This window comes from Mustela nivalis (assembly GCF_964662115.1).
Source record: "Mustela nivalis genome assembly, chromosome: 7".
NCBI lineage: Eukaryota > Metazoa > Chordata > Mammalia > Carnivora > Mustelidae > Mustela > Mustela nivalis.
Window position 1 is genome coordinate 86545529 of NC_139026.1, and position 132816 is coordinate 86678344.

At 39.0% G+C, this 132816-nt stretch overlaps 5 protein-coding genes and 1 pseudogene across 7 annotated transcripts; 5 read left to right on the top strand and 1 right to left on the bottom strand.

Moving 5' to 3' along the window:
- Positions 1 to 28366: 28366 nt before the first annotated feature.
- LOC309869666 (olfactory receptor 8S1-like) lies at positions 28367 to 29302 on the top strand (the record flags this gene model as incomplete). The annotated part of the gene is made up of 1 exon (XM_082741101.1): positions 28367 to 29302. One exon carries the CDS (start codon positions 28367 to 28369, stop codon positions 29300 to 29302), a length of 936 nt encoding a protein of 311 aa, XP_082597227.1.
- Positions 29303 to 44301: 14999 nt separating this feature from the next.
- Positions 44302 to 98707, top strand: LOC309869664 (olfactory receptor 8S1-like; the record flags this gene model as incomplete). 2 transcript variants are annotated; one of them, XM_082741099.1, is made up of 2 exons in its annotated part: positions 44302 to 44586; positions 97476 to 98163. In XM_082741099.1, the coding sequence occupies 2 exons, from the start codon at positions 44302 to 44304 to the stop codon at positions 98136 to 98138; spliced, it is 948 nt and encodes a 315-aa protein (XP_082597225.1). In that variant the 3' UTR covers positions 98139 to 98163. The 2 variants fall into 2 exon arrangements, with proteins under 2 accessions (XP_082597225.1, XP_082597224.1); XM_082741098.1 differs by lacking the exon at positions 44302 to 44586 and adding an exon at positions 93768 to 93867 and having other exon boundaries at positions 97177 to 98707.
- Positions 65278 to 66231, bottom strand: LOC309868836 (olfactory receptor 8S1-like; the record flags this gene model as incomplete). Its single annotated transcript, XM_082739013.1, has 1 exon — positions 65278 to 66231. One exon carries the CDS (start codon positions 66229 to 66231, stop codon positions 65278 to 65280), a length of 954 nt encoding a protein of 317 aa, XP_082595139.1.
- A 3424-nt stretch (positions 98708 to 102131) lies between the features above and the next one.
- Positions 102132 to 103246, top strand: LOC309869669 (olfactory receptor 8S1-like; annotated as a pseudogene). Its single transcript has 2 exons — positions 102132 to 102379; positions 102598 to 103246. The product of its transcript is annotated as an olfactory receptor 8S1-like (transcript).
- A 9307-nt stretch (positions 103247 to 112553) lies between these two features.
- LOC309869668 (olfactory receptor 8S1-like) lies at positions 112554 to 113477 on the top strand (the record flags this gene model as incomplete). Its single annotated transcript, XM_082741103.1, has 1 exon — positions 112554 to 113477. One exon carries the CDS (start codon positions 112554 to 112556, stop codon positions 113475 to 113477), a length of 924 nt encoding a protein of 307 aa, XP_082597229.1.
- Positions 113478 to 129343: 15866 nt separating this feature from the next.
- Positions 129344 to 130279, top strand: LOC309870568 (olfactory receptor 8S1-like; the record flags this gene model as incomplete). Its single annotated transcript, XM_082742928.1, has 1 exon — positions 129344 to 130279. The coding sequence occupies one exon, from the start codon at positions 129344 to 129346 to the stop codon at positions 130277 to 130279; it is 936 nt and encodes a 311-aa protein (XP_082599054.1).
- Positions 130280 to 132816: the final 2537 nt, after the last annotated feature.

Here is a 132816-nt window from a genome sequence, read left to right on the forward strand (position 1 = left end):
CACATAGTCTTCACTCAGAATTGTATTTTCTACAATTAGCTAATCTTACTCCTGTTCTTTTTCTTATGGAGTGCAGGCTATGAGCTCTAGACAAATAATCTGGTCTTGATCTCATCACAAGTGAATCCTAAACCATCCTTGTCTCCCATCTTTCAGCTGTGAAACAACTGGTCACTGCTTAGGAACCAGTGGTTTACTGGCTTTAAGGCACTGCGCATCACTCCCACATAATTCACTTTTACCTATAAAACATAAACTCATTCTCACATTGTTTCTGATTTATTTAATCCATATTTTACAATTATCTAATCCACTGTATTTAAGTAAAAAGGGGCAAAACCAAGTACAAACTATTCACTTAATTCATGTAATATTAGCTTGCACTTTTGGGGTACCTGGGTGACTCAGTCATTTGAGCGTCCAACTCTTGATTTATGGCTCAGGTCATGATCTCAGGGCTGTGAGAATCCCACATTGAGTTCCAAGCTTGGCATAGAGACTGCTTAAGATTCTATCTCTCCCCCTGCTTTCCTTTCCCTCTCCCCCCATCACGTGTGTGCTCTCTCTTTCTCTTTCTCTCTCCATTCTTTAAAAAAAAAAATAGCTTGCACTTTTCTCAAGCTTCTTTTGAAAACGCATTTTATTCCAGTTGTCAATTATAAAGGCTCTTCCTCCCCATCTGGCCATTTATAACTCACAGTAACAGCCTCTTCTCATTTGATACTCCAGAAAACGCTAAATGCATTATCTCCCTCTGCAAACAATAGGGTATTTAAGGCCTTCTTTGGATTCTGTTACCTAAGGTGAAGCACCAGCAGACCCTCCAATGTCAAGCTTCCTAGGGTGAAGGACAGTGAAAAGTCCTGCACCTGAAATGAAGGCTGGTTATAGTCAGTGCACAGATGTCACAGATGGAAAATGATTGAGAGAAAGATACCAACAGACTCAGTTAAATTCCCTTTATAATAAGTAAACTTGATGCCTACAGTGTTACTCTACTGCTTATTTTACTGCCTCAAGGCCTAAAGGATTTTCTTTAGACCTTAGAGAAACTCTTCTGACCATTCTCTCAAGGATTTTTGTGCTCTTCTGGCCTGCAGAAATTTGAGGATATTGGCATATCCTTTATATTGGCCTTCCCAAGAGACATAAATAACTGGTAGCAGTCCTAGTATATACCTGAGTGCTTTTTGCTGAAAGGTTGAATTCATAAGAAAATTCTCAATATTAATTTCCAATTTTCACCATTTCCTAAACAGGTCTGAAGTCTCTTCCTATAAGACAGGTAACAAAAAAACAAACAAATAAAAAAAGCCAGCAAATATGCCAGATACGGAAGCTTGCAATGTGACAGTTCATGCTAAGTTTTTCAGTTTTACCCTAGTTTCATCATGTTCTTTGCTTTTTTACTTAAAACCTTTGCAATCTATTCTATTATTTTTATCACTTTATCCTTATGGAAAATATGTCATTTCCATAAGTTGAGCAAACATATATATTCTAATTAAAGAATGATTATGAGGGACGCCTGGGTGGCTCAGTTGGTTAAGCAGCTGCCTTCGGCTCAGGTCATGATCCCAGCGTCCTGGGATCGAGTCCCACATCGGGCTCCTTGCTCAGCAGGGAGTCTGCTTCTCCCTCTGCCTCTGCCTACCATTCTGTCTGCCTGTGCTCGCTCTCTTCCCCCCCCCTCTGATAAATAAATAAAATCTTAAAAAAAAATAAATAAAAAAATAAAGAATGATTATGAAATGCATACATACATACTACTCAGCTTAAGAAATTATTCATTTTGCCATCTCTTCTTTACTCCCCAAAACTGCCTGCTACTCTGAACTTGTTAATCATTTTCTTTTGTTTTCTTTGTCTAACTTAGTTTTACCTATTCTGAACTTTAAAAACAGAATTATGATATATGTTTGTTGTGGTTTGCTTCTCTTCATCTATAAGAAGTTATCACCAATCAGAGCCCTGGTTTTGGCACTCAGCTGTTATTGGTCTAAAACTGCTAGCATTGACAGCTGCTTGTTTCAGTAAGGGATTCTATACACTTACGCCTAAGACAGAAGTTTTCAGATTTGGTTCCTAACCAAAACTTTTCTCAGGTTAGGGGTTTAGAGTCCAAATGTACCTTCTGACAAGGCCTACCCTGGAATGTAGAACAGAAATTATGATGTAGATAATCCAGAAGTAAATTTCAATGGTTTAGAAGAACTAACTCATTATTTTACTCTGATATTATAGCAGAATGAGTATATCCAGACACAAAAAGCAGATTGATAGTTGTAAAGGAAGGAAGAATGGAGAGTTGTTGCTTAATGTGTACGAGGGTGTATTTTGTTTTTTTGTTGGCTTTTTGGTTTTTTTTGAGCTGATGAAAATGTCTTGGCTCTAGAGAGAGGTAGTGGTTACACAGCATTGTGAATATACCAAGCAATATTGAATTGTGTACTTTTTTAAAAAGTTTTTATTAAAATTTCAGTTAGTTAACATACAGTGTAATATTAGTTTCAGTTGTACAATTTAGTTATTCGGCATGTCCATACAAAACCTGGTGCTCATCACAAGTGCCCTCCTTAATCCCCAGCACCTATTTAACCCATCCCCCACTCACCTTCACCTCCCCTCTAGTAACCATCAGTTTATTCTCTATAGTCTAGAGTCTGTATCTTGGCTTGCCTTTCTCTCATTTTTTCCCTATGCTCATTTATTTTGTTTCTTAAATTCCACATATGAATGAAATTATATGGTATTTGTCTTTCTTTGACTGACTTATTTCACTTAGCCTAATATACTCTAGCTTTATCCATGTCATTGCAGATGGCAAGATTTCATTCCTTTTTATGGCTGAGTAATATTCCATTGTGTATATATACCGCATCTTCTTTATCCATTCATCGGTCAGTAGACATTTGGTCTGTTTCCACAATTTGACTATTGTAGATAGCTATAAACATCCAGGGAGCATGTATCCCTTCAAATTAGTATTTTTGTATTCTTTGGATAAGTGCCTAGTTGTACAACTGCTGGATCATAAGGTAGTTCTATTTTCAAAGTTTTGAGGACCCTCTGTACTATTTTCCAGAATAGCTGCACCAGTTTGCATTCCTACCAACAGAATGGGAGGGTTCCCATTTCTCTGCAACCTTGCCAACACCTATTGTTTCTTGTGTTGTAAATTTTAGGCATTCTGACAGGTGTGAGGTAATATCTCACTATAGGTTTTTTTTTTATATTTTATTCATTTATTTGAGAGAGAGAGATCATAAGAGAGAAAGAACATGAGAAGGAGGTAGAAGGAGAAGTAGGCACACAGCTGAGCAGGTAGGCAGAGGGAGGGCTTGATCCCAGGACCCTGAGATCATCACCTGAGCTGAAGGCAGATGCTTAACCAACTGAGCTGCCTAGGTGCCCCATCTCACTGTAGTTTTGATTCATATTTCCCTGATGATGAATGATGTTAAACATCTTTTCATGTTTCTGTTGGGCATCAGTATATCTTCTTTAGAAAAATGTCTATTCATTTCTTCTGCCTGTTTTTAATTGGATTATTTGTTTTCAGGGTGTTAAGTTTGATAAGTTCTTCATATATTTTGGATACTAACCCTTTATCAGACATGTCATTTGCAATTATCTTATCCTACTCTGAAGGGTGCCTTTTAGTTTTGTTGATTTTAGTTTAGTTTTGTTGATTGTTTCTTTTGTTGTGCAGAAGAAGCTTTATATTCACAACTCAATCAAGGTGGTGCAAAACATTAATAAAAGAAAGGATAAGAACCATATGATACTTTCAACTGATGCAGAAAAAGCATCTGACAAAGTATAACATCCATTCATAATAAAAAAAAAAAAACCTCAACAAAGTAGGATTAGAGGGAATATACCTCAATATAAGAAAGGCTATATGTGGAAATTCCATAGCTAATATCATCCTCAGTGGGAAAAAACCAAGAGCTTTTACTCTATAGTCATGAACAAAACAGAGATGTCCAATCTCTCCACTGTTATTTAAAATAACACTGGAAGTCCTAGCCACAGTAATTAGACAATAAAAAGAAATAGAACATCCAAATTGGCAAAGAAGTCAAACTTTCCCTATTTACAGATGATGTGATACTCTATATAGAAAACCCTAAATATTCCACAAGAAAAAATTGCTAGAACTATTACATGAATCCAGTAAAGTCACAGATACAAAAACAACATACAGAAATGTGTTGCATTTCTGTACACTAATAATGAAGCAGCATAAAGAGAGGTTAAGGAATCTACCCCATTTATAATTGTACCAAAAACAATAAGATACTAGGAATAAACCTAATAAGTTAAAGATCTGTACTCTGAAAACTATAAAATACTGATGAAAGAAATTGAAGATGACACAAAGAAATGGAAAGGCTTCTATGCTCATGAATCAGAAGACCAAATATTGTTAAAATATCCATACTACTCAAAGCAATCTACATATTTAATGCAATCCCTATCAAAATGCCATCAACATTTTTCACAGAGCTAGAACAAATAATCCTAAAATTTGTATGGAACCACAAAAGACCCTGAATAGCAAAAGCAATCTTGAAATAGAAAAACAAAGCTGGAAGTATCACAACTCCAGATTCAAGTTATATTACAAACCAATATGAGACTTGCACAAAAATAGACACGTACATCAATGGACCAAAATAGAAAACCCAAAAATGGACCCACAACTATATAGTTAACAAATCTTCAACAAAGCAAGAAAGAATATCCAATGGAAAAAAGACAGTCTCAGCAATAAATGGGGTTAGGAAAACTGGACAGCAACATGCAAAATAATGAAACTGGACCACTTTCTTACAGCATACACAAAAATAAATTCAAAATTGTTGACAGACCTAAATGTGAGATAGGAAGCCATTAAAATTCTAGAGAACACCAACTATAACCTCTTTTACCTCAGCTGCAACAACTTCTTACTAAGTATGTCTCCTGAGGCAAGGGAAATGAAAGCAAAAATAAACTATTGGGACTTCATCAGAATGGGGCACCTGGGTGGCTCAATTCAGTTCAGGTCATGATTCCTGGACCCTGGGATTGAGCCCTGCATTGGGCTCCCTGCTTGGCTGGGAGCCTGCTTCTCTCTCTGTCTCTGTCCCTCCCCCTGTTCCTGTGCTGTCTCTCAAATAAATAAATAAAATCTTTAAAAAAATGGTTAATTTTATGGTGCATGGATCTTATCTCAAATAACAATATTAATACCTTTAATCTCACAGATGTTTTAGAGATCCTGAAACACATGTTTTTAATGAACAATCCTTAATTCTTGCTCAGAAAATTTATTCAGAACATGCACTTTATTTCAAATGCTCCTTTTTGGAAAGAATGCCACAATTTTAAAATAATTTTAGGTAATAATAGTTTTTATGAGCATTTTTCTAAACCACTGTTTTTATTTCTGACAATTTTAACTTCCATTTGCCAACAGTGTCCATAATCCCGTATTCCATTATTTTTACTTTCCAATGTAATATAAATATACTTTGATAGTCTTTATAATTTTAATAACCACCTAAATTTCCAGACAATTCTGTAAATTATTAAACACTATTCTGAAGTTATATGTAGTATTGTAACATATGTTATATCTGTAGAAGAATGTATATATGTACGTATCCATAAGTCTATATATATGGCAAAAATTGATAGATATGAAGTGAGAAGTTATAGTCAAAGACCAGTAATGAATATTACAAGTAGATAATCAATAAGGAAAAGAGTTGAAAAAAATAAGTAAATAAATTGTAGATAATATAAGCCAGGTTTCTCACTATCAGAGAAAGTACAAATAACCAAGGAGGGAAGACTATAAATAACTCTGTGGTGCTGAATTTGATTCAAAGAATATCAGTATGAGATCATAATTGTGCTAATATATACATAGATAGAACCAGAAAATGGATATATGTGCATACCTGAGTTAGAATGCATATAATCATTTCCTAGCTATATCCACTGAAGGGTCAAGAAGTGGTGACCCCTCAATAGCAATGAGAACACACAGCACACAGATCTTGGGGGCTATTTGTCTGTCCTAGTTTTTATTAAATTCCATTTAGTTAACATACATTGTAATATTAATTTCAGGAGCAAAATTTACAGTATCAGGTGTTGGATGTAAGTGTTGAATCAGATCCTGATTTTTATTTTTTTTTATTTTTTTTAAAGATTTTATTTATTTATTCGACAGAGAGAGATCACAAGTAGGCAGAGAGGAAGGCAGAGAGAGAGGAGGAAGCAGGCTCCCTGCTGAGCAGAGAGCCCGATGTGGGACTCAATCCCAGGACCCTGAGATCATCACCTGAGCCGAAGGCAGCAGCTTAACCCACTGAGCCACCCAGGCACCCAGATCCTGATTTTTAAATACCATTTTCTAACAAAAGGAAACAAGGCTCCTTGATTCTAGGGCTGCGACAGGAAAACACAAGATGAACCTAGGGCATTTTATAGTGCCAGAAGTAAGATCATGTTTAAAAAAAAGTGAACACAGCATGTCAAAATGACATGGGAGCCAATCTGAAAGAACTCCCAATGCCCACATATGAAACTATTTGAGCAACAAATAAATAGCAATAATATTGGATATACCCCAGAAAATAAGATACATATGCATGAATCTATTCCTTTATAAATAAAGGATTGAATAAATGAATAAATCAGAGATAAGGAACAAATATTACAGGATTCCAATTAATATATGTAAAGAGTCTTACTTCCAGGAGGCAATGCTTTAATTCTCCTCCTCTTTAGTATGGTCTGGACTCAGTGACTCACTTCCAAACAACAGAGTACAGAAAGGGAAAAATAATTACAGGGAACAGGCCTGGCAGATACCATTTTAATCAAGTGATCAAGCATAACATCATCAGTAATAAATCATGTTTTTATCATGTACTCCCTGTTATGATGTGATGTAAAGAGTATTTCACCTTTGTGACTTTCTTCCCAAAATCAGTCAAGAAAACAAAGAGGCAACCCATGGAATGGGAGAAGATATTTGCAAATGACAGTACAGACAAAAGGTTGATATCCAGGATCTATAAAGAACTCCTCAAACTCAACACACACAAAACAGACAATCATATCAAAAAATGGGCAGATGATATGGACAGACACTTCTCCAATGAAGACATACAAATGGCTATCAGACACATGAAAAAATGTTCATCATCACTAGCCATCAGGGAGATTCAAATTAAAACCACATTGAGATATCACCTTACACCAGTTAGAATGGCCAAAATTAGCAAGACAGGAAACAACATGTGTTGGAGGGGATGTGGAGAAAGGGGAACCCTCTTCCACTGTTGGTGGGAATGCAAGTTGGTGCAGCCACTTTCGAGAACAGTGTAGAGATTCCTCAAGAAATTAAAAATAGAACTTCCCTATGACCCTGCCATTGCACTCCTGGGTATTTACCCCAAAGATACAGATGTCGTGAAAAGAAGGGCCATCTGTACCCCAATGTTTATAGCAGCAATGGCCACGGTCACCAAACTGTGGAAAGAACCAAGATGCCCTTCAAGGGACGAGTGGATAAGGAAGATGTGGTCCATACACACTATGGAGTATTATGCCTCCATCAGAAAGGATGAATACCCAACTTTTGTAACAACATGGACGGGACTGGAAGAGTTTATGCTGAGTGAAATCAGTCAAGCAGAGAGAGTCAATTATCATATGGTTTCACTTATTTGTGGAGCATAACAAAAAGCATGCAGGACATGGGGAGTTAGAGAGAAGGGGGTTGGGGTAAATTGGAAGGGGAGGTGAATCATGAGAGACTATGGACTCGGAAAAACAATCTGAGGGGTTTGAAGTGGCGGCGGGGGGGGGGAGGTCGGGGTACCAGGTGGTAGGTATTATAGAGGGCACGGATTGCATGGAGCACTGGGTGTGGTGAAAAAAAAATAATGATACTGTTATGCTGAAAATAAATAAATGAAAAAAATAAAAAAATAATAATAATTTTAAAAAACAACAAAAAAAACAATGAATCTTGGAACACTGAAAAAATAAAATTTAAAAAAAAAACGTGGGGGAAAAAAAGTCCAGGAACACAAAGGCAATATGCAAAATATATTTGATGAAGGAATTCTGCAAAAATGGTGGAATAAGATCCTCCTAACATTATCTCCTCTCTAAAGACAAAGAGGACAGGCAAAAACAGTCAGAAGCACTTCTTCAAAACTCTGGAATTTACCAAAGGCTTGCAGCAATTCTTGAGACATTTAATGAAGAAAAGTGGTTGAATCTCCTTTTTAATTATTCTTATTGTTTTTTATTTCAAGATGAATGACATAGACAGTCAAATTGATTATATACATCATATCAAGAAAACTTCCAATAACATGCAATATGCTTTTTTTTTTTGAAGGGAGAGTGCAATATATTAAATTACTAACTTTAAGCATTGTAACTAAAATAGATTTTAATTTACAACATTGTAGACAATTAACATTCCTTATTGATCTATTTTGTCCAGTTATTTATTGTAGCAATGCTTCAACTATTCCTTATCAACACAAAGTTTATAATGATCTGTAAAAAAAAGTCTCACAGGAACAGAGCCAGTAAATTGTAATAAAACCTTTTATAATATCTTTTATAATTTTCTCATTGTACTCATCCCACACGCTGAATCTTTTTAAAAGCAGAGATCCAGGAAGAAATAGAAAGCCTGAACAGACCCATAACCAGTAAGGAGATTGAAACAGTCATTAAAAATCTTCAAACAAACAAAAGCCCAGGGCCAGATGGCTTCCCGGGGGAATTCTACCAAACATTTAAAGAAGAACTAATTCCTATTCTCCTGAAACTGTTCCAAAAAATAGAAATGGAAGGAAAACTTCCAAACTCATTTTATGAGGCCAGCATCACCTTGATCCCAAAACCGGACAAGGATCCCACCAAAAAAGAGAGCTATAGACCGATATCCTTGATGAACACAGATGCGAAAATACTCAACAAAATACTAGCCAATAGGATTCAACAGTACATTAAAAAGATTATTCACCACGACCAAGTGGGATTTATTCCAGGGCTGCAAGGTTGGTTCAACATCCGCAAATCAGTCAATGTGATACAACACATCAATAAAAGAAAGAACAAGAACCATATGATACTTTCAATAGATGCTGAAAAAGCATTTGACAAAGTACAGCATCCCTTCCTGATCAAAACTCTTCAAAGTGTAGGGATAGAGGGCACATACCTCAATATCATCAAAGCCATCTATGAAAAACCCACTGCAAATATCATTCTCAATGGAGAAAAACTGAAAGCTTTTCCACTAAGGTCAGGAACACGGCAGAGATGTCCATTATCACCACTGCTGTTCAACATAGTACTAGAGGTCCTAGCCTCAGCAATCAGACAACAAAAGGAAATTAAAGGCATCCAAATCGGAAAAGAAGAAGTCAAATTATCACTCTTCGCAGATGATATGATACTATATGTGGAAAACCCAAAAGACTCCACTCCAAAACTGCTAGAACTTATACAGGAATTCAGTAAAGTGTCAGGATATAAAATCAATGCACAGAAATCAGTTGCATTTCTCTACACCAACAGCAAGACAGAAGAAAGAGATATTAAGGAGTCAATCCCATTTACAATTGCATCCAAAACCATAAGATACCTAGGAATAAACCTAACCAAAGAGACACAGAATCTATAGAAAACTATAAAGTACTCATGAAAGAAATTGAAGAAGACACAAAGAAATGGAAAATGTTCCATGCTCCTGGATTGGAAGAATAAATATTGTGGAAATGTCTATGCTACCTGAAGCAATCTACACATTTAATGCAATTCCTATCAAAGTACCATCCATCTTTTTCAAAGAAATGGAACAAATAATGCTAAAATTTATATGGAACCAGAAAAGACTTCGAATAGCCAAAGGGATACTGAAAAAGAAAGCCAACGTTGGTGGCATCACAATTCCGGACTTCAAGCTCTATTACAAAGCTGTCATCATCAAGACAGCATGGTACTGGCACAAAAACAGACACATAGATCAATGGAACAGAATAGAGAGCCCAGAAATAGACCCTCAAATCTATGGTCAACTCATCTTCGACAAAGCAGGAAAGAATGTCCAATGGAAAAAAGACAGCCTCTTCAATAAATGGTGCTGGGAAAATTGGACAGCCACATGCAGAAAAATGAAATTGGACCATTTCCTTACACCACACACAAAAATAGACTCAAAATGGATGAAGGACCTCAATGTGAGAAAGGAATCCATCAAAATCCTTGAGGAGAACACAGGCAGCAACCTCTTCGACCTCTGCCGCAGCAACATCTTCCTAGGAACAACGCAAAAGGCAAGGGAAGCAACGGAAAAAAATGAACTTTGGGATTTCATCAAGATCAAAAGCTTTTGCACAGCAAAGGAAACAGTTAACAAAATCAAAAGACAACTGACAGAATGGGAGAAGATATTTGCAAATGACATATCAGATAAAGGACTAGTGTCCAGAATCTATAAAGAACTTAGCAAACTCAACACCCAAAGAACAAATAATCCAATCAAGAAATGGGCAGAGGACATGAACAGACATTTCTGCAAAGAAGACATCCAGATGGCCAACAGACACATGAAAAAGTGCTCCATATCACTCGGCATCAGGGAAATACAAATCAAAACCACAATGAGATATCACCTCACACCAGTCAGAATGGCTAAAATCAACAAGTCAGGAAATGACAGATGCTGGCGAGGATGTGGAGAAAGGGGAACTCTCCTACATTGTTGGTGGGAATGCAAGCTGGTGCAGCCACTCTGGAAAACAGCATGGAGGTTCCTCAAAATGTTGAAAATAGAACTGCCCTATGACCCAGCAATTGCACTATTGGGTATTTACCCTAAAGATACAAATGTAGTGATCCAAAGGGGCACATGCACCCGAATGTTTATAGCAGCAATGTCCACAATAGCCAAACTATGGAAAGAACCTAGATGTCCATCAACAGATGAATGGATCAAGAAGATGTGGTATATATACACAATGGAATACTATGCAGCCATCAAAAGAAATGAATACTTGCCATTTCCGACAACATGGATGGAACTAGAGCGAATCATGCTTAGCGAAATAAGTCAAGCAGAGAAAGACAACTATCATATGATCTCCCTGATATGAGGAAGTGGTGATGCAACATGGAGGCTTAAGTGGGTAGGAGAAGAATCAATGAAACAAGATGGGATTGGGAGGGAGACAAACCATAAGTGACTCTTAATCTCACAAAACAAACTGAGGGTTGCTGGGGGGAGGGGGTTTGGGAGAAGGGGGTGGGATTATGGACATTGGGGAGGGTATGTGCTTTGGTGAGTGCTGTGAAGTGTGTAAACCTGGTGATTCACAGACCTGTACCCCTGGGGATAAAAATATATGTTTATAAAAAATAAAAAGTTAAAAAAAAAAAAAAAAAAGCAGAGATCGTTGTGGTACGTTGTTTGCCCCGCCCTCTTCCCACCCTCCCCCACTCTTCCCTAGATGTGAAAACCAATGTCTCTCAATCATGGTAAAAATTAACTGACAAGTAACCTCTGGAGAGGGAGGAATGGGGTTGGAGTTCCTTCAAGGACCCCCACCCCCATTGCCAGAGAACAGTCATCATTTTACCAGTCTGGTGATTCCCTGGAAGATATCACTCACAAGACTGCAGAGTATGAATAGTATTTTCTCCAAGGAAGTTTGTTGATAAAAATCAGAGGCAATTAGTCAACATCACACCTGTCTAAGGAAATAGATAAGAGTTGGGAAAAACAATAGGTTAATCTAAAACCTTAAAATGAGAAGCTGGGGAATGAGATGTCCATAGGGGGCTTTGAAAAGCTCCAACCTATTCCTTGGAATACCAAGATTCACCTATGTCATGGTCTGTGTGTGTAACCAAGATTGTATTTATGCTTGGGAAATGAATATATCACTAAAGGAATTGACCATTAAGAAAAACATTTTCTTCTTTCAGAAAATCTCCTCGTCGGATTGTTCTTAGACAATTTGTCCAGCTTCTGAACATTCAAGGAGGTGGTAGAAGAGGAGCTCTGCAGAGAGATTTTTTTTTTAAGATTTTTTATTTATTTATTTGACAGAGAGAGATGACAAGCAGGCAGAGAAGCAGGCAGAGAGGCAGGCAGAGAGAGAGGAGGAAGCAGGCTCCCTGCTGAGCAGAGAGCCAGATGCGGGGCTCCATCCCAGGACCCTGTGATCATGACCTGAGCTGAAGGCGGCGGCTTAACCCACTGAGCCACCCAGGCGCCCCTGCAAAGAGATTTTTGAGGGCACTGGGTACATGGATGGGAGAAGGGACATCAAAAAAGGGAAGGAGAAGGCCACCCATTTATCTTCCTCCATGGACCCAAGGTTCTGTGCCCATCACTACTTGACCCTCTAAGTTTAAGACCAATGTCATCCAATAGAACTTTCTGTAATGATGGAAATGTTCTTTAAAAGCCTTGTCTAAAAAAAAAAAAAAAATCGTCTGGTACAGGCACCACCAGTTATATGCACCTATTGAGCACTTGAAATGTATCTAATGTGAATGAGGAATTAAATTTTTCATTTTATTTAATTTTAATTATTATTATTTTTTAAATTTTATTTTATTTTTTCAGTGTTCCAAGATTGTAGCCATTAGTCTCATGTGTTCATTTAATTTAAATGTAATTAAATTAAATTTGAATTAAATTCGAAATTTAAATTAAAGACAATTAAAATTAAAATTAGTTTTAATTATTTTTAATTTAAATGAACACATCAGGCTACTGGCTACCATATTAGGCAGTGCAACTCTAAGCCAGAGGTTGGCAAACTTTCTATGCAAAGGGCTAAACAGCACATATAATTTTTTTTAAGTTTTTTTATTTATTTATTTGACAGACAGGGAGAGAGAGATCACAAGAAGGCAGAGAGGCAGGCAGAGGGGGAGGGGGATGCAGGCTCTCTGCTGAGCAGAGAGCCCAATGCAGGGCTCGATCCCAGGACCCTGAGATCATAACTTGAACCGGGGGCAGAGGCTTAACCCACTGAGCCACCCAGGTGTCCCCAGCATATATTTTTTATTTTGAGAATCATAAAGCCCCTGTTGCTACTATTCAACTCTGCCATTTTTTCACAAAATGAATCACAGACAATAACCAAAAGAATGAGCGTGGCTGTTCTATGAAATTTCATAGGCAGTGAGCCTTATTTGGCCTATGGTCATAGTTTGCCAGCCTCTGCTCTAGACCATCCAGATCCACAGATGCCCCAGGTTATCAGATGCTTTAGAGCTTATTTATCCCCCTGGACTGACCATTTTACTTTCATGTGGCCTCAGATTATTTCTTTAACTTTCCTAATCAATCACTTAAGATCTCTTTTTTTTTTTTTAGTTTCATATTTGATTGACCAGAATTAGAATTATGTAGCAGTAGTATTTGGGGATTTCAAGTTCACCACTTTGCGAGATACAATCATTGTAATATTTGGTGGTATTAGCATCTATAAGTTCCTTCAAGTTTAAAACTTGGATATAATTCTGACTCCCCTCTTTCATTTACCTTAAATATCCAGAAATGGTTAGAACTGAACTTCTCAGGATTTTTCTATCCCTTTTACCATAGCCCTAATTCAGACATTCATTATTTCAGAATTAAAATATAGACTTCTTTCTAGTCCATCTCCTTTCTAGTGGCTCTGCTCACTTCAAATCCATCTTCTATGCATATGATACAGTGTTACATATAAAAATATACATATTTTATATATACATATAATATACATATACATATGTATACATATACATATAAAAATATGCCTGTATTCTTCAAAGATCAAAGCCTTATGTGTAGTTCTTGGAGAAGTAAAATTCCAAGTTACTTTACTTAACATGACATATAAAATCACAGATAATTTACCTCTGCCTACCTCTAGTTCTCATCTGTAAATGATTTCAGTTTCAAATCACTAAATTTATTATTTTTCCCATATAAATCATACCATTTTTTAGCTATTCAAACTGACCATTTGACCACTCATCTTCAAGTATGCTGGTTCAGAAGTGTCTTCTGTCTACATCAATTTGCCTTTTGCATACTGCCATTTCAATACATAACACTTTTCTCCACTACTTCCTTGTCAGAGATATTACCCTCATTAGATGGTCAAAATTTCTATAGGCAGGGACTCTTCCATATCATTGTCATTATTACTGCAGCTCATTCTGGTTATTTAAAACTCTCTTTGATAAGCAGATGCCCAAGACAGTATCTCAGTACCACAGGATATGGGAAAACAAATTTGCTTTCACAGAAAAATATATCTTTATGTTTCTTTATTTTTTAATTAAGTTCAATTAGCCAACATATAGTACATTATTGGTTTTTGACATAGTGTTCAATGATCCATAGTTGCTTATAACACCCAGTGCTCACATATAAAATATGTATATTTTATATGTGCCCTTCTTAATGCCTATCACTCAGTTACCCTATCCCCTCACACCCCTCCTTTCTGTAACCTACAGTTGGTTTGCAGTGGTCCAGAGTGTCTCATTATTTCCTCCCTCTCTGATTTCTTCCCATTCAGGTTTCCTTCCCTTTGCTGTGGTCCTCCACACTATTCCTTATGTTCCACATATGAGTGAAATCATATGATAATTCCCCTTGTGTTTGACTTATTTCACTTAACATAATCCCCTCCAGTTCCATCCATGTCAATGTAAATGGTAGGATTCATCCTTCCTGATGGCTGAGTAATATTCCATTGTATGTATGAACCATATCTTCTTTATCCATTCATCTGTTGAAGATCTCTTCCACAGTTTGGCTATTTTGGGCATTGCTGATATGAACATTGGGATGCAGGTGCCCCTTCTTTTCACTATATCTGTAACTTTGGGATAAATACCTAGTAGTGCAATTGCTGGGTCATAGGGTAACTCTACTTTTAACTTCTTGAGGAAACTCCATACTCTTTTCCAGAGTGGCTGCAACAGCTTGAATTCCCACCAACAGTATAAGAGGGCTCCCCTTCTCCACATCCTCCTCAACATTTTTTGTTCTCTGTCTTGTTAAAAGTTGGCCATTCTAACTGGTGTGAGGTGGTATCTCATTGTGGTTTTGACTCAGACTTCCTTGATGGAAAATGATGTGGAGCAATTTTTCATGTGTCTGTTAGCCATTAGTATGTCTTCCATGGAGAAGTATCTGCCCACGTTTTCTGCCCATTTCCTGACTGGACTATTTGGTTCTTGGGGTGCTGAGTTTGAGAAATTCTTTATAGATCTTGGATATCAGCCCTTAATCTGTTATGTCATTTGCAAATATCTTCTTCCATTTTGTAGGTTGCCTTTTAGTTTTGTTGACTGTTCTCTTTTCTGTGCAGAAGCTTTTTATCTTGATGAAGTCCCAATAGTACATTTTGTTTTTGTTTCCCTTGCCTTTAGAAATATGTTTGGGGAACAGTGTGGAGATTCCTCAAGAAATTAAAAATAGAACTTCCCTATGACCCTGCCATTGCACTCCTGGGTATTTACCCCAAAGATACAGATGTCGTGAAAAGAAGGGCCATCTGTACCCCAATGTTTATAGCAGCAATGGCCACAGTCGCCAAACTATGGAAAGAACCAAGATGCCCTTCAACGGATGAATGGATAAGGAAGATGTGGTCCATATACACTATGGAGTATTATGCCTCCATAAGAAAGGATGAATACCCAACTTTTGTAGCAACATGGACGGGACTGTAAGAGATTATGCTGAGTGAAATAAGTCAAGCAGAGAGAGTCAATTATCATATGGTTTCACTTATTTGTGGAACATAACAAATATCATGGAGGACAAGGGGTGTTAGAGAGGAGAAGGGAGTTGGGGTAAATTGGAAGGGGAGGTGAATCACGAAAGACTATGGACTCTGAAAAACAATCTGAGGGGTTTGAAGTGGCGGGGGGGGTGAGAGGTTGAGGTACCAGGTGGTGTGTATTATAGAGGGCATGGATTGCATGGAGCACTGGGTGTGGTGAAAAAATAATGAATGCTGTTTTTCTGAAAATAAATAAATTGAAAAAATTTTTAAAAAAAGAAATATGTCTTGGAAGAAGTTGCTGTGACCATAGTTGAACCTTTTTATGTTTCTAAATTAAAGTTAAATTTTCTAATTTTACAACAGTTGCAAAGCTATTAATAAAAGAATTTTTAATAACATGCTGCTAAAGCAAAATATTACACTATCTATAATCCAACTTCAATCCTGTAAATACAGTGGTTTAACATTTTACTGTAACATAAAATGGTAGTCCTAAATATTTAGTTATGATTCCTGACTAAACTCTCATTAGCATACTAATAAGCCATCTAGACTTTGTGCCCATTGTGAGTTAAGCCAAGTCAGGTATCAACAGTTTTGTAAAAACTTACTATTGCAGGGAGACTTCAGAGGTGCAGATTCGTGTTCTCTTGGTTCCAGTGGATAATTACATGCAAGAAAATGAAACTGGACCCCTATCTTACACCACTCACAGAAATTAACTCAAAATGGGTTACAGACTTAAACATAGGAATTGAAACTGTAAAACTTCCAGAAGAAAAATTCGGGTAAATAATCTTTGACATCAGCCTTGGCAACGGTTTTTTAGATATGATACCAAAAGTAAAGGCAAACAAAAGCAAAAATTGGTAAGTGGGACTACATCAAACGAAAGTACTTCTCCACAGCAAAAGAAACAGTCAACAAAAGGAAAAGAAAACCTATGGAGTGAGAGAAAATATTTGTAAACCATCTATGTGATAAGAGGTTAATATCCAAAATATATGAATAATGTATACAACTCAACAATAAAAGAACCTGGAACAATCCAATTAAAAATGGACAGGGAAACTGAGTAGACTTTTTCCAAAGAATATGTACAAACAGTCAACAGGTAGGATCAAAGTGTTCTCAGTTTTACTACTTTTCAGGGAAATGCAAATCTAATCCATGAGGACATATACCTCACACCTATTAATATGGCTGTTATCAAAATGACAAGAAATATCAAGTGTTGGTGAGGATGTGAAGAAAAGGGAACCCTTGTACACTGTTGGTGGGAATGTAAATGGGCTCAGCCATTATGAAAACATGGAGTTTCTTCAAAATATTAAAAATGAACTACCACACAATGCTGGAACCCCACTTCCGGTTACCTATCCAAAGTAAATGAAATCAGGATATTAAGGAGATATCTGTACTTCTATGCTCATTGTAGCATTATTCACCATAGTCTAGATATAGAAACAAAGTGTCTATCTGCTAATTAGTGGATAAGGAGGACATTATATATATGAAAAATGGGATATTATCCAACCATGAGAAAGAAGGAAATCCTTCCATTTCCAACAACACAGGTGGTCCTGGAGCGCATTGTACTAGATGAAAAGAGAGACAGAGAGGAAAAAAATCTTATATGATATCGTTTGTATGTGGAGTCTATCAACAATAGCAAAATCCTCTTTCATAGAACCAGGAAATAGAATAGTGGTTGCCAGAGGGAAAATGGAATAGGAGGAGGAAATGGGAGTTGCATATCAAAGGGTATAAATTTAGTTATAAGACAATTGAGTTCTGAGGGTCTAATGTACAGCATGGTGACTATGGTTAATAATATGGAATTGTATGAATAAAAATGCTTAGAGTGTATTTTAAGCATTCTGTACATAGACACACAAGATGATGAATATGTTAATTAACTTAATTTTGGTAAGCATTTCACAACATACACATATATCAAATCATCATGTTAAATAACATGGAGGACATGGGAAGATGGAGAGGAGAAGGGAGTTGAGGGAAATTGGAAGGGGAGGTGAACCATGAGAGACTATGGACTCTGAAAAACAACCTGAAGGTTTTGAAGGGGCAGGGGGTAGGAGGTTGGGGGAACCAAGTAGTGGGTATTGGGGAGGGCACCTATTGCATGGAGCACTGGGTGTGTTGCAAAAACAATGAATACTGTTACACTGAAAAGAAATTTTAAAAAAATTTAAAAATTTTTTTAAAAATCATCATGTTATATACTTTAAATATATCTAATTTTGTTTGTTCCTTATACTTCAATAAAATAGGGGGAAAACCAAAAACCTACAAATCTATTTGATTTACTATTAGAGTGATTTAATACTGCCTCATTTCAATTGAACAGTATCAAGAATCTTAATGGTGTTCATAACCTTTGGCCCAGGATTCAGGTTCTTGAAATAACCAAAATAGGGAAAACTTCATGCTAAAAGTGTTAAATACAGTATTGTACACTTCGTTGAGTCTATCCTAGATATAATTTGGAACAACTATTAGCATAAAGAAATTGGTACTATGGTAAAAGGCTAAAGACTGATAGTACCAATAGGATTACTACATTAAATTTGACTTGTGTACTTGATGAAACTGGATGATAATTGAAAATCGTTTTTTTTTTTTAATTAGAAGTCATGAGAAAATGTTCATGATATAATTTTAGGTATAATTATAGGATGTTAATAAATGCATCTATGAATGCCTTACAAAAAGATTTTCTGTAGACAAATTTAGAAGGAAATAAATATAACCATTTCTGTGTTGCTAGTTTTATTTATTTATTTTTTCATGTGATGACAACTTTTATTTATTTTTGGTGACAGTTTATGGGTTTTTTGCTGTTGATTTTTATTTCTTTTCAGTGTTCCAGAATTCATTGTTAATGCACCACACCCAGTGCTCCATGCAGTACGTGCCCTCCTTAATACCCACCATCAGGGCTTTCCAACCCCCCCAAAAAAACCCTCAGTTTGTTTCTCAGAGTCCACAGTCTCTTATGGTTCGTCTCCCACTCTGATTTCCCCCAACTCACTTCTCCTCTCCTTCATATAAGCGATCTAATTTGACATTCAGATATTCATAGTATTCTCTCATAACTTTCTAAATTCCTATAACATGATAGAAATGTCCCCACTTTCATATCTGATTTTATTACGTCTTTTTTTCTTGCTCATTATAACCCAAATTTTATCAATTTTGTTAAACTTTTCAAAAAGCCAGATTTTGAATCACCAGGTTTACATACTTCACAGCACTCACCAAAGCACAGACCTGTACCCCTGGGGATAAAAATATATGTTTATAAAAAATAAAAATTAAAAAAAAAAGCCAGATTTTGGTTTTTTATTCACTCTGTTGTTTTATTCTTTCCTATTTTGTTTAGCTCTACACTAATATTTATTATTTCCTTTCTTCTTGGATTTGATTTTTGCTTCTATATTTCATTCCTTAAGATGAAAAGTTATGTTATTTATTTGAGATGCTTCTTTTCCTTCCATGTAGGTATTTACAGCTATGCATTTCCCTCTAGCATTGTTTTTACTGCATCCCATAAGTTTGATATGTTGTGTTTCCATTTTCATTCTTTTCAAAGTATTTTCTTTTTTTTTTTTTTTTTTTTTTTTTTTTTTTTTTTAAGATTTTATTTATTTTGACAGAGAGAGAGAGAAATCACAAGTAGGGAGAGAGGCAGGCAGAGAGAGAGAGAGAGAGGAGGAGGAAGCAGGCTCTCCTCGGAGCAGAGAGCCTGACGTGGGGCTCGATCCCAGGATCCTGGGATCATGACCTGAGCCGAAGGCAGAGGCTTTAACCCACTGAGCCACCCAGGCGCCCCTCAAAGTATTTTCTAATTTCCCTTGCTTCTTCTTTGACACACTGATTAAGATTGTATAGTTTAATTTCCATATATTTGTTAATTTTTCAGTTTCTTCTATGCTGATTTATAGCTTCATTCCACTGGAATAAGAGAAGATATTTTGTGTGATTCAATCTGTTTAAATTTATTGAGAGTTCTTTTGTGGCCTAACATATGCTTGATCCACAAATGGCCAATAGGTGCTCAATATTAATAATCATCAGGGAAATGAAAATCAAAACCACAATGTGCTATAAACTCATGCTTGTCAGAGCGGCTACTATTTTTGTTTGTTTGTTTGTTTGTTTTGTTTTTCATTGCTTTATTTATTTTTAAGAATCTTTTTAATATTATTTATCTTTTTTAATTTATTTCTTATTTATTTTCAGCATAACAGTATTCATTATTTTTTCACCACTCCCAGTGCTCCATGCAATCCATGCCCTCTATAATACCCACCACCTGGTACCCCAACCTCCCACCCCACCCACCCGCCACTTCAAACCTGTCAGATTATATTTTAGAGTCCATAGTCTCTCATGGTTCACCTCCCCTTCCAATTTCCCCCAACTTCCTATTTTTTAAAAAAAGCATGATGGCAAGCACTGATGAGGGCATAAAGAAATTTTATGGTTGGAAGGCAAAATTTTGCAACTACTAAGGCTAACAGTATGGGAAATCCTCAAAAAATTAAAAGTAGAAGGATGCTGAGTGACTCGGTCAGTTAAGCATCTGCCTTCAGCTCAGGTCATGATCCAGGATCCTGGGATTGAGTCCAGTATTAGGCTCCCTGCTCAGGGGGGAGACTGCTCCTCCCTCAGCTTCCCTACCACTCCCCCTGCTTGTGCTCGCTTGCTCTCTGATAAATAAATAAATAAAATCTCTTTACAAATTAAAAATAGAACTATAATACTATCTAGCAATTGCACATTTAGGTATTTATCCAAAAGTATAAAAAAATAAAATAACACGGAGGACATGGGGAGATGGAGAGGAAAAGGGAGTTGAGGGAAATTGGAGGGGGAGATGAACCATGAGAGACTATGGACTCTGAAAAACAATCTGAGGGTTTTGAAAGGGAGTGGGGTGGGAGGTTGGGGGACCCTAGTGGTGGGTATTATGGAGGGCACATATTGCATGGAGCACTGGGTGTGCTGCATAAACAATGAATTTTGTTACACTGAATAGAAATTAAATAAAAAATGAAATAAAATATTTGTCTCCAAAGGCAAAGGAAACAAAAGCGAAGATGAACTTTTGGGACTTCATCAAAATCAAAAGCTTCTGCACAGCAAAGGAAACAGTCAAGAAAACAAAGAAGCAACCCACGGAATGGGAGAAGATATTTGCAAATGACAGTACAGACAAAAGGTTGATATCCAGGATCTATAAAGAACTCCTCAAACTTAACACACACAAAACAGACAATCATATCAAAAAATGGGCAGAAGTTATGAACAGACATTTCTCCAATGAAGACATACAAATGGCTATCAGACACATGAAAAAATGTTCATCATCACTAGCCATCAGGGAGATTCAAATTAAAACTACATTGAGATATCACCTTACACCAGTTAGAATGGCCAAAATTAGCAAGACAGGAAACAACATGTGTTGGAGAGGATGTGGAGAAAGGGGAACCCTCTTCCACTGTTGATGGGAATGCAAGTTAGTGCAGCCTCTTTGGAGAACAGTGTGGAGATTCCTTAAGAAATTAAAAATAGAACTTCCCTATGACCCTGCCATTGCACTCCTGGGTATTTACCCCAAAGATACAGATGTTGTGAAAAGAAGGGCCATCTGTACCCCAATGTTTATAGCAGCAATGGCCACGGTCACCAAACTGTGGAAAGAACCAAGATGCCCTTCAAGGGACGAATGGATAAGGAAGATGTGGTCCATATACACTATGGAGTATTATGCCTCCATCAGAAAGGATGAATACCCAACTTTTGTAGCAACATGGATGGGACTGGAAGAGATTACGCTGGTGAAATCAGTCAAGCAGAGAGAGTCAATTATCATATGGTTTCACTTATTTGTGGAGCATAACGAATAGCATGGAGGACATGGGGATATAGAGAGAAGGGAATTGGGGGAAATTGGAAGGGGAGGTGAAGCATGAGAGACTATGGACTCTGAAAAACAATCTGAGGGTTTTGAAGTGGCGGGGGTTGGGAGGTCGGGGTACCAGGTGGTGGGTATTATAGAGGGCATGGATTGCATGGAGCACTGGGTGTGGTGCAAAAATAATGAATACTGTTATGCTGAAAATAAATTTTAAAAATTTTACAAAAAAAAGAATACTGTTCTGCTGAAAATAAATAAAAAATAAATTTTTAAAAAATGAAATAAAATAAATGTTTTTTAAAAGTATTGATATTAGTATCTCAAAGAATATTAGCTCTCTTATGTTCATTGCAGTACTCTCTACAATAGCCAAGGTGTGAAAATAACCTAAATGTTTATCAGAGGATGAACAGATAATGAAAATGTTATATCTACACATAATGGAATACTGTTCAGCATTTAAAAAGAAGGAAATTCTTTAAGGAAAAAGAAGGAAATTCTTTAATGAAAAAAAAGGAAATTCTTCATTATGCAATAACTTGGATGAATCCTGAGGACATTATGCTACGTAAAATAAGCCAGTCTCAGAAAGACAAATACTGCATGTTCACTTATATGAGTTGGTCTAAAAGAATAAAATTCATAGACTCTAAAAGTGGAATAGTGGTTCCTAGGGAATGAGGAAATAAGTAGTTATTAATCAAGCATAAAGTTTCAGATCAGCAAGATGAATACGCACCAGACATCTGCTGCACAGCATTGTACCTACAGTCAACAATAATGTCTTAGATACTTGAAATTTGTTAAGAGGACAGATCTCATGTTAAGTGTTCTTACCATGATCAAATAAAATGTTAAAAACTAGAAAAGCATGTTCAACCTTTTGTACTCAGGGAAATACAGATGAAAATTATAGTTAAAAATCATATGTGTATTCACATGTTGATAAAAATTTAAAAGGCTGAAACTACAAAGTGTTACTGAGAGTATGAAATAATGAGAATCCTATGCCAGTGGTGGTAGGAATGTTAACTGGTATAACCTTGATTGGCCTGAGTCTGCCATGCCACAAGTGGGCTGAAGCATCATAGCTTTATCAGATGCAGGATGCAGAAAATTAGACATATAAAAACACATTGTCTATCAATTGAGTCCTCTGGTCACCACTGTTTGTAACCCTGGTGTTTATATTCTCCAGCTCATATGGATGGAGGAAAATAATTTGGAAGTAAGCTGTGGATCCCTGAATAACTTCCCTGGGATTTCCTAAATGAATCATCCAGCACCCCAGGAAAATAGGGGCTTCCACCTTTCAAAGTCCAATAGACATCAAGGATCGAGGCCTTTGCTTTGACCCAAAAGGTCTGAACACAGAGAGAATGCTCTGTGGTTCTTAGAAGTTTCAATCCTTCTAGTTAATTAAAATTTGGCATTTGATGGTGACTTCGGGGAATCCAGAAATTCATGTCTCCTGAGCCACCCACCTCAGTTGGCCAATTTTCTGATTGCATTTCTAATGTGTTATATTTTGAAATTGCTTGGTTCACTGATACTTTGGCTCAATATTTAGAATCACAAAGGCAGCTAAAGGAATAGATGCCCATGTGATTTCATCTGGATCACATGAAAGAAGTTTCTCAGATACTTCTTGTAGGAATCTGAGTGTTTTTCTACTGTGGTTAGTTAGTAAGAAAGACCTAAGCATGTAAGTTATTTGAAGTTCCTTCATCAGAGACAGTCTTTTTTCCTGCCATCATTGGGACTTCTAACTAAGACAAAAAACTGCACCCTACTACAATAATTGGACTCTAGAAGTACTGGTTCTTGCATGTGCAAAAACAGCAGCACCTGACTATGGATGACTCCTTACCCTATGGAAAAACCAGAGCAGACAGATGTCTTCTGTGCCAGGAAGTGTCAAGAGCTGGGTAATGTCCTCTGTGGTTTCTATAATGGTCTTCACCCTGCCCCCACCCCGACCCACCTTGGAGACTTCCACATTATACTTGTCTTTTCTCATTTGGTCTTCTACTCCTGGCTTTTTGAAGCCACCCTTCTAATCTGTGCCCTCTCATCACTATTTTCCTGTACTGGAGCTGAGCGTCAAACTCTAAGCACCAGTTAGTTACATCATGGCTTTAAGAATTTGTTGGGGCACCTGGGTGGCTCAGTGGGTTAAAACTCCTGTCTTCAGCTCAGGTCATGATCCCAGAACCCTGGGATCGAGCCCCACATCTGGAATCTCTACTCAGCGGGGAGCCTGCTTCCCCCCCATACTCCGCCTGCCTCTCTGCCTATCTGTGATCTCTGTCTGTCAAATAAATAAACAAAATGTTAAAAAAAAAAAAAAAACAGAATTTGTCCTCCACCAAGGGTTTTGTCATCAGCTACTGTTACTATCTTCTCAATAATGCTTGTTTATGCTTCCAGAGTATTGTTAAAAACGGGTTTTGTTGACTTCTTGCATACTTTCTGCAAATTTTGCACTAATCTGGAAATTTCAGGTTTAAGGGAAGCTGAAACAAGCAGGTGAGGGGTTCCTATTCTGGAGACTTGTGGGAAATATTTCAGAGTAGACAGGGAGTTCCTAGAATCTTCCTCTTATGAAAGTCTATATTACATATGCTAGGGAAGAGAGTTCATTTTTTTGGCCATATCAGTTCTAGTCTCCAGTAATGGACGTGATGAAAGGAAAAGGAAAAAAGAACAAAAGAATTTCAGGGGGAAATACTAAGATAGGTGAAATCTAATCTCTATGCACATCACTTCTCTCCATTCCAGGTGATTCCGTGGATATCAGGGCAAACAAGTTCTGCCTTTCAGCACTAGCCTGTTTTTCTTTCTATCCTCATTACTCTATCTTCTCAGACATTTCTTCCAATTATGAACATTTTCTGTGTGATTCCACTGGGCAAATGAAGTGTTAGATGTGGAGCTGTCCTCAGCTACCTCTATCTTTGGAAATAATAGGATAAAATTATTAGACCCAAAGAATTTAATAATTTGTAAATAAAATAATGTGCTATATATCCCAGAGCTGGTTGAATTTTAAATTTAGGCACAAATTATTATAAGAAATGTGAGTTTCCAATAGTGAAATTACAGCCATAAATGGCCCAATTTTTTTCTTAAAATGAATGAATATTTTTCTTAAAATGGCTCAATAAAATCAACCTCCTACCCCATTTCTCTTTTGGAGGGGAGAAGGTAGGGAGTTAGGTGAGCCTAGGGGTGGGTATTAAGGAGGGTATTAAGGAGGGCAGGTATTGCATGGAGCACTGGGTGTGGTGCATAAACAATGAATTTTAGAACATTGAAAAAATTAAATTAAATTTTTAAAAAAAGAATGTGAAAAAGTATAGACAAGATACCAATAAGTGGTTATCTGAAAAGTGCTCAAGCTATCCCTGGCAAATTTGTAAAACAAGTATTTTAGGTGGAAATCCCTGGGCTCCAGTTGGACCTATCACTCTTCTCTCTATAAGCAAAGAAACCAGTCTTTACTCCCTTTTTTTTTTTTTTTTTTGGAATTTCAAAAAAATGGTCATTCAGACTTCAGTGTGAATTGAATCCACTATGTTTCCTCTTCAAAGGTAAGTGAGGAGAATTTGGATTTGTGTTTATCTTTCTATTATACAGTTAAAATAAACCTTGTCCTCACTTTGTCACCAAAGGATCTTGGGCACAGGGATGAGAAAATCTGGAATCTCTCAGTATGTTGTTCTACCTACCTTGCTGATAGGTTCTGTCGTCTTGATCTATGCTGCATGTAAATGTGGTACAATGGAAGCAATTACCAGTTCAAAGTTAGGCAGCAAATAGAAAATGCTTAGAAATTTTTCAATTGAATTGAATAGATTTAATTCACTAATGTGGAAGTCAGGGAGAATGTTTATTCAGCAGGATTCTATAAGCACAGAAATAAGAAAGACACCTTATGGACTTTTCCATTTGATTTTTCTTCTTCACTGCAGAGTCTGAATTAATTTGGTCTACCACCCTAACCACACATTACCCACCACTGGACATAACTGAAAGGTAACCTGTATCTTTTCTCTTAGAAGGGCATGGAATATGGGCAGATACTTAAGTACTAAACTGCATGAGTAAGGAAAGCCAGGAAAAGCAAGAACTAATTCATGGGCTATCCCAGCAGAAACAGAACTTGTTATTTTGAGTCCTATGGGCAATACCAACATCAGACACTTTCATATCAGGTTAGAGCCAAAGGATTCATAGCTGATTCAGTTTCAGTGGGTAAGTTAGGATTATGGTAAGAAGTCATTATTCTAGGCAAGAGGGTTCATGAAGGAGCAGAGTTTTGAGTTATAATGATGGGTCAGATTTCAAGTTTTATATGAAGAAAAAGACTAGCAAGGGAATTCAGCTCAGCCCTGGATACTGGGAGACTGCTATTAGAAATCTGACAAATAAGTACATGCATATAATAACTCATCAGAGGTTTATGCCAGGCTGCCAATCAACCTATCTTAAGCACAATACTCTATATAATACAATCTATAAATATCTGTCACTTACATGAATGAATGAGTGAATGAATGAATGAATGAATGGATAAATGGAAATATGGGTGGATAGACAGGTAGATTAATAGATGACTGGGTTGAATGGTAGCCTGGATGATGGAGGTAATAAATGAAAAATTAGATAGATACTTAAGTAGCAAGCAGTCTTTTTGTGTTTCCAGTCTTTTTGTGTTTCATAAATCTTGATTAAGGACTTAACTTGTGCCTCACAATGCAGTGTGTGTTCAGAGTATCCAAAGTAACATTGAGCTCAATCCCTATCCTCAAGGAACATTAGTTTAACTGAAGAGGAAAAGAAAAACACTTATTACTAAATATTTTAGATACCAATCCTTTATCTGATCTGTCGTTTGAAAATATCTTCTCCTATTCCATAGGTTGCCTTTTAGTTTTGTTGATTGCTTCCTTTGCTGTGCAGATTTTTATCTTGATGTAGTCCCAATAGTTTATTTTTGCTTTTATTTCCCTTGCCTCAGGGAATCTATCTAGAAAAAATTTACTGTGGCCTATGTCAGAGAAATTACTGCCTGTGCTCTCTTCCAGGATTTCTATGGTTTCCTATCTCACATTTAGTTCTGTCATGACATTTTGAATCTATTTTTGTGTATAGTGTAAGAAAATGGTCCAGTTCCATTCTTTTGCATGTAACTCACCAGTTATTCCAACACCATTTGTTGAAGAGACTGTCTCTTTTCCATTGAATATTATTTTCCTTGTTGAAGATAATTGACCATATAATTGTGAGCTTATGTCTGGGTTCTGTGTCAGTACCATACTGATTTGATTACCACAGCTTTGCAATATAATTTGAAGTTTGGAATTCTGAGGTCTCCAGTTTTGCCTTTTTCAATCTTTTTCAAGATTGCTTTGGCTCTTTAGTGGTTTCATAAGAATTTTCAGATTCTTTGTTCTAGTTCTATGAAAAATGCTGTTGGTATTTTGATGGGTATTGCATTAAATCTGCAAATTGCTTTGGGTAGTATTTTAACAATGTTTTGTCTTTCCATTACTTTGTGTTGATAGTTTTTGGAGTATAAGTCTTTTATCTCTTTGGTTAAGTTTACTCTTGGGTATCTTATTATTTTGGGTGCAATTTTAATTGGGATTGTTTTCTTAATTTCTCTTTTCTGCTGCTTAATTATTGGCTTATAGGATGCAAAAGATTGCTGTACATTGATTTTGTATTGTGTGACTTTACTGAATTTATCAGTTCTAGCAGGTTTTTGGTGGAGTCTTTAGGATTTTCTATACAGAGTATCATGTAATCTGGAAATAGTCAAAGTTTTACTTCTTCCCTGCAGATTTGGATGCCTTCTATTTCTTTTTGTTGTCTGATTGATGTGGCTATGACCTTTCTTTTTTCAATGGTTTCTTTTGATGAAAAACTTAGTTTTGTTTTTCCTTTATTATTTCTTAGCTCTATTTTTTTAACTTTAAAAAATATTTCATAGTTTCCTCCCTTACCTCTACTCTGCATCACACACACTCACACATGTACACACAACTTTCAAAATAAGATATCTAGGATCACATTTTCCAAATTTATGGAAGATAATAAAGAGGAAAACAATAAGACAAATGTACATAAATAATTTGTAATGAACTCTTACAAAGTCTTTAATGGAAAGTGAAAGACACTGAGGAGAACTGGAAGGATTATAGTATCTTCTGCAGAAAATGAATTCTTGATCAGCATGTCATAGAACAAAATCAGTGGCCTAGTTTGAAGGGATAAAAATTATTCAATGGTCAGATCTGAAAAGTTACATAAATTTCTCTAGAGCTGTTTGTAAGAAAAAAGCAACAAATTGAAAGAGCACAGAAGGTTCAGGGCTTATACAGATGACAGAAGAGGGAAGGGCATGCTTCAAGGGACTCCTTGAGATATATGAAACAACGATAGCAACAATGAGAGATGGGGGGGAAAAAAGTGTATGTACATAGAATAAGTAGAAATTTGGGGTTGCCAGAGGAGGTGGTTGATACATTGTTTCTCTTTCTGTTTTCTTCCAAAGTATTATCATCTTTAAATGGCCTTGGGAAATCACAGCACCATCACTGAGTTCCTCCTTCTTGGACTGCCTGCTGATCATCATACCCAGGCCCTAGTCTTTGTGCTTTTCCTAGTAATTTACCTCCTGACTCTGTCAGGGAACCTGTTGATGATCTTGGTTATCAGGGCCAATTCTCACCTTCACACGCCCATGTACTTCTTCTTGAATCACCTCTCCTTCCTGGACCTCTGTTATTCTTCAGTCACTGTGCCCAGGATGCTAGAGAACCTCCTGTCTGAGAAGAAAACCATCTCAGTGGAGGACTGTTTGACCCAAGCTTTCTTTGTGCTTGCCTCTGGGGGAACAGAGCTTTGCCTCCTTGCAGTGATGGCATATGACCGCTATGCTGCCATTTGCTACCCTCTACTCTATGGTCAGATAATGAGCAATGAGCTGAGTGTGGGACTGGTATGGGGATCTTGGGGTCTGGCCTTTTTGGACGCTCTCATCAATACCCTCCTAGCTTGGAATTTGGACTTCTGTGAGACTCAAGTCATCTACAACTTCATTTGTGAGATTCCATCTCTGTTCCCTCTCTCCTGTTCCAATAGCTCTGTTAACTTTGCAGTTCTGCTTTTCTCTGCCCTCCTGCATGCCTTTGGGACCTTCCTTCTGGTCTTCTTCTCTTATACACGTATTGTTGCCACTATTCTAAGCATGAGCTCTACCTCAGGCAGAAGTAAGGCCTTCTCCACCTGCTCCTCCCACCTCACCACAGTAAGCTTATTTTATGGCTCAGGTTTTCTTCGCTATCTCATGCCAACATCGGGCTCCCCATGGGAGTTGTTTTTTTCCATGCAGTACAGTGTGGTCACTCCCCTAGTGAATCCTCTTGTCTACAGCCTAAAGAACAAGGAAGTAAAAACAGCTCTGAAAAACATGTTTCAGAAAAGTTTACAACATCTCAGATAGCAGAGAACAAGCAAAGAATGATTGGAAAGCAGGGCAGAATTGTAGCAAAATATCCGAATAATAGGCCTTAAGGAAAATTTTTGTTTACTCATGTCAGATATAACAAAAATCTTTTAAAGCCTCCTTTGTTTGAAAATCCACAAAAAAATAGCAAGGCATTTTCTTGCTTTCATTCATATTTTATCTTTCTTATAGGCAGAAAACATGCATCAACTAACAATTTCAATTCAAGTACTTTGGTTATAGACATAGATTATTCTTTTTATTTGTAAAACATTAACAATGTGCTTAGCGTGGGGAAAAATTATTTGTGTCCTGAATTCTTACATAAATTCCTATGGGTATTAAACTGGGGATAGAGTTTTGCTACAAAGTTAAACAACCAGGATCTCTAAAGGAAGAAAGGTATAGACTTGAACCTTTTGGAAGGGTGAATGGAAGGTGAGTTTAAGATGAGCTCTGATTGAAGAGGGTCCTAGTGGCAAGGCAGATGCAGCTGAAGGTGTCTGAGAAAGGACGTCAGTTTGTTGGGCTAAAGTCCAGGCAAGAAGACATCTTCCACAAGCCTTGTGAAGCATTATCTGCTATGGAGCTAATAACAGAGAATTTCATTCATTCTAGGGTAGTATAACAGCCCTGCTTCTATCCCCTTCTAGGTTTTACTGATGGCTCAGAAGACTTAAGTCTAGTAGAAAGTGATGGGGTTTAGAAAAGTGCATGGAGTAGGGAGAATCCTAGGTAGGAATTTCCTGAGTGTAGGGGGGAAAGGATGGTCATGGAGAAGACTAATCGGAAAAGTTGCATAAACCATCTACCAAAGTATCCCAGATATCTATAAAACCACTTGTTAAGCATCCTAGAAATCCTAGAAATACAACTACAAAGCCACACAGACACTGTACCTTATCTACAATATCTTAAATGAAGGTAGAATTATACTTCATTTTCATTTAATTTAATTAAGAGATAGTGTATTATTAGTTTCAGAGGTAGAATTCAGCAATTCATCAGTTGCATACAACACCCAGTGCTCATTAATTCAAGTGCCCTCATTAATGCCCATCACCCAGTTAACCAATCCCCCCACCCACCTCTCCAGTAACCCTCAGTTTGTTTTCTATAGCTGAGTCTCTTATGGTTTGCCTCCCTATTTTTGTCTTATTTTATTTTTGCATCCTTTACACCATGTTCATCTGTTTTGCTTCTTAAATTCCACATATGAGTAAAGTCATATGGTAACTGTCTTTCTCTGACTGACTTATTCCACTTTTATTTTTTTTTTTTTAAAGATTTTATTTATTTATTTGACAGACAGAGATCACAAGTAGGCAGAGAGGCAGGCAGAGAGAGAGAGAGAGGGAAGCAGGCTTCCTGCGGAGCAGGGAGCCCGATGCGGGGCTCGATCCCAGGACCCCGAGATCATGACCCGAGCCGAAGGCAGCAGCCCAAACCACTGAGCCACCCAGGCGCCCCAGACTTATTCCACTTTTAGCATAAACTTCTCTAGTTCCATCCACGTGGTTACAAATGGCAAGATTAAATTCTTTTGATGGCTGAGTAATATTTCATTACATATATATGTGTTGGAAGGCTGAGTAATATTCCACATATGTGAGATATATATATATATATATATATATTCAGTTCTTTATCCATTCCTCTGTCAATGGACATCTGGTCTCTTTCCATATTCTGGCTATTGGGACATTGTTTCTATAAACACTGAGGTGTACATACCCCTTCAAATCATTATGTTTGTATCTTTTGGATAAATACCTAGTAGTGTCAAAAGTTAGTTGACCATATTTTTGAGCATCCATTTCTGGGCTCTCTATTCTGTTCCATTGATTTAGCTGTCTGTTTTTGTGCCAATACTGTATTGTCTTAATGATTACAACTTTGTAATACAGCTTGAAGTCTGGAATTGTTATTCCTTCCGCTCTGGTTTTCTTTTTCAACATACCTTTGGCTATTTGGGGTCTTTTCTGGTTCCATACAAATTTTAGGATTATTTGCTCCAGCTCTGTGAAAAATACTGATGGTATTTTGATAAGTATTATATTGAATGTGTAGATTGCTTTAGCTAGCATAGCATCTCAACAATATTTTTTCTTCCAATCCATGAGCATGGGGTATTTTCCATTTTTTGTCTTCCTTAATTTCTTTCATAAGTATTCTATGGTTTTCAGAGTACGGATCCTTTATCTCTTCAGTTAGGTTTATTCCTAGGTATCTTATAGGTTTGGTGCAGTTGTAGGTAGGATCTGTTCCCTGATTTCTCTTTCTGCTACTTCACTATTAGTATATAGAAATGCCACTGACTTCTGTGTATTGATTTTATAACCTTTGACTTTGCTGAATTCTTGTATCATCAGTTCATGTCACCTGCAAAGAGTAAAAGTTTGACTTCTTCTTTGCTGATCTGGATCCTTTTTATTTCTTTATATTGTCTGACTATTGAGCCTAGGACTTCCAGTACTATGTTGAACAATGGTGATGATAGTGGACATCCATGTTGTATTCCTAACCATAGGGGGAAAGCTCTCAGTTTTTCCCATTGAAGATGATATTAGCTGTGAGCTTTTTGTAGATAGTTTTTATGATATTAAGGTATGTTCTCTCTATGCCTGTACAACAGACAGTTTTTATCAAGTGTGTTGCATTCTGTCAAATGTTTTTTCTGCACCTATTGAAAAGATCGTATGGTCCTTATCCTTCCTTTTATTAATGTGGTGATTCACATTGCTTGATTTGTGAAGCTATTCCTTAGCAGCAAAGGAATAAATCCCATTTGGTCATGGTGAATAATCTTTTAATGAATTGTTGGATCCAGTTAGCTAGTATCTTAATGAGAATTTTTGCATCCATGTTCATCAGGGATATTGGTCTGTAATTCACCCTTTTAGTGGGGTCTTTGTCTGGTTTTGGGATCAAGGTTTCGCTGGCCTCACAGAAAGAGTTTGAAGTATTCCTTCCTTGTCTAGTTTTTGAAACAGTTTCAGGAGAATAGGTATTAATTCCTCTTTAAATGTCTGGTAGAATTCCTCTGAGAAGCTATTCAGCCCTGGACTCCTATTATTTGGGGGATTTTTTTTTTAAGGTCTTATTTATTTATTTGACAGACAGAGATCCCAAGTAGGCAGAGAGGCAGGTGGAGAGAGAGGAGGAAGCAGGCTCCCCACCAAGCAGAAAGCCCGATGTGGGGCCCAATCCCAGGACCCTGAGACCATGACCTGAGCCGAAGGCAGAGGCTTTAACCCACTGAGCCACCCAGATGCCCCATATTTGGGGAATTTTTGATTACTGCTTCAATTTCCTTCCTGGTATGGCTCTATTCAGGTTTTCTATTTCTTCCTCTTCCAGTTTTGGTAGTTTATAAGTTTCTAGGAATACATACATCCTTCCAGATTGCTTAATTTGATGGCGTATATTTGCTCATAATACTTTCTTTTAATTGTATTTCTTTGGTGTTTATTGTGATCTCTCCTCTTTCATTCATGATTTTATTTATTTGGGTCCCTTCTCTTTTTTTTTTTTATAAGTTTGGCTAGGCGTTTATCAATCTTATTAATTCTTTCAAAGAACCATGTCCCAGTTTTGTTCATCTGTTCTACTGATTTGTTGTTTTGTTTTGGTTTGGTTTTGGTTTTGTTTACTTCTATATCATTGATTTCTGCTCTAATCTTTATTAAATCTCTTCTCCTGCTTTATTGTCTGTTCTTTTTCTATCTTCTTTAGGTTTAAGTTAGAATTGTATATTTGAAATTTTTCTTGTTTCTTGAGAAAGACCTGTATTGCCATACACTTCCCTCTTAAAACTATCTTTGCTGCATCCCAGAGGTTCTGAACTATCGTGTTTTCATTTTTATTTGCTTCCATGCATTCTTTAAATTCTTCTTTAGGGGCGCCTGGGTGGCTCAGTGGGTTAAAGCCTCTGCCTTCGGCTCAGGTCATGATCCCAGGGTCCTGGGATCGAGCCCCACATTGGGCTCTCTGCTCAGCAGGAAGCCTGCTTCCTCCTCTCTCCTCTCTCCCTGCCTGCCTCTCTGCTACTTGTGATCTCTGTCAAATAAATAAATAAAATCTTTAAAAATAATAATAATAAAAATAAATTATTCTTTAATTTCTTTGTTGACCCATTCACTCTTTAGTAGAATGTTCTTTAAACTTGAAGGCATTTTTAGTACTAAGTTGTTGGAATGACTCAGTGGCCAAAAGGGAGAAGGATGAAGGGGATCTTAGAGAAGCAAAAAAAAAAAAGAAGAAGAAGAAGAAGAAGTTATTCCAACCCTAGGCTGAAGCTGATAATTCTACATTGGCTGCTGTGCTGCTGGGGCACCAGGCACAGGATCACTGAGGAGAGGAATCGCAGTGATGCCACGACTGCTGAAAAAGTGCTGCACTACTCCTGCAATAATCAGAATGGGGATGCAGTGTCCCCACCACTGTCTCCTCTGCCTCCTCTTCCTCCCCCTCTTCTTCTTTTTCTCCTTGTCCTTCTTATTCTTATTCATACACTTAAACAGACCACTTCTTCCAATTGGCTAAATGTAAACAAAAGCCTATTAGCAAAAGAATCTGGGAGATGTCCAATACAGTCTTCTAGCCCAAACAATGTAAAATAAAGGACATAAGGGTGAATGTAGGGTTTGTAAATGTGACAATCCTGGGTCAAGAAAAGAAGTTTTCCAGACCTTGGAAACCTTGGTCTGTACATACCCTTCAGAGCAATCAGTTGCTTAGTTTAAAGCGTGGATCTCTCGCATTCACTGCCCCCAGTAAATATATAGACATGTAGGCAAAGGACAGATGTGATTTTTGTAACTCTACTCCAAGGCAAAATATTGTAATTTGGGGCTCTAGAGGCTTGTGAGTTTTTCATCAAACTCTGGGAACTTTAGAAATTACCAGACAGCCTTCTGAAAGAGGTTGTTTAAGGCTTTCTCTTACTTTTTGTACACACTTTAGAGTGCTTCTCTTCCCACCTAGGCAGTGCCCTCTGCAGGCCTCTCCTGGCTCTTCCACTCATCCAGCAAATTCACCTAAGGTTTTGTTCTTTATTTTTTATTTGTTTGTTTACTAAAGGAAATTTGGCTGAAACAATCTTGCCCAATAATCATCTGCACTAACAAAACATTTGCTGAATATCTGTTGTTATTTAATTTCAGAATTTCATGTAAGATAGACCTATTCCAGCTCTTTCAATATTTTTCCCTATTTTATTTTGTTTTTTATCATTTAATTTATCTTAGATTTTATTTTTTCTTTTTTAATCTAAATTTGACTTATTTCATTCAGCATAAGACCCTCCAGTTCCATCCACATCGAAAGAAGTGGTAAGATTTCATCCTTTCTAATGGCTGAGTAATATTCCTTTGTGTGTGTGTGTGTGTGTGTGTGTGTGTGTGTGTGTCATGTGTGTGTGTGTGTGTGTGTATACACACACATATATATATGCCTTCTTTATCCATTCTTCTGTTGATGGACATCTGGGCTCTTCCCATAGTTTAGTTATTGTGGACACTGCTGCTATGAACATTGGGGTGCATGTGCCCCCTTTGGATCAAGAAATGAGCAGAAGATATGAACAGATATTTCTCAAAAGAAGACATACAAATGGCCAACAGACACATGAAAAAATGCTCCACATCACTTGGCATCAGGGAAATGCAAGTCAAAACCAAAATAACATAGTACCTCAATCAGTCAGAATGGCTATAATTAGCAAGACAGGAAGCAACAGATGTTGGTGAGGATGCAGAGAAAGGGAAACCATCTTACACTGTTGGTGGGAATGAAAGCTGGTACAACCACTCTGGAAAACAGTATGGAGGTTTCTTAAGGAGTGAAAAATAAAGTTACCCTACAACCCCACAATTACACTACTAGGTATTTATTCCAAATATACATATGTATTTTGCCCTATTTTAGGTCTGTTTTCTACTTTGGAAATTTCAAATGTTTTCAGCCAACCTGTTTTTCTCACTTAATGCCATTTTAAAAGGTGTATTTATTAAATATTAAATTCTTAGTATTTGATTGATTAAAGTTATAATTTATGAGGGCTCAACTACTTTTAGGTATTTTTCTCATATTTGTATATATTTTTGCAATATATGGATTTCTGAAGCAAGTCAATATTTACTTTTCTTCATATTAAAGACAACAAGACTGAAAATACTCCATGGACACAGCTATGTAGCTTAAATTATTTTTCACTTTACTTTGACTATGTTGAAATCATAAAGTATTAATGCTTCATGTAAAATACTAACATTTTTTCTTTAAATATTTTTTAAATTACAAATTATTAAAATACAGGTAAATGGTTCTACTGTGCAGTGAAGACCACTATTAACATTTAGGTATATCTCAGTCCAAACTTTTATGAAAAATGTCTTTATGGTACATTCTTATAAATAGCCATAACTATAATTTATAATCAATTTTGTTTTTGTCATTTTATCTAACATAAATTAAACATTTTCCATTTCCAAAAATATTTTAGCCTCTATTTTATTTTACAAAAAAAAAAAAGCCATTGTTTATTTAACAATTCCCCTACAATTGAAAATTTCATTTATGTAGCAATTGTTCCAAAGAGTTTTCCCCCTTCCTCCCTGCTTTTTTCCATGTGTTTCTCCTTTTTTTTCTTTCTTGCCTTTTTTCCCCCCTGATTTGGAAATCAGAAGCATAGTATTGAATTATTCTTAATTCCTTGTTCATAATGCACTGTCATAATCAATACACACATATACTACTTTATTTCATTTTTCTTTTTGTTAGGTTGTTCATTTATTTATTGAGGTATTAAAAACCATGCCCCCCAACCTATAAACTTAAATTTATTCCTAATTAAATTTACCTTTGATTTCCTCCCTATTCCTATTATCTGAGAAGTTATACATCACCTTAAATTTTGTGGATTTTTTAAATTATGTTAGTCACCATACAGGATGTCATGTAGTGTTCCAAGATTCATTGTTCGCATATAACACCCAGTGCTCCATGCAATACGTGCCTTCCTTAATACCCATCACCGGGCTAACCCATCCCCTCATCCTCCAACCCCCTAAAACCCTCAGTTTGTTTCTCAGAATCCATAGTCTCTCATTATTCATCTTCCCCTCCAAATTCCGCCCCCCCTATCTCCTAATGCCCACATGCTATTCCTTATGTTCTACAAGTGAAAGAATGGGCAGAAGACATGAATAGATGCTTCTTCAAAGAAGACATACATTGTTCCTAGGAAGATGTTGCTGCGGCAGAGGTCGAAGAGGTTGCTGCCTGTGTTCTCCTCAAGGATTTTGATGGATTCCTTTCGCACATTGAGGTCCTTGATCCATTTTGAGTCTATTTTTGTGTGTGGTGTAAGGAAATGGTCCAATTTCATTTTTCTGCATGTGGCTGTCCAATTTTCCCAGCACCATTTATTGAAGAGGCTGTCTTTTTTCCATTGGACATTCTTTCCTGCTTTGTCGAAGATTAGTTGGCCATAGAGTTGAGGGTCTATTTCTGGGCTCTCTATTCTGTTCCATTGATCTATGTGTCTGTTTTTGTGCCAGTACCATGCTGTCTTGATGATGACAGCTTTGTAATAGAGCTTGAAGTCTGGAATTGTGATGCCACCAACGTTGGCTTTCTTTTTCAATATCCCTTTGGCTATTCGAGGTCTTTTCTGGTTCCATATAAATTTTAGCATTATTTATTCCATTTCTTTGAAAAAGATGGATGGTACTTTGATAGGAATTGCATTAAATGTGTAGATTGCTTTAGGTAGCATAGACATTTTCACAATATTTATTCTTACAATCCAGGAGCATGGAACATTTTTCCATTTCTTTGTGTCTTCCTCAATTTCTTTCATGAATACTTTATAGTTTTCTGAGTATAGATTCTGTGTCTCTTTGGTTAGGTTTATTCCTAGGTATCTTATGGTTTTGGATGCAATTGTAAATGGAATTGACTCAAAGAAGACATACAAATGGCTAACTGACACATAAAAATTTTGTGTTCATGAATTTCCTTTAAAATTTTATAAACTTCCTTTCATATGTTATTGTTATCTGATTTTGTTATCAAAAACAGGCTATGCTTACAACTTTACATTAATATTCCTTTCAAATGTCTTTGAGAAATAACTCAATTGATTTTAGAGATTAGTTGTATATATCCCAGGTATGTACAAATCCAGATATCTACATACCAGAAAAGAAAAAAGAAACACCCATCTAGCTATTTATTATTCTTTGAATTCAGGAACAGGTCTTGATGTGGTTTGTGTCCTGCTTGCTTACCTAATGTCATTCTCCAGAGATGGGCACAGCTTTCTAACAGAACACTAGATTTTGCTTTCTGAGTCTCCCCTCTCTTCATTTTGTATCTACAGCTCCTTTTCTGTCAAGAGAATATATATATATCACAAACCTTAAACTCAATTACCCCATTTGAGGCTAGTTAGCATAGCGATGAAAAGCAGTTTTTAAGGTCTTATGATATAAATTTTAATCCTGATTCAACCAATTAATAGCTTTATAAACTTAGGCCAGATATTCTACCATGCCTCATTTTCCTCATCTGGGGTAAATGAAGGAAATAAACATTCCAGCTCATACAGCTGTTCTGAGGAATTAGTTATCATGCCAAAATGTGTGGGACACTACCTGGAATTTAGTATGTAATTAATAAACCTTCATTATTTTTTTATTCTGGTCTTATTCACTTCTAAAACTTTGAAAACATGCCAGTCTTACCATTAGTGCACATCTCAATCTTCTTCAATCTGGCCAATGCTCCCACTGTTCCTTACAGACAACAATACACCATAAGTCTAAAATCCAATAGGTACTTTGTATTTCTAATCATTCAGAATCAAGCTGCTGCATTTGTCATTATTGATTGCTCAGTCTTTCACCATCTCTTCCTTGGCTTTTGTGACCTGCCTTCAGCCATCTCCCTGAAAACCTCCCTGATTGTTGACCCAACTGATCACTAAAATATTCATCTGAGAGATATTTATGAATTCAAATCATGAGAGCAAAGAAAAATAACTTGAGATCAATGTGCAGCTTTCCTTGGCTTTCCCAAATGCAACATACTGAGACTGAGCACACAAAGGATGTTGCCACCTACTTTGCCTCCTTTCAAATTCATTAAACGCCTGAGAGTTTTCATCAAAGTTAAAGCTTCAATATAGAAGTTCTAAAAGCCCACACTAAATAGAATCCCCTGAGCTTTTAAAATTTTGTTTGTTTTTTGTGTGAGTCTAAAATTGGGCCTCAAGTTACGACTCCAGAGAATAAAAGACATTGGGTCTTTGGTCTCCTGGGGTGCCAGACTCTGCTGGTCAATTATTGACTGCTTACTCTACACTTGCCCTTCTAAAGTGTTATATCTGGGAATCACTCACTTCATGGATTCTCTTAGTACAACAGTATCTAAAGTCAGAGAGAAAACGAAGAAAAGGGAAAAAAGGAACAACAGACACCCAAGGAGTTGGACTTAAGACTACCAGAGAGAAGCCCCTCCACACCTTTTGTGGAGGATTTGAGAGTCTTTGTACAGCCAGTAGGAGGAAAAGGCAGGACCAAGCTAAAGCTCGGAGGATATGTGCCTTGAAGCTTCAGCCTTTGAGAGTACCTAGCTTTAGGTAAATAATTTTCATAAACTTACTGTAACTTCCCTTAGAAAAAATTGAACATAGAGATCTCATGGCCTGAGGTAAAAATCAGAGTGGCAGGAAATCTTTTGAGCCACAAAAGCCCAGAGCTCAGTAATCTCTCAAGGACAGCTCTGGAGTTTCTCTCTCTCTCTCTCTCTCTCTCTCTCTCTCTCTCTCACCTGATAAATTATTTTCCTCTCTTCATATACCTTCTCTTTCTGATACTCTGAGGTGTGTCTTTTCACCCTGAGACTTTATATTTGCTCGAGACTGAGCCCCCAAATCTAAGCAAATTCATATTCTCCACACATTGAGGTCTCTGTGTTCACCTACTCTGAGCAGCTACTTGGGAAAAACTCTCTGGTGTTGATGACTGATATTGGGCAACGGGAATGGGGACTTCATACATTCTGGTATAAACTCTGCATTGCTTAGACCCTAAGAGTATGAAATTAGAGTAAACCAACTGGGACCGTAACAGTCAGGAATATTGGGCAGAATACATTTTCAGAGTAGGTGGTTTATGTTTTATCCTTGAAAAGGATAAATGTGCCACAGAACGTTAATTTTTTTGCTATTAATGACTCCCTCAGTCTCCCAAATTGGTCACACTGATGCAGGTGCTGAAGCACACAAGAAAAAGGACAGAAGTTAAGAAATATTTAGGAAAAAAAAATTTGCTCATGCTCCTTTTCCATGCCTCCTACTTTCAGCCCTTCTTACAGTTCAGGGATTCCCAGGTCCTTAGCAGATTTATAATGCTTCTGAGTACATAAACTTTTCTAACTTTGGTCAGTAAATAGAGGAAATACTTAATCTCTCTCTCACTCTTGCTTTTCTTATTAATCCATCCATCCCAGAATTTGTGAAATTAACTAATTAATTTTAAAATTAATTAAATTAATTTTAAAATTAAATACATTTGAAATTGACAAAGTGTTAAGAAACCTATGTTTGCTTTCTTTGTCAAGGAAGGTTTCCCAACTACTCCTCCCTTTGGAAAGGATGTGATTAAGGTACATTACCAAACTGCCTGAGCTCAAATTATAAGTTCTTGGTGCCTATTTGACCTTGGGCAGAGTTCTTTATCTTTAAAAAATTTATTTATTTATTTGACAGAGGGAGAGAGATCACAAGTAGGCAGAGCAGCAGGCAGAGAGAGGAGGGGAAGCAGGCTCCCTGCTGAGCAGAGAGCCCAATGTGGGGCTCAATCCCAGGACCCTGAGATCATGACCTGAGCTGAAGGCAGAGGCTTAACCCACTGAGCCACCCAGGCACCTCTTGGGCAGAGTTCTTAAATGCTGTCTGCCTCAGGTCCTTATCTGTTTAAAAGAAAGAAAAAGGATGTATCATGGGTCTCTTACAAGAAAGAACTAGGTTAATATACGTAAAGTGCTTAGATTAAGCAGTATCTTTTCATTATCATCACCATCATTATTAGATTTAAAGAGATTAATGTTGTGACTGATTATAAGTGCCACTCTATGTTTAAACACAGTCATTCCAATGGAATAAATATCCAATGATAAAATTAGATGACTCCTTAAAAAAAAAAAAATCAGGATGCCTGCGTGGTTCAGTCATTTGGGCATCTGACTCTTGATTTCAGCTCAGATCATGAACTCAGGGTCCTGAAATTGAAGCCCACATTGGTCTTCACCTCAGGAGGGAGTCTGCTTCTCTCTTCCCTTTAGCTCTGCACCACCCCCAATCCCACTTGCACACAATGCTCTCTCTCTCTCTCTCTCTCTCTCTCTCTTTTTCTCTCTCTCTCAAATAAATAAATAAATCTTTTTGAAAAACACAAAAATCTACATTATAGTGATCTATAAAGCAGATCAGACAGAACCGAAGGTTGAAGACATGTTTAATAAGTGCTCATATATGACTCTTTAATGGAAATTAGAAAGCCAAGCCAACTTCTAACTTCTGCATTGAACTCTATTTTCTCTTTGAGGATCTAGGATGTCCCTTCTCCACCTATTCTAAACCTAGGCTGTATCTCATGAACTTTAATGTGAACTGAAGGCACTGTGATCCTTCTGGATGAGTAAGTGCTCACACTGTAAATAAACAGTAAATGTGAAAGAAATGAAGTAATTATAAGCCTAATTCATACAGAAAATCCCAAACACAGAAATGTTCATATTCTTAAAGAAAGCAGTCTCACTTTACTTTTTAATTTTGTTTTATTTACTAATGTAGAGAACAGAAAATTGTTTTCTTCTAACAGGACTTGACAAAAGCAGAGATAAGAGGGGTCATTGAAACTTATTCTTTTCAACAGTTTGTTCTCCTTCCTTGTTAAATTTAAGTTGCCATCTATGCTGCATATAAGCCTAGAGCATAACTGAGATGGAAATTGAATTGAAGAAAATCCCATAGCTTGTAAAGTGTTTAAGTATTCAATATTAATAGTGGGGAAATAATCAAAAAGGACAAGTGCTGGGAAGGTGGCTGCTCTACAGGATTAAACTTCCTGTGAGCCCTTTGGGCAACATCAAGGCCAGATTCTACAGTATCATGACAAAACTCAAGAATACAGGGTAGATATGAGCACAAGGGGACAGGCCAGAATTTCTGTGGCATTACAAAGCCAAGCAAGATGTTTCAAGAGGCACAACCTAAGTAAATAGCCCTAGGGAAAGGCTAAACAGAATCCCTGAATACTAGACAGGAGTGACAAAGTCAGGGAAAAAAAAAAAACACAAGTATTTATAAAATAGTTAAACAGTTGTATATGCTATGCTAGGCACTGAGAAGAAGACAACATGGTATATACAACTGTTTAACTGTGGGCAATTATAATTACATATTCATTATACGGTGAATTATACATTCACTGCCAAGTCTTCTTTGGAAGACATGGTATGATAGAGACACCTCTTAGAGTCCTATATAGTGCAACTAAATACTGACTATTCACATTGGCAATTTAGACAAGTAACATTACCTTTGATACTCAATTTTCTCTTCTGTAAAATGGATTCAGCAAGCTCTGCCCTCATTCATTTTACTCTACCCTCCGCCATACACCATATGTATACAAAGACACTTGTATACATACAAGCACACATACACTAAGATTATGATAACATGTTTCAGTCTTGCCCCAAAGATGAAATTGACAATATATGTGAAATAGATTGTAAAAAAGCTAAAGGAAGACAAAATAATGTCATTGAGCAATTTAGCAAGGTTTTAAATGGGAGTAAGAAACTGAGTGATAATCGTCAACTAATCTTCAACAAAGCAGGAAAGAATGTCCAGTGGAAAAAAGACAGTCTCTTAAACAAATTGTGTTGGGAAAATTGGGCAGCCACATGCAGGAGAATAAAACTGGACCATTTCCTTACTCCACACACAAAAATAGAGCCAAAATGAATGAAAGTCCTCATTGTGAAACAGGACTTCATCAAAATCATTGAGGAGAACACAGGCAACAAACTCTTTCACCTCACCTGTGGCAACTTCTTCCTAGAAACATTGCCAAAGGTAAGGGAAACAAGGGCAAAAATGAAATATTGAGACTTCATCCAAAAAAAAAAAAAAAAAAAGCTTTTGCACAGCAAAGGAAACAGTCAACAAAACCAAAAGACAACTGACAGAATGGGAGAAGATAGTCACAATGACATATCAGATAGAGCTAGTATCCAAAATCTATAAAAATCTATAAAGAACTTATCAAACTCAAGACCCAAAAATAAAACAAATAATCCAATCAAGAAATGGGCAGAAGGCGTGAACAGACATTTCTGCAAAGACGACATCCAAATGGCCAATAAATATATGAAAAATTGCTCAACATCACTCAGCATCAGGGAACTACAAATCAAAACCACAGTGAGATACCACCTCACACCAGTCAGAATGACTAAAATTAACCAGTTAGGAAATAATAGGTGTTGCTGAGGATGCAGAGAAAGGGAAACCCTCCTACACGGGGAATGCAAGCTGGTGCAGCCATTCCAGAAAGCAGTAGCGAGGTTCGGCAAAAAGTTAAAAATAGAACTACCTTATGACCCAGTAATCACACTACTGGGTATTTTACCTTATGACCCAGTAATCACACTACTGGGTATTTACCCTAAAGGTGAAAATGTAGTGATCTGAAGGGGCATGTGCACCCCAATGTTTATAGCAGCAATAACCACAATAGCCAAATTATGGAAAGAAGGGCGCCTGGGTGGCTCAGTGGGTTAAGCCGCTGCCTTCGGCTCAGGTCATGATCTCAGGGTCCTGGGATCGAGTCCCGCTTCGGGCTCTCTGCTCAGCAGGGGCCTGCTTCCTTCCCTTCCCCTCTCTCTGCCTGCCTCTCTGCCTGCCTCTCTGCCTGCTGTGATCTCTCTCTGTCAAATAAATAAATAAAATCTTTAAAAAAAAAATTATGGAAAGAAATTAGATGTCCATTAACAGATGAATGGTAAAGAAGATGTGGGAGATATATATATATATATATATATATATATATATATATAATAAAAATATATGTAATATATATAATATAATATATATATATATTACGAGGCCATCTAAAAATGAAATCTTGCCATTTGCAACAACGTGGATGGAACTAGAGGGTATTATGCTAAGTGAAATAAGTCAATCAGAGAAAGACAGTTATCATATCTCTCTGATATGAGGAATTTGAGAAGCAGGGCGGGGGTTCATGGAGGGAAGGAAGGGAAAAATGAAACAAGATGAGACCGGGGAGGGAGACAAACCACAGGAGACTCTTAATCTCAGGAAACAAACTGAGGGCTGCTGGAGCAGGGAAGGGAAGGATAGGGTGACTGGGTGATGGACATTGGGATGGACTGGGATGGACATTGATGTGCTATGGTGAGTTGTATATTGTGAATTGTTTAAGACTGATGATTCACAGACTTGTACCCCTGAAGCAAATAATACATTGTGTGTTAATTTTTTTAAAAAAAGAAAGAAAGAAACAGTGATAGAGGAGAAATTACAAGTTTTGCAACATCCATTATAGATAGTTCTCTAAAATATGCAAAATACAGGTAATATTGCTAAGCAGTTTCTATAGAAGGAAACTGACTAAATTAGTCATGGTTAAGGTCTGGATGAATTTGTGAATTCCTTCAGTGATCTCTGAGATAGAATATCAACTATAGGGTGATATCATACTAAGATTGACCTATTCAGAATTGAAGCAGAATATCAGTCTGGGAAGGAAGGATATAAAAAAAAAAATCAATGAGGAAAAACAAGAAATATAAGCTAGTTATGTTCAAGCCCCCTCTTCTGGTAATTGAGTGTGGTCAACAGAGGTTTGAGGTTTATGCTTATTTTTATTTCTAGGGCATATCCTCTCTACATGGCTTTGAGGAACCATAGCACCATCACAGAGTTCATCCTCCTTGGCCTGTCTGTTGATTCCCACATCCAGGTTCTGCTCTTTGTGCTTTTCCTTGGGATTTACCTCTTGACTATACTGGGAAATCTATTGATGTTGTTGGTCATCAGGGCAGATTCCCAACTCCACACACCTATGTACTTCTTCCTGAGTCACCTCTCTTTTGTGGACTTTTGTTTCTCTACTGCCATAGTGCCTAGGCTGCTGGAAAACCTCCTGTCTCAGAGGAAAACCATCTCAGTAGAGGCTTGCCTGGCTCAAGCCTTCTTTCTGTTTGACTTTGGAGGAACAGAAGTCTGCCTACTGTCAGCAATGGCCTATGACCGTTATGCTGCTATCTGTCACCCACTCCTCTATGGCCAGGTTATGAATAATCAGCTGTATATGCAGCTTGTGTGGGGCTCATGGAGCCTGGGGTTTCTAGATGCACTCATTAATATCCCTCTGATAATAAACTTGGATTTCTGTGAGGCCAAAACCATCCATCACTACAGCTGTGAGCTGCCCTCCCTCTTCCCTTTGTCCTGCTCTGATGTCTCTATCAACCTCACTGTCCTGGTCTGTTCCACACTCCTGCATGGCTTCGGTACATTCTTCCTGATCTTCATCTCCTATGTGCACATTGTCTCCACCATCCTGAGCATCAGCTCCACCGCAGGCAGAAGCAAGGCCTTCTCCACTTGTTCCTCCCACCTCACTGCAGTGAGTTTCTTCTATGGCTCAGCTTTCCTCCGTCATCTAATGCCAACCTCAGGCTCACGTCTGGAGCTGATCTTCTCCATACAGTATGGTGTGGTCACTCCCCTAGTGAATCCTTTCATCTACAGCCTGAAAAACAAGGAGGTTAAAAATGCACTGAGAAGAACCTTGGGCAAGTTTTTGCAAAGTGCAGGTAGCAAACTGTGAATGGAGATTATTAGGAGTTAGGCTCGAACTGCATGCATGATGATATCTGTTAGGTTGATGTTAAGTAAAATTGCTGAATGCACATCATGTTAAATGCTGAAAGATGCCATAGTGAACAATTTTATCACCCAAATTCAGTATATTTTCTTCTAATTTTTTATACATAGGGATTTTAATTGAACAAATTATTGAGCAGTCTCAGTAATGTAAGAACATGAATCATTTTTAATTTTTCCATCATTGAATATAAGTGAGTTCTATAAATGACCTTTACCTATATCTAAATAGATTTGTGGCAGATTTTTAGAATTTGACCTACTTTTATTAAAATATAACATACATAAAGGTACACAACATATGAGGATACAGCACAATAAGCTTTCTCAAAGAGAATATGATCAAAAAGCTAACGAGCAGATCAAGTCCCCCTTTGCAATGCTATCCCAGCCTCACAGGTAATCTATGGCCATATATTACTTTTGCCTTCTCTTGTTCTTCATATAAGCGAAATCTACCATCTATTTCTTTTGTGTCTGACTTAATTCACTCAATATTGTACTTAGCTAACTCTCCAAGCATAATGCATTTGTGTATTTTTTGTTCTCAGTGTTGCATCATTTTCCATTACATGAATACATCATTTCTTGACCTGTTTCTGTTGTAGGATATTTATGTAACTTTTGGTTTATGGCTGTTCTGAATAGTGTAGTGATCAGTATTCTTGTACACATTGACCATAGAACACTTCTGTTTTGCTTTGTTTTAGTATATATCTACAGGTGGCTTTGTGTGATCATAAGGTAGGCATTATGCTTCCAAGCACTTTTCCAAAGTGGTTGTAAAATTGTATATTCCCATAGTAGTTTATGATAATTCCAGTTGTCCCATATGGTAAGTACACCTGGTATTTTATGTGGGTTTTTTTCCCATTTTCCAATTCTAGTGAGTTTTGAATGCATCAAAAGTTGTATTTGCATTTCTCTGATAGCTAATAAAATTAAGCACCTTTCCCTCTTCTGCCCTGTGGATTGACTTTCATTCTCTTAATGTTGTTCTGATGAAGAGAAATTCTTAATTTTACTAAAGACCATATAATCATTTTTTATAACTTGCCATTTTGTGCAAGGTTAAGAATTTTTTCTTTACTCCAAGCTTATGAGAGTATTCTGGGTTTTCTTTTATTATTATGTTACATTAGTTACCATAGAATACATCATTAGTTTTGATGTAATATTCCAAGATTCATTGTTTATGTATAACACCCAGTGCTCCATGCAATACGTGCCCTCCTTAATACCCATCACCTGGCCAAACCATTCCTCATCTCCCCTTCTAAAATCCTCAGTTTGTTTCTCAGAGTCCAGTCTCAAGTGGTTCTTCTCCCTCTCCATATCTCCCCCTGCCTTCATTTTCCCCTTCCTTCTCCTAATGTCCTTTATGCTATTCCTCATGTTCCAAAAGTAATTGAAACCATATGATAACTGACTTTCTCTGTTTGACTTATTTCACTCAGCATAATCCCCTCCAGTTCCATCCATGTTGATGCAAAAGTTGGGTATTCATCTTTTCTGATGACTGAGTAATATTCCATTGTGTGTTTGGACCACATCTTCTTTATCCATTTGTCTGTTGAACATAGTACTAGAAATCCTAGCAACAGCAACCAGACAACAAAAAGAACTAAAACCTATTCAAATTGGCAAAAAACAGAAGTCAAACTCTCTCTCTTCACAGATGGCATGATACTATATGTGGGAAACCCAAAAGACTCCACCTCTAAAATACTAGAACTCATTCAGAAATTCAGTGATGTGGCAGGATACAAAATCAATGCACAGAAATAAGTTGTCTTCTTATAGACTAACAATAAAACTGTAGAAAGGGAAATTAGAGAATCAATTCCATTTACAATAGCACTAAAAACCATAAGATACCTTGGAATAAACCTAACCAAAGAGGTAAAGGTAGTGCTACTCGAGGAACTACAGGACACTCATGAAATAAATTGAAGAAGACACAAAAAGATAGAAAAATATTCCATGCTTATGAATCACAAGAATAAACATTGTTAAAATGCCTATGCTGCCCAGACCAATCTATACTTTCAATATCATCCCAATCAAAATACCATTGGCATTTTTCAAAGTGCTGAAACAAACAATCCTAAAATTTATATGGAAGCAGAAAAGACCCTGAATCGCCAAGGAAACACTGAAAAAGAAAAACACTCCTAGTCATGCAGCATACCCTAGTGTTCTGGATAGGGCAAAAAAAGAAGTGGGCCTCTTCCTTATCTCATATAGCTGGGAAGCCAGGTGCTTACTCACATACTCCCATTTTCCTCCATGGGAGAAACCATGAGCTGAGGAGATCTTTCTTGGTGCTGAGTTGTGCCACTTTGGGGGAGGGGTGACATGGATACAGAATAACTCTTCCTCTTACCCACTCCAATGCATCCAATCTTGGATATTTTCTCCTCCAGCAGTGTCCTGGAACTTCTTCCTCTTGTGCCTGTTTAGGAGGGTGTATTAGTAAGGCTTCTCCAGAAAAATAGAAACAGTTGCATGTGTGTGTGTGTGTGTGTGTGTGTGTGTGTGTGTGTGTATACACACAAAATAAGATTTATTTCAAGGAATTTTCTGATGTGATTGTGGAGGCTTATTGATTCCAAAATCTAATAGAAGAGGCTGGCAGACTGGAGTTTCAGGAATTAGTTCAAGTTTAAGTCCAAAGCCATCAGCTGTTGAACGAGGTAGAGCTGATGTTGCAGATGAAGATTAAAGGCAGTCGACTGGAAGAATCTCCTCCTGTTTGGGAGTACAGCCGTTTGTTCTATCCAGTCCATTGGATAAGGCCCAGTCATATTATTGAAAGGAAATCTGCTTTGCTCTAAATCCACCCAAATTAAATGAAAATCTCATCCAAAATATCCTCACAGAAACATCCAGGATAATCGTTTGACCAAATATTGGGCACCATGGCCCAGCCAAATTGAGACATACACAAAGAAGATATAATAAAAGTGAGAAATATTTTTAAGTACAATGACATATCAAACTTGTGTTTTTGGTAGCAGTTCATTTTGGAAAAAAAATTATTATTTTTTTATCAATACCTTACTGTACATATTTTAAAAGACTTAAAACATCCTCCCAAGTTTTAGAATAACAATATCTCACCATCCACCAAAATAAGCCTGGAGAAATATTCAGAACACTTTGGACTATGTGGCATTTGTCATGAATGAACTGATCCATGCCAGTGACCTTGATTATCATGGATGAAGAGATTGGAGCTGGGAAGGAAAAGATTTTTTTTTTAGATTAAATTTTAACTTTAGAATAGTTTTAGGTTTGGGGGGAGGAGTCAAGATGGCGGAGAAGTAGCAGGCTGAGACTACTTCAGCTAGCTGGAGATCAGCTACATAGCTTATCTAAAGATTGCAAACACCTGAAAATCCATCGGCAGATCGAAGAGAAGAACAGAAACTCTGGAAACAGAAAAACAACCACTTTCTGAAAGGTAGGACCGGCGGAGAAGTGAATCCAAAGCGACGGGAAGATAGACCCCGGGGGGAGGGGCCGGCTCCCGGCAAGCGGTGGAGCAACCGCGCACAAAATCAGGACTTTTAAAAGTCTGTTCCGGGGGCGCCTGGGTGGCTCAGTGGGTTAAGCTGCTGCCTTCGGCTCAGGTCATGATCTCAGGGTCCTGGGATCGAGTCCCACATCGGGCTCTCTGCTCAGCAGGGAGCCTGCTTCCTCCTCTCTCTCTGCCTGCCTCTCTGCCTACTTGTGATCTCTCTCTGTCAAATAAATAAATAAAATCTTTAAAAAAAAAATAAAAAAAATAAAAGTCTGCTCCGCTGAGGGACATTGCATCAGAGGCTAAACCGGGGCGAAGCCCACGTGGGGTCACCGTGGCCTCAGGTCCCTCAGGGTCACAGAAGGATCGGGGGTGTCTGAGTGTCGCAGAGCTTGCGGGTATTGGAATGGGAAAGCCAGCTACAGAGACAGAGCCGACAGTAAGCTCACAGCTCGGTGTTACCTTGAACCAGTCGCAGGCTCGGTGAGCTCGGAGCGCAGCCGGAGGTCAGGCAGACGGGAGTAACTGGGCGTTGTTCTCTGAGGGCGCACTGAGGAGTGGGGCCCTGGGCTCTCGTTTCCTCCAGGACGGAGACCAGGAGGCCGCCATTTGTATTCCCCGGCCTCTGGAACTCTACGGAAAGCGCTCAGGGAACAAAAGCTCTTGAAAGCAAACCCGAGCGGATTACTCACCCCGGCCGCTGATAAGGGCGGTGCAATTTCCCTGGGGCAAAGACACTTGAGAATCACTACAACAAGGCCCCTCCTCCAGAAGATCAACAAGAAATCCAGCTGACACCAAGTTCACCTACCAAGGAGTGCGGTTTCAATACCAAGGAGAGCAGCAGAATTCCAGAGGAGGAGAAAGCAAAGCACGGAACTCATGGCTTTTTCCCTGTGATTTTTTTTTTAGTCTTGCAGTTAATTTAATTTTTTTCTTTTTCTTTTTCTTTTTTTTCTCGCCTTCTGGTAAAAAAATTTTTTTTAACTTCTACCCTTTTCTTTCTTAACGTTTTTTGACTAGTTTATCTAATATATATATTTTTTATTTTTATATTTTTCTTACTTGTTTTCTTTTCTTTTTTTAATTCTTTTCTTTTCTTTTTTTTTTTCTTTTTTTTTTTTTCCTTTCTTCCTTTTTGAACCTCTTTTTATCCCCTTTCTCCCCCCTCACGATTTGGGATCTCTTCTAATTTGGTTAAAGCATATTTTCCTGGGGTTGTTGCCACACTTTGAGTATTTTACTTGCTCCTTCATATACTCTTATCTGGACAAAATGACAAGACGGAAAAATTCAACAAAAAAAAAAGAACAAGAGGCAGTACCGAAGGCGAGGGACCTAATCAATACAGACATTGGTAATATGTCAGATCTAGAGTTCAGAATGACAATTCTCAAGGTTCTAGCTGGGCTCGAAAAAGGCATGGAAGATATTAGAGAAACCCCCTCGAGTGATATAAAAGCCCTTTCTGGAGAAATAAAAGAACTAAAATCTAACCAAGTTGAAATCAAAAAAGCTATTAATGAGGTGCAATCAAAAATGGAGGCTCTCACTGCTAGGATAAATGAGGCAGAAGAAAGATTAGTGATATAGAAGACCAAATGATGGAGAATAAAGAAGCTGAGCAAAAGAGGGACAAACAGCTACTGGACCATGAGGGGAGAGATAAGTGACACCATAAGACGAAACAACATTAGAATAATTGGGATTCCAGAAGAAGAAGAAAAAGAGAGGGGAGCAGAAGGTATACTGGAGAGAATTATTGGGGAGAATTTCGACAATATGGAAAAGGGAACGAGCATCAAAATTCAGGAAGTTCAGAGAACGCCCCTCAAAATCAATAAGAATAGGCCCACACCCCGTCACCTAATAGTAAAATTTACAAGTCTCAGTGACAAAGAGAAAATCCTGAAAGCAACCCAGGAAAAGAAGTCTGTAACATACAATGGCAAAAATATTAGATTGGCAGCTGACTTATCCACAGAGACCTGGCAGGCCAGAAAGAGCTGGCATGATATTTTCAGAGCACTAAACGAGAAAAACATGCAGCCAAGAATACTATATCCAGCTAGGCTATCATTGAAAATAGAAGGAGAGATTAAAAGCTTCCAGGACAAACAAAAACTGAAAGAATTTGAAAACACCAAACCAGCTCTACAGGAAATCTTGAAAGGGGTCCTCTAAGCAAAGAGAGAGCCTACAAGTGGTAGATCAGAAAGGAACAGAGACCATATACAATAACAGTCACCTTACAGGCAATACAATGGCACTAAATTCATATCTCTCAATAGTTACCCTGAGTGTTAATGGGCTAAATGCCCCTGTCAAAAGACACAGGGTATCAGAATGGATAAAAAAACAAAACCCATCTATATGTTGACTCCAAGAAACTCATTTTAAGCCCGAAGACACCTCCAGATTTAAAGTGAGGGGGTGGAAAAGAATTTACCATGCTAATGGACATCAGAAGAAAGCAGGAGTGGCAATCCTTATATCAGATCAATTAGATTTTAAGCCAAAGACTATAATAAGAGATGAGGAAGGACACTATATCATACTCAAAGGGTCTGTCCAACAAGAAGATTTAACAATTTTAAATATCTATGCCCCCAACGTGGGAGCAGCCAACTATATAAACCAATTAATAACAAAATCAAAGAAACACATCAACAATAATACAATAATAGTAGGGGACTTTAACACTCCCCTCACTGAAATGGACAGATCATCCAAGCAAAAGATCAACAAGGAAATAAAGGCCTTAAATGACACACTGGACCAGATGGACATCACAGATATATTCAGAACATTTCATCCCAAAGCAACAGAATACACATTCTTCTCTTGTGCACATGGAACATTCTCCAGAATAGATCACATCCTCGGTCCTAAATCAGGACTCAACCGGTATCAAAAGATTGGGATCATTCCCTGCATATTTTCAGGCCCCAATGCTCTAAAGCTAGAACTCAACCACAAAAGGAAGTTTGGAAAGAACCCAAATACATGGAGACTAAACAGCATCCTTCTAAAGAATGAATGGGTCAACTGGGAAATTAAAGAAGAATTGAAAAAAATCATGGAAACAAATGATAATGAAAATACAACGGTTCAAAATCTGTGGGACACAACAAAGGCAGTCCTGAGAGGAAAATATATAGCGGTACAAGCCTTTCTCAAGAAACAAGAAAGGTCTCAGGTACACAACCTAACCCCACACCTAAAGGAGCTGGAGAAAGAACAAGAAAGAAACCCTAAGCCCAGCAGGAGAAGAGAAATCATAAAGATCAGAGCAGAAATCAATGAAATAGAAACCAAAAAAACAATAGAACAAATCAACGAAACTAGGAGCTGGTTCTTTGAAAGAATTAATAAAATTGGTAAACCCCTGGCCCGACTTATCAAAAAGAAAAGAGAAAGGACCCAAATAAATAAAATCATGAATGAAAGAGGAGAGATCACAACTAACACCAAAGAAATACAAACTATTATAAGAACATACTATGAGCAACTCTATGCCAATAAATTTGACAATCTGGAAGAAATGGATGCATTCCTAGAAACATATAAACTACCACAACTGAACCAGGAAGAAATAGAAAGCCTGAACAGACCCATAAACAGTAAGGAGATTGAAACAGTCTTTAAAAACCTCCAAACAAACAAAAGCCCAGGGCCAGACGGCTTCCCGGGGGAATTTTACCAAACATTTAAAGAAGAACTAATTCCTATTCTCCTGAAACTGTTCCAAAAAATAGAAATGGAAGGAAAACTTCCAAACTCTTTTTATGAGGCCAGCATCACCTTGATCCCCAAACCAGACAAGGATCCCATCAAAAAAGAGAGCTATAGACCAATATCCTTGATGAACACAGATGCGAAAATACTCACCAAAATACTAGCCAATAGGATTCAACAGTACATTAAAAGGATTATTCACCACGACCAAGTGGGATTTATTCCAGGGCTGCAAGGTTGGTTCAACATCCGCAAATCAGTCAATGTGATACAACACATCAATAAAAGAAAAAACAAGAACCATATGATACTCTCAATAGATGCTGAAAAAGCATTTGACAAAGTACAGCATCCCTTCCTGATCAAAACTCTTCAAAGTGTAGGGATAGAGGGCACATACCTCAATATCATCAAAGCCATCTATGAAAAACCCACCGCAAATATCATTCTCAATGGAGAAAAACTGAAAGCTTTTCCGCTAAGATCAGGAACACGGCAGGGATGTCAATTATCACCACTGCTATTCAACATAGTACTAGAGGTCCTAGCCTCAGCAATCAGACAACAAAAGGAAATTAAAGGCATCCAAATCAGCAAAGGAGAAGTCAAATTATCACTCGTCGCAGATGATATGATACTATATGTGGAAAACCCAAAAGACTCCACTCCAAAACTGCTAGAACTTATACAGGAATTCAGTAAAGTGTCAGGATATAAAAACAATGCACAGAAATCAGTTGCATTTCCCTACACCAACAGCAAGACAGAAGAAAGAGAAATTAAGAAGTCAATCCCATTTACAATTGCACCCAAAACCATAAGATACCTAGGAATAAACCTAACCAAAGAGGCACAGAATCTATACTCAGAAAACTATAAAGTATTCATGAAAGAAATTGAGGAAGACACAAAGAAATGGAAAAATGTTCCATGCTCCTGGATTGGAAGAATAAATATTGTGGAAATGTCTATGCTACCTGAAGCAATCTACACATTTAATGCAATTCCTATCAAAGTACCATCCATCTTTTTCAAAGAAATGGAACAAATAATGCTAAAATTTATATGGAACCAGAAAAGACCTCGAATAGCCAAAGGGATACTGAAAAAGAAAGCCAACGTTGGTGGCATCACAATTCCGGACTTCAAGCTCTATTACAAAGCTGTCATCATCAAGACAGCATGGTACTGGCACAAAAACAGACACATAGATCAATGGAACAGAATAGAGAGCCCAGAAATAGACCCTCAACTCTACGGTCAACTAATCTTCGACAAAGCAGGAAAGAATGTCCAATGGAAAAAAGACAGCCTCTTCAATAAATGGTGCTGGGAAAATTGGACAGCCACATGCAGAAAAATGAAATTGGACCATTTCCTTACACCACACACTAAAATAGACTCAAAATGGATGAAGGACCTCAATATGCGAAAGGAATCCATCAAAATCCTTGAGGAGAACACAGGCAGCAACCTCTTTGACCTCAACCGCAGCAAAATCTTCCTAGGAACAACACCAAAGACAAGGGAAGCAAGGGCAAAAATGAACTATTGGGATATCATCAAGATCAAAAGCTTTTGCACAGCAAAGGAAACAGTTAACAAAATCAAGAGACAACTGACAGAATGGGAGAAGATATTTGCAAATGACATATCAGATAAATGACTAGTGTCCAGAATCTATAAAGAACTTAGCAAACTCAACACCCAAAGAACAAATAATCCAATCAAGAAATGGGCAGAGGACATGAACAGACATTTCTGCAAAGAAGACATCCAGATGGCCAACAGACACATGAAAAAGTGCTCCATATCACTCGGCATCAGGGAAATACAAATCAAAACCACAATGAGATATCACCTTACACCAGTCAGAATGGCTAAAATCAACAAGTCAGGAAATGACAGATGCTGGCGAGGATGCGGAGAAAGGGGAACCCTCCTACACTGTTGGTGGGAATGCAAGCTGGTGCAGCCACTCTGGAAAACAGCATGGAGGTTCCTCAAAATGTTGAAAATAGAACTGCCCTATGACCCAGCAATTGCACTATTGGGCATTTACCCTAAAGATACAAACGTAGTGATCCAAAGGGGCACGTGCACCCGAATGTTTATAGCAGCAATGTCCACAATAGCCAAACTATGGAAAGAACCTAGATGTCCATCAACAGATGAATGGATCAAGAAGATGTGGTATATATACACAATGGAATACTATGCAGCCATCAAAAGAAATGAAATCTTGCCATTTGCGACAGAATGGATGGAACTAGAGCGTATCATGCTTAGCGAAATAAGTCAAGCAGAGAAAGACAAGTATCATATGATCTCCCTGATATGAGGAAGTGGTGATGCAACATGGGGGCTTAAGTGGGTAGGAGAAGAATAAATGAAACAAGATGGAATTGGGAGGGAGACAAACCATAAGTGACTCTTGGTCTCACAAAACAAACTGAGGGTTGCTGGGGGGAGAGGGTTTGGGAGAAGGGGGTGGGATTATGGACATTGGGGAGGGTATGTGCTTTGGTGAGTGCTGTGAAGTGTGTAAACCTGGTGATTCACAGACCTGTACCCCTGTACCCCTGGGGTATATAAACATTTTATCCCCAGCTAGAACCCAGCTAGAACCTTGAGAATTGTCATTCTAAACTCTAGATCTGACATATTACCAATGTCGGTATTGATTAGGTCCCTAGCCTTCAGTACTGCCTCTTGTTCTTTTTTTTGTGTTGAATTTTTCCGTCTTGTCATTTTGTCCAGATAAGAGTATATGAAGGAGCAAGTAAAATACTCAAAGGCTGGCAACAACCCCAGGAAAATATGCTTTAACCAAATTAGAAGAGATCCCAAGTCGTGAGGGGGGAGAAAGGGGATAAAAAGAGATTCAAAAAGGAAGAAAGAAAAAAAAAAAAGAAAAGAAAAGAATTAAAAAAAGAAAAGAAAACAAATAAGAAAAATATAAAAAATAAAAAATATATATATTAGATAAACTAGTTAAAAAACGTTAAAAAAGAAAAAGTAAAAGTTTAAAAAAAATTTAACCAGAAGGCGAGAAAAAAAACAAAAAATGAAAAAGAAAAAAATTAAAATAACTGCAAGACTAAAAAAAATCACAGGGAAAAAGCCATGAGTTCCGTGCTTGCTTTCTCCTCCTCTGGAATTCTGCTGCTCTCCTTGGTATTGAAACCGCACTCCTTGGTAGGTGAACTTGGTGTCAGCTGGATTTCTTGTTGATCTTCTGGGGGAGGGGCCTGTTGTAGTGATTATCAAGTGTCTTTGCCCCAGGTGGAATTGCACCGCCCTTATCAGGGGCCGGGGTGAGTAATCCGCTCGGGTTTGCTTTCAAGAGCTTTTGTTCCCTGAGCGCTTTCCGTAGAGTTCCGGAGGCCGGGGAATACAAATGGCGGCCTCCTGGTCTCCGTCCTGGAGGAAACGAGAGCCCAGGGCCCCACTCCTCAGTGCGCCCTCAGAGAACAACGCCCAGTTACTCCCGTCTGCCTGACCTCCGGCTGCGCTCCGAGCTCACCGAGCCTGTGACTGGTTCAAGGTAACACCGAGCTGTGAGCTTACTGTCGGCTCTGTCTCTGTAGCTGGCTTTCCCATTCCAATACCCGCAAGCTCTGCGACACTCAGACACCCCCGATCCTTCTGTGACCCTGCGGGACCTGAGGCCACGCTGACCCCGCATGGGCTTCGCCCCGGTGTAGCCTCTGGAGCGATGTCCCTCAGCGGAACAGACTTTTAAAAGTCCTGATTTTGTGCGCCGTTGCTCTGCCGCTTGCCGGGAGCCGGCCCCTCCCCCGAGGTCTATCTTCCCGTCGCTTTGGATTCACTTCGCCGGTCCTACCTTTCAGAAAGTGGTTGTTTTTCTGTTTCCAGAATTGCTGTTCTTCTTCTCTTCAATCTGCCGATGGATTTTCAGGTGTTTGCAATCTTTAGATAAGCTATCTAGCTGATCTCTGGCTAGCTCAAGTAGTCTCAGCCTGCTACTTCTCCACCATCTTGACTCCTCCTGTTTTTGCATCTTATAAATCTTATTCTTGGGTTTCATTTTGGCTGGGGTTTTTGGTGGTGGCTTCTGATTGCTCCAAACTTTCCCAGGGTGCACCTTGCCTGGATTGTGGTTGATATTTTCAGCTTACATCCCCACAACCACAGCTCAACAGAATTACTAGGAGGAGGAATTCCCAACAAAGAAGAGACCCAGAGAAAATGGCCTCTCCCACAGACCTAATGGATATGGATATAAGCAAGATGTCAGAAATAGACTTCAGGGTAACAATTATGAAGACAAAACTAGGCTGGATAAACTATTAATGGCAACATAGATTCTGTAAGGGCAGAAATGAGAGCTGATCTGGCAGAACTTAAACATGCTACCAATGAGACCCAGTCTAATCTAGATACTCTAATAGCTAGTGTAAATGAGGCAGAAGAACTAATTAGCAATCTAGAAGACAAACTGATAGAAAAGAACGAACAGGAGGATGCCTAGAAGAAACAGCTCAAATTCCATGAAAACAGAATTAGAGAAATAAATGATGCCATGAAACATTCCAGTGTCAGAATTATTGGGATCCCTGAGGGCACGGAGACAGAGAGGACTAAAAGACATATATGAGCACATCATAGCTGAGAACTTCCCTAATCTGGGGGAATGAAACAGCATTTGCATCTTAGAGGCTGAGGGGACTCCTCCCAAGATGAAGGAGAACAGACCAGCATCTGAATACGTAATAGTAAAATTTGCAAATCTTAGAATCAAGGAAACCATCTTTAGATTTTTTATTTCTATTTATTTATTTGTCAGAGAGAGACAAACAGGAAGAGAGGCAGGCAGAGGTGGAGAGAGAAGCAGGCTCCCTGTGGAGCAAGGAGTCCGAAGTGGGACTTGATCCCTGGACACTGGTATCATGGCCTGAGCTGAAGGCAGTTGCTTAACCAACTGAGCCACTCAGGCGTCCCATCAAGAAAACCATCTTAAGAGCAGTTAGGAGGAAGAGATTACTTACTTACAGAGAGAAGAACATAGAATAATGTCAGACTTATCCACAGAGACCTGGCAAGCCAGAAGGGGCTTTTAAGACATATTCAGGGTACTAAATGAGAATAACATGCAGGCAAAAATTCTTTATCCGCAAGGTTGTCATTCAGAATGGATGGATGAAAAAGGAGCTTCTAGGACCAGCAGAAACTAAAAGAATATGTGACCACTAAGCCATCTCTGGAAGAAATATTGAGGGGGGTTCTATAAAAGGAGAAAGACCCCAAGAGTGATTTAGATTGGAAATTTACAGAGACAATATATAGAAACAAGGACTTCACAGGCAACATGATGACAATAAAATCATATCTTTCAATAATCACTCTCAATGTGAATGACCTAAATGCTCCCACAAAATGGCACAGGGTTGCACATTGGATAGGAAGACAGAACCCATCCTTACGTGGTCTACAAGAGACTCCCTTTAAACCTAAAGATACCTCCAGACTGAAAGTGAAGGGATAGAGAACCATCTTTCATGCCAATGGACCTCAAAAGAAAGCTGGGGTAGCAATTCTCCTATCAGACAATTTGGATTTTAAGATAAAGATTGTAGTTAGAGATACAGAAGGACACGATATCATTCTTAAAGGGTCTATCCAACAAGAAGATCTAACAATTGTAAATACGTATGCCCCCAACATGGGAGCAGCCAATTGCATAAACCAACTGTTAACCAAAATGAAGAGACATATTGATAATAGCACACTAATAGTAGGAGACCTCAACACTTCACTCTCAGCAAGACAGATCATCTAAGCAGAAAATCAACAAGGAAAAAAACTTTGAATGACACACTGGACCAGATGTACCTCATACATATATACAGAACATTCTACCCTAAAACAACATACACTCATTCTTCTCAAGTGTGCATGGAGCTTTCTCTAGAATAGACCACATACTGGGTCACAAATCAGTCTCAACTGATACCAAAAGATTGAGATTATTCTCTGCATATTCTCAGACCACAATGTTTTGGAACTGGAACTCAGACACAAGAAAAAGTTTGGAAGGAATTCAAACACTTGGAAGCTAAAGACCATCCCGCTCAAGAAAGTTTGGGTCAACTAGGAAATCAGAGAGGAACTTAAACATTGCATAGAAACCAATGAGAATGAAGACACATCACTCCAAAACCTATGGGCTATGGCAAAGGCAATCCTAAATGGGTAACATAGAGTCATCCAAGCCTCACTTAAAAAAAAAAATCCCGAATACACAAACGATCTTTACACCTTAAGGATCTGGATATTCAAAAACAAATTAAGCCTAACTTATGCACGAGAAGGGAAATAATTAAGATTAGAGCAGAGATCAATGAATTAGACTTGAAATACAATAGAACACATCAACAAAACTAGAAGCCAGTTCTTTGAAAGAATTAATAAGATCGATCAACCACTGGCCAGACTTATCCAAAAGAAAAGAGAAAGAGAGAAAGGGCCCAAATTAATAAAATTATGAATGAGAGGGGTGAGGTCATGGCTAATACCAAGGAAATAACAATTATCAGAAACTATTATCAACAGCTATATGCCAATAAATTTAGCAACCTAGAAGAAATGGATGCCTTCCTGGAAACCTATAAACTTCCAAGACTGAAACAGGAAGAAATCGACAGCCTGAGTAGACCAATAACCAGAAACGAGATTGAAGCAGTGATCAAAAACCTCCCCAAAAACAAGAGTCCAGGACCTGATGGATTCCATGGGGAATTAATTCTACCAAACATTCAAAGAAGAAATACTACCTCTTCTCCTGAAGCTGTTTCAAAAAATAGAAACAGAGGGAAATTTTCCAGACTTTTTCTATGAGGCCAGCATTACCTTGATCCCCAAACCAGGCAAAGACCCCATCAAAAAGGAGAATTACAGACCAATATCCCTGATGAATACCCATGCCAAAATTCTCGACAAGATCTTAGATAATGGGATACAACAGTACATTAAAAGGATTATTCATCATGACCAGGTAGGATTTATCCCTGGATGCAAGCGTGGTTCAACATTCACAAATCAATCAATATGATAGAACACATAAATAAGAGAAGGGATAAGAACCACATTTTATGCAGGAAAAAGCATTTGACAAAATACAACATCCATTCCTGATTAAAACTCTTCGGAGTATAAGGATAGAGGGAACATTCCTCAATTTCATAAAATCCATCTATGAAAAACCCACAGTGAACATCATTCTTAATGGGGAAAAGCTGAGAGCCTTTCCCTTCAGATCAGTAACACGACAAAGATGCCCTACCTCACCACTATTGTTCAACATAGTACTAGAAGTCCTAGCAACAGCAACCAGACAACAAAAAGAAATAAAAGCTATTCAAATTGGCAAAAAACAAAAGTCAAACTCTCCCTCTTCACAGATGACCTGATACTTTATGTGGAAAACCCAAAAAACTCCACCTACAAATTACTAGAACTCATTCAGCAATTCAATAATGTGGCAGGATACAAAATCAATGCACAAAAACAAGTTATCTTCTTATAGACTAACAATGAAACTGTAGAAAGGGAAATTAGAGAATCAATTCCATTTACAATAGCACCAAAAACCATAATATACCTTGGAATAAACCTAACCAAAGAGATGAAGAATCTATACTCTAGGAACTACAGAACACTCATGAAACAAACTAAAGAGGACACAAAAAGATAGAAAAACATTCCATGCTCATGGATCAGAAGAATAGACATTGTTAAAATGTCTGTGATGCCCAGACCAATCTATACTTTCAACGTCATCCCAATCAAAATACCATCGGCATTTTTCAAAGTGCTGAAACAAACAATCCTAAAATTTGTATGGAAGTGGAAAGACCCCAAATCACCAATGAAATGTTGAAAAAGAAAAACAAAGCTGGGGGCATCATGTTGCCTGATTTCAAGGTATATTACAAAGCTGTGATCACCAAGACAGCATGGTATTGGCACAAAAACAGACACACAGACCAGTGGAACAGATTAGAGAGCCCAGATATGGGCCCTCAACTCTGTGGTCAACTCTGTGGTCAAATAATCTATGACAAAGCAGGAAAAAAATATTTAATGAAAAAAAGACAGTCCCTTCAACATATGGTGCTGGGAAAACTGGACAGCTATATACAGAAGAATGAAACTCAACCATTCTCTTACACCATACACAAAGATAAACTCAAAATGGATGAAAGACCTCAATGTGAGACAGGAATCCATCAGAATCCTAGAGGAGAACATAGGCAGTAACCTCTTCAACATTGGCCACAGGAACTTCTCTTCAAGACACGTCTCCAAGGACAAAAGAAACAAAAGCGAAAATGAACTTTGAGGACTTCATCAAGATGAAAAGCTTCTGCAAAGCAAAGGAAACAGTCAATGAAACAAAGAGGCAACCCATGGAATGGGAGAAGATATTTGCAAATGACACTACAGACAAAGGGCTGATATCCAAGATGTATAAAGAACTTCTCAAACTCAACACCCAAAATGAAATAATCAAATCAGAGAATGTACAGAGGATATGAACAGACACTTCTCAAATGAAGACATGCAAATGGTTATCAGACACATGAAAAAATGTTCATCATCATTAGCCATCAGGAAATTCAAATCAAAACCACATTAAGATACCATCTTACATCAGTTAGAATAGCAAAAATTGATAAGGCAAGAAAAGACAAATCCTGGAGAGGTTGTGGAGAAAGGAGAATCCTCTTACCCTCAATGCAGGCTGGTACAGCCACTTTGGAAAACAGTGTGGAGGTTCCTCAAGAAGTTAAAAATAGAGCTACCCTCTGACCTGGCAATTGCACCCTGGGTATTTACTCCAAAGACACAGATGTAGTGAAGAGAAGGGTCACATGCACCCCAGTGTTCATAACTGCAATGTCCACAATAGCCAAGCTACTGAGATGCCCTTCAACAGATAACTGGATAAAGAAGGTGTGGTCCATATACACACTGGAAATTACTCAGCTATCAGAAAAGGTGAATACCCAACTTTGCATCAACAGGGATGGAACTGGGAGAGATTATGCTGAGTGAAATAAGTCAAGCTGAGAAAATCAATTACCTTATGGTTTCGCTTATTTGTGGAACATAAGGAATATCATGGAGGATATTAGGAGAAGGAAGAGAAAAATAAAGGGGGGAGCAATCAGAGGGGATTAGGAACCATTTGAGACTACGGTCTCCAAGAAACAAACTGAGGGTTTTAGAGGGGAAGGGGGTGGGTTGGCCTTGTGATGGGTATTAGGGAGGGCATGTATTGCATGGAGCATGGGTGTTTCTTGCAAACAATGAATCATGGAACACTACATCAGAAACTAATAAAGTACTGTATGGTGACTAATATAACATAATAAAAAATATATGGAAAAGAGAAATAGTAAAAATAAAACAAGAATCTTCAAAATGTGTAAATGATGAATCATATATTAAGGATTGAATATTTGATAAGGATTTTTTTTAATTATGCCATTAAAGGGGGGAAGAAATTTTGAAAATCAAAACTATTGCATGGAACACTGAGTGTGGTACATAAACAATGGATCTTGGAACACTGAAAAAAGAAAAGAAAAGAAAACAAAAAGAAAAATAATCAGAACTGAAAGTCCCTTGAATCATCAAGGAAGGTAAAATAGGAAGATAGACATGCAATATGGCATAATAGGAAGGGCTTGAAATAGGTCAATCATGTATGACATTTTGAAATTAGGTAAATGCACGTTTTTCAGTGACTGTCTCACTAATCACAGATAATTTTTTTCAAGCTAAATCTTTTGAAAAAAGGATTTAGGTAGACTTGGAGCACCCCCTCACTCTGGAGGTCTGTTGAGAACTGTGCCCAGGTGGGAACAGAGACACTGTGAGATGGGAGGGTTACCAAAAAAGACGAAAAAAAGACCACCAGAGCAAAAGTGTCCCTTGAGTTTCCTTAGAAATTTCCTAGGATTCCAGAGCTTGAAAACAGAACTGCTGTTTTCCTAGGATTCCAAAGCTTGAAAACAGAACTCAGGCCATGTTTTGCCTGAGCTTGGAGTTAGAGGAATTCTTCCTTCTTCCTTCCTTAAACTCCTGCGTACATTGGTGCAGCAAACCCTTCAAGCCACCTGAGGGTGCCAGTGCATGTATAGCCTTGGGTTGGGTTTCCTATTCTCCCAAGCGTGTACCCCCATGGGTACCCTTACTTGTCTGATCCTTACTGAAGTCTTATTTGTAAATTTCCCCTTATTCCTCCCATTCTCCCTTCTATCTCATCCTCTACCAATCTCCTTTTGAGAAGGGAAGGGTCCCTTCTCTTTTCTGCCTGAGGAGGGTCATGTTTACATGATTATCTGGTACACCAGTTTTCTGTTGGCCCTCAGCCCTATGCTTGTCTAATGTACCTGGCTTTATATTATCTTGACTAGATGCCCACAGAAGACATCTCCTGGATTCTCAGACTGGTGGCTTCTGGTTAGGCTGAGCCAGTGGCAAGTGTGGTAGCAACTAAGAGCAGCAGCTAATCTGGTTCTGAGTGAAGAAGGCAGTATCCCTTCAGCATCCCCAGCATCCTTGTTGATGACCTGCCACCTTACCTCAGCATGTCCTCAGCATCCCAGCAATGGTGCCCCAGTGACACACTAGGGCTGATGGCCACCCCAGAAAGAAGAGATTCTCTCCTTGTTGCCAGCAGGTAAATGTAACAGGAGGGGCACAAAGTTTGGAAAGTGTTTGTGAACATGGCTTTGCCTCTGTCAGCCATTTTTTAGGTCTTTCTATCTTTTCTACAAGTCCCTGTCTAGTCCAAAATTATCCCCAACCTTCCTCCCAACTCTTTTGGAAATTTATGATTGTTATCAGTGGCCTTGGTGTTTTTATTTCTAGCAAAACTTCTCCTCTAAATATTAGACCCAATAAGAATTCAGTTTCCTGAGATGCCTGGATGGCTCAGTCAGTTAAGCATCTGCCTTGGCTCAGGTCATGATTCCAAGGTCCTGGGATCTAGTCCTGAATTGGCCTCCTTGCTCATCAGGGAGTTTGCTTCTCGTTCTGTCTGCTCTGCCTGCTGCTCTCCCTGCTTGTGCTCTCTCTCTCTCTCTCTCTGAGAAATAAATAAATCAAATCTTAAAAAAAGAATTTAGTTTCTGGACAATTTTCTCAGTTCTAATCTTTTTTTTAATTTTTTCAATTTATTTATTTTCAGAAAAACAGCATTCATTATTTTTGCACCACACCCAGTACTCCATGCAATTCGTGCCCTCTATAATACCCACCACCTGGTACCCCAACCTCCCACCCCCCGCCACTTCAAACCCCTCAGATTGTTTCTTAGAGTCCATAGTCTCTCATGATTCACCTCCCCTTCCAATTTACCCCAATTCCCTTCTCCTCTCTAACACCCCTTGTCCTCCATGATATTTGTTATGCTCCACAAATAAGTGAAACCATATGATAATTGACTCTCTCTGCTTGACGTATTTCACTCAGCATAATCTCTTTCAGTCTCGTCCATGTTTCTACAAAAGTTGGGTATTCATCCTTTCTGATGGAGGCATAATACTCCATAGTGTATATGGACCACATCTTCTTTATCCCTTCGTCCATTGAAGGGCATCTTGGTTCTTTCCATAGTTTGGCGACCGTGGCCATTGCTGCTATAAACATTGGGGTACAGATGGCCCTTCTTTTCACGACACCTGTCTCTTTGGGGTAAATACCCAGGAGTGCAATTGCAGGGTCATAGAAAAGTTCTATTTTTAATTTCTTGAGGAATCGCCACACTGTTCTCCAAAGTGGCTGCACCAACTTGCATTCCCACCAACAGTGTAAGAGGGTTCCCCTTTCTCTACATCCTCTCCAACACATGTTGTTTCCTGTTTTGTTAATTTTGGCCATTCTAACTGGTGTAAGGTGATATCTCAATGTGGTTTTAATTTGAATCTCTCTGAGGGCTAATGATGATGAACATTTTTTCATGTGTCTGATAGCCATTTGTATGTCTTGATGGGAGAAGTGTCTGTTCATATCTTCTTCCCATTTTTTGATATGTTTGCCTGTTTCGTGTGTGTTGAATTTGAGGAGTCTCTTCAATAAATGGTGCTGGGAAAACTGGACAGCTATATGTAGAAGAATGAAACTCGACCATTCTCTTACACCATACCCAAAGATCAACTCAAAATGGATAAAAATCTCAACGTGAGACAGGAATCCATCAGAATCCTAGAGGAGAACATAGGCAGTAATCTCTTCGATATCAGCCACAGCAACTTCTTTCGAGATATGTCTCCAAAGGCAAAGGAAACAAAAGCGAAAATAAGCTTTTGGGACTTCATCAAAATCAAAAGCTTCCGTACAACAAAGGAAACAGTCCAAAAAACAAAGAGGCAACCCACGGAATGGGAGAAGATATTTGCAAATGACAGTACAAACAAAAGGTTGATATCCAGGATCTATAATGAACTTCTCAATTCTAATCTTAATGGGAATGTTTAATAATTAAAAGGAAGAGTAAGTCCATTGCTTTGTCCCTGAATAAATAAAATATGAACCAAAGCAAGCAGTAGCTCTTGGATCTTCCCAGGCATTTCAAAGGAGACTGGCTGTTATGTTTTGTAATTTTGTTGTGAACAACAAACATGTTCTCTACATCTATTATTCAACCATCTGGTACAATTCTTCCCCATTTCCCAGTCATCCTCTACCTATTCTCTGTTTTCTGAGCTGTTGTAAACCTTTTTGCAACATTCTTTTCAGAGCTACTTTTATTTCCTTGTTCTTCAAGCTGTAGACAAGGGGATTCACGAGAGGAGTGATCACACTATACTGTATGGAAAAAATTAACTCCAGTGGAGAACTTAAGGTTGGCATGAAATAGCGAAGAAAAGCAGATCCATAGAAGAAGCTCACAGCAGCAAGGTGGGAGGAGCAGGTGGAGAAGGCCTTACTTCTGCCTGAGGTGGAGCTTATGCTCAGGATGGTGGAGGCAATGTGAACATAGGAGAAGACGATCAGGAGTAAGGTTCCAGAGGCATGAATGATGGCAGAGCACACAAGGACTGTAAAGTTGGTGGAGATGTCAGAGCAAGATAGAGAGAATAGAGATGGCACTTCACAGCTGAAGTGAGGGAGGACAGCCTCACAGAAGTCCAAATTCCAAGCCATGAGGGTGTTAATGAGAGCATCCAGAAAGCCCAGTACCCATGAGACCCATACTAGACCCTCACACAACTGTTTACTCATCAGCTGTCCATAAAGCAGAGGGTAGCAGATGGCAATGTAGCGGTCATAGGCCATGGCAGAGAGCACAACAACTTCAGTTCCTGCAATGAAAAACACAAAAAATGCCTGAGTGAGGCAGCCTTCTACTGATACTGATTTCTTCTGAGACAGGAGATTCTCCAGCATCTTGGGCACAGTGACTGAAGTTAAACAAAGATCCACGAAGGAGAGGTGACTCAAGAAAAAGTACATGGGGGTGTGGAGATGGTAGTCAGTCATAATCACCCCCATCATCATCAGGTTCCCCATGGTGGTCAGGAGGTAAATATCTAAGAAAAGCACAAAGAGCATAACCTGAATGTGGGGGTCAGCAGACAGTCCAAGGAGGGTAAATTCCATGATGGTGCTGTGGTTTCCTAAGACCATGATAGAAGATGTTCCACTGGAATGAAAGCACAAAGAAGCATGAAATGTTCACCTTCTTTTTGTGCCACCCACCTCAGGACTTTTACTTCATTCTATGTATGCATATATCTCTCTCTTCAGTGTGCTCATCTTTTACATGGATTTTTTAAAAATCTACTCTCCCTCCCTTCCCTAACTTGATTGCCAGCTGCACAGCTCCTGAACCCTGAACCAGCCCATTTGTGCTTTTTCCTCTTGGCTCCTCTCACACAAATAGCTCTGGAGACCTATACATATCTTTTCAGTTTAGTCTATGACTGATCGGTTTCATCTCCTTGACTTTTCCTTTCATTTTATCCTGCAACACTACCAGTCAATTTATATACACTTACTTCTTGGAAAAGTGATTCTAATCATCTCTGGTTTCTTGAGCTACACAGTTTGAAATGTGAGTGAAACTCTCCATTCAAAAGCTTGCAATAGTCAAATATTACATAATAATAACATGCTATATTTATTATATTTCTAAGTATTCATGTGTCTCTCTCTAGTATATTTGGTTATTTGATTCAAGGGACAATTTTAAAATGTACATGTGTGTGTGAGTATGCATGTGGTGGGGAATGGGGTTAAGAAAGGATATTGCTAGTTTGTATTTTTAACAGCTAACTCTCCCTCACCCCAAAACTCAGATCTATAAGACTTCTTCAGTTCCTCAATTTGAACAGTTAGGATTTAATTCTACAGTGCCCCTGAATAATGATAAACTTCTCTGGCTGGCATTTGAAAATTAACTAATTTTTGAAGTGATTTCTCTACCTGCAGAAAACCTGTTTCCCTGGGTCTTTTCTGGATCCTGGTGATGGGTATTTCAAACATTCCTCAGGTGGTTCTGGATGCCCCTGTACTATAGAATCAGGCACCAACTGATCAGAATAGACTTGCTCTGGTGCTCTCATTATTCTCGATTCTCTGCCTTGACTTTAGCTAATGCTCTGTTTAAATTCCCCTTCAAGTCTTGACCCAAATCCTATCTATTTTTCCATCATACCTTAATTTCTGTTTCTTGTTATTTTTAATACCTTTTTTAAAATATTTTATTTATTTATTTGACAGACAGAGATCACAAGTAGGCAGGCAGAGAGAGAGAGGAGGAAACAGGCTCCCTGCTGAGCAGAGAGCCCCATACGGGGCTTGATCCTGGGACCCTGGGATCATGACCTGAGCTGAAGGCAGAGGCTTTAACCCACTGAGCCACCCAGGTGCCCTCTTGTTCTTTTTTTTAAAAAAAGATTTTATTTATTTGACAGAAAGCAAGAGATCACAGGTAGGCAGAGAGGCAGGCAGAGAGAGAGAGAGAAGCAGTCTCCCTGCTGAGCAGAGAACCTAATGCAGGCCTCAATCCTAGGACCCTGGGATCATGACCTGAGTCAAAGGCAGAGGCTTAACTCATTGAGCCACCCAGGTGTCCCATTTCTTCCATATTTATATATGTGTCTTGATTACCTCTTTCTCTGGCTTGCACATATTATGGAAAATAATGACACCTATTATTTCATTGGTACTAATTATATCTAGGTATTATCAAACATTTAGGTTTTTTCTCTATTTGAAGATCTCAACAAAACTACAGAGGCTGCATTATTTCAAATTTTAGCATAAGGAAATTTAATCTGAAAATTTTGTGGTAATTTGCCGATGTTGAGAGGGTTAGTGGATAAGTTTTACATCTCTCCTAGGTCTATAAAGCTTCCATATCTGTGATTTTTACACTGACTGGCTGACATTCATTTGCTTAAGCAATTTATCTCTCCACTCCATGTTCTCTTTTACCCCTTACTCTGTAAACTGTTTTGGGCCTTCACTTGGATATCTGTCTTACTCTGGCTTTTACTAGGATATGAGTAGTATTTCTTTATTCTCCAAATGTGTTGCTTTTTGGTAGTATAAATTTGGTATTTAATAATCTATGTTATCTTAAATCTAGATCTATATACAGTAGAACAGAAGAAAATAATAGGTCCTTCACATTTGTTATATGTAGAAAGAATGAAAGAATGATGCAACTATGACACTTATGCTTTGTTAGAGGAAAATCCCCAACTTTAATTCTGACTAGAAATAAAACTTGAGGATGACTGGGAAGTGGTGAAGGAAGGAAAGTCTATGTAGGGTTGAGGGGCTCATTTTGTAATGGTTGTGAAGGCAGAAAACTTATCTTCTGTTGTAATAACTGGTACCTAAAGATTCCTTTCCTCTGGGGAGCAGTTCATATTTACTAGCTCATTTATTTCCATGCTGGGAGAGTTGTTTAAAACCATAACATTTGGGTATACACTCCATTATCCATACTGTCTGTCAATTCAGTTATCTATCTATCAGTTTCCACTCAATCATTTATCCATTAATTCATCAGCTCTTTCTTTATCTAATTATTCAAAATATTATGGATCTACTTTGTTCAAGGCCACCCACTCTCAATATATTGGCCAAACAACCTTACTTAATGTTGTTGAACTGTTGTGTGAATATCCTTATTTGTCTTGCTTTTCCAGCCATATGTTTCTAGCATTCAGAACTGAATTCTTGAATTGGTTAATTTTTTTTCATACCCAGCTTGAAACCTCAGATGCTATTCCTTCATAAGTCCTCTTTTCTGGTACATTAACTCCTTACAGTAATCTTGACTTGTCTCCCAGAATTCTGAATCAACTCTGAGTTTCCCAGCTTTCATCTAGGGAATTTCACCACAATGTGATGTTGTTCTTGCCCACAGAACTCATCAGAACAGATTCTATTCCTCCAGGGTTAGCCAATGCCCTGATTTCCCTTCCTTTTCTTATTTCTTATTCAGACAAGTTCTTATACTCCCATTCCTTACCAGAACCTGTATTCAACTCACCTGTTTGTTTTATCTGATGAGTAACTTGCAGCCCAGCACGATGGCCCAAATTAATTCAGCTTTTTTTAAATATTTTTTTTAAGATTTTTAAATTTATTTGACAGAGATCACAAATAGGCAGAGATGCAGGCAGAGAGAGAGGAAGGGAATCAGGCTCCCCGCTGAGCAGAGAGCCCAATGTGAGGCTCCATCCCAGGACCCTGGGATCATGACCTGAGCCGAGGCAGAGGCTTTAACCCACTGAGCCACCCAGGTGCCCCATTTTTTTTTTTTTAACATTTCAATCACCTTTTACTTCAAAGTGTCTTTAAAATAGTAAAAAAAAAAAAAAAAAAAGAAAGAAAAAAAAAAGAAAAAGAAAAAAAGACATTCCTGGTTTGTTATATTCCGTGATTAAATGAGGACTATAACTGTAAATCCACTACTGCCATTCCTATCTCATTTTCCTCCTGAATTCCTGACCTCTTTTTCTAACCCCATTTCTGGGCTGCCTATGGCGATGACAGAAACACAGAAGCAAGCAAGATCACTGGCACAAGTGCTTTTCAACAGTGGTTGTATCATATTCTCTGACTTCCCCTTGGTCAAGTAAGCCTACCTGGTTTCCCTTCCCAGGGAAGGGAATTCCACCTCACCAGTTGACAAAAGGTGCTATTATAAAACATGAAAAAAGGTAAGAACATGAATGTTAATGTAATCTGCCCCTGGTGGGTAAATCAATACTAATCCCTTCTGAGCTGAAAGGAATCAACTTCCTGACAATAGGAAAGACGACAAATGAAAAAAAAAAAATTGTGATGACAGCAAAACTTTGGGGAGACAGAAGATAGATAGCAGTCAAAATTGCTTGTTGCAATTCTTATTTACATTTTTTTCATTCACATATTCAATGCTAATCTTTCTTCCAGGGTGCCTCAAAACAATAATGATAATTTATGGATTAAAATTACTCCGTACTCTTCAATTGGATTGTTTTTAACATAAATGATAACTTCTTTTTTTTACAGGTTATTTAATATGTTATTTATTCTTTTTTTTAATTTCTATTACTTTTTTTTAAATTTCTTTTCAGTGTAACAGTATTCATTGTTTTTGCACCACACCCAGTGCTCCATGCAATCTGTGCCCTCTCTAATACCCACCTTACACCAGTTAGAATGGCCAAAATTAGCAAGACAGGAAACAACATGTGTTGGAGAGGATGTGGAGAAAGGGGAACCCTCTTACACTGTTGGTGGGAATGCAAGTTGGTGCAGCCACTTTGGAGAACAGTGTGGAGATTCCTCAAGAAATTAAAAATAGAGCTTCCCGGGCTCAGTGGGTTAAGCTGCTGCCTTCGGCTCAGGTCATGATCTCAGGGTTCTGGGATCAAGTCCCGCATCGGGCTCTCTGCTCAGCAGAGAGCCTGCTTCCCTCTCTCTCTCTCTGCCTGCCTCTCCATCTACTTGTGATTTCTCTCTGTCAAATAAATAAATAAAATATTTAAAAAAAAAAATAGAGCTTCCCTATGACCCAGCAATTGCACTACTGGGTATTTACCCCAAAGATACAGATGCGGTGGAAATAAGGGCCATCTCTATCCCAATGTTTATAGCAGCAATGGCCATGGTTGCCAAACTATGGAAAGAACCAAGATGCCCCTCAACAGACGAATGGATAAGGAAGATGTGGTCCATGTCCACTATGGAGTATTATGCCTCTATCAGAAAGGATGAATACCCAACTTTTGTAGCAACATGGATGGGACTGGAAGAGATTATGCTGAGTGAAATCAGTCAAGCAGAGAGAGTCAATTATCATATGGTTTCACTTATTTGTGGAGCATAACAAATAGCGTGGAGGACAAGGGGAGATGGAGAGGAGAAGGGAGTTGGGGGAAATTGGAAGGGGAGGTGAACCATGAGAGACTGTGGACTCTGAAAAACAGTCTGAGGGATTTGAAGGTGCAGGGGTGGGAGGTTGGGGGAACCAGGTGGTGGGTATTAGAGAGGGCACAGATTAATTCAGCTTCTGCAGAGAAGATGAACAACCACACTGAAAGGTTAATTCTTCCTGTCTCTAAGTTTGTAAAATCTCATTGAAATAAGCAGCTTCTTTGTGTTCTTCCTCAGCAAAGTAAGCACTCAATTCAGTACATTTACTTTATTTTTTTAAGTTTCTTTTCAGCATTCCAGAATTCATTGTGTGAGCTCCATGAAATATATGCCCTCCATTACTTTAAATGGAAAATTTCTCAAGATTCATAATTCACTGTCTGATTTTGCCCACTTTCTTCATATTTACTCTCTAGTTTTTCCATATTTACTCTCCTTTTTTAAAATCATTTTTATTATGTTATGTTTGTCACCATACAATATATCATTAATTTTTTAGTATTTCTTTCTTTTTTTAAATTTTTTTAATTTATTTTCAGCGTAACAGTATTCATTGTTTTTGCACCACACCCAGTGCTTCATGCAACCCGTGCCCTCTCTAACATCCACCACCTGGTTTTCCAACCTCCCACCCCCTGCCCCTTCAAAACCCTCAGATTGTTTTTCAGAGTCCATAGTCTCTCATGGTTCACCTCCCCTTCCAGTTTCCCTCAACTCCCTTCTCCTCTCCATCTCCCCTTGTCCTCCACGGTATTTGTTATGCTCCACAAATAAGTGAAACCATATGATAATTGACTCTCTCTGCTTGACTGATTTCACTCAGCATAATCTCTTCCAGTCCCATCCATGTTGCTACAAAAGTTGGGTATTCATACTTTCTGATGGAGGCATAATACTCCATAGTGTATCATTAATTTTTGATGTAGAGTTTTTTATTATGTTCAATTAGCCAACATACAGATCGTAAGTTTTTGAAGTAGTGTTCAATGATTCATTAGTTGTAATGATATATATAACATCCAGCTCTTCTCACCACATGTACCCTCCTTAATACCTATCACCTGGTTACCCCTCCCTGCAACTCCCCTCCCTTCTGTAACCCTCAGTTTGGTTCCTGGAGTCCAGATTCTCTAATGATTTGTCTCCATATTTACTCTCACTGTAGACCTTGCTATAATCCCATTTTTATTTCCATCACTAAGACTAAGCAAACACCAGCATAACCAAAGGATTTTTGGAACAACTGTGAATTAGAGATTCAGTACGTGAAAATCGCTGTGTTATGCTGAGGGTCCACACAACCCATCAGGATGCCAGACGGAAGCCCAATTTGTGAGATTCCTTGATTTGCTCCCCTGGTTCCTAATATAGATCCTCTGATTGTGACCACCCAAAGACAGGGCTTCATTTCAATCATGCAGTGAAAGGTAAGCACTAATTTCAAATTCTTTCCACTTACCTTGTGAGAAGGAACACAATGCCTTCAATTCACATCAAAGTTGAATGCCTATTCTGAAATTCAGAAAAAGGCAAAGAGAAGTGTGGGTGCTTAAATAGAGAAGAGTGGTAGATAATATAGCCCAAGGGGACTCTCCTTTTTTTTTCTTTTAATTTAATTAATTTTTTCAGTGTTCCAAGATTCATTGTTTATACCCCACACTCAGTGTTCCATGCAATATGTGCCCCCCTTAATATCCACCACCAGGCTCACCCAACTCCCCACCCATAGGCCCTCCAAAACCCTCAGTTTATTTCTTAGAGTCCACAGTCTCTCAAGGTTTGCCTCCCCTTCTGATTCCCCCCCATTCACTTTCCCTCTCCTTGTCCCAATGTCCTCCATGTTACAAAATGTGTTATTTACCACTTTGCCTTTGTAGCTGTGTTTTAAACTTCTCAAATAGGTCACTTCTTGCTATCTTAATATGTTTATGTCAGATATAATATTAAGGAGAAGTGGAGCAGAAAATCGCATGTTCTGGTTCACTTGAAAAATAGTCACAAATAATTATTACCTTCCATCCTATGTTTTTGGCTGAAGTTTACACTACTGTGAATTCATTTTACTTAAATGAACATTTGCCTAAATTTAAGATTCAGTTAATTCAGACAGGCAAAGAATATCAACACCATTTAGATACAATGATCTTCTATCATTCTCAAGAGATATTCCAAGAGAAAAAGTCTCAAAATATTAATTACATAAGTGACAGAAAGATAAATTAGTGAAAGTAGGATGAGAGGCATGTCCAGTGCTAGAAGGCAGTGATGGTCTGGGTAACTATTACTGGAAATATAAGACCTTTCATGTTCTGAGGCTACCTGAAATGAGAAGGAGGGTCCCAATACCTGGTTTGTTTGCATGGAAGATGAACTTCACATACCATCAATATTTTCCTTAAAATCTCTGAATTCTTCTTTTCCTCTTCCCCTTTAACCACTAATATTGATGACCAGAGATGATGGAGTGGTTAATACTACCAGAAAAGTAAACTATTTTTAGCACATACACTTAGCATCTAAAAGAAGGAGGATCTCAGACCACTAAAGTCTATTATAATGTGCTTTTACCCACTCCTCACAGACTGAGAACCTCTTAGCTATTGGCTTCAGCTTCCCAGACCAATGCAGAAATCTATAGCCATGGTGCACTCAACACTAGAGCGTACAGAAAAATTTATTTAATAGATACTAAAAACAACTAAGGATAAGAGCCTCAAAGGAGAGAAATACCTACAAAGTTCTCAGCATCTGGAACTTAGTTTGTAGCACAAGAAAAAGATGATAAGAGAACTCAGTGTAAAAGGAGTTGACTGAGACAGTCAGGAACAGAAGGCTAAGTGAAACAGACTGGAAATCACCAAATGGAAATTAGGGGAACATTTAGAGAAATTACAGAGGACTGAATTTTTCTGGGACAATAGTCTTATTTGGGCTCTAGTCATTTTTAAAAGTTAATTAACATATGGTATATTATTAGTTTAAGTTAATACCTATTCTTCTGAAGCTGTTCCAAAAAAAAAAAAAAAAATAGAAATGGAAGGAAAATCTGCAAACTCATTCTATGAGGCCAGCATTACCTTGGTCCCCAAACCAGACAAAGACCCCACCAAAAAAGAGAATTATAGACCAATATCCTTGATTAACATGAATTCAAAAATCCTCACCAATACACTAGCCAATAGGTTCCAACAGTACATTAAAAGGATTATTCACCATGACCAAATGGGATTTATTCCGGGGGTGCAGGGGTGGTTTAACATCCAAAAATCAATCACTGTGATACACTACATTAATATAAGAAAGGGCAAGAACCATATGATCTTCTCAACAGATGTAGAAAAAGCACTGGATAAAATATAACATCCTTTCCTGATAAAAACTCTCTGCAGTGTAGGGATAGAGGGAACATACCTCAATATCATAAAAGCCATATACTAAAAGCCCATAGTGAATATCATTCTCACTGGGAAAAAAATGAGAGTCAGGAACACGGCAGGGATGTCCACTATCACCATTATTCAACATAGTACTGGAAGTCCTAGCCTTAGCAATCAGACAACAAAAAGTAATTAAATGTATCCAAATCAGCAAAGAAGTCAGACTTTCACTCTTTGCAGATGACATGATATTCTATGTTGAAAACCCAGAAAACTCCACTAAAAAATTGCTAGAACTCATACAGGAATTCAGCAAAGTAGCAGGATATAAAATCAATGCACAGAAGTCAGTTGTATTTCTACATGCTAACAATGAGTCAGAAGAAAGATGAATCAAGGAACCAATCCTGTTCACAATTGCATCAAAACCCATAAACCTAGGAATAAACCTAAACAAAGAGGTGAAGGATCTGTACTCTGAAAACTGTGGAACACTTATGAAAGAAATCAAGGAAGATACAAGGAAATGGAAAAAATTCCATGCACATGGATTGGAAGAACAAATATTGTTAAAATGTTTATGTTCAGGGCACCTGGGTGATTCAGTGGGTTAAGCATCTGCCTTTGGCTTTGGTCATGATACCAGGGTCCTGGGATCAAGTTCTGGGTTGGGCTCCCTACTCAGCAGGGAGCCTGCTTCTCCCTCTCCCTCTGCCACTCCCCCTGCTTGTGTTTGCTCTATTTCAAATAAATAAATGAAATCTTAAAAAAATAAAATGTTTATGCTACCCCAAACAATCTACACATCAAATGCAATCTCTGCGAAAATCCCATCAACATTTTTCACAAAGGTGTAACAAACAATCCTAAAATTTTGACTCTAGCCTTACCACAGTACAAGAAGTCATCTTTGGTCAGGTGATTACTAGGCACAGAGGAATCAATATCTCTATAGCCCAATTTCAGAAAGCATATATGTTTTCTATTTACAAGTCTCAATGAAGGAAGGAAAACTTCTTCTCACTCACTAAATACAGTGGGAAACATTCAACTTCTGAAAAGAGCATAAAAGAGACTTCTCTCATATGCCAGACCCAATCATAGAGGCTACTCCTTACTTACCTTTTGGAATCTATATACTGGGCAAAGAATATCAATGAAGCAATATAATCCAGCTGATATAATCTAGCTAGATATAATCTAGCTGAAGGAAATTAGTTTTGTGGTCTTTGTGGATCTCAGCAGGGCAAGAAAGCTGTATTCCCCAAGGTCATAGTCTGAAGCCAGACTTTAAGCAATTAACTAGAAAAATGAAGTTTGTAGAAGTCCTATGGGGTTCTCACAGATATAGGCTATCGAAGTTTAATCATAAACCCTGAAGTATTGGAGACTCTGAAAGTAGGCAAGCTGGGAAGTCTTTTCCTGTTGGCTGCTTACTGGAGGGATACCTTATTAGGAAATTATTAAGGAAGGTGTATATACTGAGATATAATTCATGCCACAGAGAACTATATCTTTTTTTAAAGATTTATTTATTTACTTTAGAGAGAGTGAGAGAGAGGGAAAGAGTGAGGGATAGGGGAAAGAACCTCAATCAAACTCCCTGCTGAGTGCAGAGCCCAACTCAGGGCTCAATCTCTAGACCCTGAGATCATGACCTGAGCCCAAATCAGGAATCAGATGCTTAACCAACTGAGCCACCCATGTGCTGCATAGGGAACTGTATCTTTGAGAAGGGAGGTGAGGGAAATTGGAAGGGAAGGTGAACCATGAGAGACTATGGACTCTGAAAAACAATCTGAGGGTTTTGAAGGGACGGGGGGTGGGAGGTTGGGGGAACCAGGTGGTGGGTATTAGGGAGGGCACAGATTGCATGGAGCACTGGGTGTGGTGCAAAAACAATGAATACTGTTACGCTGAAAAGAAATAAAAATTTTTTTTAAAAATAGAATACGTTTTGAAGATATATAAAAAAAAGCTGAGATGAACATTTTTCTGATTAAATCAATTAAAAATCAGAAACATTTAGTTATGCAGCTATCTAATTCATGGGGTGCATCTGTGAAACTTCATTCTATGTAACTGTATGGTAAGGAGTGGTATATAGACTAGCACAGTCACAGGTCCAGCTTCATGTTCTCATGGGAGGCCTCTATCTCTGAGGATGAGTTGTTGGACAATAATGAGAATTTACTCAGCTTATGTGAAATTTTTGCTTTAAAACATCTTTATATTTACTAAAATTTTTTTAAACTTGAGATATAATTGATGTGTAACATGGTACAAATTTAAGATATAAGCATGTTGATTGATACATTCATATATCGCAATATGAGTGCCATTGAATCATTAGCTAACACCTCTAACAGTAACATAATTATAATTTCTTCTTTTTTTCTAGGTTTTATTTATCTGTATGAGAGAGAGAATAAGAGAACAAATGAGAGAGAGAGAGCACAAACAGGGAGGAGAAGCAGACTCCCCACTGAGCAGGGAAACTGACTCAGGACTCAATACCAGGACAATGGAATCATGACCTAACTGGAAGGCGGATGCTTAACTGAGTTAGCCACCCAGGAGCCTTATACTTTCTTTTTTGTGATGGGATCTAGATATACTCTATTCACAAGTTTGATGTTTGTAATACAGTATTGTCTATAATCACTATACCGTGTTTTCGATCTTCAGGAATTATTTTTTAACTGTTTGCAAGTTTATATCCTAAATGAAATCTATCCTATTTCCACACCCCCAGATCCTTGTAATCACCATTTTAATTTCTGATTTTACAAGATTGGCTTTCTTAGATTTCATATAAAGTGATATCATAAAGAATTTGTCCTTTTCTATCTGACATATCTCATTTGGCGTAACACCTTCGAGGTACATCTGTATTGTTGCAAATGGCAGAATTTTCTTTTTTCTTCTGGCTGAGTAATACTGTGTGTGTGTGTGTGTGTGTGTGTGTGTGTGTGTGTGTGTGTGTATGTGTGTGTGTACACCATGTCTTCTTTTTTATTTATTTTTAAATTTAGATTCAATTAGCCAAGTTACAATACATCATTAGTTTCAGATGTAGTGCTCAATACTTTAACAGTTGCATATAACACTCAGTGCTCATCACATCACATGCCCTCTTTAATGCCCATCACCCAATTACACCATCCCCCTCACCCCTCGCCCTCCAGCATCCCTCAGTTTGTTTCCTATAGTTAAGAGTCACTCATGGGAAATAAAAGGTATCCAAATTGGCAATGAAGAAGTCAAACTCTCTCTCTTCGCAGATGACATGATACTTTATATGTAAAACACAAAAGACTCAAAGACTCCACCCCCAAACTACTAGAACTCATACAGCAATTTGGTAATGTGGCAGGATACAAAGTCAATGTACAGAAATCAGTTGCTTTCTTATATACTAAAAATGAAAATACAGAAAGGGAAATTAGAGAATCTATTCCATTTACTATAGCACCAAGAACCATAAGATACCTGGGAATAAACCTAACCAAAGAGGTAATGGATCTGTACTCAAGGAACTACAGAACACTCATGAAAGAAATTGAAGAAGACACAAAAAGATGGAAGACCATTCCATGGTCTTGGATCAGAAGAATAAATATTGTTAAAATGTCTATACTGCCTAGAGCAATCTATGCTTTTAATGCCATTCTGATCAAAATTCCACCAGTATTTTTCAAAGAGCTGGAGCAAACATTCCTAAAATTTGTATGGAATCAGGAGATTGTTGAAAAAGAATAACAAAACTAAGGGCATCACGTTATCTGATTTCAAGCTTTACTACAAAGCTGTGATCACCAAGACAGCATGGTACTGGCATAAAAACAGACACATAGACCAGTGGAACAGAGTAGAGAGCCCAGATATGGGCCCTCAATTCTATGGTCAAATAATCTTTGACAAAGCAGGAAAAAATATACAGTGGAAAAAAGACAGTCTCTTCAATAAATGGTGCTATGAAAATTGGACAGCTATATGTAGAAGAATGAAACTCGAACATTCTCTTACACCATACACAAAGATAAACTCAAAAGGGATAATAGACCTCAGTGTGAGATAGGAATCTATCAGAATCCTAGAGGAGAACATAGGCTGTAATCTCTTCGATATCAGCCACAGCAACTTCTTTCAAGATATGTCTCCAAAGGCAAAGTAAACAAAAGTGAAAATAAACTGTTGGGACTTCATCAAGATCAAAAGCTTCTGCACAGCAAAGGAAACAGTCAAGAAAACAAAGATGTAACCCACGAAATGGGAGAAGATATTTGCAAATGACAGTACAGACAAAAGGCTGATGTCCAGGATCAATAAAGAACTCCTCAAACTCAACACACACAAAACAGACAATCATATTAAAAAATGGGCAGAAGACATGAACAGACACTTCTCCAAAGAAGACATACAAATAGCTATCAGACACATGACAAAATGTTCATCATCACTAGCCATCAGGGAGACTGAAATTAAAACCACATTGAGATACTACCTTACACCAGTTAGAATGGCCAAAATTAGCAAGACAGGAAAAAACATGTGTTGGAGAGGATGTGGAGAAAGGGGAGCCCTCTTCCACTATTGGTGGGAATGTAAGATGGTGCAGCCACTTTGGAGAACAGTGTGAAGATTCCTCAAGAAATTAAAAATAGAGCTTCCCTATGACCCTGCAGTTGCACTACTGGGTATTTACCTCAAAGATACAGATGTAGTGAAAATAACAGTCATCTGTACCCCAATGTTCATAGCAGCAATGGCCACGGTCGCCAAACTGTGGAAAGAACCAAGATGCCCCTCAACAGACGAATGGATAAGAAAGATGTGGTCCATATACACTATGGAGTATTATGCCCCCATCAGAAAGGATGAATACCCAACTTTTGTAGCAACATGGACAGGACTGGAAGAGATTATGCTGAGTGAAATAAGTCAAGCAGAGAGAGTCAATAATCATACGGTTTCACTTATTTGTGGAGCATAACAAATAACATGGGGGACAAGGGAAGTTAGAGAGGAGAAGGGAGTTGGGGGAAATTGGAAGGAGAGGTGAACCATGAGAGACTGTGGACTCTGAAAAACAATATGAGGGGTTTGAAGGGGTGGGGGTGGGAGGTTGGGGGAACCAGGTGGTGGGTATTGGAGAGGGCACAGATTGCATGGAGCACTGGGTGTGGTGCAAAATCAAGGAATACTGTCATGCTGAAAATAAAAATAAAATAAAATAAATCTCAAAAGAATTTCTCAAAGAACTAAAATAATTCTAAAAAAAAAAAAAAAACATGGATGGGACTGGAAGAGATTATGCTGAGTGAAGTAAGTCAAGCAGAGAGAGTCAACTATCATACGGTTTCACTTATTTGTGGAGCATAACAAATAGCATGGAGGACATGGGGTGATGGAGAGGAGAAGGGAGTTGGGGGAAATTTGAGGGGGAGATGAACCATGAGAGACTATGGACTCTGGCTTTGAAGGGGTTGGGGGTGGGAGGTTGGGTGAGCCCAGTGGTGGGTATTATGGAGGGCACGTATTGCATGGAGCACTGGGTGTGGTGCATAAACAATAAATTCTGGTACACTGAAAAGAAATTTGAAAAATAAAAAAAAAATTTTTTAAATCTTCAGTTTGTTTCTCAGAGTCCACAGTCTTTCATGGTTTGTCTCCCCCTCCAACTTCACTCCCTTCATTTTTCCCTTCATTATCCTAATGCCCTCCATGGTATTCCTTATACTCCACAAGTAAGTGAAACCATAAGATAACTGACTTTCTCTGCTTGACTTATTTCACTAGGCATAATCTCCTCCAGTTCCATCCATGATGATGAAAAGTTGGATATTCATCTTTTCTGATGAAAATATCTTTATCCATTCATCTGTTGAAGGGCTTCTCCTCTCTTTTCACAGTTTGGCCATTGTAGAAATTGCTGCTATGAACACTAAGGTGCATGTGACCCTTTTTTTTTTTTGTTCACTGCATCCGTATCTTTAGAGTAAATACCTAGTAGTGCAATTGCCAGGACATAAGGTAGCTCTATTTTTAACTTTTTGAGGAATTTCCACATGGTTTTCCAAAGCAGCTGCACCAACCTGCATTCCCACAAACAGTGAAAGAGGGTTCCCCTTTCTCCACATCCTCTACAACATTTGTTGTTTTTTGCCTTGTTAATTTTGGCCATTCTAACTGGTGTACGGTGATATCTCAATGTGGTTTTGATTTGAAATTCCCAGATGGCTAATGATGATGAACATTTTTTCATGTGTCTGGTAACCATTTGTATGTCTTCATTTGAGAAGTGTCTGTTCATATCCTCTGTACATTCTCTGATTTGATTATTTCATTTTGGGTGTTAAGTTTGAGAAGTTCTTTATACATCTTGGATATCAGCCCTTTGTCTGTAGTGTCATTTGCAAATATCTTCTCCCATTCCATGGGTTGCCTCTTTGTTTCATTGACTGTTTCCTTTGCTTTGCAGAAGCTTTTCATCTTGATGAAGTCCTCAAAGTTCATTTTCGCTTTTGTTTCTTTTGTCCTTGGAGACTTATCTTGAAGAGAAGTTCCTGTGGCCAATGTTGAAGAGGTTACTGCCTATGTTCTCCTCTAGGATTTTGATGGATTCCTGTCTCACATTGAGGTCTTTCATCCATTTTGAGTTTATCTTTGTGTATGGTGTAAGAGAATGGTTGAGTTTCATTCTTCTGTATATAGCTGTCCAGTTTTCCCAGCACCATATGTTGAAGGGACTGTCTTTTTTTCATTAAATATTTTTTTCCTGCTTTGTCATAGATTATTTGACCACAGAGTTGAGGGTCTATATCTGGGCTCTCTAATCTGTTCCACTGGTCTGTGTGTCTGTTTTTGTGCCAATACCATGCTGTCTTGGTGATCACAGCTTTGTAATATACCTTGAAATCAGGCAACATGATGCCCTCAGCTTTGTTTTTCTTTTTCAACATTTCATTGGCGATTTGGGGTCTTTCCACTTCCATACAAATTTTAGGATTGTTTGTTTCAGCACTTTGAAAAATGCTGATGGTATTTTGATTGGGATGACGTTGAAAGTATAGATTGGTCTGGGCATCACAGACATTTTAACAATGTCTATTCTTCTGATCCATGAGCATGGAATGTTTTTCTATCTTTTTGTGTCCTCTTCAGTTTGTTTCATGAGTGTTCTGTAGTTCCTAGAGTATAGATCCTTCATCTCTTTGGTTAGGTTTATTCCAAGGTATATTATGGTTTTTGGTGCTATTGTAAATGGAATTGATTCTCTAATTTCCCTTTCTACAGTTTCATCGTTAGTCTATAAGAAGACAACTTGTTTTCTGTGCATTGATTTTTGTATCCTGCCACATTATTGAATTACTGAATGAGTTCTAGTAATTTGGAGGTGGAGTCTTTTGGGTTTTCCACATAAAGTATCAGGTCATCTGTGAAGAGAGAGAGTTTGACTTTCGTTTTTTGCCAATTTGAATAGCTTTTATTTCTTTTTGTTGTCTGGTTGCTGTTGCTAGGACTTCTAGTACTATGTTGAACAATAGTGAGGTAGGGCATCCTTGTCGTGTTCCTGATCTGAAGGGAAAGGTTCCCAGCTTTTCCCCATTAAGAATGATGTTCACTGTGGGTTTTACATAGATGGATTTTATGAAATTGAGGAATGCTCCCTCTATCCTTATACTCTGAATTTGTAATCAGGAATGGATGTTGTATTTTGTCAAATGCTTTTTCCTGCATAAAATGTGGTTATCTCTTCTCTTATTTATGTGTTCTATCAAAATGATTGATTTGTGAATGTTGAACCACGCTTGCATCCAGGGATAAATCCTACCTGGTCATGATGAATAATCCTTTTAATGTACTGTTGTATCCCATTATCTAAGATCTTGTCGAGAATTTTGGCATGGGTATTCATCAGGGATATTGGTCTGTAATTCTCCTTTTTGATGGGGTCTTTGCCTGGTTTGGGGATCAAGGTAATGCTGGCCTCATAGAAAAAGTCTGGAAAATTTCCCTCTGTTTCTATTTTTTGAAACAGCTTCAGGAGAAGAGGTAGTATTTCTTCTTTGAATGTTTGGTAGAATTAATTCCCCATGGAATCCATCAGGTCCTGGACTCTTGTTTTTGGGGAGGTTTTTGATCACTGCTTCAATCTCGTTTCTGGTTATTGGTCTACTCAGGCTGTCGATTTCTTCCTGTTTCAGTCTTGGAAGTTTATAGGTTTCCAGGAAGGCATCCATTTCTTCTAGGTTGCTAAATTTATTGGCATATAGCTGTTGATAATAGTTTCTGATAATTGTTATTTCCTTGGTATTAGCCATGACCTCACCCCTCTCATTCATAATTTTATTAATTTGGGCCCTTTCTCTCTTTCTCTTTTCTTTTGGATAAGTCTGGCCAGTGGTTGATCGATCTTATTAATTCTTTCAAAGAACTGGCTTCTAGTTTTGTTGATGTGTTCTATTGTATTTCAAGTCTAATTCATTGATCTCTGCTCTAATCTTAATTATTTCCCTTCTCGTGCATAAGTTAGGCTTAATTTGTTTTTGAATATCCAGATCCTTAAGGTGTAAAGATCGTTTGTGTATTCGGGATTTTTTTTTTTAAGTGAGGCTTGGATGACTCTATGTTACCCATTTAGGATTGCCTTTGCCATAGCCCATAGGTTTTGGAGTGATGTGTCTTCATTCTCATTGGTTTCTATGCAATGTTTAAGTTCCTCTCTGATTTCCTAGTTGACCCAAACTTTCTTGAGCAGGATGGTCTTTAGCTTCCAAGTGTTTGAATTCCTTCCAAACTTTTTCTTGTGTCTGAGTTCCAGTTCCAAAACATTGTGGTCTGAGAATATGCAGAGAATAATCTCAATCTTTTGGTATCAGTTGAGACTGATTTGTGACCCAGTATGTGGTCTATTCTAGAGAAAGCTCCATGCACACTTGAGAAGAATGAGTGTATGTTGTTTTAGGGTGGAATGTTCTGTATATATGTATGAGGTACATCTGGTCCAGTGTGTCATTCAAAGCTTTTTTCCTTGTTGATTTTCTGCTTAGATGATCTGTCTTGCTGAGAGTGAAGTGTTGAGGTCTTCTACTATTAGTGTGCTATTATCAATATGTCTCTTCATTTTGGTTAACAGTTGGTTTATGCAATTGTCTGCTCCCATGTTGGGGGCATATGTATTTACAATTGTTAGATCTTCTTGTTGGATAGACCCTTTAAGAATGATATCGTGTCCTTCTGTATCTCTAACTACAATCTATATCTTAAAATCTAAATTGTCTGATAGGAGAATTGCTACTCCAGCTTTCTTTTGAGGTCCATTGGCATGAAAGATGGTTCTCTATCCCTTCACTTTCAGTCTGGAGGTATCTTTAGGTTTAAAGGGAGTCTCTTGTAGACCACGTAAGGATGGGTTCTGTCTTCCTATCCAATGTGCAACCCTGTGCCATTTTGTGGGAGCATTTAGGTCATTCACATTGAGAGTGATTATTGAAAGATATGATTTTATTGTCATCATGTTGCCTGTGAAGTCCTTGTTTCTATATATTGCCTCTGTAAATTTCCAATCTAAATCACTCTTGGGGTCTTTCTCCTTTTATAGAACCCCCCTCAATATTTCTTCCAGGGATGGCTTAGTGGTCACATATTCTTTTAGTTTCTGCTGGTCCTAGAAGCTCCTTTTTCATCCATCCATTCTGAATGACAACCTTGCTGGAGGAATATGGGAATATGTGAGTAAGCACCTGGCTTCCCAGCTGTATGGGATAAGAAAGAGGCCCACTTCTTTTTTGTCCCGTCCAGAACACTAGGATATGCTGCCTTACTAGGAGTGAGGGGCCATGGAGAATAGCAGCCAGTTGCTCTTAGAGGGCATCAGAGACATAAGTCCCACTGAACTGTCACAGACTCCATTAAGAAGACAGCTTATGAGCTTCTGGTGATACCTCACCTGTGGATCCCCCCCCAGCTGGCCCATGGGCACCCCCAACATTGCAGGTGCCTCACCCACATGCCCCACCAACCTCTAGTTGGTAACCTGTGTGGCTCCCTGAAGGCAACAAGTATAAGCCTTTGCAGACAGCTAGTGAAAACATGCAGAAAGATGACACAAATACAGAATTGAGAGAAAGTACACAAATTTGACAATTCATCACTGCCATAGGGAAAGCAAACAGGAGGATGTTGGTATCCACTCTAGCTTTGCAGAATCAAGAAAAAGCATAAAATATTGTGAACCCTGCCCAAGAGGAAGAAAGAAGCATGTAGTAGGTGTGTCCACAGAAAAGCTATGGGGAAAGCCTCAAAATACCTACCAGGCTAACAGAAGATATTTATCTCCTGAAGCCAGGCAGTAAAGGCTGGAGGAGGTGACCAAGTCTTCAAATGCAAAGGCAGCAACACAAGACATCAAGGAACATGAAAAATGAAGGAAAAATCATGGCACCAAAGGAACACAATAATTTTTCAGTAACAAACCCAAAGGACTGGAGATCTAATGAGATTTGTCTTATACAGAAATCAAAATAGTTGTTTTAAGGAAGCTCAGTAAGCTATAAGAAAACACAGGATGACAATTCAACTAAATCAGGAAAGCGATACATGAACAATGCAAGAACTTTCACAGAGAGATAGAAATTATTTAAAAGGGATTAAACAGAAATTCTGGAGCTGAAGAATACAATGAATGGAATGAAAAATGAAATAGTATCAACAGCCAACAGTTTGTTACCAATAAGGCTTCTGGTCAATAGTAAACTCTTAGTAGTTAAGTTTGGGGGAAGTCAAAAGCTCTATGCAGATTTTGGACTGACCTGAGTTGTTCAAGGGTCAACCATAAGTAAAATCAGAAATGAAAGAGGAGATATTACAATCGGTACAACAGAAAAACAAAGATCATAAAAGATTACTATGAATAATTATACAACAACAAATTACACAACCTACAAGAAATATAGAAATTACTAGGAACATACCACCTACCAGGACTGAATCATGAAGAAATATAAAATCTGAGCAGACTGAGTAAGGAGACCAAGTAAGGAGATTGAATCAGTAATCAAACCTCCCAAAAAAGAAACACTTATAACCTGATGCCTTTATTGTTGAATCCTACCAAATATTAAAAGAAGAGATCATACCAATCCTCCTCAAACTCTTTCAAAAGACTAAAGAGGAAGAAACTTTCATATTATCAGAATTGCTCCTGATAGCCAGACAAAGACACTACAAGAAAACTACAGGTCAAATATCCCTGATTTAAATTGGTACAAAAACCCTCAATCAAACTGAATTCAAGAGCTAGTATTCCATGATCAAGTAGGATGTATTACAAGGATGCATGGATGGTTCAATATATAAAGATTAAAAAAAAAACATGATATACACCACACTAACAAAAAGGATAGAAATCATATGATCATCTTAATCCGTGTGAAAAAGAATTTGACAATATTCAACATCTTTCATGAAAAAATTCTCAAAAAATAAGGTACAGAAGGAATGCACTCCAACAATACAAAGGCCATGTATGTTAATATACCTAATGCCACACTCAGTGGTGAAACGAAAGTTTTTCCTCTAAGAACAAGAACAAGACAGGGTGACTCTCACCATTATCATTCAACATAGTTCTGGAAGTCTTACCCAGAGAAATTAGGTAAGAAAAAGAAATAAAAGTTATTCAAATTGGAAAGGAACAAAGAAAATTGTCTCTGAAGATGAAATGATCATATACAAATACTAAAGACTCCACCAAAATGCTGTTAAACTAATCATTTAATTCAATAAAGTTGCAGGACACAAAATCAACATACAAAAATTAGTTGCATTTTTATACACTAAGATCAAACAATTGGAAAACAAAATTAAGAAAACAATCCCATTGGGGTGCCTGGATGTATCAGTGGGTTAAATCCTCTGCCTTCAGCTCAGGTCATGATCCCAGGGTCCTGGGATAAAGCCCTGCATTGGGCGCTCTGCTCGGTGGGGAGCCTGCTTCCTCCTCTCTCTCTCTCTCTGCCTGCCTCTCTGCCTACTTGTGATCTCTGTCTGTCAAATAAATAAATAAAATCTAAAAAAGAAAGAAAGAAAGAAAGAAAGAAAGAAAGAAAGAAAGAAAGAAAGAAAGAAAACAATCCCGTTTATAATTGCATCAACAACAAGAAAATACTGAGGAATAAATTTAACCAAGGAGGTGAAAGACTTGTACACTGAAAACTGTAAGATGCTCATGGAAGAAATTGAGAAAAACACAAATAAATGGCCAGATATCCATGTTCATGGGTCAGAAAAATTAATAGTGTTGAAATGTCCATATTACCCAAAGCTAGCTACAGATTCTGTGTAATCCCTATCAAAATTCCAACAGCATTTTTCACAGATATAGATTTCTTAAATCCCTAAAAATTTTTATGGAACCATAAAAGACCCCAAATAGTCAAAGCCATCTTGAAAAAGAAAAGCAAACTGGAGGCATTACGTTCCTAATTTCAAGCTATAACAAAGCTATAGTAATTAAAACAGTATGACATTGACATAAAAATTAGACACATAGACCAATGGAACAAAATCAAGAGTTCATAAATAAACCCATATATATCAAGTCAACTAACCTTTGCAAGAGCACAAGATCACACAATACAGAAAGGATAGGCTCTGACAAATGGTGCTGGGAAAACTGGATATCCACATGCAAAAGAATAAAACTACACCCCTCTCTTATACCACCCACAAAAACTACTTAAAATAGATTAAGATCCTAAACATAAGACCATGAGACCTGTAACCATAAAACTCCTAGAAGAAAACATAGGGATAAAGCTCTTTGATTTGCTCTTGGCAATAATTTTTTAGGGTGGATATGACACCAAAAGCATAAACAATGAAAGCAAAAGTAAATGGGACTATCAAATTTAAAAGATCCTGTACATCAGAGGAAACAACCAACAAAAAGAAAAGGCAATTTACAGGATTAGAGACGTGCTTGCAAAGCATTTAACTGACTGTCATGGAGTTAATATCCAAAATATATAAGGAACTTAGCCAACTCAACAACAATAAAAATAAACCAATTTTTTAAAATGAGAAAATTAGTTGAACAGACATTTTCCCAAAGACATTCTAATAGTCAATCGGTACATGAAAACATGCTCAACATCATTAATTATTATGGAAATGAAAATCAAAAAAAATGAGATACCACCTCACACCTATTAGAACAGCTATGATCAAAAAGACAATAGGTATGTGTTGGCCAAGATGTGGAGAAAAGGGAACCCTTGGGACACTGTTGGTGGGAATGTAATTGGTTACCACCATTAGGGGAAACAGTATGGAGGTTCCTCAAAAAATTAAAAATACAGCTACCAAATGGGGGGCTCATAGGTGGCTTCGTTAGTTAAGATCTGCTTTTGGCTCAGGTCATGGTCCCAGAGTCCTGGGATTGAGTCCCACATTGGGCTCCTTGCTCAACGGGAGTCTGCTTCTCCCTCTGCTACTCCCCATGCTCATGTGCTCTCTCTCTTTCAGATAAATAAATAAATAAAATTGATTTTAAAAAAAAAGAAGAACTACAAAATGATCCAGCAATTCCACTTTGGGTACATATCCAAAAGAAACAAAATTAGTATCTTGAAGAAATATCCATACTCCCATGTTCATTACAACATTATTCCCAATAGCAAACAAGGAAACAACTTAAAGGTACATCAATGGATGAATGGATAAAGATGTGGTATATCTATGCAGCGGAATACATGCCATGAGAAAGAAGGAGATCCTGCCATTTGCAAAAACATGGATGAATCTAAAGGACAATATACTAATGAAATTAAAAAGACAAATACTTTATGATCTCACTAATATGTGGACATAAATAAATAAATACCAAACGTAGAGAAGCAAAAATAGAATGGTAAATGGTGGTCAGTAGGGGTTGGGGGTGGGAGGATGAGAAGAGACTAGGCAAAGTGTGCAAGCCTTCAGTTATAAGATGACTAAGCTCTCTAGGCAACAGAATGGCTGTGTCTGTTAAGTGCCCAACTCTTGATTTCAGCTCAGGTAATGATGTCATGATCTCAGTATCATGAGATGGACCTTCACATCAAGCTCCACACTGAGCATGAAGCCTGCTTAGCATTCTCTCTCTTCTTCTCCCTCTAATCCTCCCTTCTCATGCTCTCTTTCTCTTTAAATTAAATAAATAAATAAATAAATAAATAAATAATTTTTAAATTTAAAACAATTTTTTTATTCCCACCAACAGTGTAGGAGGGTTCCCCTTTCTCCGCATCCTCGCCAGCATCTGTCATTTCCTGACTTGTTGATTTTAGCCATTCTGACTGGTGTGAGGTGATATCTCATTGTGGTTTTGATTTGTATTTCCCTGATGCCGTACACTGTTGGTGGGAATGCAAGCTGGTGCAGCCACTCTGGAAAACAGCATGGAGGTTCCTCAAAATGTTGAAAATAGATCTGCCCTATGACCCAGCAATTGGGCATTTACCCTAAAGATACAAATGTAGTGATCCAAAGGGGCACATGCACCTGAATGTTTATAGCAGCAATGTCCACAATAGCCAAACTATGGAAAGAACCTAGATGTCCATCAACAGATGAATGGATCAAGAAGATGTGGTATATATACACAATGGAATACTATGCAGCCATCAAAAGAAATGAAATCTTGCCATTTGCGACAACATGGATGGAACTAGAGCGTATCATGCTTAGTGAAATAAGTCAAGCAGAGAAAGACAACTATCATATGATCTCCCTGATATGAGGAAGTGGTGATGCAACATGGAGGCTTAAGCGGGTAGGAGAAGAATAAATGAAACAAGATGGGATTGGGAGGGAGACAAACTATAAGTGACTCTTAATCTCACAAAACAAACTGAGGGTTGCTGGAGGGAGGGGGTTTGGGAGAAGGGGGTAGGATTATGGACATTGGGGAGGGTATGTGCTTTGGTGAGTGCTGTGAAGTGTGTAAACCTGGTGATTCACAGACCTGTACCCCTGGGGATAAAAATATATGTTAATAAAAAATAAAAAATTAAAAAATAAAAAAAATAAATAAAACAATTTTTTTTAAATAAGAATAGCACACGCACCCCAGTGTTCATAGCAGCAATGTCCACAATAGCCAAACTGTGGGAGTTGAGATGCCTTTCAACAGATGAATGGATAAAGAAGATGTGGCTCATGTATACAATGGAATACTACTCAGCCATCAGAAAGGATGAATACCCATCATTTGCATTGACTTGTATGGAACTGGAGGAGATTATGCTAAGTGAAATAAGTCAAGCAGAGAAAGGCAATTATCATATGGAACATAAAGAATAGCATGCAGGACATTAGGAGAAGGAAAGGGAAAATGAAGCAGGGTAATCGGTGGGGGGGTGGGGAGAATGAACCATGAGAGACTATGGACTCCAGGAAACAAACTGAGGGTTTCAGAGGGGAGGGAGGTGGGGGAATGTGTAGGCCTAGTGATGGGTATTAAGGAGGGCATGTGTTGCAATGAGCACTGGGTGTTAAACAATGGATCATGGAACACTATATAAAAAACTAATGAAGTACAGTATGGTGAATAACATAATATAATAAAAAAATAATTTTTTAAAATAAGAAGATGAATAATCTTTGGGGATCTAATGTTCAGCATGATGACTATAATTAATAATATTCTGTCGTGTACTTAAAATTTGCTGTAAGTAGCATGGTACTGGCATAAAAACAGACACATAGACCAGTGGAACAGAGTAGAGAGCCCAGATATGGACCCTCAACTCTACGTTCAAATAATCTTTGACAAAACAGGAAAAAATATACAGTGGAAAAAAGACAGTCTCTTCAATAAATGGTGCTGGGAAAACTGGACAGCTATATGTAGAAGAATGAAACTCGACCATTCTCTTACACCATACACAAAGATAAACTCAAAAGGGATAAAAAGACCTCAACGTGAGACGGGAATCCTTCAGAACCCTAGAGGAGAACATAGGCTGTAATCTCTTCGATATCAGTCACAGCAACTTTTTTCAAGATATGTCTCCAAAGGCAAAGGAAACAAAAGCGAAGATGAACTTTTGGGACTTCATCAAGATCAAAAGCTTCTGCACAGCAAAGGAAACAGTCAACAAAACAAAGAGGCAACCCACGGAATGGGAGAAATTATTTGCAAATGATAGTACAGACAAAAGGTTGATATCCAGGATCTATAAAGAACTCCTCAAACTCAACACACACAAAACAGACAATCATATAAAAAAAAATGGGCAGAAGATATGAACAGACACTTCTCCAATGAAGACACACAAATAGCTATTAGACACATGAGAAAATGTTCATCATCACTAGCCATCAGGGAGATTCAAATTAAAACCACATTGAGATACCACCTTATGCCAGTTAGAATGGCCAAAATTAGCAAGACAGGAAACAACATGTATTGGAGGGGATGTGGAGAAAGGGGAGCCCTCTTACACTGTTGGTGGGAATGCAAGTTGGTGCAGCCTCTTTGAAGAACAGTGTGAAGATTCCTCAAGAAATTAAAAATAGAGCTTCCCTATGACCCTGCAATTGCACTCCTGGGTATTTACCCCAAAGATACAGATGTAGTGAAAAGAAGGCCCAATGTTCATAGCAGCAATGGCCACAATCGCCAAACTGTGGAAAGAACCAAGATGCCCCTCAACAGACGAATGGATAAGGAATATGTGGTCCATTATACACTATGGAGTTTTATGCCTCCATTGGAAAGGATGAATACCCAACTTTTGTAGCAACGTGGACGGGACTGGAAGAGATTATGCTGAGTGAAATAAGTCAAGAAGAGAGAGTCAATTATCATATGGTTTCACTTATTTGTGGAGCATAACAAATAGCATTGGAGGACAAGGGGAGATGGAGAGGAGAAGGGAGTTGAGGGAAATTGGAAGGAGAGGTGAACCATGAGATACTATGAACTCTGAAAAACAATCTGAGGGGTTTGAAGGGGCTTGGGGTGGGAGGTTGGGGGAACCAGGTGGTGAGTTTTAGAGAGGGCACAGATTGCATGGAGCACTAGGTGTGGTGCAAAAACAATGAATACTGTTATGCTGAAATAAATAAAATAATTTTTTTAAAAAAGGAAAAAAATTTTTGCTGTAAGTAGACCATAAGCATTTTCACCATACACGTAACTATGTAAGGTGATGGGTGTACTAAGTAATCTGACTGTGGTCTGGGTGCCTGGTCAGGAAGCCCAGTCAGTTAGATGTCTGACTTCAGCTTAAGTCATGATTGCTAGTTCCTGGGATCCAGCCCTGAAGTGGGCTTCCTGCTCAGCAAGGAATCTGCTTGTCCCTCTCCCTCACCTCCCACCCACCAAGGTTCATGCACACATGCACACTCCCTTTCTCTCTCTCAAAAGAATAAGATTTAAAAAAAAAAATCTAATTGTGGTAATCATTTCACAAAGCATACATATGTTAAATCACCACACTGTACATTTTAAATATATACAATTTTATTTTTCAAAAAATAAATAAATAAATAATAAAATTTTATTTTTTCAATTATAACTCAATAATGCTGAAAAGTCAAGAAGGAAGGAAGAGAGAGAGGCAGAGACGGAGGAAGTAAAGACAAAACACCAGGAGTTCTCACCCAAGAGTTTCCAGTAAGATTTCTAAGTCAAGTTCTGAAGCCAACATCTGAGGTCATCTCCTGCTCTCTTAGAAAATACAACTTCCCTAATTGGCTCATGTAGTTCAGGCTCTAACTCCAGGGAATAAAGGCTATTTTTCCATCTTTCTCTTGAGTGCCCAGGTTCAGTCAGCCAATAAACCAACCGCATGAACTATAACTGCTTTTCTGAGAAGTTAGAGCTGAGATTTACTCTCTTGAACACAATATTTAGTCACAGAGAAACTAAATGAAGAGACATCAAGGAACGAGGCCTGAGACAATCTGAAAGAAATTTCTCACCAAACTGCACTTACTGAGGATTCAAAAATCTTTTTAGTGTGGCCAGTTGAGACACGGATAACCAATACTTCAGGACAATCTATATCTAAGCATTCTGTCTTCCTGTGATTCCCAACTGGAAAAGTAAAAGTTGCTGTTTTTCCTAGAGTTATTTCATTGAAGTGTAAGTTCTTGGAAACTCAGATAAGATCTACCTAGGAAAAAAGCTACAAAATGTCTTCTGTACCAGAATATGGTAGTATTTTCTCTGATTTTTCTGAAAGTTTTTTCTGAATGCTTTCCAGTTGATTTATAGTTTTATTAACATCTATCATTGAGCCTTCTCTCTCTGGATCTCTGAGACACTTCTTTACACTTTCTCACCTCAATTCCACACAACGAAGAGAACTTTGCCTGTTAACTCTCCCGAAACTATGTCTGTATTTCTCAGTATGTTCTACTGGGCTTTTGTCCTCAAGTTCTCTTATTAGGTAATGAGGAGGTCAATGTTTGCTCAATTAATAATATTAATCATTAGGAAAGGGAAATACATGAATTTTGGCAGAAAATATTGGATCCCTTAGGTACCCTTTCTTTTCCCAGGTCCTCAGTCCTTTGTGTGCAGAATATTCATTTTTCTGCTGTTATTACCCATGCCCAATATGATCCCTGCTGAAATAATTAAAGAACAATGGGAGACCTATTTATAACAATTCAGTCTGGTCGTCAAGTCCCTTCGGTAAGTACTGAAGCATTTCAGCTTTCACTCCTCCTAACCTCACTTAGCAATTATTTAATTAAAGACCTCAATATCTTCTGAGTTAAACTATACCATGACAAGTATCAGGCACCTATTGACGTAAGTCTCATGTCTTGATTATTGGTCTTTAACTAGTTGTCACCTTGGAAAACACTGGTGGTCTCATTAGATCTAAAGACTTGATAACTGTCTCAATGTGTGACCCTTGTCAAAATTGTCTAATTTTTTTTAAAAAATTGTCTAATTTTACTTTAGACACAAACTCAATCTGGTAAAAGCAATCTCTAATGTTGACATTTCAGGAGAGAGTGCTTGAGGTGCTCAGTGGGTTAAGCAACTGCCTTCGGCTCAGGTCATGATCCCAGGATCCTGGCATCCAGGATCCGTTGGGCTCTCCACTCAGTGTCAAGTCTGCTCCTCCCTCTCCCTCTGTGATGTCACTCTCTCTCAAATAAATAAATAAATAAGATCTTTAAAAAAAAAAAAAAGAAATTTCAGTAGAAAGGAAGATGGTGAATATTTATGTTACTTGACTTCAACTATTCTACTTCTGCTAAGATGGTCTTTGAAAAAACAGTATGGAATGTTAAATGAGTTTGCTTTTGTTTTGTGTATAGTTCAAGGGAAATTGGTAAAAAGCCTTGGGAGAATCCCTTGAGCTCTTCTTCCTACCTCCCCCTTCTCAGGAACTGCCTCATGACTCCCTACATTCACAGCCAGGTTTAGATCTGGAACCACTCACTCAAACTTTGGGCTGAACTGAATTCACTGTGCTTCTTCTTGGAGGTAAGTGAGAAAATTTTGATATTAGCATTTTATCATTTCCTTAAAGATTAACATAATGACATTGTCCTACTTTGAAAGAAGGCTATCAGTTGTCAGAAGATCTGTGCTTTGAACTTGGGGTGAGGTGGGTCATAATGTCACATGATGCAGCTGTCTCCATGATAGACTGTGGTGTTTCCATTCCAAGATAAAAGTTTTCAGGTTTTGGATCCATAATGAGCAGCTTCTCTAATATCCTCTGAAGGTGCTAGAGTATTTTCATGCTAAGAATTGGTCCTTATAACCAGATCAATAAAGAGTAAGCATAGAACTAGGCCAATTTCTCTCATTTGGATACTAAATTCCAGATTCTTAAATATGTTCACAGTCTTGACATGAATGAATTTTGTTCACAGTGTTTTTTCTTATTATAAAATCCAGAGAAGTTGTTCACTTTCAAAAGTACTTTATTTTATGGAGGCACCCAGGTGGCTCAGGCATATAAGAATTCGCCTTTTCCAGGGGTGGGGAGGTCCCTGCTCAGCAGAGAGTCTGCTTTTCCCTCTGCCTCTGACCCTCCCCCACTTGTGCACTCTCTCACTCTCTCAAATAAATAAATAAAATATTTTTTTTGAAAAGGTATTTTATGGACTTGCTAGGGGATAATAAATATCATCAGCCTTCCTTCCAACGTGACTCCTAAAATGAGCAGGATAGGACAGTTTAGAATGAGTAACTTAATACCTGATATGGCAGCATTCTGTATGTCAGTGAAGAAACAAAAATACTGACATAGAGTGAGGAAAAGGGCAAGTCTGAGAAACTTGTGTGACATATATTAGCATGTGGTTGGTTTTGGCTTTTTTTTAAGCTAAACATTAAAACAAATTACAAGCTAACAGCTCATACAACTCAGATTTAGTATTGTTGTTTGATTATCAGAAAATAATTCTATTATGTTCCTAGTTTTTAAAAGACAAAACTATGATTTGTAAAATTTACTGGCATTTTTGTTGAATGGGTTTAAGTTAGACAATAGATTTATAAAAAGCAATGTGTCAAAAATATTTTAAGAGTTTTATGGACTCAAAGATAAAACTGACTTTTGCAGGTAGTTATTCTTCATTGCTGAATCTTCATTAGTTTGGACCAACCCTCTGGACTACAGATTACACCCTGGACAGAACTCATAGATAATTCAGATACATATTCTAAATCAGGGCTTAGAGTTTGGAAGGTGTATATTTGATAGGCCTGGTAGCGGGGGTGGAATAAGGTGGAGAGGAAGTTCAAAGACTGGGAAACTTACCTTCAGAGCAAGGTTATACCTTTTATTGAAAGTTCTGTGAGATGCATCAAGATTAGATTTGTGTGGTAGACATAAAAGGTAGAGATCCCAGGAAAGATTTGGAGTTCAAGAGGCAGATTCGAATACTCTAACAGGTAGTAAAGCACTCATGAGGATCTGAAGAAAGGTTGAGTCCGAATGTACAACCACAGGTTGCATCTGATGAGGAAGAAACAGCCTAGGGGGATTAGTTAAACTCAGATAATACTCAGGTAAGTGCATCCATGCAAGAGTCAAGAAAAATGCAATGGAGAATTGTCTTCAACTGCATGCACAACACAGTACCTTAGAGTAAACAGACACTCAAAAATGTTTATTCAATAACATGGATGGATGGATGGATGGATATTGTACATTTAAACAAAGTGTAGGGTGATCTCTCTGAAGCAGAGATCTGTAGGTTTTTGCAATTTCAAAAAGAATAAGGCCTCTGTCAGTCTGTTATAGCAAAAAGGAGGTAAGTATTTCATCTCTTCCCTTTCTCTTCTAACTCCAGGCCCCCTTAAAGCTTTGCCCTTGACTACAACTTGAAGTTGGCTCTCTAGACATGTAGATAATCTCCAAGAGTTTTTACTACATAATATGTTCAGTTTTCTTAATTTTTGTTAAGGTCAGTTAACAAATAATTTTTGTTTAACAAACAATTTTTTGTTAGTCTTAGCAAACAATTTTTGTTAGGGTTAGTTAACAATGATTTACTTAAGGCCTATTAGATATTGATGGGGGGGTGAGTTCGAAAATCATTCCCACGCTCCATGAAACTGCACTCTCATTGTAGACACAAGAAATAATACTCAAACTAGGAATACAAAAAAATGGCAAAGCTTACGGTGTGTTGATGAAATATTACGCAGAAAAGGGAAGCAGATGAGGTTTTAAGATCTTAGATTAGAGATTAATTAGAATCTTGAATTAGCTTATTTAGCTTTATTTTCATCATCTGCAAAAATGTGGTTCGTGATGATTTTCCCAGAGATTTATGTGAGAATGGAGAAGGGAGTAATCAAAGAAAAACTCATGGAATAGGTGATAAATAAGGTGGGAATTCCAAGGTATATAAGATATAAATCAATCAATAGGAACACAAAATACATCAGCCTAAGTCAAATGAGAGAAAACAGGAGTGATGGGGAACAAGCAAAGCTACCTGACCTCAGCAGTAGAGCATCTAGAGAACCTTGGGTGATTAACGCTTTGAAATCCAAACCAGGGAGTTTGGCTTTTTCTCTAAGCAGGTTATATACCAGACGATCTCTATTCCTACAACCAAATGCAGCATTCAGTTCCTTGTTTTTCAAAGATTGGTGTAGGGATCTAGACATGTTCTAGGATCACCGTGCTCACCTATGAAATGAGTTCAGTCTTTTTCAATATCCTCTGTACAAACACACACACATACACACACACACACACAGTGGAAAATATGGGTGGAAGTCATTTGTGCAAGACAAACTGCTACACAAACACAACTCTGCTATTGTTAATTATCATTATTAGCATTAACATAATTAGCATTATTGTTAATTAATTAGTTAATGAACCATGGAGAGTTTTGAAGAAGGGAATAAAGACGAGGTAATAGAGGTGAGCCAAGATCTGCCTCAACCTCCTCAGGATATCTTCTGGAATTCCTAAAAGATGATAAATGTGGTGGAATACAAGGACCCAGCTAAAGGATTGTGTAATTTAGTCATGGGGAAGTTCTCTGGTAGGCCTGCACAGTCAATCATACCCTTGCATATTAGCTTTATTATGGAAAAGTCCCCAGTGGGGCTGATCCAGAGCTCAGAGACAGCACAGCAGAGGGCCAGAAAGAAGGACTCCATGGAACTACTGAAGGCGGATGTGAGGGCTATTGAAAATGGAGATCAGACCAGGCAAGAAGGAATATATAGGGAAAGATATAGAGAATAAATAGGAAAGAGTGATGCCTTCTGGAAACTGGAAGAGATTTCAATCCCCTTCCTAATTTTTCTCTAAAGAACAGTGACCATAAATGGCCTCAATGAATCACAGCAGCATCACAGAGTTCATCCTTCTTGGGCTGTCTGCTGACCCCCATGTCCAGGTTCTGCTCTTTTTTCTGTTCCTGATAATTTACCTTCTCACTCTGCTGGGGAACCTGATGATAATACTTGTGATCCATACAAATTCTAACCTCCACACACCCATGTACTTCTTCCTGAGCCATCTCTCCTTCCAAGACCTCTTCTATTCTTCAGTCACCGTGCCCAAGCTGCTGGAGAACCTCCTGTCTCAAAGGAAAGCCATCTCAGTAGAGGGCTGCCTGGTTCAGGTCTTCTTTGTGTTTGCCACTACAGGGATTGAGGCTTGCCTGCTCTCAGTAATGGCCTATGACCGCTATGCTGCCATCTGCCACCCTCTGCTCTATGGACAGGTAATGAATAAACAGCTATGCGAGAGGTTGGTATGGGGCTCTTGGGTCGTGGCCTTTCTGGATGCACTCGTGAACATCCTCCTGGCTTTGAATATGGACTTCTGTGAGGTTCAAACCATCCACCACTACTCCTGTGAGCTGCCTTCCCTCTTCCCTCTCTCCTGCTCTGATGTCTCCACCAACTCAGCAGTGCTACTCTGCTCTGCCCTTCTGCATGCCATTGGCACCTGCCTCCTGATCTTCTTCTCTTATGTTCGCATTCTCTCCACCATCCTGAGCATCAGCTCCACCACAGGCAGAAGCAAAGCCTTCTCCACCTGCTCCTCCCACCTCACTGCAGTGACACTGTTCTACGGCTCAGCCATTGTTCGCTATCTCATGCCAACCTCAGGCTCACCTCTGGAGTTGATCCTTTCCATACAGTATAGTGTAATCACTCCCCTGGTGAATCCACTCATCTACAGCTGGAAGAACAAGGAGGTGAAAGAAGCTCTGAGAAAGATGATGATAAAATATTTACAATGTCTGGGCACAGAAGAGATATAACATGAAATAAACATAAAATAGAACTGCAGCAGGAAATCTCATGTTTGACATTAAGTTCCTGATTTCCTGTTTTGTTGCCTGTTACAATGTGCGTTGCTGATTCTCCCTTTTTAAAAATTATCAAGGAAAGCGCTAGAAGCTATTTTGTCTTCCATGGCTCAGAATCAATCCTATTTAGACACAGAGCACATAAGTCAGAAAACTTTCTCAGCTTCATAGATTTACTTAACAACACGTCAATTCATGATTCACATTTTTTAAAATCAATCAAATAGGATAAACCCTGAAATATTTTGTGTCCTGAATGTTTAATTTGAACTAATCTGTGTAGGGAAAGATTTCATAGGAATAGTGGATTCTGGGTCTCTAGAAAAGGGAAACAAAGACTTGGGGTTAATGGGGTAGAAGAAAGGGTCATAGGTTGTGGTAAGGTCTCTGGAAATAGGCAGAAATAGAAAATGTGGCCAATAGAATGAAGTCACAATTTACTAGGTATACTAGTCTCTATTGCTTTCTGTTATTTCCATGAAAAGTTACCAAAGCTTTAGCAAATTAAAATAACATCCATTTATTACCTTGAAGTTCTCTAGGTCAGAAAGTGAAGCAAATGCCACTGAGCTCTCTGTTTGGGGTCTCACTAGACCAAAATCAAAGTGCTGACTCACTTGGGCTCTTCTCCACGGGCTCTGGAGGTTCAGGTTGTTGACAGAATTTGACCCCTTGAAAATGTAGGTGTGTGGTCCCTGTTTCCTTGCTGGCTGTTGAATGGGGATCATTTTCTCCTCATTGAGGCCCCTTCACTTCCCACATGGTCCTCTCCATTTTCAAAACAGTGTGTCACCCACTTCTTACTTTCTGAATCTCCCTCATGTCCCCTTCTTCTACCATCTGGAGAAAACTCTCTGCTTCTAAAGAGCTGATTAGGCCCACCTGTATAATCTCTTATTTTAAGGTCAACTGATTTGGGACTTTCATTACATCTACAAAATCCCTTCACAGCAGTCCCTGGATTCATGTTTGAAGAACTACGGAGCAGGAATCTTAAATGGCCATCTTTAGAATTCTGCCTTTCACAGCAAGTAAACATATAAACAAAACACTCCTACTATAAAAATGGGGCATAAAAGGGAATAAAGCTAGAATGATGAGGAGAGCAGAGAGGAGAGGTGGGGAAAGGGAGAGGACCCAGTATGAGCAAATAGTGCTACGTAGAGATGGGAAAGGATTCAGTTTGGAGAGGGAGATCACTGAGAAGCTGTCAACTTTCAGAAGCTGTTCTGAAAAACAGAACACCTGTGTTTCCCAGAATATGTATGGATGTAGGGAATTCACTGCATCAGTGCCTGGGACTGATCATGAAGAAAGACTTCTGCCCTGAATTTAAAATGAAACCAAAATAGAGAAATATGTCCCTACACAAGGTCTATGATAACCTCTTTCCACTTTGGAGGACCATAAGCCCTGGGGTCCTTCTTGTCTGTCTTCACGCCTCCCATTTCTTTATGCCCCTTCTTTATGTGCCCACCTGGTGCCCACAAACCACCCTCTGCAGAACTCCACTGACTTTCTACCTAAAAGATATTTGTCTAAGCCATTTTTGCCAATTATCATTTCTTCTTGGAAAACATTCTCTTTCCAGCTATAATGATCAAACTTTGGATTTTCATATAAGGCAAACATGTTTCAGCCCATTTCAACATTCTATATCATTTTCAACCTATTTTCCTGTTTGCCTCTTGCTTGAGTACTAGAAATTGTTGGTCTTGACTGAATTATTATCCAAGATAATAATATTTTGTAACCACCCCAGCAGAGTCACTAAGGAACCTTTAGGTGTTCATGACTATCTCTTATCCTGCAGTTCACAAAAGCACAATAGGAGTTAATATGTCAACAAAATTTTGAAGAGTACACACTTGAATGGAATAGCTCACTACCTCATGCATACTATGCAAAGATAACCTTTTATTACCTCCTTCTGAACACAATCTGCATACCCAAAAGCATTTTCTCTAAGCTACCACACCACACTCCGCTAGGATACCAGATTTGTTTTTATTCAGTAACTTTAATGTGCTTTGATATATATATGTATAATGTATACTTGATATCTGTGTAATATACACACGCACATGCACACATATATTTAAGTAACAAAAATCAACTGAGTAAATTTTAAAGATCTAATTGGTTTTGTTAATTGATTCATGAATCAGGCAACATTCTAAGAAGTAGAGGGGAGTTCCAAAGGGGAGGTTTTTCAAAGGTAGAGAGAGAAAGTGGAAAAAAGGAAATTATTAGGAAAGAGTCCATTGTTTTAGGCAAAGTTGCCTTCCTAAAGAGAACAGAAGAGGGCTACCAGTAAATTTCTTAGTGTCGACCAAGAAATCTCCATGCTGACTGGCTGAAGTTTACCTTTCTGGGAAGTTGAAACTGCAGTTAGGAGTTAGGTTATGTGTTAAGTGTTGGCATACTGACATGAGGTCTTAAGCTAAGCGATGCCATATGGAGCCTCTGTTTTCTTTTTAAAAATACACACACACACACACACACACACACACACACACACACACAATCATCTTTTAATCTTGTCCCAAAGGATCAACATTATATGTTAATGTGTATTATCAGTGATAAAAAGCTATGGAAAGACAAAATGATACTATTAAGCTATTATGAATCTTAGGAGGGTTTTGAAATGGGTCAAGAACAGGTTGGAAAATGGAGAAGAGAAGATAAATGCTGAAACAGCCCCTTAGCAACTCTGCTACAATGTATGAAATATGCCCAGAACACTGCTAATAAACCAGTGTCCAGTTGAAGGACACAGAATAAACTGATCATGGACTAGATCTGAACAAAATCGCAAATTTCCTCTGCAGGCTTTCAATGCTATACGGAATTATTAACAGCTATACGGAAATATCACAGTGAGTTTGAAACCAAATACCAGATGGGGAAGAAGGGATTCTAGATAGTCAACAAAGGCATATGTGAAACCTAAATAATTAGGAACATATACCTAAAAAAGGGTCCTTAACTCTGTAACTGGGTGTAATCAAGACAAGTTTTGAGTCCATTCTATATTTTGTAAGGACCTATTTTACTGTCCCTGCTCCCCTTCCCCCAGGGGACTTAAAAACAAGTCCTGGAAACCAGCTCCAGGTGTGGAGGCCAAGAAAAACAAGGCTGTACTCACCTCAAGTCTAGCCCTGACATAAGTACAGCCATCTTGGCAAAGCAAAAGCTGGCACCTTGCACTGTAAGAGTGGGTTAGCATAAGAATGGCCATCCTGAAGGCCGGGAAACCATTTTACTGAGTGTCCCTAACCAGCCCAAACAGCGCAGTAACTTGAGATAAGAGAAAGTAGCTAAAACCTAAGAAACAACTTAATCATATACCACCAGGGCGGTTAGGCGATGGCGCCATAGGGACCAGATGTTAAAGAAAAACAAATAGTTAACTTGCAGAGATCACAATCCTGCAAGACAGGAGTCTCCCCTGGTTTGCAAATGTCCTGGTGATTTACAACAAAAAGGGCTATCTCTTCAATGGCCCAATTTCCAGAGACAAATGGCTCAGTTCCTCAAGGCCTAAAGTCGCCCTCCCCACCATAAAACTGAAGGAGGTGGAGGCAGAAGGAAATGTAAATAAAGTTAAATTTCTTCTAAACCTAAATCTCACTTAACTGCCAGGATGGCGCCAAGGTGATGCGGGGGTGGCAAAAGGTTAAACAAAGTTAAACTGTCAAAGTGGGGCACAAGATATGTATGTAGCTATGGAAAACTGCCTTTAAAATGCTATATAAACCCTTGGCTTTGAGTGCTCAGGGTCCTTGTTGAAACCCGCTGTGACAGGCGGATACTTGGACCCCAGCTAGCTGGAAATAAACCTCGCTGTGTGACTTGCATTATCGAGAGTGTTCTCTGTCTAATTGAGAGGTGGTCGACTCTGTACCCTAACAATTTATTTCTAGGAAACATGCTCTCTAAATGGCCTGGAGAAACCACAGCACAATCACTGATTTCATCCTTCTTGGGCTGCCTGCGGACCTCAGTGTCCAAGCACGGCTCTTTGCCCTGGGGATTTACCTCCTGACCCTAGTGGGGAACCTGCCAATGCTGCTGGTGATCAGAGCTGATTATACATATACTTCTTCCTGAGTCACCTCTCCTTCCTGGATCTTTGCTTTTCTTCAGTCACTATGTCCAAGCTTCAGGAGAACCTCCTGTCTAAAAGGAAAAATCGGGACGCCTGGGAGGCTCAATTAGTTAAGCAACTGTCTTCAGCTCAGGTCATGATCCCAGAGTCCCAGGACTGAGTCCCGAATTGGGCTCCCAGCTCCACAGGGAGTCTGCTTCTCCACCTCAGACCTCTCCTCTCTCATGCTGTCTCTCACTGTCTCTCTCTCAAATAAATTAATAACATCTTAAAATAAATAAATAAATAAATAAATAGGAAATCATTTCAATAGAGGGATGCATGACTCAAGCCTTCTTTGCAGTTGCCATTGCAGGAAAAAGAAATTTTACTGCTCTCTGCCGTGGCCTATGACTGCTATGCCGCCATCTGTCACCCTCTGCTCTATGGTCAGCAGCCAGCTGTATATGAGGCTGTTATGGGCTTCATGGACCCTGAGTTTCCTGGATAAACTTACCAACATCCTCTTGGCTATGAACTTGAACTTCTGTGCGGCCCATACCATCCATCACTACAGCTGTGAGCTGCCCTCCCTCTTCCCTTTGTCCTGCTCTGACGTCTCTGCCAACCTCACCGACCCGGTCTGTTCCACACTCCTACATGATTTTGGTACATTCTTCCTTATCTTCATCTCCTATGTGCACATTGTCTCCACCATCCTGAGCATCAGCTCCACCGCAGGCAGAAGCAAGGCCTTCTCCACTTGTTCCTCCCACCTCACTGCAGTGAGCTTCTTCCATGGCTCGGCTTTCCCCCATCATCTAATGCCAACCTCAGGATCTGGAGCTGATCTTCTCTATACAATATGGTGTGGTCACTCCTCTAGTGAATCCCCTCATCTACAGCCTGAAAAACAAAGGAAAATAAAAAAGCAGCTCTGAAAAGAACCTTGGGAAAATGTTTGTAACGACACAGGTAGCAAGCTACAAAGAGATGATCAATAAGGAAAGAACTACAGGCTTCAAGATATCTGTTGAGTTGTTACTACAATCTTCCTGATGGCCCATTGTTTTAGATGCTAAAAGACACCACAGAAGAGCTTAAGAAAGAGCCACACTGATAACCTTGAGGGTAGGGCGAGGGTAGGTGAAGGTGGTTCAGATTAAATCCCGCTCAAAGGCTGATCAATGGAATATATACTCATCTTGATTAAAAGTTTTAATCATAATTTATTCCTGTTTCATTGACACTGTATTACTGTTTCATTGACACTGAATAAAACAATGTGTGTGTACTGGATTATTTTTTAGGATTAAATGTACAGAAAGGCATGAAAACCGTAAGATTTCACCAAAAACTGTTGAATCTCAGGGAAAGAAAAGTTATAAACTTGGGGTCTGTGGGGGCTTTGGTGCTTTAATGAAGAAGCCCTTGCAGATAGACAAAAACACTAAAATTCAGGTCAGCACCATCAGCAGGTAAGTGATTTGGGTGATACAAAGAACTCTATTGATTCTGTTTCTTGAGAGTTTCAAAACGAGGGAAAATGTCACTCCTTCTAGGGTAAGACAGGAAAATGCAGCCCTCTGCAACAATTAACCTCCTTCAAGAGGTTTGTTTTTTCCACTTAGCCCACTTGGGGAATGCAAGGGGGTCTAGTCAATTGTTTTGGAGTAATTTCCTTTTCATATATTCTAGCATGCATTATGAAATATGCAGTACGTGTTATATAATTCACCAAATTTGTATCTTCTGAGAAATTTTTCTTTACTATTTATGATTTTCCTCAAAATAGATTGTTTTAAGTGTGATAACTTATACTTTTTCAATGCTATTTTCTGTCTAACAATAATGACACCCTAAAATACTTGTTATTGATGAGGGACAGAAGCAGGAAAATGTTGGCCCTTAGTCAGGAAGGAGGATTTACAGTCTGCATAGTTTCAGTAAGGATCAAACACATGCTGGTTGCTACATTCTTTTTTTTTTTTTTTTTTAAGATTTTTATTTATTTATTTATTTGACAGAGATCACAAGTAGGCAGAGAGGCAGGAAGTGAGATGGAGAGAGAGAGGAAGAAGCAGGCTCCCTGCTGAGCGGGGAAACCCATGCAGGGCTCCACCCCAGGACCCTGGAATCATGACCTGACCCAAAGGCAGAGGCTTTAACCCACTGAGCCACCCAGGCACCCCAGGTTGCTACATTCTTTAAGGGTTTACTACTGCCTTCATATCTCACTGACAGTTACTATTGAACTAATGATAAGCACCAAAAGAATGTTGCAACAGTAGTATTAAGAGTAGATTCAAACAAATGTGAGGAAACTTTTGTAATCTGATACTCCCTGCAGTCCCTCTTCTCTTTGATTAAGCAGATAACCACCAGCCTTTTGGTTTTCTTGACTGTTTCCTTTGCTGTGCAGAAGCTTTTTATCTTAATGAAGTCCCCATAGTTCATTCTTCTTTTTGCCTTTGGAGGTATGTCTAGTAAGAAGTTGTTGTGGGCAAGGTCACAGAGGTTGCTGCATGGGTTTTCCTCTAGGATTTTGATGGATTCCTGTCTCACATTGAGGTCTTTCATCCATTTTGAGTTTATCGTTGTGTGTGGTGTAAGGAGATGGTCCAGGTTCATTCTTCTGCATGTGGCTGTCCAATTTTCCCAGCACCATTTATTAAAGAGACTGTCCTTTTTCTTTTTCTATTTTTTTCTTTTTGTTAACATATAATGTATTACTTGACCCAGGGTACAAGTCTGTGAATCATCAGGCTTACAAATTTCACAGCACTCATGTTAGCACATGCCATCCCCAGTGTCTCTAACCCAGCCACCCTACCCGGCTCCCCCACCCCCCAGCAACCCTCCGTTTGTTTCATGAGATTAAGGAGACTATCTTTTTTTCATCAGATACTCTTTCTTGCTTTGTCGAAGATTAGTTGGCCATACAATTGAGGGTCCATTTCTGGGTAAGACAACCTACATAATGGGAGAAGACATTTGCAAATGACATATCAGATAAAGGGCTGGTATCCAAGATCTATAAAGAACTTATCAAACTCATCACCCAAAAAACAAATAATGCAGTCAGGAAATGGGCAGAAGACATGAACAGACATTTTTCCAAAGTAGACATATAAATGATCAAAAGACACATGAAAAAATGTTCCATATCACTCAGTATCAGGGAAATACAAATCAAAACTACAATGAGATACCACCTCACACCAGACAGAATGGCTAAAATTAACAAATCAGGAAACAACAAATGCTGATGAGGATGCAGAGAAAGGGTAACCCTCCTACACTGTTGGGGAGAATGCAAGCTGGTGCAGCCACTCTGGAAAACAGCATGGAGGTTCCTCAAAATGTTGGAAATAGAGCTATCTTACCAGCAGTTGCACTACTGGGTATTTACCCCAAAGATACAGATGCAGTGACCTGAAGAGGCACCTGCACTCCAATGTTCATAGCAGCAATGTCCACAATAGCCAAAATATGGAAAGAGCCCAGATGTCCATCGACAGAGGAATGGATAAAAAAGATGTGGTACATATATACAATGGAATGTTACTCAGCTATTAAAAAGGATGAATACTTACCATTTACACTGACATGGATGGAACTGGAGGGTATTATGCCAAGCAAAATAAGTCAATCAGAGAAAGAAAATTATCATATGGTTTCACTTATATGTGAAATATAAGAAACAGTGCAGAGGATCATAGGAAAAGGGAGGAAAAACTGAATGGGAAGTCACCTGGGAGAAAAACCATGAAAAACTCTTAACTATAGGAAACAAACTTAGGGTTGCTGGAGGGATGGGGGGTGGGAGAATGGTGTAATTATGTGATGAGCATTAAGGCAGGCACATGATGTGATGAGCAGTGGGTGTTATAGGCAACTGATGAATTATTGAACACTACATCTGAAACTAATGATGTACTAAATATTGGCCAATTGAATTTTAAAATAATAATAATAATAACTACCAGCCTCACACAGCAAGTGCAGCTCTTTCTGTCTATAGGTCCTGTTCCAGTGCTACTTAAATAAACTTACTAAGTTGCACCATAGAATGTCTCAAGAATTCTTTCTTGGAGCACCTGGGTGGTGCAGTTCGTTAAGCATCTGCCTTCAGCTCCAGTCATGGTCCCAAGGTCCTGTGATCCAGCACTGCAGCAGACTGCCTGCTTGGTGGGGAGTCTGCTTCTCCGTCTGCTTCTTCCCTTGCTCATGCTCTGTCTAGCTCTCTGTCATGCATGTTCTCTCTCCCAAATAAATAGATAAAATCTTTAAAAAAAAAAGAAGAAGAAGAAGAAGAAGAATTCTTTCTTGACCTGTGCCAGATGACCCTGCAGCATTTTGATTAATAGGTTAAAACACTGTCATTCCATTTTACTTTATTTTTTCATAAACAAGTGTTATCACAAAATACATCATGTAATAAATCACATGTTAATTAATAGCACATCTTTATTTCTAATTTTTAAGTTGCAATAAGAAAACAGTTATGTTAAAGAAAAGATGATAATTATCAAAAAATAATTCCATCACCCACACTTAGGTATATTTTCTTCTAATGCCTCTTGTACATAAAGATTTTAATGTAGGGTGCCTGGGTGGCTCAGTTGGTTAAGTAGTCGCCTTTGGCTCAGGCCATGTTCCCAGGGTCCTGGGATTAAGTCCCACATCAGTCTCCCTGCTCCACAGAGAGCCAGCTTCTCCCTCTCCCTCTGCCTGCTGCTCTGCCTACTTGTGCTATCTCTCTGTTAAATAAATAAATAAAATCATCTAAAGAAAAGATTTTAATATAATACATTCATTGGGAAGTCTCAACTCCATGGCAAATACACATGAAACTGGTTTTTTTCCAGTTACTTAATTCAACTGGCTGTATAATCTCCATTTTCTTACATTTAAAAGACATATCAGCAGATCCTTAATGTTCTATATCACTTTGTTTAATATATGTATATTCTAACTTAAGACATATATTTCACTGAAGTCTCACTCCTCTCTTTCCCCAAATGCAGGTTTGAGCTAGGATCTTACTGTTCTGAAGAGGCCTAATCTGGCGCAGACACATCCCCTCTACCACCTCTTCAAGGCCAATTTCCGCAGTCTGGGGGACAAAAAAAGACAGAGGGAACAAAACAAATGACTCTCTGTAATTTGCCCTGTTGTTATTTTCTTTTTTTTTAATTTATTTTTTATTTATTTTCAGCATAACAGTATTCATTATTTTTGCACCACACCCAGTGCTCCATGCAATCCATGCCCTCTATAATACCCACCACCTGGTTCCCCCAACCTCCCACCCCCCGCCATTTCTTACTGTTGATTGTCGCTTGTTTTCGAGTTAGCAGTGACTGACCAAAAGAATGACCTCAGGACAGCCATCATACAAACCAACTCTGGTGGAGGCACATTGGAGCTCTTTTTAAGATCCCACTGATCCTCCTCAGTGCACAGTTCCCTGACTCAGAAGACCTGACTCCTATTCACTCTACTCTCTCCTGCCTCTTCTCCTATACTAGCAGCACTCCATAGCCTCTTGCTGTTGAGGGATCCTCCCCTAAAAACAACCTTAGATGTAAGAATTAGAGTCCAAAGTCAGCTGTCTACCAGGATGACAAATTGACTCCCCACATGCCCCCAACCAAGGAAATTCATGCATCATCCTTGCCATACCAAATAGTGGGTAGGGTGGCTGCTGTATTTCCACACACCCCAGACCCTTCACACCCACCCCACACCCATCTCATCTGTCACCTTTCCCAATTCTTCTCTCTATGGCTCAGAGCGAAACAGAGGAAAGATCAGCAAGTCTACTGCTGAAGTAGATTCTAACAGAGGAATGAGATCTCAGTCTATTCTGCTTCCAGGCATTTCCTGTTTTTGTGAGCTCTTCTCTTAAGAGCCCATTTATTTGGATTCTACAAAAGAAAAGCAATCCTATTTTCCCCTATGAGAAAAGAAGGAAATAACTTCTCACCACGAACAATAAATTCCCAATAAGGCCAATGAAATGAACACCCATCCCCAGTTTGTTTCAATCCCTAACTTTGTATACATCCAGGGAAAGGAGAGGGTTGATGATAACTAGTAGTAGCATCACAGGTTCTGCTATCTCTTACTAGCCCTTGAAAAGGGTGTTTCATGTCATTTTTGGTAGCTATTACCAAATGTAGGGTATTATGTTATGAGAATATGAACTGGTTCAGCCACTATGGAAAACAATATGAGGTTTCTCAAAAAAATTAAGAATGGATCTACCATATAATCCAACAATTCCACTTCTTGGTATCTACCAAAAGGAAATGAATATAGGATATCAAAGAGATATATGCAATCTTGTATTTACTGCAACGTTATTCACGATAGCTAAGACATGGGAATAATCTAAGTGTCCATCAAGGAATAAATGGATAGGGGCACCTGGATGGCTCAGTTGGTTAGGCATCCACCTTCCGCCCAGGTCCTGATCCTGGGGTCCTGGGATTGAGCCCCATGTCTGGTTCCCTGCTCAGTGGGGTATCTGCTTCTCCCTCTCCCTCTGCCTCTCATGTGTTCTCTCTTTCTCTCTTGCAAATAAATAAATGAGAAAAAAAGAAAGAAAGAAAGAAATGGATAAGGAATATGTTGTGTATGTATACAATGGAATATTATCCAGCCATAAGAAAGGACATCGTACCATTTGTAACAACATAAATGCCTCTTGAGCACTTTATGTTAAGTGAGATAAGTCAGACATAGAAAGACGGGTACTGTATGATACCACTTATATATAGAATCTTAAAAAGCCACACACAAAAAAGAGAGTAAATGATGATTGCCAGAAAATGGGAGATGGGGAGATAAGACAGATGTTGTTTAAAGATACATCATGGGGGCACCTGGGTGGCTCAGTGGGTTAAAGCCTCTGCCTTGGCTCAGGTCTTGATCCCAGGGTCCTGGGATGAAGCCCCACATTCTTACTCTTCCTTCTCCAGTCCCAACCAGCCTAATAAAATTCTCTTTTAGGCTTTATGTAATTGCTCCAATTCAGAAATTTCAAATACTCCCCTATCTGTTTACCTTTCTAGTTAACTGCAAACTGTGTTAATTAGTTGAGTCCAGAACCTGGTTTCAGACTAGACTTCAGAGAATACAAGGCATTGGCCCAGCTTCCCCTGGGTGCCAAACCCAGCACAACGCTATGTAACTACAGATGGTCTCTGATTGGTTGTGTTAGATTGTTCTTTCTTTAAGTAGTATTCTTAAGATAGTATTCAGAATCACAGAGGAAATAAATGAGATGGCAGGTTGCTAGATCCAAAATCAGGTGAGGAAGTTTTAATGAAGTATATGCCAGTTGAAAATATGAGCTTCTTTAAAGATACCATTCTTGTCCTTCCGGATAGTGGCATGCATTGCAGAATGACACCACTCTAGGTTCAGGTATTCAGGAAATGATCTTGATATCCTGTTATCCTCAGTCTTTGTAAAGTTAGAACTATTCTAATGTCTAATACCCTCTGACAGCCAGAAGATAAAATTATCTGTTCTGTCAAGAGTCAGGCGTAGGTTCTCTTATGGGGAGACTTTCTTTATGATGTGTCCGTCTGAATGGGAAAGCAGAACGCACAGGAGCTGCCTCCTCCAGGAAAAGCCAGGAGTATGGTAATATCCTTCAACTTATCTGTTATCCCTCCATTTTTAGTTCCTAGAAAGTTCTATGTGTGTTATAATTTTGCTCACCATGCCCCACCATGAGCCCATCCCCTGAAACTTTCTAATACATCCCACTACTGCTAGATCCTGAGACTCCTGTTCAACCTATTCCTCTTTCCTAAGTTTGTGGTGGAAACTTCCCACCCCTTCCTAGGCCACTTTCTTCCCTAAATTGGACCCTGATGTCTCTGTTCCTGAAAATGTTCATTTGTCCCAGCTGCCTTGGACAAGATATGAGAAAGATCTGTCTTCACTTCCTCATGACATTGTGACAGGGACATCTCACAGTCAGGATCCCAAAAAGACTGCAGAAAGTTGACACTAGGAATGAAATGAGAATATCAGAAATAGATGTTGACTCATTGAAACTACTTATTCCCTTGCTTGCACAGACCTTCTATTTGTATTTTTTTCAATTACTAGAACAAGCTTCCGATCTAGTCATCACTGTGAAAATATGAATAGTATGAGAGATACTGAAGAGGACAGCTATGAAAATAGTTTCAACTGGGTTACATTGACCTTTTGGTCCCTCCTGCTTCCAGTACTGATATCTTTCTCCCCTTTCAAATTCTTCCTCATGCACATAAGGTCAGAACAGGGCATCCAGCCCCTAGAAGCCTCAAACCATTTGGAAAATGACCTTCCAAACACACCCTTCATTCACTTATTCATTCCAAATATAGCCAAAAACTCTAGAACACTTCTGAAATCCTCATATTTACATATTTTACCCTTTCAATTACCCCTTGTTTAATTTCAGTCTTTTGTCCTCAACCTCGTGTAAATCTGACATCAGTGTCTCTTAATGTCAGTATGAAATAAAGCTGAAAATGCCTTTCATTCTAAACAGTAAATGAAAGCTAATATTCATTTTCTTGTTTAAAATAGATGCATTTTCATGCTTGGAGTGTAATCTAGAATTGAATAGAAGACTTTGTCCTTGGTCTTTAAAGAAATCCATAGAGTCCATTTGATTTGCTATTTAGGATGGTGAGAAGGGTGAGATCTCAAGATCATATGACAAAAATAGCTGCTGCCATCATCCACACGAAGTGTGGATGTTAGCACACTAATGAAAAATAGTTTTGCAAAAATGCTAGTCTTCTTAGATGAGAACCTGAACTCCCCAAAGATACTGTGGTCAGGTACTGCCTTATGAGTAAAAGTAGAAAACTGGAAACTATTTTCAGGATAGAGCTATCCACAAATCCCTGGTGCTCTCCAAATCTTTGAAAAGCAAAAAATAAATTTACCTTTCCACTTCAGTTGAGTAGATTCCAAGCAAAATGTTTTCTTTCAACACTGTTTATAATTTTATCCATGCAAGATCCTCAAAAGTAAATCCTCCAGCTATTTATACTTCACCACCACTGGATCTAGCTGAGGTCACATACCAAGGAAGACATTGCACTGTTTGCTCCAGGCACACAGGAAACCTAGACTTGTATCGAGGGTGAGCTTGAGCTTGGGCTGATGGATTTGTTAATAGAATCAGGTTTTTAAGTACACTTGACAAGGAAATAGCAAGATTTGAGGGGATGCTGGAAGGCAGTTGAAAATGCAGGTCAGTGGAATAAAGAAGAAGAACATCTAAAAGGAGAACAATATAATCAAAGACACAAAAATAAATAGGCCTTTCTAGTATCAAAATGGGCCAAAAAGGCAATAATATAGGGTAAGGACAAATAAGAAAATCTGAATGTCAGGGGAAGAAAAGTATTCTTCATTTCTGGAACCAGGCCTAGACACTGGGATGAGAATTGGGAGAAAACTAGGGAATTCATTTCCTGGCTCTTCTACAGGTTCTCAACAGGGCTCAATATCATCTTCCTCCAGGGTAAAATGGGGGAAATTTCCATGCATGAAAACAGATAGGAAATTTTTTTTATACTCTGCATACCAAAAAAAAAAAGTACTAGTAAGTTTAACACACTGTTTAGGAAGTAAGAAGACTTGGATTATTTTGAATAAAAAGAATGAAAAGAAGAGAAAAGGTTTATTTGCTGTAGATATGTTATATAATGGTTTGCTGTAGATATGTTATATAATGGTTTTTGAAACATTATTGTAAGGATTTCTTTTCTTTTTTTTTTTTTTCAGTGTTCCAAGATTCATTGTTTATGCACCACACCCAGTGCTCCATGGAATACATACCTTTCTTAATACCCATAATCAGGCTCACCCATCTCCCCAACCTCCTTTCAAAACCCTCAGTTTGTTTCTCAGAGTCCACAGTCTCTCTGAACTTTGAAGCATGCAACAAGAAGTGAGTAACACTAATGTGTAAGTGAGCCAGCCATATTATTTTTCAAATAAATCCCTGTAAAACAGGAATAGAATTCTCTAAAGTGCATGAAAGGATAAAGTACTCTAAAGTACAATAAAGGATAAAAACTCTCCCTGAGATACAGTGAGAGCAGCTTTGAAATACCTGAGCACAAGGTCAAACTAAGCAGGATGGGAGGGATGTATAAGAAGACATGATGATGCCCTAAAAAATGGAAACTATCGTAGGTGTTATCATTCCCTTTGTATTTTATTCCAAGAAATCCCCTCTACAAATGGCCTGGAGGAACCACAGCACCATCACTGAGTTTATTCTCACCGGGCTGTCCAACAACCCCCACATCGAGGCTCTGCTCTTTGTGTTCTTCCTGGGGATTTACCTCCTGACCGTGACGGGGAACCTGATGATGCTGCTGGTGATCAAGACTGATGCCCGCCTCCACACCCCCATGTACTTCTTCCTGAGCAACCTGTCCTTCCTAGACCTCTGTTTCTCTTCAGTCACTGAGCCCAAGCTACTGAAAGACCTTCTGTCTGAGAAGAAAACTATTTCAGTAGAGGCCTGCCTGACTCAGGTGTTCTTTGTGTTTTTTGGTGCAGGAACTGAAGCCTTTCTGCTCTCAGTGATGGCCTATGACCGTTATGCTGCCATCTGCCACCCACTGCTCTATGGCCAGGTGATGAGCAGCCAGCTCTGTGTGAGGCTGGTGGTGGCCTCATGGGGCCTGGCCTCTCTCGATGCATTTATCATTGTGCTTTTGGGTATTAACCTGGACTTCTGTGAGGCCCAAACTATACACCACTACATTTGTGAGCTGCCTGCCCTTTTCCCTCTGTCATGTTCTGATATCTCCATCACTACCAATATCCTGCTCTCTTCCATTTTATTGCATGGGCTTGGAACATTACTCCCAATCTTCTTCTCCTACGCTCGTATTATCTCCACTATTCTGAGCATCAGCTCCACCTCAGGCAGAACCAAGGCCTTCTCCACCTGCTCCTCCCACCTCATTGCAGTGACCCTGTTCTTTGGTTCAGGTTTTCTTTGTTATCTCATGCCTCCCTTGGGTTCCTCTTTGGATCTGCTCATCTCCTTGCAGTACAGTGTAGTCACGCCCTTGCTGAATCCCCTCATCTACAGCCTAAAGAACAAAGAGGTGAAGGCGGCTGTGAGAAGGACACTGGGGAAATATCTCTAAGTAGTGACAAAGACACAGTTACAAAGACTGTTCCTTCACATTTCTTCTTTTCTCCCCACTTTCTCCCACACACAGTGTCATATAACTTGGAAGAAAAATTCCAGAGCTTGTCTGAACAGAGCCTGCCTATTATTCCAAGGCAGGCTCTGTTCAGATTTGATTTGGGCTTGATTTGGGCTCCTTATTTGGAAAGTGTGTGCTCTGTTGGTTGGAAGAGAATGTGAAGACAATTTTCCACAAAACAGATTGATAAGACAACAAAATAATTAGGTTGAAAAGATTCAATGATCATTTCAGGAGATTCGGCATCTGACTGTGAGGAATTGCAGGAAGTACTAAAAACAAAAGAGGCATTTATTAAATAGAAAATAACTTTTGCAAATCCCAACCCCTGGTAAATAAAGCATTGGTAAATAGAAAGAAAAAAGATCCTATGTCAACAAAACAATCAAAACTCTATGTAGAATATTATGAATATTAGAACATGATATACTAAAGTTATAAAATATTGCCAGTATTAGATTTCTTTATTGTAATCTATCTATCCTTATATGAATTCATTGAATTCATATAATTCATTGAATTTATTGAAAATTTAAGTTTCTAAAAGCTCAAATCCAAGCATTAGAAAGATAACAGAAACTAAATATGAAAAGGAGGATAAAGGAACTAAAAGCACAAATTAACAAGTCAGAAAACAGAAAAACAAAATTGGGAAGTAAATTAAGGTTGTAGTCATTCAAAAAACTCTAAAAGTTAATATAACCCTGTAGAGCATATTCAAAAAAACAGTAACACAACAGATGTAAAATATAAAAATTTTAAGGAAATGTTAAGAATCATCTCAAAAAATTTGAAAAGTGGGCTTTTGTTCAATTTTAAAGAATATGTAAGTCAAGAAAAAGAAAATTGAGCCATTAGATAATTAAAATTTTTTAAAAATCAAAGAATTAGCTCAAAAGGGCAACAAGCACAGATAGTGTTTCAAATGAATCCAAACTTCAATGTTATATGAATTGTTTAGAGTACAGAATAATAGGGGAAGCTGTCAATGCATTTTGAGAGCTAAAGTAACTCTGACTCAAACCTGTAATATTATCATCTTGTAATGATTATATAGACAATTCTAAATGAAATATTAGAATTAAATATTTGTTCTACCAATCCCTGATCATGGAATGTTTTCCCATTTCTTGTATCTTCCTCAATTTCTTTCATTAGTGTTCTATAGTTTTTAGACAATTCTGACTTGTTTCACTGCATTGGAAGGAAATTGCATAATGTTCTTAAGTAATTTGAGTGGTAGTGTTGTCTGTTTTATTAAGGTGTAATTTCCTCAATCTGATATTTGTTATTATCATGAAGCATGTGGTTGAATATTGTTGAATCTGAAAGTATACTGAATCACTTCTTGGACTTTTGGCTAAGATCAAGTGTAAAGTATACTGAAAGAATAACAATGTAAATAATAATCCAAGATCAAGCAAACTTTGTTATTGATTTGATCCCTCAAATCAGTAGGTTAAAGTGAATAATCATATGTCCACCCTAATAGACTCTTAATAGGCATGGAAATAATATTCAACATTTCTTATGACCTCAAATATTTAACAATAAAAAATTCTAATGATTCTCTCTTTAATACAAAGTATTTAATATTAAGCGATATTCAACCACATGCTTCATGATAATAACAAATATCAGATTGAGGAAATTACACCTTAATAAAACAGACAACACTACCACTCAAATTACTTAAGAACATTATGCAATTTCCTTCCAATGCAGTGAAACAAGTCAGAATTGTCTAAAAACTATAGAACACTAATGAAAGAAATTGAGGAAGATACAAGAAATGGGAAAACATTCCATGATCAGGGATTGGTAGAACAAATATTGTTAAAATGTCTATGCTACCCAAAACAATTTACACATTCAATGCAATCCCTATCAAAATAAAATTTTTCACAGAGCTGGAACAAGCAATTCTAAAATTTGTATGGAACCAGAAAAGACCCCAAAGAGCCAAAGTAATGTTGAAAAAGAAAACCAAAGCTGGAGGCAGTAGTCTATAAGTCTTGTTGAGGAGCTGGTAAACTTCAATCTCCTTTCACCTGTGTTTTGCTTTATTACACCCATTATGTCAGGCAAAAGAAGCAGCAAGAAATGCTGTAATTTTTGCCCTCAATTTACAAGGGAATATTCTCTATATGAACTCACCTTCAGCTATGCTACTTATAATGGTCTATTTACATGTCCTTAAGAAGTCTATTTGTGGCACACCTGGGTGGCTCAGTCGTTAAGCATCTGCCTTCAGCTCTGGGCATGATCCTGGAGTCCTGGGATCAAGTCCCACATCAGGCTCCCTACTCAGCAGGAAGCCTGCCTCCTCTCCCACTCTCCCTGCCGGTGTTCCCTCTCTCCCAGTGTCTGTCTCTGTCAAACAAATAAATAAAATCTTTAGAAGAAGAAGAAGAAGAAGCCTATTTCCATGAAAACTGTCCATTTGCTTGACCTTGTTGCCTAGAAGTATCTAGAGAATTTGTTGGTTTATTGTATTAAGAAGTGTTAGACTTTAAAATCTTAAAATTGCTAAAAGGATAAAGGAAGTAGAAAACTAGCATTAAGATTTGGTCAGTTTGAGGGCACCTGGGTAGCTCAGTGGGTTAAAACCTCTGCCTTCAGCTCAGGTCATGCTCCCAGGGTCCTGGGATCGAGCCCCACATCGGGCTCTCTGCTCTGCAGGGAGCCTGCTTCCTCCTCTCTCTCTCTCTCTCTCTCTCTCTCTCTCTCTCTTTCTCTCTGCCTACCTCTCTGCCTGCTTGTGATCTCTGTCAAATCAATTTAAAAAAAAAAAAACTGGTCAGTTCCCCAGAGCAATTGAACCCATCTCTCATACATGAAATCTAATTTTCTAGTAGAGATATTAGGCAAAATGCACATTCATGTAAAGGATTTTTCAGTGATTAGACTTGAGGAGAACTGGTTTGGACCAATTTAAACCTGGGCAGTCTATACCTACTGACTGGCTTCTCATGCTCTGAAATATTCTCTTTCATAAATGTGTAAAATCAGTAACAGTGGGAGTGGGAGTGGGTAGAAACCAGACTTCAATGTGTTGAAGAATTTCTTAAAGATTTTATTTGTTTGTTTGTTTTAGAGAGAGAACAGGAGGAAGGGCAGAAGGAGAGTAACAAGTAGACTCCCCACTGAGCATGGAGCCCAATGCAGGGCTTGATCTCACTACCCTGAGATTATGATCTTAACCCAAATCAAGAGTCAGATATTTAACCAACTGAGCCATACAGGTACTCCTATATTTTCTAATTTAAGATAAAGGACTACAAAAACACTAACTCAAAGGAATCCATGCACCCCTACATTTATATCAGCATTATCTACAATAGCCAAAATAGATAAATGGCCCAAGTGTTCATCGACAGATGAGTGGATAAAGAAGATGTGGTATAATGATGGACATTGGGAGAGTATGTGCTATGGTGAGTACTGTGAATTGTGTAAGCCTGATGAATCACCAACCTGTACACCTGAGACAAACAATACATTATATGTTAATTTTAAAAAGAGAGAGAGAGAAGATGGTATATATGTATGCCGGAATACTACTCAATCATAAAAAAAAATGAAATCTTGCCACTTGCAATGATATGGATGGAACTGGAGAATGTAATGCAGAGCAAAGTTAAGTCAGTCAGACACATAGACCAGTGGAACAGAGTAGAGAGCTTAGATATGGACCTGCAAGTCTATGGTCAAATAATCTTCAACAAAGCAGGAAAAAATATACAGTGGAAAAAAGGCAATCTCTTCAATAAACGAAGCTGGGATATATGTGTGTGTGTGTATATATATACAACTATGTATAGAAGAATGAAACTCGACCATTCTCTTATACCATACACAAAGATAAACTCGAAATGGATAAAATACCTCAACATGAGGCAGGAATCTATCAAAATCCTAGAGGAGAACATAGACAGTAACCTCTTTGACTTCGGCCACAGCAGCTTCTTTCAAGACATGTCTCCAAAAGCAAAGGAAACAAAAGCGAAAATGAACTTTTGGGACTTCATCAAGATCAAAAGCTTCTGCACAGCAAAGGAAACAGTCAACAAAACAAAGAGGCAATTCACAGAATGGGAGAAGATATTTGCAAATGACAGTACAGACAAAAGGCTGATATCCAGGATCTATAAAGAACTCCTCAAACTCAACACACACAAAACAGATAATCATGTCCAAAAATGGGCAGAAGACATGAACAGACACTTCTCCAATAAAGACATACAAATGGCTATCAGACACATGAAAAAATGTTCATCATCACTAGCCATCAGGGAGATTCAAATTAAAACCACATTGAGATATCACCTTACACCAGTTAGATTGGCCAAAATTGACAAGACAGGAAACAACATGTGTTGGAGGGGATGTGGAGAAAGGGGAACCCTCTTACACTGTTGGTGGGAATGCAAATTGGTGCAGCCACTTTGGAAAACGGTGTGGAGGTTCCTCAAGAAATTAAAAATAGAATTACCCTATGACCCTTCAATTGCACTACTGGGTATTTACCCCAAAGATACAGATGTAGTGGAAAAACGGTCATCTGTACCCCAATGTTCATAGCAGCAATGACCACAGTCACCAAACTGTGGAAAGAACCAAGATGCACTTCAAAAGATGAGTGGATAAGGAAGATGTGGTCCATATACACTATGGAGTATTATGCCTCCATCAGAAAGGATGAATACCCAACTTTTGTAGCAACATGGACGGGACTGGAAGAGATCATGCTGAGTGAAATAAGACAAGCAGAGAGAGTCAATTATCATATGATTTCACTTATTTGTGGAGCATAAGAAATCACATGGAGGACATGGGGTGATGGAGAGGAGAAGGGAGTTGGGGGAAATTGGAGGGGGAGATGAACCATGAGAGACTATGGACTCTGGGTTTTGAAGGGGTGGGGGTGGGAAGTTGGGTGAGCCCAGTGGTGGGTATTATGGAGGGCACGTATTGCATGGAGCCCTGGGTGTGGTGCAAAAACAATGAATACTGTTACACTGAAAAGAAATTTTTTTTTAAAAGGCAACCCATGGAATGGGAGAAGATATTCTCAAATGACAGTTCAGACAAAGGGCTGATATCCAAGATCTATAAAGAACTCCTCAAACTCAATACACACAAAACAGATAATCATGTCAAAAAATGGGCAGAACACATGAACAGACACTTCTCCAAAGAAGGCATACAAATGGCTAACAGACACATGAAAAAATGTTCATCATCACTACTCATCAGGGAGATTCAAATCAAAACCACATTGTGATACCACCTTACACCAGTTAGAATGGCCAAAATTGACAAGACAGTAAACAACAAGTCTTGGAGAGGATGTGGAGAAAGTGTAACCCTCTTACACCATTGGTGGGAATGCAAGTTGGTATAGCCACTTTGGAAAACAGTGTGGAGATTCCTTAAGAAATTAAAAATAGAATTACCCTATGACCCTGCAATTGCACTACTGGGTATTTACCCCAAAGATACAGATATAGTGAAAAGAAAGGCCATATGTACCCCAATGTCCCTAGCATCAATGGCCACAATCACCAGACTGTGGAAAGAACCAAGATGCCCTTCAACAGAAAGAGCCAAGGTGCCCTCCCTTGGAAGGGAGGGGAGTAGGGGAGGTGGGTGAGCCTGGTGATGGATATTAAGGAGGGCACATATTGCACAGAGCACTGGGTGTGGTGCATAAACAATGAATCTTGGAACACTGATAAAAATAAACACTTGAATAAAATAAAATTAAAATTAATTTTAATAAAAATTAAAATTAAATTTTAAAAAAATGTTCTTTGTGAAAAACAAAAAAGCACCACTGAGCTTTCTGTCTCTAACAGACTACAGTTGCCTTCAAGGAAATGGTTCGAAGTGTCCACACCCTTCAAAGGATGAGTTTGGGAAATTGCCCAAAGGAACCATCATTCCAATGGATCTCTTTTAGCAAAACCTTCTTTGTACATTTTTGAGTATGATGAATAGGATGCCCTGGGGCTGCTTCATCTGTATCCCAGGTCTCCCCAAAAACTATGTTCCTTCTGAAAGAATGAATGAGTGATAAATAAATAAATAAATAAATAAATAAATAAATAAATAAATAAAATATAATTAAAGTAGACCTTCTCTGGATTAACTAAGGACTCAAGAAGATGTACTTCCGAGGTGCCTGGGTGGCTCAGTGGGTTAAGTTGCTGCCTTCGGCTCAGGTCATGATCTCAGGGTCCTGGGATCAAGTCCCGCATTGGACTTTCTGTTCAGCAGGAAGCCTGCTTCCTTCTCTCTCTCTCTGCCTGCCTCTCTGCCTACTTGTGATCTCTTTTGTCAAATAAATAAATAAAATCTTAAAAAAAAAAAAAAGAAGAAGATATAGTTCCACTTACAAATGCCCTCCTTTTCCTTACCTACCAGCAAGGATGAATCAAACCACTATCATCCCATCAGCTGTTCCACCACTCACCTCGTCATGTCAAGACCTAAACTGCTTTTTACCGTATTTACTCTCATATTTTACAGATGCAATGTCAGTCAAAGGTCAATGCTTTTTTTTTTTTTTTTTTTTAAGATTTTATTTATTTATTTGACAGAGAGAGATCACAAGTAGGCAGAGAGGCAGGCAGAGAGAGAGAGGAGGAAGCAGGCTCCCTGCTGAGCAGAGAGCCCGATGTGGGACTCGATCCCAGGACCCTGAGATCATGACCTGAGCCGAAGGCAGTGGCTTAACCCACTGAGCCACCCAGGCGCCCAAAGGTCAATGCTTTTTAACACCATAAAAATCACATTAAATTGGCCTTTAGTATGGGAGTACTGTTTGCTTCCTAGAATTGAGATATTTATTTCCTGAAATGCTGTCTGATATTAAGCTTTATAGGAAACTGAGAAGGACAAAGGGCAATAGGCAATAGGTGCACTGGCCTCCAGCTGCCCTCATCACCGCCTGAGCAACCAACTGGAATAATCATCCATACCTTGGTTCACTCCAACTCCCACGGCACTCCATCACCCATGCAAGAGGATGGCCCAGATACCCACTACTCAGAGGTCCTGGCACAGATGTCTCCTTCTCCAGGAGGACTTCCCTGACCCTTCCAAAGTTGGCTATAAGCAGGTACAGGAATATGTGTTTAGACAGTTTAAAGGAAAAAAAAAAAAAAAACAATAACCACAAAAATGTGGGCCCCAAAAGGAGAGCATTCCTGCCCATTCATCTGTCTGGGCCCACCTAATGTGTTTGCAGATCCAGCCCTTTGGGGGGTAAAGGCTAGAGGATCACAGCAACATATCAAATGCTTCCAGTACAACACGGAACACCAGATGGACCAGGAAGATTCATCCTACAGCAGCCCCATCCAGAGGCCTCCATTTCACAGCCTAGGGGATAGAAAGGCAGAGATGGGAAGTTGCCTGCCCAAAGTCACACAACCAGTCACATGACCAAGGTCACCCAAACTGTCTCCAAGCCCAGGCCTTAACCATTATATGCTCGTGTAGTCAGAGGGTGTTGGAGAGATTATTTTGCCCTCAGTCCCAGCCATGCCTGCTTCACATGACCAGCCTGGAGTTGGGAGCAGAACATTCAGGTGGGCCATACAGATTCCTCCATCCCCAGACACCCAGCATAAACACATACACATGGGCACACACACTCAGTGTTTGGGGAACCCTGCCCTCCCAGTTCCTGGCCCTGTTATGACTGTGTTAGCGTTGCTGAGTCATGGGCATCATTCTGAGCAGGAGTGTGGCTCCTGGAGTCAGAGAGATGGGTGTGTCCATCTGCTCTGTCCTGTCTAGGTCCCACCACATGGCCCCTCCTCCCTGTCCCTTGGGGAGCACTCACCATCCTGGAGAAGAGTTCAGAAGCCATGGATGGACATCTGCGAGCTGTACATGGCAAGGTCATGTTGTCAAAAAATAGCCTCTGTGCTCCAGAGCAGAAAAGTCATGTTGTCCAAAACCAATCTCTTCGCTCCAGAGAGAAGGCAGAGTTTAGATATGAAGAAGGAAGACAGTTTATTACTCCAAGGCGAAGAAAGTTCCAGCAGGCTAATGCCTCCAAGACTGCAAAACTTCAGGCTTACAGGAGTAAAAGGCTGAGGACGTCCTAGGAAACTACAGGATTTGGCAGTTTCAATACAAATCTGGTATGTGGGGCCAGCCACCTTCATCCTGTCTTCCAAGTGGTCTCATGACTAGCCATGCCACCAGCCATCCAAGTCATTAGTAAGTCTACATTGATGTCAGCAGGATGTCAACATCAATACCAAAAGTCTGGAACAAAGATTTCTACAGAAACACAAGTGAAGGGAACAGGATGTTTCAAGAATGAGGAAGAGAAAAACGTGTTCAGTTTATAGGCAAGTCTTGCTGAAGCACTAGTGTGTCCACCTTACTTTCCATTCACCTTTATGCTTCCATAGTGATTTCAGTCATGCCACAGGGAAGCAGGGGAGTACTGTGGGCACAGAACAAGTGGGGCAAGTAAGATGCCTCATCACTCACCAACACCCTCCTGGCCCTGCCCTGGCTCAGCTGTACACTATGTGAGTGAAGTGGCCACAGAGATGGTCCGGCAGGTGGAGAGCAGCTCCACGCGGACCATGGACTCTGTGGCATCCTTCACCACACCAGTGCAGCATGGTGGCAAGGCAAGAGGTCAGGTTAGGCAGGGTTTTTCCTTCACCATGTCCCTCCCCTGCCTCCACATGGCCTCCTGAGTCACCTTTCTAGGCTCCTGGGAGATGTGCAGTCTAGCTGTCCTGGCCCCTGTTCATGCCTCACTGACCTGGGAGGGAGGAGAATGTCACTAGTCCCCAAGGCTGTGCTCTCCCCTCATATGCTGTGTTCACACTCAGGGTACCCTCCAATGCCGGCTTTACATGCTTACTTTTCCCCTCCACCACTGGGCTCCCCAAACCCAGACCCTCAGGCTTTCCCATCACAGCCCTGCAGTGATGGGACTGCAGGGCTGTGATGGGATCCATCAGGCTGAGCTGTCACTGCAGTGTGGGATCTGGTCTCCTGTGGGCTGTGAGCCCATAATATGGCAGGACCAGCCCAGAGCAGGTGCTTAGTGAGTGTGGGTTGACTAACCACGGAGATGCTCCCACCCTGACAGACACATCCCACCCCAGCACCCCCTAACCTCCAAGGGCTGAAGTGAATGCAGAAGCTGGTCCTGAGCCTTATAGGAGAAAAGCCACCCACAGTGGTGTTGGTCACATCTTGAGCCTAGGGGAGAGGCAAGAAGTGAACCAGTAGGCAGTGCACGGGTAACAGGTACCCAGCTCCCATGCCGCACTGTCTGCCTCCATTTGGGAACAGTTCATGCTTGTATCTGCTCACCAGGCATCCCTCCCTCCTTCTGGTCCCTTTGGGAAACCTGCCACCCTATGCTCTAATGGGTTTGTCAGTCAAGGCCTCCCCTGACCAAAGAGGAGGACTGAAATGTGGTAGTCAGGAATTTAATCCCTTAGTGACACAAAAACTGCAAACCACAGGAATTCATCCCATCTGCAGAGCCCTGAGGAAACTACCTCATGTCGCTGCTACCAACATCTGACACCTGATACCCAGTTCTGTACAACTTAGCAATAAGTCCCACCTAAGGGCTTTTGCACTTGTTGTCCCCACCCTCCATATCCACAAGGCTCTCCATCCCTTAATTCAGGTTCCTAATGCTGCCTCCTCTTTCTTTACCTCCTCCATCAAACAGCACATCCCATCACCCTCTGTCTCCTTATCCTGTTGTCGTTCTTAGTGGTGCTTGCCATCACATCACTGCACTTTGAACTATGTCTGTATTAACTGCAGAGTGACACTGACAGGAGGGGAGAGGCTTCTGTGCTGCCACAGCTGTCTCTCCAGTGCCTGACACCTAACAGCTGCTCAGTAAAACTGAATGACAAAGAAGGATAAGGCATTAAAGATAATGCCTATTCCCACATAGGACACTTATATGGATAAGCAAAAGTAGATCTTTTTCTTATTAACATATAATGTATTATTTGTTTCAGGGGTACAGGTCTGTGATTCATCAGTCTTACACAATTCATAGTGCTCACCATAGCACATAGCCTCCCCAGTGTCCATCACCCAGCCAACCCATCCCTCCCACCCCCATCCCTGCCAGCAACCCTCAGTTTGTTTCCTGAGATTAAGAGTCTCTTATAGTTTGTGTCTCTCTCTGGTTTGGTATTGTTTCATATTTCCCTCTGTTCCTCTATGATCCTCTGTCTTCTTTCTCAAATTCCTCATATCAGTGAGATCATATGATACTTGTCTTTCTCTGATTGACTTATTTTGCTTAGCAAAATAGCTTCTAGTTCCATCCATGTCATTCAGGTTTTTTGATGGCTGCATAGTATTCCATTGTGTATGTATACCACATCTTCTTTACCCATTCATTTGTTGATGGACATCTGGGCTCTTTCCATAGTTTGGTTATTGAGGACATTGCTGCTATAAACATTGGGGTGCAAGTGCCCCTTCGGATCACTACGAGCAAAAGTATTCATTCTGGGATCTCACATCTCTGCCCTGGCACTCACTTTTTACTGAAGAAGGGATGAATACATGTTTTATTGCTGTTTGCATCACTTCAGTTAACTTAAGGGTACCATGCCTCTGTGTTTGTCACTTGTTTGTAAATCCCATGAAAATGTTCATGATGTTTCTCTGCCTTGAAAAGAAATAAAATTTTAACTTTTTTATTTCAAAAACTATTTGTATGACTTATTAAAAGTAATTTATTACAAACTTCAATTATTATTCTTTAATAAATTCTCTTTTCAATTCATTATATGCTTAAAGTGGAAACTCTGGAAACCTAAGGGTTAATAATATTCCAGGGTGGAGTTATCTCCTGTCTTTTCGTTATTATAGTGGATGGTCCTGTTGGAGAAGTAAGGAAAACTCAAATGTCCACTAGACTGGACTTCAGTCACTAATAAGTCTCAGCTCAGCTCCCTCCATGATTTCTCAGGGCTTTGATGACATCAGGAAAATGTCCATCTCCCAGAAGTTTTCCTTTAAATCTCTTTCTTATTTTCTTGATCTTAAGCAGCCTCCCCCAAGCCTAATAATATTGTCTTCTAGGCTTTAAATAATTGCCTTAATTCAGAAACTTATAATACCGCCCTGGAGAGAACCCTTGTGCACTAAATTTACCTTTCTAGTTAAGTCCAAACTGTGGTTAGTGAGTCCAGAGCTCGACTTCAGGCTGGGACTTCAGGGAATACAGGGCAGCAGCCCAGCTTCCTCTGGGGGACCCTGACCCAGCCCAGAGCCACCTATGTCCAAAGAACCTTCTGATTGGCTCTGGTGGAATCTTCTCTCTTTCAGTGATGCTCTTAGAAGAGGATTCAGAATCACAGATGGAATGAAGGAAGACCAGGCTCACTACTGCACCTGAGATCATGTGAGAAGGAATTCACGAAATGGGTGCCTGTTTTCCAGATTAGGAGCTTCTTTAGAGAAGGTCTCCTTGTCTTTCCATATAGTGGCCTCCATTGCAGAATGACACCACTCTCCTGTAAGTTGTGCTGGAGAATAAACCTGATGCTGTGATATATCCATTGCTTCCAGAGCTGGAACTATTCTAATTTCCTTCACTCACTGACGGCAAAGAAAATAGGCCATGTACTCTGTAAAGAAATGCTTGTGACAGGGGTTCTCTTACCAGGATTTACCTACCAAGCATCTGCTTGTGATGGGGAACACAGAACATGTGGAGTTGCTTCTTCCAAGAAAAGCCAGGAGAATGGTAAAATCTTCTCTGGGTTTCTGGTGGTTCCCCCTATTCTCTGCCTGTGAAGTTCTCTGTATGCTTCACTTCTGCTATTTATCCTCTCCCGCATCTCCACCTCATGATCCTTTGTCCTAAAGCTCCTGCTGCACCCGTTCCTTGTCCCTAAGCTAGAGGCAGGAACATCCCACTCCTTGGCAGACCATCTCCCTGGATGGGACTCTATCTCTGTTTGTCTGAATGGTGCATTAGTTCCAGCTGCCTTGGACACTTTCCCTCCCTGCTTCACACTGAGGACAGTGACAATTTAAAATCTACGCATCAATCCTCTCATGCTCCAGGATCCCAAAAGATTGCAAAAAGCTGACACCTGCGATGAAACAAGGGTATCAGAGATAGGGACTACACCATCAGAGCCACATATTTTCCTGCTTGCTCAGCACAAACTGTTAGAAGCACCGTAGACTTGTTCTTGTTATTGAAGTCACCTGAGAACTAGTCACGTTGTAACACTGTGAATGGTCCAAGGGAGCAGAGGAGAGGCAGCTCTGAGAACCACTTCAAGTGGATGAAGATTGTCTTAGGTCCCTCCTGCTCCCAAGGCTGACATCCTTCTCTCCCATGCAGATTCCTCCCGCATGCACTTAAGGTCTAAACAGCACAGCCCAGCTCACAGGATCCCTGGAGCCTCTTTGTCTAGTCTGACCTTCTGCCCACACCCTTCATTCATTTCTTCATTCCAAAGATCGCTTTAAGCAGCCAGTGTGCAAAGCACTTGTACACACACTAAAGACACTCTCATTTAATGGAAACATGCTGTCAAATAGCTTCCTCTTTGGGCAAGATTGGGTAATTAAGATCATAGCTCCAGCAGAATTGTTCTCAACTTTGGGCTTGATCCTTAAGTCCCCAACATAAATCTGTGATTTGCTGTATTAACAGCTGGATTGGAAAATATGCTGATTTTCTTTAACCTCCTGAAAGGCACAAAGTCATGAACATAGCCAGTAATCTGCTGTATCTCTTTGAAGGAGATATTCATTGCATTACCAGGTCTCTGATGGATATGACATGTCTGTGTTAGCAAAAAGCTGGAACAGGTGTTCACCTAAAACACTGCTGAAATCCTCCCCTTTGACGGCTCCCACCTCTCCTCAGTCTCCCTGTCTTTCTTTTTAGTTGTGTCCTCTCCACAATCCATATCCTACATCTGCCTTCAGTCCACTATAGCTCAGGATTAAATGAAGCCAGTATCTTCCCTTCCCAAGAGTGACTGCAAGTGCACTTTATTTTCATGCTTAATTGGTCGAGGATTTAAATGGAAATAATCATTCCTGGTCAAGAAAGACGTTTCAGGCATCAAGTTGATGAATTGTGTAAGGACAGCGAATGGTGGGGGGAGGGGAGATTCCTTTCTCTGTGACAACTTGAAAATCACAAGAGAGAAGTAGCTGTTGCCTTCATTTATGCAATATGTGGATGTAGGGCAGGGGAGAACAGGATTTTCCACAAATGCTACAGAGTTCCTCAGATGAGAGCTTGAAGCCCCTGTGGACATAATAGCCACTTGTGGCTCCTTGTGAGTGACAGTGGAAGAATGGAGGCGATTTTCAGGAGAGCCACATCCATACATATTTTGAAATACAGAGATCTCTGGAAAGAATGACTTCCACTTATCATTTTGCTTGGTTTGTATAGATTCAGATATAGTGTTTGGTCTCACTGGTATCTGCAATTTTTACCCATGCAGGATCCTCAAAAGTAACTTCTCCAGCCAGTGGTGCTTCACCATCACTGGATCGAAGCTCATGTCCTACAGGCACATAACGGAGAACATTGCCCTACTTGTCCTGGGACACAGGTAATCCAGATTTGAGTCTGAGATGGACTGAGGTGGGACTGATGGATTTGTTAATGGGATCAGAATTTAAGCATTTCATGATATATGTTAGTGTCTGGACATCGATTCCTGGCAAAGCTTGAAGGGTCAGAGGCAGGGCTCTCTGGATCAGTAAGATTAAATATTTCTATGATATGGAAGCTTACCATGGGATCAGACAGTGGACTGGCAGACAAAAACAGAATCCGGGTAAATTAGCCTCAAATGTCCAACTGAGGAAGGAATCATCACATAGGGCAGTGACTCACTACATAGTCCAAGATGTTAGGGGTCAAAGTGATTCTTAATGTCATCATTAATCTAAATGGCCCACCATCTGGTCCTCCTGGTTACACAGCTGACAGAGCAAGAGGATGAGAGAAACATTGTTCATAAGAAAACTATAAGCCTTTTCCATCTGGCCCTCATGGGGCCATAAAAGAATAACACGTCCACACTAACAACACAAACAGCTTCTTCAGTGGTAGCCACAGTGCTTGTGGGTTTTACCAATATGAGACCACTAGAAAGAGGATGAGCAGCAGCATGAGACGGTGTGCTCTGTGTAGACATCCTTCAAGTTCAGCAGCAGTGCCCTCCATGCTGCATTGAGTGGGAGGGCCAGCAGCAATGGTAGACAACAATGTCAACAGTGCTCCCCACAGGGGCCAGTGCTATGGGGGCCCATGGAGGAAGGAATGAGCCTGTGCAGAAGGCAGTCATGAAGTCTTGTCTGAGGAACAAGGAGATGCCACAGAGAGGCTCCCAAAATAATCAGACAGAAATTTGAGAGGAATCAGAAGCTAATGGTGATTGTCCTTGTCAAATTGTGGTCCCTGTTCTCACGGAGCTCACAGCTGGGAGGGGGAAAAATATCTCACATATTCTCACATGTGAGAAAGATATCTCGCATAAGACAAACACAGAATTCAGACTATGACATAAGGCACCTGAGAACGAGTGGCCCAGTGATTTGAACAGACAGCTGTGAGTCAAGGAGGAAGCAGTTGGGACGGGGTAAAAGGAAAAAGTCAAAGTTATAGGTGACATTGGAAGGTCCATGAGAGTCGGGTCAGTAGAATTAAGAGGAAAATATACAGAGAAGAAGATGAGCAGAGACACAGAAGTAAACAGACCTTTCTGGTATCAAAAGAAGCCAAAATGACTGAAACTTTAAGGGCAGATGAGGAAGAATTTAAAGGTCCAAGTAAGAAAATTTTTGTTCCTCATCACTGTGATTAAGCCTAGACATTGGGCTATAATTAGAAGGAAAAAAAAGTAATTTATTTCCTCTTTCTTCTGCTGTTGTCAACATAACATTACAAAATATCCCTTAATATCAGACTACTCACAGGTAAAATGGGGATAAAATTCCTTACCCTGGGGCTACTAATTCCCTATCCAATCACAGAGCTGCCTTGAAACAATTTAGATAAGTGTTTAAGAAAGTGCTCCGTGTTTAATAAGCTCTTATTAAAATTAAATGCTCTGTATGAAGTAATGATCAAGGACACAAGACTTGAAGGACAAGGACAAGGACACAAGGCCCCAGTCACTTCTGCCTTCCTAGGTCCATTTTCCATAAAACTACACTAAAATTTATACTTTATGATTGCAGTTTATGAGATGACTATAATCCAGTCTGCATTATATTCACTTTTTCTTCTGATCTTAAAAGAAATTTAATATTTTAATTTAATTTTTAATAATCTTTGTTATTAACCAGGTAAGAATGGTACCTATTTTGCCTAATGGAGATCAAATCTGGTAAGGAGCCATTAGATAATTTTGAACAAAAAATTATGGTTGAGAAATTGAAGAAAGGTTTAAGACCCCTGCGAATATGTGTTAGAATTTTTAGGATTTCGATACTCGAGGAAGAATGCAGTAGAATCTAAATGCAATGAATGTGTAGGTGAACCAGAGAGATCTTTTTTCCAGTTATCCCTATAAAAGAGGAAGAAGATTCTCTGAAATATGCAAAGACTGTGACCCAGAATCAATAATAACCAAACAGGATAAAAGCTCTTCCTGATATACAGTGAGAGCAGTTTAGAGATGTCTGAACAGAGCGAAGGCAGAGCAGGGAGGGATATAGGGTAAGAGGAATGATGACAGATCTCATCTCTACTTCTGTTTTATCCAGGGAAACCCCCTCCACAAATGGCCTGGAGGAACCACAGCACCATCACTGAGTTTATTCTCACCGGGCTGTCCAACAACCCCCACATTGAGGCTCTGCTCTTTGTGTTCTTCCTGGGGATTTACCTCCTGACGGTGACGGGGAACCTGATGATGCTGCTGGTGATCAAGACTGATGCCCGCCTCCACACCCCCATGTACTTCTTCCTGAGCAACCTGTCCTTCCTAGACCTCTGTTTCTCTTCAGTCACTGAGCCCAAGCTACTGAAAGACCTTCTGTCTGAGAAGAAAACCATCTCGGTAGAGGGCTGCCTGACTCAGGTGTTTTTTGTGTTTATCACTGCAGGGACCGAAGCCTTTCTGCTCTCAGTGATGGCCTATGACCGTTATGCTGCCATCTGCCACCCACTGCTCTATGGCCAGGTGATGAGCAGCCAGCTCTGTGTGAAGCTGGTTTTCATCTCATGGTGCCTGGCCTCTTTCAATTCAGTCGTAATTTTGCTCTTGGCTCTTAACCTGGACTTCTGTGAGGCCCAAACCATACACCACTATACTTGTGAGCTGCCCTCCCTCTTCCCTCTATCTTGTTCTGATATTTCCATCAATATTGACATCTTGATCTGCTCCATCTTATTGCATGGGCTTGGAACTTTCCTCCCAATCTTCTTCTCCTACGCCCGTATTGTCTCCACCATCCTGAGCATCAGCTCCACCTCAGGCAGAACCAAGGCCTTCTCCACCTGCTCCTCCCACCTCATTGCAGTGACCCTGTTCTTTGGCTCAGGGTTGATTCGTTACCTTATGCCCACATCTGGCTCCTCCCTGGATATGCTCTCCTCCTTGCAGTACAGTGCAGTGACACCCTTGCTGAATCCCCTCATCTACAGCCTAAAGAACCAAGAGGTGAAGGCGGCTGTGAGACGGACACTGGGCAAAATCCTGCACTATATGAGGTAGTGAACAAGGACACAGAGTGTGGCAGATGAGTTTGCCTTGCCAACTGCTTGAACCTCAGGTAGAATTCTGGACCACTAACTGGAAAGGAGCCCTAAACCACCCTCTCCCTGGCTATACTGCCAACAAAAAATAAAATACATAAAATCATATCTTATTTAGCTCTTTAGATATAAGGTCTATTTTTAATTCTACCCCTTCGCACCATCAGCACCACTTCTTTCGTAGAGGTCACAGATGTTGTATCTCCTGAATTAATCAGCAATGTACTTTATTTTGTCATCCTTATTAATTTTGTCTTGCTGATCTACTTTGTTAAAAATTATGCATTTTATTGTCCTTCATAATATTTAGACAATTTTTCCTTCTTTATCATTCTAAACTCGTCTTAAATATGTATTTATGAAGTTCAACTTTTTTATCATTATTATATTATGTTAGTCACCCTTACAGTATGTCATTAGTTTTTGATGTAGCATTCGAAGACTCATTGTTTACATATAACACCCAGTGCTCCATGCAATACGTGCCCTCTTTAATACCCACCACCAGGCCAACCCATGCAGCTCCTTGCTTGGCAGGAAACCTGCTTCTCCCTCTCCTACTCCTCCTGCTTGTGTTCCCTCTCTCTCTGTGTCTCTCTCTGTCAAACAAATAAATAAAATTTTTAAAAAAAAATCTCTCCTCCTTCTGCCACTTCAACCTCTTTCCTCCATTGTTTTGGGATTTTTTGTTTGTTTTTACATTCTGGAATTTTTTTTTAAGAATTTACTTATTTATTTGACAGACTGAGATCACAAGTAGTCAGTGGCAGGCAGAGAGAAAGGGAGAAGCAGGCTCCCCACTTAGCAGAGAGCCGGATGGATGCGGGGCTCCATCCCAGGCCTCTGAGACCATGACCAGAGCCGAAGGCAGAGGCTTAATCCACTGAGCCTCCCAGGCACCCCATACATTCTGAAATTTTTGTCCCTAGATGTTATCAACATACTATTGTCTTTATATTAGTTGTTGTCGAATCAATTAAATTCTGGATTTCAATCATAATCTATAGTTATTTAGGCTTCATTCTACGTTTAAATTTATTTACTACTCAGTGGCATCCCTTTGATGGCACATTCCCCCATTCTACTTCCTTTTTGCACAGCAGAGCATAATGGCTATGAACAGTCTTAGGAGCCGCGATGCCTGTGTTCATATCCCGACTCTGCCCATATAAGTTTTATAATCCTGACAAACTGCTTACCTACTCTGTATCTGTTTTCTAGATATAAAATTGGGAGAACAAGAGTATCTACACTGTATAGTTAGCATGAGGATTAATGAAATGGGAGATCGAGCACTAGAACATTAACAGCCACCATTTGAGTGTTACTGATCATTATTCATGAGTTCCTCATTTCTTTTTTTTAAGATTTTATTTATTTATTTGACAGAGAGAGGTCACAAGTAAGCAGAGAGACAGGCAGAGAGAGGGGGAAGCAGGCTCCCTGCTGAGCAGAGAGCCCAATGTGGGGCTCGATCCTAAGATCCTGAGATCATGAGCTAAGCCGAAGGCAGAGGCTTAATCCACTGAGCCACCCAGGCGCCCCAAGTTCTTCATTTCATTCCGCTTTGATTTAGTTGTCATATGCACTTGTCTAGAATTTTTTTTAAGGAATGGCTATTGCAAAATATTCCAAGACCTTGCATATCTGAAAATCTCTTTATTTTAGGGGTGCTTGGGTGGCTCAGTCAGTTAAGTGTTCCACTCTCAGTTTCAACTTGGGTCATAATCTCAGGGTGATGAATTTGAGTTACATGTCAGGCTCCACACTCAGCATGGAGCCTGCTTGGGATTCTCTCCCTCCCCTTCCCTCTGTCCCCCACTCCACCCTCTCTCTCTTAAAAAAAAAAAAAAACGAGGGGCACCTGGGTGGCTCAGCAGGTTAAGCCTCTGCCTTCAGCTCAAGTCATGGTCTTAGGGCTCTCTGCTCAGCAGGGAGCCTGCTTCCCCACTCTCTCTGCCTACCTCTCTGTCTCCTTGTGATTTCTCTCTCTCTGTCAAATAAATATAAAAAATCTTTTTTAAAAAAATGAAAGTCTCTTTATTTTGACTGTACATATGAATGAAAATTTGCCTTGTTATAGAATTTTGGGGTCCCCTCTTTTTTCTTCTGTACATACTATACACTGTCATTTGGTATCTACCAGTTTTTGGAAATGTAAGGACAGAGTGACACTCTTGCACAAAAAAAAAAAAAGATAGAAAACAAACTAGCACCACGAGAGCACAAAAATGTTTTTTTTTAAATTTTTTTTAAATAGCATTGCAGAAAACGTCAATAACCACGTATTACAACAACAATGGAAATGTAAAGTCATCAAATTAAAAAGAAAAGATTTTAAGATTGGGTTATGAGAACTATATGTTATATACAAAATTAAGACTTCAAAAATAAAGACTTTGTAAAGGATAAACTTGTGGAATCTCTATGCAGTACTCCTGGAACTAATGTAAACACTGTGTCTTAACTACACTAAAGAAATCTATTGTCTTAAAC